The sequence below is a fragment of the Chenopodium album genome, chromosome 12 (assembly GCF_948465745.1).
Source record: "Chenopodium album chromosome 12, dcCheAlbu1.1, whole genome shotgun sequence".
NCBI classification, from domain to species: domain Eukaryota; kingdom Viridiplantae; phylum Streptophyta; class Magnoliopsida; order Caryophyllales; family Amaranthaceae; genus Chenopodium; species Chenopodium album.
This window is the reverse complement of record NC_137845.1, coordinates 46,899,686-47,043,864: the sequence shown is the minus strand read 5'-3', so window position 1 is coordinate 47,043,864 and position 144,179 is coordinate 46,899,686. Positions and strand designations below refer to the sequence as shown.

The following is a 144,179-nucleotide window of genomic DNA, read 5'->3' as shown; positions in this document are numbered from 1 at the left end:
TCTTTGCTGAGCTCCTTCGATGGGTGGTGGGACGTACGAGGTCGGCTCGTCGTCGCAGCAGCTCCTGCAGCCTCAGCCGTTGTCGATGGGTGAGCCTGGGTGGACTAGCCCTAAGCTAAGATTTCCGCCGACTGACGGATCAGGAGATGGCGAGGAGCATACTCCCCGGACTACAACGTTCTTTGATATGATGGGAGTACCTCATCATTTACGGCCTCCGGCGCCATAGTTTGTACCTGTACTTATTTTTGACTTCATAGGACTTTGTCTTTCGTATTATATGACTCATATTGTATATACAAACTTTTTATATTAAGCCTGTTTTATTTTATTTTTCGTTTTATGTGCATGTGAGTGTGAGTGTGTGCATCTGTGACTTAATTTTTGCGCAAAAGTTTCCGTCATTTTTATTATCAATGGAGGGTATCCGACTTTCTCGCCCAAAAGAAAAAATGAAAAATAAAAAGATGTCGACCAAAAATAAGCCGAAGCTCAATTTAATCAAAAAGGAAGAAAGGTAATATGGAATGGATTTGTATGAGGGTATTGAAGAACAGGGTGTAATATGCAAAATCAAAGTCGAATCAAAGTCAGAAAAACGCGGGTTGCATAGCGCGTAATTATCGCTTGCTCAGACGCGTTGTCGCCACGCGTATCCTTTTGTCGCCAGGCGACAAGCTTTGTCACCAAGCGACAGTAGTTGTCGTCAGGCGACAAACTTGTCGTTTGGCGACAGACTTGGTTTTCCAAATCCTTATAGAATTCGAAATTTGCCAAAAAATTGCTTATAAATAGCCCCCAAATCTGTCGATTTTCGTATAATTCGAACAGATTAACTCAAAAATTAATCATGGCTTTAATTAAAAAGAGTTTTTGTGATTTCACTCGTGAGTGGTGTCGTTCTTTAACTGCTAAGGAGAGAAAAGAACTCGACTTTTTTCATATGGGGGGTATTTATGGCATAAAGGGGGTAGATCTTGATATAGACTTCATTTATACCGCCTTAGAATACTGGGATCCTAATACTCATTGTTTTAGATTAGGCTATGATGAAATTTGCCCTTTACCAGAAGAGTTTGGTGCCATTCTAGGATTTCCTCCATTAAATCTTGTGGTAATGCCTTCGGTGAGTGAGTATTATTACAAAGATTATGAGCGTTTCCTTGACCTTAGGGGTAAAGATCTAAAAAACATAGTGCATGGTAATAATGTTGATTTAAAAGAATTTGCACGTTTTTATTTTGATAGACCACGCTCCGAATCTTTTCATGTCTATAGGAGAAGAGCTTTCCTCTTTTTCATGCTTAGCCAATATTTTCTTATTAATGGTAAATATAATGATGGTCAAGAAATTATAATATCTGTGCTAGAACAAATCGAATCTGGGAGAAATCCAATGCCATTAATTGTTGGAGAGACTATGTTTAGTCTTGATGAGTTAAACAAAAATCTAGAAGCACCTCTTCGAGGCTCTCCAATTTTATTACAGATAGAAAAATAATATTCTTAATTACAGAAATTAAAAATATATTTTTATATAGCAATACTGATTATGTGCATTGATTTTTTTACAGATGTGGCTCATGGAGAGACTAGAATTGATTAGTCCTCCTGATAATATTGACAAATATACCCCCAATTGCTTAGTTCGGCGAAAGAAGCGTTTCTCCTTGAAGATGGGTCGCCATGAGTGGGGCAAAGTGTTTGCCTGTTGTGACTTCTCCATTAAATGGGTCATTCCCTGGTGGAAGCTTGAAAAGATGATTGGTTGTAATACCCAACCCTTTTTTCGTCTTCCTAGTTTGTCAAAATTGACCTTTTATTATCCCTGCAGAGTAAAGAGACAATATGGGATTGCCCAAACCATTCCTACGGGAGATCTTCGTCGCCCTTATGAATTCCCGGTTTCACAAGAAGTTGAGCGATTTGACGGGTATTAGTGTGCTAGGCCTTTATGGAAAGTGATTTCCCACAAGACTCCACCTTCTTTGTCCAATGATGTGAAGCAATGGTTGACTAGTAGATCTCAAAAGGACCGAACCAAAATAGAGAAGACCAATGTGAAGACTCGCCTTGGTGACAAGAAAATGCCTGCTAAGGAACGCCTAGGTGAAAGAGTTGAGTTTAAGACTCCTGTGACGCCTAAAAAGAAGAGTGCTAAGAAAGACAAAGGGAAAAGAAAGGTGGACTCTTCAAAAAATAAGGTTTGGGTAGAGAAGAAGCATGGAGTTTTAGCTGTGGGAGAGACTATCCATACTAAAATCGAATGTAGAGCCTCTAATGGATGTCTCTTGGCAAAAGTGATGGATGAAGAAGAAGCCTCTGACAAGAATTGGAAAAGGATGAAGAAGGAAAACAAAGATTAGAGTATTGCTTTTCCTTCGATTTATTAGACATGTTAAGTTAATTTTAATTTTTTAAGCTTTATTTAAATTCCATCAATGATGTAATTCTTTTACTTATTAATGCAATTTCAGCTTTTTAATTAAATTAACTTTACATTTGTTCATATGAAAACAACTTAAAATATTTTTTTCGAAAAATTTCTTCAAGTACGGAAGTCGAAAAATTTTCCAGAATGCACCGAAGTTGTCCAGATATACGCAGAAAATTGGCGTCGCTCATACGATTCTGTCACCAAACTTTTTTACTTGTCGCCTGGCGACACGCTTATCGTCTGGCGACAATTTTTTTTTCTGATGCTGGGACGCGAAATGCTTGATAATTAAAGTGGCCGCACCCTTTAAAGGGTTGCCTACGTATCCTTTCTTAAGGAATCAGGCCAAACGTAGCTCTCTTGAGTGTCCTACTCAAGCAATTATGGGTAGTACTTCTTAAGCTGGTTAAGATTGGTCATGTTTGAGAATTCATTGCCGTCCATATCGTTAACTGAGCTGCTCCTCCTGACAGGATTGTTTTGACAATGTATGGTCTGGACCAATTGGGCCTGAATTTGCCTCTTAGATCCAACATATTCTTCCTTAGTGCTTTTAGTACCAAGTCTCCAACCTTGATGTTTCTTGTCTTGACCTTTTTGTTGAAGTATCTAGCCATACGAGTTTGGTAGCATTGGGTATGATGTAGAGCTTCTAGTCGTTTTTCATCGAGTAGAATTAACTCTTCATACCGTGCTCTAGTCCATTCAACTTCATCGAGTTTACTTTCTAACGCAATGCGTAGAGAAGGTATTTCTAGTTCTACAGGGTGTACAACATCCATTCCATAGAGTAAAGCGAATGGCGTGTTTCCTGTTGACGTTCGAATTGACGTGCGATAGCCCCAAAGTGCAAAACGGAGTTTGTCAGGCCAATCCTTGTATTTTTCTGTCGTTTTCTCGATGATAGTTTTTAAAATTTTGTTAGCTGCTTCAACTGCTCCATTTTCTTGAGGTCTGTAAGGGGAAGAATGGTGATGTTGAATACCATAATTTTGTAATAATTCTTCACATTCGGCTTGAAAGTGAGTTCCATTGTCAGTTATCATCTCATGTAGGACTCCATATCGACAAATTATGTTCCTTTCGATAAAGAGTGCTACATGTTTTGCAGTGAGTTTAGCATATAATTGTGCTTCTACCCACTTTGTGAAGTAATCGATTGCTACCAAGATGTATTCATGACCTCTTGTTCCAAGAGGTGTGATTTTTCCGATTATATCGATTCCCCATGTTGAGAATGGCCATGGTGAGGTGTAAGTATAGAGAAGGGATGGAGGAATATGCTGCAAGTTTGCATAAATTTGGCACTTAGGGCATCTTTTTACATATTGATGACAATCCCTATTCATGGTAGTCCAATAATATCCTTCTCGCATTATCTTTTGGACTAGCATTTTGCCATTAACATGTGTTCCACATACTCCTTCGTGGACTATTCTCATGGTCCTTTGAGCGTCCTTCTTGCCTACACATAACAGGGCTCGACCTTTAGGTACTCTTTTGTGTAGCTCATCATTTATGAGTAAGTATTGGGAAGCCAAAAGTCTCAAAGCTCGTTTTGCTCTTTTGTCAGCATGAGGAGGGTATTCTCCTTTGGTGACATAATTGAGTATGTCGGCATACCATGGTTCCTCTTCTTCTTCTTCTTCTTGGATTGTTTCATCATCCTCTATGGCTTAAATATATGCTGGTTTGTGTCTGTTCTCTATCGTTAGAGGCATTTGCTCAATTTCCTTAGGAATCCTAACCATTAAGGCTAGTCTTGCCAAGGCATCGGCAAATTGGTTTTCTTCTCTAGGTAGATATGTGTATTCCACCTTTTCCAATTGACCGGTGAGAGTTTCCAGATATGTTTGGTAAGGGGCTAAGCTTTCGCTCCTTACTTTCCATCTTTTGGAGATTTGGTTGATGATCAAGGAAGAATCTCCGAATATTCGAAGTTTCCTTACACCCAATGCTAAAGCTGTTTCGAGGCCTACCACGCATGCTTCATACTCTGCAGCGTTGTTGGTAACGTCGAAATCTAACTTTATTGAAATTGGAACATGCTCCTCTTTAGGTGATACTAGTAGGACTCCTACGCCACATCCCTTTTGGTTTGAGGCTCCATCGAAGTATAAAGTCTAAGTATCATCTTCCGTGATCATTAAGTCTTCATCTGGAAATTCATTGTCATGTATTGGTGTCGAATCTTCTATTGGAAAGTCCGCTAAGAAGTCCGAGACTACAGATCCTTTAATAGCCTTTTAAGGCATGAACCTTACATCAAATTGGGCTAGGTTGACTATCCACCTTGAGATGCGTCCGTTAAGCGTGGATTTCTCGAATAAGTACCTGAGAGGATCCATTCGTGACACTACAAAGACTGTGTGAACAAGCATGTAATGTCTTAACTTGATTGTGGCCCACACCAATGCAAGGCACAATTTCTCAAGTGGTGTATAGCGTGCTTCATATTCGAGCATCTTTTTGCTTAGGTAGTAGATGGCGTTTTCTTTTCCTTCTACTTCTTGTGCGAGCATAGCTCCCATTGTTTCTTTGGTGACTGTTAAGTACAGCCTTAGAGGAATTCCTGGGAGCGCTGGGGCTAATACGGGAGGATTGGCGAGATAGGATTTGATCTTCTCAAAGGCTTTTTGACACTCGTCGTCCCATATTACTGGCACATTTTTCTTAAGCTTCTTGAATATTGGTTCACATATTGTTGTTAGCTTAGATATGAACCTACTTATACATTACAACCGGCCAATAAATCCTCGAATTTGCTTCTCGGTTTTGGGCGGTGGCATTGACATGATTGCTTTGATCTTAGTTGGGTCTATCTCTATTCCTCTAGAGCTTATGACGTATCCCAAGAGTTTGCCTGAGGTTACTCCAAAAGTACACTTGGATGGATTCAACCTCATGTTGTATTTTCTTAGCCTCTCGAAGAATTTTCTTAAGGCCTCTTGATGTCCTGGACGATCTCTAGATTTCACAATCATGTCGTCCACGTATACTTCGACTTCTTTGTTCATCATGTCATGGAGTAGGGCAATTGCTACTCGTTGGTAAGTGGCACCCGCGTTTTTCAACTCGAATGACATTACCGTGTAACAGTAAGTACACCAAGGTGTTATAAATGTTGTTTTCTCCATGTCTTCCTCGGCCATGAGGATCTGGTTGTACCCTGAGTATCCATCCATAAATGAGAGAAGTGCGTGATTCGCTGTATTATCTACCAAAATATCGATGTGTGGTAAAGGGAAGTCGTCCTTTGGACTTGCCTTATTTAGATCTCGATAGTCGACACACATTCGAACCCTACCATCCTTTTTTGGAACTGGGACTACATTTGCAACCCATTCAGGGTATTTGGATACCCTGATAAAACCTGCAGTTATTTGCTTTTGTACTTCTTCTTTTATTTTAAGAGCTACGTCGGGTTTCATTCGACGCAACTTTTGTTTAACAGGTTTCATTCCTGGGATTAGTGGTATAGTGTGTTGAGCTATTTCTCTATTAATGCCTGGCATATCTTCATATGACCATGCAAATACATTGATGAATTCTTTAAGTAGATTAATTAAATCGGCTCTTTCATTATTGTTTAACGTGAGTCCGATTTTAACTTCTCTTTTGATGGTTGGATCTTTTGAGATATCAACCGTTTCAGTGTCCTCAATTATTGGTGTTTTATTTTCAAGTGTTTCCATTGCTTTAATGATTTCTTTGTCATTTTCATCGTTAGTTAAGCAATACTCGTCATCTGGAGCTAAAGAGAAACACGAGGAATAAGGGGAAGAAGACATATTATTAAACTCAGAAATCATTACATCGAATAAAGAAATGTCCGTTGGGACTTGATCGCTAACTATCCTAGGAGTAGATTATAAATTAGAGGGAGGTGCTACAACTACAGGCTTAGAGGACTCGATAGGGAAAGACCCAGACTCAGACTCAGACGATTCTTCGAACATTGGCCCTTGTCTTATAGTTATTGAGATCTTTTTTCCGTTTGCAATAGTTACTTTTACCGTCTTGCGCCATCCTCGCACTAAATCCTCTGCGGGAGTGATGAGCTTGGAGGGATCAAAGTTCTCGCTTTGTAGGACTGTTTGAATGAGTAAAGAGTTATCCTCTATGTATCTTGGCTCGTTCTTTTCTTGTCCAAAGAGAAGCCCCATGACATTAAAGTCAAAGCATGGGGGTGCTTTTTCTTTATGTACGGGAGTTGGAATCTCATCTAGAAAGCAACAATCCAGAAATATTTCGAACCCAGGTTGTCTTATGCCGTTTACAACGAAGGGTTCTGGAAATTCGTAACATGGATAATCTTCTCCCTCTCTTATGAATTTTCCATTTAAGGTAAGAGGGTATTGATCTATTGGGATTTCTTTCTTTTGTGCGCGAGCATTTCTACGTGCTTTGGATTTTTCCTGGGCTCGCTTTAGATCTTCGAGAGTCGGTTCGAAATCAAGTTCGAAAGTATCTAATTTAAGGAGGCCAAATAGTCCCATCTGTTTTGCTATCCCTTTCTTCTTTCCTAGGGTCATTCTAGGTAAGTGTCCTTGTTTTCTCAGGATAGCATTGGTTATCATGTTTGAGTGGAGGTCGTAGCGAAGAGGGGCCTTTTAATCTTCCTCGATCAAGGAGACCTCTTCATTAAAGCCCCACAGATCTTCATCATTCTCATCGTGTTCCACATTGATTAGTGGGTTTTCTACAGTTTTGATCCTCATGGGTGAAGCATCGATTGTAATTGGTACCCCTCCAACTATGGCTTTCACTTGTTGGTGAAGAGATGAAGGGATGGCCTTGAGGTCATGAAGCCAAGGGCGTCCCAACAGTAAGTTGAACGAAGCCTTAATATCTACCACTTGGAATGTGGTGGCATGCTCAATTACTCCCGTCGTTATGTTCACGGTAATTGTGCCTAATGCTTGGCGACGTGAGTTATTGTAAGCTCTTATCCCTTGTGTTGACGGAGATAAATCTTCATCCCTTATCCCCAACATCCTTGCGGTCCTAAGTGGGCAAACGTTAATTGCCGATCCATTATCTACAAGAGTCATAGGGACGTTCATTCTCTTGCAAATTACTGTGAGATTGAGAGCTTTGTTGTGTTTGTCACCTTCCGGCGGTAGATCTTTGTCGGAAAAAGTGATCAAATTAGTAGGACTTGGGAGTTCCCTTGTGAGGAAATTAGCCAACCCCTCAGGAGTAGTGTCCGATTCTATCCCTACTTTAGCTAAGGCATCCATGACTGCGGTTCTATATTCTCGGGATCTAGCTAGAAGTTTCCATACGTTCATTTCGACTTTAGTCTTTTTTAATTGTTTGACAACATCGTTGTCTTCTATGATTGGTATGGAAACTTGTTGAGTAGTGGGAATAGGTTGTGTAGTAATGGGAGGTTACATTCTCCCGGATCTTGTGAGGGCATCTATAGGTGAATCCTCTTCATTCCAAATGTGACCTACTGGGTATATTGTCGAGAGTGGAGTTTCTTCGACGTCCTTAAGGTAGACATCCTCATCATCACTATCCCAAACCCCATTAATGGTAGCATCTTGTTCTTGTGGGATTTGAACAAGCTTCTTGTTATCAATCAATCTTTGGACTAAGTCTTTGAACTTAAAACAATTTTCTATAGTATGTCCTCCCGATTGATGATACGGACAGTAGTACCTATCTGTCCTTTTTAGTGATTCAAATGGTCTCGGCTCGAGAGGTTGAATTTTACCATTCTCGGAGAGCATTTTGAACATGTTTGCATAAGAAGTTCCAATTGGAGTGTATGGCCTTTTGCTCCTTTTGGGTGTGTCAATTACTTGGAGGGAGAATGATTTCTTCTCTTTAGGAAGAGGTTTACTTTTGAGTAGCTCGTTTCGTTCCTTTACCACCTCCATGGCCTCGCGTAATAATTCTCTTGCTTCCAACACAACCTGTATAAGGATACATACTTCTTGCTTTGTCGCAGGTTCTTGTCCACAAGGAAAACGATCCTCGGCATCCTCGAAGATTTCCTCCTCTTCTTCAATAGCTTCGACAGGTTTGATGAGGTTTGAGGGGTCAACCTGATTTTCCTCATCGGAAATAGCCAAGGAATCCGACAGTGGTGCGCTATTGATACTTGGCTTCTTGCTTGCAGGGGGTAAGGGAAGTTTGTTGTTATCAATTAAATCTTGGATTGCTTCCTTTAGCTTCCAACAATTTTCTGTGAGATGGCCCCTACCCTGGTGATATTTGCAATGTGCATTGGGGTTCCAGCTAGCCGTTCTCTTCTCGACAGGTGGGTCCCCAAACGGTCCTATGGGAGTTATAAAACCTTTTGCATGTAAGCGATCGAATGCGGTGTCATAACTTATACCAATAGGAGTAAAGTTCCTCCTAAGTGGTTTCTTTTGTCCTTGATTATTCATGGCGAGGACTTCACTCAAATTAAAGGTGCTAACATTATTTGAGTGGGTGGTTTTGGAAGAAGAAGGATTGTCGTTCTTCTTGCCTTTCCAGCCACTACTAGAGGCACTGTTAGCAGCTTTCTGTTTAGCTAGGTCGTCTTCAATATTGATACCAATGTCATAGACGGCCTTAAAGGTCTGCAAGTTATTTTGGTATTTGAGATGCTTGGAATATTTGTCTTGGAGGTTCTTGATAAACATCCTCACAGATTCTTTCTCTCAATTTATTAAAGAAAGAAGTAAAGCCTTCATTCTCTTTCTGCTTAAGTATTTCAAGTTCCCTATGATCAGTTTCAACTTGAATATTGCATTTGTATCTATCAATGAAAGCGTTTACAATTGACTCCCAACTGGAGGTTTTCTCTTTATCGAGAGAGAAATACCATTGTTGACAAACGTTTTCTAAAGATAGAGAAAATACAGAATGAAAAGCTTTTTTTTGTCTATTCCCTTAATATTCATTACAGTTTCAAAAGTTCTTAAATGAAAATAAGGGTTATCCATTGCTTTGAATTTCGGGATGTCGTTGGCATTGAACTTCTGCGGATGAAGATCCTTGTCCACCGAGACCCCTTGTGAGCTTTTGCCTTGAAATCTATAGTAATTAGATAATCTGCTCAAGCTTTCCTGGATGAGCTCCATCTGTTGTTGTCTTGCAGGGTCATTGATTTGAAGAGTCAGACCCTTCAACATTTCAGCCATGTTAGCTACCTGTCCCCTGAGTTCGTTGACTTCTTCCTGACTTGCCATTGTCTTCTTAGCTTTCCTTCTTCGATTGATTAGCTTATCAAAAAGTGAGACTTGAACGAATGTGTTGTCCTTGATTAAACGCCCTTCCTTTCTTAACCAGGCGCTGTGGATTAAACCATATTTGTTTTAATGACTTGACTCAAATTGATTTTGACTTTATGGTTATAAAAAAAATAGGGTGTATATTTTTGGGAATGGGTTCAAACAAGTGGTTTAATTGGAGGATTAATATCCGACTTACCCCCCTAAAAAAAATGACGGAAAACACGCATTCAAGACTCTTTAGACATGATCAAGGTGTGACATACATGTTAAGTGTGTGTTTTATAAGTGAGTGCAAGTGACATGCTTTGACTCTTGTGTATGACAATGGGACTAAGTGCCTAGACTCAATTAAGGACTTAATAAATTGATTAAACTGATTAACAGACTGGTTAATTAGACTCGTCGTGATGACTCGAGTAAAAATCTGGACTGTCGCCGGAACAACAGAAGTGTCGCCACAATTTAAAGCTTGTCGCAAGACGACAAACCTGTCGCTAGGCGACAAGAAGTAAACTGCGGCGCCACAGCCCAAACTCCTGTGCCATTTCTGGAGCATTAATCTAGGACTGTTTCCAGTGATTGTACTCTAAGGGGACATGCCTAAAGTCATACTAAGTCAGATTAATTATTTAATTAGTCAAATTAATTAATTAATTCATTAATTAGAAAAACTCCTTTTTAGTCATTAATTGGTTTATAAGACTTAAACACAAGTCAAACAAACGGTTAGCACATATAAAGTATGCACAAGCAAAGAATGCACAAATAGTCAAGTAGTCACAACATGATGCAATGAGTTTGCAACCTAACCATGGCTCTAGTTCTCTAAAGTTCGGGATATGAGGTAGTCAAAGAGGGTCCATTGTTATAAGTCCGGATGCACCGCGCGGAAGCCTTACCTTTGGAAGGGTTGGCGCGAGTGGATGGGACCCCCAGAGCGTTCGATTGGATAGATGGAGCGTGAACCCCCAGAGGGTTATGTCCATATGTAGAACACATATGGGTTTTAGAAAAGTGAGAAAAACTCAATCAGGAAGTAGAATCGAGCCAACAGTGCTAGAAATGGTCAAAACAAGAAGGCAGAGTTCTGGCTCGGTATTGAAAGAACTTGGCGCCAGACTACAGGAATTGTTTCCGCAAAAGTGCCCCTGTCGCCAGGCGACAGAAGCACATTACAGACGACAATACTGTTTTCTAGGCGCTAGTACCTACATGCCTCAGCAGGTATCTACGTTCTTAGAATTTTCCAGATATCGCAGCGTTATTTCAATTCTAGTTGTGAAAGATATTTCTCAAATTTCCTACGTGTAAAAATCCTATATTTTTGACTCATTTCGGATGGTCTATCCAATGAGGACCTTTTTTATGCAAATGACAATAATGCGAATCAAAATTACGCACATGAAATACTTAGAACTTTTCGAGTCTCATCCACTCATTCTAAATCATTACCGAAATAAATTTCAGGAATTAAAATAGAAATCCTCCCCAGTGGAGTCGCCAAAAACTATAGGGAATATTTCAAGCATGACCCCAAACTTGAACCCCACTGTGATCATACACTTAAGCATGGTGGCGTCCAAAGGGAAGGAAGCTAGAGCAAAAGAGTCGCCAACAAGTTTTAGGAACTTGTAAACCGTTCACAAGGTGAAGATTACACCCCTTAACGATCCATGAGATCGTCAACTCCAAAAGGTCTTGAACCAAATAGGGTTCGGGGATGAAGGTACAAATCCAACCTAAAAGAGATTGAACCTGCCCTAAATAGGCCTCTACTTTATTCTTCTCTTATCCATGTGCGCTTTCTGACTAGCATGCAAACAACATATTAACCCTAAACCTGTTTATCTATGTTGGTTGAGTTATTAATGCACAAGAAAACTATTATTGGTGATCACTTGAATTATAATCAAATTAACCCTAAAAAAGATTATTAATTATCTTATTAAGCGTGATTACAAGTACAAATTCCCTTTAAACCTGCATAAAAGGTGTGATCAAGCAATAACAATAATAATCATCAAGCAACATAATAACAATCATCATAAACATCATCAAAATCATGTTAAAGCTCAATAATAGCAAGATCCTAGGTATGATACTAACAAGATTAATAACAAACCCTAGCATGTCACTAAGCAATAAAGATCAAAGCTTTAAACCTAACATGATACTAGCATGCTATTAGAAAAGAGGAAGCACCCTAAACATGATACTAGAAAGCAATAATAACATCCTAACATGATACTAGGAATTAAACAAATTGAAACATTCTTTCTACAAGAATAGAGCAATAAGATTACATACTTTGATGCCTCGTACCTCTTTCTAATGAAAAAAATACACGCGTTAGTAACTTCAAGGAAAATATAAATCAAAACAACTAAATTAAATAATTGAAATAGAGATTTGGGACCAAACCCTCAGAAATTATAACCTTTCACGTCTAGGGCGAAGGCAACTTCAAACTCGGCTAGGTGTGTCTAAATCTCATGAATGCGGAATTTTGTTAGAGGGAAGGTTTAGAAAATGAATAAAGAGAGAAGAAAAGCTTCTAGCTTTAGAGAGAAAGAGAGAGATGATGATTGTTGTGAATGATGATTTTTAATAAAAATGGAGGTTCAGGACTCTATTTATAAGAAAACAATCCTGAAATAGGTAGAATTTGATAAGGAATAAAACTCCACTTTGTCGCTGCAAAACGACCTTGTCGCCAGGCAACAGGGTCTGTCGTGTGGCGACAGCCTGGATTTCCACGCGCTTTCAACACGGAGTCCACATATGAATCAAAATTGATTTGTAAAGTCCGTACGATAACTGAAATCGTATTTTCGTAAAATAATATTTTATTCTAAATAAAACTTTATCAAAATATAATCATTAATTCTAATTCTATTAGGATTAAAGAGAACCTTCTAAAGAATTCTAGAAGACTATAATCAATTCTAATAACTTTAGGAATAATAATTAACATTGGGCCCTCCCCTAGATCATTGGGCCGCATGTAAAGATCAAACCGGGCCCAGTTTAGTATTTTGGCCATAACTTCCTCATTATTCATCGGAATTGGGCTTATAGTATATCATTGGAAAGCTCTTTGCAAGCCCCATCCAACTACACTATTATTGGACCCTTATCGTGGACCAAACTAAACTGGATTGGCTGTTTTCATAAAATAGAGTTGTTTTTCAAAAACAGAAAGAAAGAATTTGATAAAAACTAACCGCAACATTAGACCTTTCACACTTTCACCTCATTCGATAATGATTCGACGCAAAAGGTATTCATCACTGGGTTTGGTTTTGGGGAGACACATTTGGGTGTCTACAGCCTCGGTCAGTCTTTTGGGAAGTTATGGAAAAACGAAGTATTACTAAAGAAGAGCCCATTGGAGTACTCGACCGAAGCTCTACCTGGATGGGTGGCATCCAGGCATATCTTCAAGACGGCACACTGCCTGATTCACCACAAGAAGCGGCTGTCCTGAAGAAGCGAGCAGCAAACTTCGAGATAAGAAGCGGAGAACTCTTCAAGGTGGGTTTCCTAAAACCTCTGTTGAAGTGTGTTACCCCAGAAAAGGGGAAGGAAGTTCTCAAAGAGCTGCATGCGGGATACTGCACCTTTCACATAGGCGGCAGATCCCTGGCTATCAAGACCAGGAGGCAGGGTTACTTCTGGCCCACTCTTAAGTCAGACGCCATGGAAATGGTAAAAAAATGTGACAAGTGCCAAAGATTTGGCAAGCTCATCCATCAGCCGGCAATTGACCTGACAGCAATCCAAAGCCCACTCCCATTTTCGATATGGAGCATGGACATTTTGGGTCCTTACACGCATGCACCAGGCGGAAAGCATTATATTCTGGTGGCTGTGGATTACTTCACCAAGTTGGTGGAGGAAGAGGCGGTTAAGAGTATCAAGACAAAGGATGTCATCTCTTTCATTTGGAAGAACATCATCACCCGGTTCGGGATACCTATATCAATGGTGTTTGATAATGGCCCTCAGTTTGAAATGCCTCAGCTCAAGACTTGGTTGGGAGATCAAGGGATCTCACATTGTTTTGCATCAGTCGGCCGACCCTAAACAAACGGCCAAGTTGAAGACTTCAACAAAATCATCTCAAACGGCATTAAAAAGAAAATTGAAAGAGCCGGTGGTTTATGGGCTGAAGAATAAATTCATGTCCTATGGGCCATCCGGATAACTGAAAACGGGGGCAACCGGTGAAACCCCATTTCTCATGGTATACGGTGCTGAAGCCGTCTTGTCCATCGAACATTATGAGCCGACTCTACGAGTCATGCTATACGATAAAGAGGCAAATTGGGAGGCCATGCGGCTAGCATTGGACTCGCTCCCGGAACGTAGGGGCAATCCCGCCTTGCATCATGAGATTTACCGTCTGAAAATGACCCGTGCCTACAACAAAAAAAGTACACAAACGACCCTTGAAAGTTGGGGACTTTGTGTTACGGAAAATGGAGGCAACCGGTAGGGCCAATGAGCATGGAAAGCTAACTCCTAATTGGGAAGGCCCCTACCAGATCTATGAAGAAGTAAGGGGCGACACCTACCGCCTGAAAACTCCAGACGGCAGATGACTGCCTAACATTTGGAATGTAGACAACTTGAAAAAGTACTACTTCTGAGACTTGTAAACTTTTGTAAATGAAAAGTCTGTCAATGAAAAAGTTGCTTTTTGTTTTCAATACTGTTATTTAATTTTTTATACATGCGCAATATTTAAAGCATCGCCTGTGCAATGCACAGACGGTAAAACCATCACAATATCATCATTAAACTAAGTTAAACATTTAGTGGCAAAATTAATGTTCAAAAAACATGAGTTCAATGGACGGATGAATTATTTTATAAATTCGTCTGCTCCAACATGAGTATGGCGTCCGGCGACGCCCATCTGGGTGGAATCGTCGAAGAGAGTAACTTCCATCCGGGTGAAAAAGTGCTCTACCAACTCATATAGACGGCAAAGATTGAACGACCTAATTGGTCAACTCATAGCCGTCTGACCAGGATAATCTAAAGAAGTACTAAGTTGACAAAATCGGATATCTCACGATATCAGCCGGAGACTGACTGAAGTTCTAACTTAGGTTATTTTTCGAAATTATGTAGGTCCTTCTGATGGGGCAAAAGGACATTGAGCATAATTGGATTGCAAGTACCCTAGGCAGAATAGAAGAAAGCTTAGTATGACCATTTCACCGCCTGGGCTAAGCGGAGGTTTTCTTGTGTGTTTGGACGACTGTGTACTTGGTTTGGGGCAATCACTACTGTGATTGATTAACTTGAGAACCTCTCATACTCTTTAAAGTATCAAAAGTTCCCAAGCTAATCAATCAGCAAAGTACTGAAACCAACCACACAGCCGCCCAAGGGCAAGTACATCCGGTTTATTATCTACCGCATGCTCTCAAAGATTTAGGCAAAAACTCAAGTATATATATACATGCAAAATTCAAATGCAAACGCAAAAATTGAAGCCAACTTAGTCGGCACTTTCATAAATAAACCCTGGGCAAATTAACCGGGAGGAAATGTTTGCCGGATACCCATATGGTGAAAAAGCAGATAAATTGTTGATTCACTACATTTAAATACTCGGAACGCAGGCCGGAAAAGCAAACGGCTTTAAGCCAAATTAAAGACAGAAAAACTTAATTCTGGGGCGCAGCCAGGACCTCCTCTCTATCTGTTCAGGCGTCGATTGAGTAGAGTTCACTTAAGCATCTTCTTATTTCTATCCTCTTCAACCTCCCGGTTGGCCCAAGCATGGAATGTCCCCAGATCTTGTTTGCCCTCAGCCTTGGCATTAATGACTTCATTAGCATATTGATAAGTCAAGGCCCAGAGACTCGTTCTCTTCAACGATCCGGTCCTGCTCGGCCTCTAGGGTCACCTTGAAGTTCGCTTGAGCTTGGGCCATCTCATTCTTCAGGCGATTGACATCCGCGCGGAGATCTGTGTTCTCCTTGTCAACCGCCTCAAGCGCCTTGACGTCCGACTGAGCATTTTTCAGCGCAGCCTCAAAGTCGGAGGCCTTTTTCTTGGCAGTCTCCAGCTCAGCCGTCAAGCGCCTGATATTATCCGCCTATTTCAGTTCAAATGCTTTAGACTCAAGTACATTTATTGTATTTGAATAGAGAGAACGTCCGCGGAGTCTTGCGCAGCTTTATTGGTTCTTTTCACCTCAGTTTGCTTACGCTGCCATGGTCTCTTCAACCCATCCACCCTCAGCATAGCCTATGGCCACAAGTGGAGTGTTAAGAACTCAAATGAGAAAATACTTGATGAAATTTGATGATGAAATTTGATTTGAAGGATCATACCTCAGACAAGAGAGCCACGATCTAGTCAAGGTTAAACGTCTCAATGCCTGGGATGGCATCCTTCTCCTTCTTGGGGATGGCCCCAAGCATGGACTTGGCGTACTGCAGCACATCCGGCCACCGGGGTTGTAGACACCTAATTGTGTCTCCCCAAAAACCAAACCCAATGATGAGTACCTTTCACGTCACTTGATTATCGAACGAGGTGAAAGAGTGAAAAGTCTTGTGATGCGGTTGTTTTTATTAAAAATAACTCTTCTTTCTGTTTTTTAGAATGAACTTTATTTATGGAAAATATCCATTCCAATTTATTTTGGTTCATGATAAGGATCCATTAATGGTGTAGTTAGGTTAGGCTCAAAAAGAGCTTTCCAACGATATATTATGAGCCCAATTCAGATGAATAATGAGGAAGTTATGGCCAAAATACTAAATTAGGTTTGAAATGGTTTTATAGCCCAATGATCTAGTGGAGGGCCCATTAATTAATATTCCTAAAATTATTAGGATTAATTTTAATCTTCTAGATTAATCTAGAAAGTTATTTTGAGTTCTAATGGGATTAGGAATAACAATTATATCTTTTATGAAAATAAGAATTTTATTTGGATTAAAACAAGTGTTTTTAAAGAGATTAAATCTGATTTTTAAAGATAAGTACGGACGTTGTTAATCGGGTTTAATTAGATTAAGGATTCCGTACAGGTTTTTTAGAAAACGCGTTAATCAGCAAAACAACAAAGTTGGCGCTGAACGACAAGCATGTCGCATCGCGCTGGACTCTGTCGTTCTGCGACAGAGGTAGTTTTACTCCTTATAAGATTCGGTCTTTTTCTGATCGTTTCCAGACTATTTTCTCTCTAAATAAGGTCGTATTTACCCGTTTTTAATCACCAACAATTCATTAACAATCATCATCTAATTCTATTCTTTTCTCTCTCAAACTAGAAGCTTATTCTTTCTCCCTCTTTCTATCCTTCCCTTTTCAAATAAAAATACCGCATTCACGAGTTTTAGACACACCTAGCCAAGCTCGAAGTTGCCTTCGCCCTAGACGTGAAAGGTTGATAACTTCTGAGGGATTAGTCCCAAATCCCTATTTCAATTAGTTAAATTAATTGTTTGATTTAATATTTTCATTGAAGTTACTAACATGTGTATTTTGTTATTAGAAAGAGATAAGAGGCAACAAAGTAAGTAGTTTTATTGCTATATTTTGTTTAAAAAGCATGCTTAGATTATTTAATTCCTAGTATCATGTTCGGATGTTATTTATTGCTTCCTAGTATCATGTTTAGGTTGCTTCCTATTTCTTCTATCATGTTGGTATCATGTTAGGGCTAAAGCTTTGATATTTAATGTTTAGTGACATGCTAAGATTTGTTATTAATCTTGTTAGTATCATGCCTAGGATCTTGCCAATATTATTATGCTTTGATGAGATTGATATTTATTATTATTATGATGATTTGTTGTTATTATGTTGCTTGATATATTATTGTTATTGTTTGATCACGCCCTCTCTTTCAGGTTTAAAGGGAATTTGTACTTATAATCACGCTTAATAAGATAATTAATAATTTTATTTAGGCTAATATGATTATAATTCAAGTGGTCATCAATAATAGATTTTTTTGTGCATTAATATTCAACCAACATAGATTAAATAGGTTTAGGGTTAATATATTGATTGTATGTTAGTCAGAAAGCAGACATGAATATGAGAAGAATAAAGTATAGGCCTATTTTTAAGGCAGGTTCAATCTCTTATAGGTTGGATTTGTACCTTTATCCCCGAATATCCAGTCATGGTTCCAGACCACTATGGAGTTAGCGATCTCATGGATCATGAAGGGGTGTAACCTTCACCTTGTGAATGGTTTACAAGTTCCTAAAACTTGTTGGCGACTATTTTTCTCTAGCTTCCTTCCCTTTGAACGCCACCATTCTTAAGTGTATCATCACAGTGGGGCTCAAGTGTGGGATGCTTGAAATATTCCCTACAGGGGGGAATCTGCATCACAACCAAGATTGGGTGAGTAAGCTGCATATGCGGCACCTATCTGCAAACAGCTCCCTGATGAACCCTCTGAAGTCCGCTGTGAGTGAGACTTCATCCGCATGGGGCAAGGAAGCTCAAACGGTGATCTGAAAGGACTAGCCATATCTTGCTCAATAATCTGCAGGCTGTCATCACCCAAAGCCGCGGCAGAACTGTGAGCCACCTTGGTCTTTTCGTCCCCCTTAGGCACCGCCGCTGCCAAACTTCTTGCCTAGGTCTATCCCTAGGCCGAAGCCTTGCAAGCTGATTCTCTTCCCCTCGATGATGAGATGGGTATTCCCACCCGACAGTTCAGGAGCCGTCTAGGTCGACGACATCTTCCGAGATTTTTGGAGTTGTCGGCCATCTCATTTGCCTTCCGCTTGATGAGCTTTTGGAAGGATCAAGGAACGTCCTGCAAAGCAATGGTACAATGAGTTCACAGCCGGCAATGAACTGCCCCTAGTATGAGATTAAAATGATATTCAGAGTTAACAAGTCAAGCGGTGAATACATGACCCTTGGCGGCTATTTCCGCCCTCTGCTTCTCCGCCTTGTCTTTGCGGATCTATGCGGCCAACCGCCTGGGGGTCTTGTCGTCTGGGAGCATCCTCAAAGCTTCTTCTGCAAAAGACAAACAGACAATTCAATAAAATAACAAGATGGTCAATGAAAAAATAGAAATGGCAAGTCACCGGATGCACAATAGACCTACGCTTTGTAAACATTGTGCTTAGCCCGCAGGCGAACAAAAACGCCTCATCCCTCAACCACTCGTGTTTTGGAATCCAGTTTTTAGGATACTTATTAGTTCCCCGGTTAAGAGGGTGTCTGTTGTGAGCTTAAAGAACCCCGCTTCCATGATTTTTTTCATAGTCCTCATCCGGGATAGCGGGAACTTACATTTTTTACCTAAAAGGTTGGGTTTTTTATTATATCGGCAGAGCTCGTAGTTCTCACGCCGTGTGGGGGGGGGGGCAGAAACCAGATAGAACTGGTGCTTCCAGTTGTCCCACTTAGACGGTTTGTCTAAAGTAACCTGGTACTGGGGGTAGGTGGTCAAAGTATACCACGCCCTCCAGCCGCTTGGATTGCTGCTAAGATAGTGCATGTGAGCAAATTCCTCCCAGCCGGGGTGCAGGCCCTACATCTCACAGGCGGCGACATACCCCAAAATGTTAACCCATGAATTTGGGGACAACTGCTAGACACCCAAGTCATACCCCCGCAAGATGGCCTTCACAATATCACGCAAGGGGAACCGGAGACCGGCCAAAAATGCCTCCTTACAGCAGCCGAAGTAACTGTTGGCATTTTCTTGGTCATCCTTCCAGGCAATGGTGCCCAACTCGGGCGGCACCCGGATTCCATACCCTTCACCAAGGGGTCATTTGAGTGTAAAGTTTTCAAGTTCCTTCTCCATATTCATTCTCTCTTTAGCAGAGACGTGAATTTTGAAGGGATCCGCCTTCTCACTCCAATTCTTTCTCTCCTCCACTTCACTATCCTCAAGCGGGGATAGGGGGGCATCGTTACTATCCTCAAAGCTAGACCCTGAGGCGGTGCTTCCTCCGTCTCTCTCCTGAGAGACTTCTTCACCGTCTGACCCCAAGGTAGACGCGGTTCCCTCCCCGTCTCCATCTTCAGGATCAACTTCTTCAAGTCTAGCATTGGAGACGGCCTCCTCATCGTCTCTACCCTCGGTCTCATACAAAATCCCGTCATTCGGAGTATTCCCCCGATTCAACTTGCATGTCTTCCCCCTCAATCGGGGTCACTTCACCAGGAAACCGACTGACTACTGACCTAGGCTGTGCCGTGTGTGTTGGTGATGAATCCATTTATTGAATGAAAATATACAAACGGAAAAATCAAGAATGAGCTGAAGGGGGTAGAGACGGTACCTTAAAATCTGACTCTGAAAGGGGTCAAGCGTTGACCGGCTGCAGCAAGCGGGTTGAAAGTGATTCTGCTTGTGTATATCACAAGCGGTTGCTAACCGGCTAAGCAGACAGGTGAAAAAGGAGTTGTTTGTGTTTAACACAGACGATGGTCAGCATTTCTCTCTCTAGAACTCTTTGACTTTGTCTCTCTAAAACTTTTTGGAAACTTCCAAAATAAGAGGGGTAAAACTTGTATTTATAGAGGGGTAAATACGATTCCCGTAATTTCCCCAAAATGTGAAAAGTTAAATTTCACAGTTAAAACTCAACGGTGGTAGGGTGACAAGTGTCACAGATGCCACGTGGCGTGTCACGTCACATCTGTGAGGGGAAAATGTTTTGGGTAATTTTTACCCAAGCCACGTGGGCCAACCAGGTGGTGACACGTGTCAGTCCAAGATTGGTCCAAATTGGGCCAATCCCCATCTGACACATGGCGTTCCCAGAATTTGGGGAAAAAGGCGGCCTTCAGGGCCCAAATCTCGAGAAAGTCATCATTCGGCACAGCCCATCAGAATTAGGTCAGGGTGACCTAATTAGGGGCACAATTACCAATGACCCTATAAATAGGGAGATTCCCTCCATTTTGGGGATATCTACAATTCATTTATTACAGCCTACCCTACATTCTCTCACAAAAGAGAAAACACCTGATCTAGGAATCCGAAAATATCTTACTTTTACCTTTCCGCACTTTACTTTCTCCAACGCGCTCTAACTTGATCGTCGGAAGTGGAGCTCCAACCAACCGGAGTCTCCGTGTTTTGCAGTTACAGACCGCGCCGGACCAATCTTGGTGACGTAATTCTCCCGAGGGACAAAAACACCCAAAACATCTCTACTAACCCTACTTTTACTAGTATTTTTCTCTCTTACCAACCCCACTTACACTACTTTAATTTTTTTATACTATTACTATTACTATTACTATTATTATTATTATTATTATTATTATTATTATTATTATTATTCTCTCATATTAACTTTATTATTTTATTAAAGCCTACAAGCCTACCCTATATATTTTTTAAACTATGTGCACTCCCTATTTTTTTTTACAACAAAAAATAGTTGCCCACAACTCGATAAATTTTTGTTACACAAAACAAAGCACTTACGTTATTTTTTGCTAATTCCGAGCTCAATTCGGACCCTTAAGAACTAAAATGACCCCTAAAACCTTAATCGAAGATTTTTCGATATGTAAACCGATGAAAAAGTTAAATCGGGCTGTAATTTATAATTTATACAAACTTTTGGACTAAAATTTGCAAATTTTTTTTTAAATGGCTGTAATTTGCAAAATAGTAACTTTAAATGGTTGTAATTTGCAAATTTTTCCATACAAATTTAATCATTTATTCTAAGCTTGTACCATTGTATCATGTACTTTATGAACAATGATATCAAATCATGACGTACTAGTAACTAGTTTTGGTTTCCCCTACTTAACACTACCACAAATGAACTCATTTTCACATTTTATGTATATTTTTGAAAAGATTTACAGGGTCTATAACTCTTGATGATCATGAACATGCACGTTCAATCTCCGAAGCCAAACCGAATGAAGTATCATATGGAAGAAATCATAGCGCTTAGGAGGAGAATGAACTTCGAAATGCCTCCTTACTTGAAGCACTCTTCGGTACATCTTCAAGTATTTCTTTGTAGAAATGCTTGATAAGATCATCTTCAACTTCGGTATGTCCTTAACCGAGACATCAATTGAGAAGGACTTCCAATTCAACACATCACTGAATGGTGGTACGTAGTGATCCGATATAAGAACAGGCACACACCCCGTGTATATTGCCTCGACGATCCTAGGGCTCGCGACCTCATAACCACTAGGACAAATGCAAAACTTGCTATTTTTTAGCATGTCATAGTAGGAAATTCCTTTTGGGAGGTAGTTGTATATTTTTAAGTCTTCGTCGTTGTTGTTTCCCCAATGCTCTAGGAGGATTGGCCTAATTGGTCCATGAAGTCCACCCGCGAAAAATCCTAAGATGGATCGCCGTGAAGGGGATGGTCCTCCTACGAACCCTTGGATATCCCCTGTTCGAAGGTTGATTTCAGGAAGGGATATATCTTTCCGAGGCTTGAACCCTTCGGAGGTATTAGCGTTGCATAGGACTCGAATTGAGTTCTTGCTTAGGTAAGGAACTGAATGTGATGCTTCTGGCCCCTTCATGAAGAACAAAAAAAAGGCGGCATTTTAAGCTAACTTCATAAAAAAGGCATAAAAAATTGATTAACAATGCTACGTTGTAACATTATATTTGTAAAGATCGAATATTATATAGATCAATCTGATACGTACCCAGTCATGACAAGAGAGCATAAAATGATCAGCTCCAAGGCTACGATTCCAATAAGAATACTTGCTAGAAACGACACTGATATAATCTCGAACGGTGTGTTTAATGGGACCAAAGTCATGAGAGTCCCGTGGATAAACATAATGAACCATCATAGTGACACTAAAGGGAAGGAAGAACACATGAGCCTTATCTTGGTTCTTAGTTCGGAATTGGTTATTGATCTCCATTAGGTGTATGAAGTTCCCTTCGGTTGAGTATATACTTTTACAAGGGCCGTTGTGGAACAATGGGGTTTCACCTTCCTCGTAAACAAAAACTTTGAATCGTTTCTCCATTTCCAAGTAGCTCCTGCAATTATCGATCATATGCAAACACCAAGTTTTAACGCTTTCTATCACAAAACTTTTCACTTACATACTACGTATTATTATTTAATTATTTAATACATCTCTCTTTCTGCTATAAACAAATGATGTTTTCTATGTAAGTGCAATTTGACCATTTCATTATTTGCTTAAAAAAGGAAATAATTGTGAATTAAAATGTTGATCAAAGGAATTATGCAACTTAAAATACAATTAATTCTAAATTTACCAGGCCAAATCATGTAATTAACTCATTTTCTATAAAAAAAAATCACGAATAATCAATGATCGTGCGTGCCAAAAAACTTTGGCACGTAAATAACAAGTTCAATTGTGTTAATTATCAAATAAACTAATCCTTCTCACCCTCTTTTTTCAAGTACTCGAGTTCATCTTAAATAGCATTGCATCTCATATAAGGTAAATGTTAACACACTCATTTAGTGCAAAATATAGAAATCTGATTAAGCAAGAAAAAAGACCTTTGATTTCCATACATGTTAATAAAGTTCAAATCTTGAAAGAATCAGTGACGACTAAAACAAATTAGCCAGGTAAAACAAACATTTAGACTTTCCAAAAGAAGAAACTCACAATAACTTTCTGTCCCTCAATTTCCAAATGTCGTAACTTTGTAAGTAGATGTAGTATATAAATTAAAGTTTGCTTATTATGCATGTACCTTAAATTAACACTAATCATACATATCCTGCCAAATGTATTTAATGAAATATAACCAACAACTCAGCAAGAGTAGCATTTACGTCTCAATCGTCAAGCCAAATTGAACATGCACTAAAATCGGCAATAGTACTAGGACATACATTTTTCTTAAGTATCATTTTCAGAAACTGTAACTCTAAATAATAAATGTGACGCGATTTTATAATTAAAATAATTATATCCAATACGTCTATATAGATAAATTGAGTATAACATAAGTAATAGTCTGGTATTTTAGTTAATCAAGTCAGTGACAACATTTTCCGAATATCTTATAATGCTTCATTTATCTTACATACCTGTGGAAAGCATTGGAGTTCCAATACATTGGACCGACGGGCTTAAAATCGGGGTCATCATACGTACGATTTGTAAACTTAGCTTCCTTGATTCCGGCCCGAGCCTTTTGAAGGCCGATTTCAAGCTTATCCAAATCAGTAACCACCTTCTCTAGTTCGACTTTCCTCATGGGAAGGGTATGTGTTTCATTTAAGGTAGTGACGATGATATCGGTTGAATTTGGAGTCATGTCCTTTAATGTCATCGAACTCCCATTTGTCGCCTGTTGAGCTCAGCTAAATTAGTCTTTTGTGTAACATCACTTAACTTTTTTTTTTGTTTTTTGGTGGAATCACTTAACTTAAATTTAGTAAAGTTATTCCCGTTGTCAAAAAAATAAAAAAAAAAAATTGTAAAAAAACAATCAATTCACACTACTCCACTAAATTTTCTCATTTGAAAAAAAAAATTATCCTCCCAATATTAATACTACCTTCGTTACATATTATTTATAACGATTAGACATTTTTCCTCTCTATTTTATGTCAAATTGTTGCAAATAATATGTAACAGAGGTAGTAATCGCTTTGATTTTGTAAGGTGTACTAATACAGTAGTACTACTTCCGTTCTTTAAAGATGTTTACACTCTATATAATCTTTAAAAAGAACAATGGAGGTACAGTAGTAAATACATTTACATTATACTCCATATTATGGAGTATCTTAAGATATCAATGCTACATTAAATATTGTGGGAAACGATTAATATAATGAGAAGAAATCTCTATTAAAAACAGTAGTTTTAAATATAAGCACTACATTATTTTAAGTTGTTAAAGATATATAGACTCTCAAATTACCATTAGTGATTAACCAAAATTTTGGTCCATCTCACTGTACCTACATAGATAAGGTTTCAAGCTATATATAAGTGATAAGTGCAAAATAATTTTGGTGCATAGACCTAACTACAAAGAAAACATAGTATCAATTGAATAATTCTACGTAAGTACGGAGTATAATTAGATTGAAAGTATAATTATGAAGAACTTGAATATGTGGATTCAAAAAAAAAAAAAAAAAAAAAAAAAAAAAAAAAAAAAACTTAAATATGTGCATTATTCAATTATGCCCTACGAATAAAAAATTTGTTTCAAGTAATCCATTCTCCTATTGTTCTTATTTCACGTATTAATTTCGTTCCAACCCCAAGTAAAATTCATGCATTCGTCAATACTATACTCAACACATTAATTAGTTCCAACCAAATAAAAAAATAAAAAATAAAAAAAAAAACCTACTTTTTTAGAATTTTAGGACAAAAACACGGGAGAGAAATACAAGGGAAAGTAAATGATTTTCTTGTTTTTGTAAATGTCTTCTGGACATTTGGGAAGGATGAAAACTTTCTTTAACACACTTCGTAGTAATCATTGAACAATATAAATGTGTGTGTGACCCGTAATTAAAACAAAACTCTTCCTAAAAAAATTTATTCATGAGATCAAGAAGGAAAAAAAAAAAAATTGAACATTAGGACACCAAAGTGAAATTATGTCAAATCTCCGAGCATCAAAGTGAAAATTTTCGTATAGGACAGCATGTCACTAATGCAAAAACATGTCACGAAAAACGACAGACTAAGAATGAGTACAAAAAATAAACAACGGAAGAAAAGAGAGAAAAAGTGATAAAAAGTTCTCACAAGTGCAAAAACAGATGAGTTATTAGCAGCTTGAATTGTTGCATCATGATCAGAAGGTGTTGATAAAACAGATTCCTCTGTTACAACACTAGCTTTCTCTGCTATTATTCCTTCTTCAATTTTCGACCTCAATTCTTCAGTTGAAACTCGGTGTATCTCCCTTGAATTTACACCTGATGAAGTTTTTGACGGCGAAAACAAAGGGTTTGGATTTAGACCACCATTGAACGAAACAAACCCAAATAACAAAATCAATGGTAAAGTAAAGCAAACTATTACTTTCACTAATGGTGATGATAAAGACAAATACCCCATTTTACTTTTGTTATTTTCTTCTAATCTCTTGTTATTGTTCCAATTTTCAACACTTCAAATTATATCAACCCAAAGTTTTTTTTTTTTTTTTTTTTTGGTACGGTGCAACATGTTTAATTTGTTATTTCTTTACACTGACAAAAGGGGTTATTGTTATTAGAGTACTTGTAAAAAGAAGATCGTTTAGTATTTGGTAGTAGGAAGACAAAAGAAGTGAAAGGTTTAATGGTTTACTAATTAAAAAAAAATGGGTCAGAAATCAAGAGAAAGTGAACATCTGGTGATAAATAGTTGCACCTTCAATTCAACCAGCCAGACGTCTAGTTGAACAGACCTTGTTTTGGAATCAAGTACATGCAATATAAAAGGAGAATGAAACCAAAAACTAGTTTAAAGCCAAATGTAAGGGTGGGGGTCAATGTCAGTGTAAACCTTTTTGAATTGTTTGACTGTTATTCCTTGCTACATGACAAATCAGTTTTTTGGAGTTATTGATAGAGTTCAAATTGATTCGAGCTGAGAATAATAACCTGATCAAATTGGAAGTGATTGAAGAACTCTATGGAGTATTCCCTATGTTTCAAATTAGTTACAACATTTTTTTTTATTAGATTAGATGCGATATATACTTTGTATATGACTTAACTTAAGCTGACTCTCACATTTAATTTGACATCTCTAGTTTTTGGTAGACTTTGTTGTTAGGTACGTGTAGACACCTAATTGTGTCTCCCCAAAACCAAATCCAGTGATGAATACCTTTCACGTCATTAGATTATCGAACGAAGTGAAAATGTGAAAAGTCTTGTGATGCGATTGTTTTAATAAAATATCTCTTCTTTCTGTTTTCAAAAATATACTCTATTTTATTGAAAATGTCCAGTCCAACTTAGTTTGATCCATGATAAGGGTCCAATAATGTTGTAGTTTGATTAAGCTCGAAAAGAGCTTTCCAACATATATTATAAGCCCAATTCCGATGAATAATAAGGAAGTTATGGCCAAAATACTAAATTGGGCCTGAAATGGTTTTATGGCCCAATGATCTAATGGAGGGCCCATTAATTAATATTCCTAAAGTAATTAGGATTGATTTTAATCCTTTAGAATAATCTAGAAGGTTATTTTGGGTTCTAATGAGATTAGGATTAATAATTATATCTTTTATGAAAATAAAGAATTCTATTTGGATTAAAACAAGTGTTTTAAAAGAAATTAAATCTGGTTTTCAAAGATAAGTACGGACGTTATTAAAACGAATTTAGTTAGATTAAGGATTTCGTACGGGTTTTTAAAAAAACGCGTAAACCAGCGCGAAATGACAAAGCTGGCGCGCCACGACAAGTCTGTCGCACAGCGACAGGGTTGTCGCGTCGCGCCAGACCCTGTCGTTCTGCGACAGGGGCAGTTTTATTCCTGATAGGATTCGATCTCTTTTCTATCATTTCCTGACTATTTTCTCTATAAATACAGTCGTATTTCCCCGTTTTTAAAAATCAACAATCATTCACAATCATCAAGAATTTTCTATTCTCTTCTCTCTCAAGCTAATAGCTTATTCTTTCTCCCTCTTTCTAGCCTAAGCTTTTCAAATAAAAATATCGCATTCACAAGTTCTAGACACTTAGCCAAGCTCGAAGTTGTCTTCTCCCTAAACGTGAAAGGTTGATAATTTCTGAGGGTTTGGTCCCAAATTCCTATTTCAATTACTTAAATTAATTGTTTGATTTAATATTTTCCTTGAAGTTACTAACGTGTGTATTGTATTGATAGAAAGAGGTACGAGACAACAAAGTAAGTTGTTTTGTTGCTCACGTTGCACTAATTATTGCTAATTTTTCTTCCTCACATTGCACTAATTACTCTTTGCTCATTTGATAAATGAACAAAGAATTGTTGCTCATTTGATAAATGAGCAAGGGATTGTTTGCTCATTTGATAAATAAGCAATGAATTTTTTGCTCATTTGATAAATGATCAAATAATTTTTTGCTCATTTGATGAATTTTATTTATAGATATAACCTATGTAGGAATTGAACCTACATCCCCTATGCATTTGCATAGTGCTCTACCAATTGAGCTAACGGGTTTATTTTATCATATGTTTTGAAATCATTTTTCTATGTTATAAATTTTTAATCAACTCATTTGATAAATCAATAAAGAACTGTTTGCTCATTTGATAAATCAATAGAGAAATATTTTGCTTGTTTGATAGATTAACAAAGAATTGTTTGCTTGTTTGATAAATTAACAAAGAATTGTTGCTCATTTTGACAAATGAATAAAGAATCGTTGCTCATTAGAATTGTTGCTCATTAGAATTGTTGCTCATTTGATAAATGAACAAAGAATTGTTGCTCATTTGATAAAATGAGGAAAGAATTATTTGCTCATTTGATAAATGAGCAAAGAATTATTTGCTCATTTGATAAATGAGCAAAGAATTGTTTGCTCATTTGATAAATGAGCAAAGAATTGTTTGGCTCATTTGATATATGACCTAGGAATTTTTGCTCTTTTATTTTGCTCATTTTATTTTTGCTATATTGCTTTTTATATTTAGTTTGCTCATTTTAATCATATTTGCTCATTTACATATCTTCTATTGAATTTATCAAATTAATAACATTAAGGTTGAATGATATGACAAAAAAATTACAAATTAAGAACATTCAATAGGAAATTTCACGAAAATTAGCTTTAATTAATGTAAAAGTAACATGCAATAGGAATTGTTTAATGAAAATCCTTAATTGAGAACACTCAACTCAAAAAAATCTAGCAAAAATCATAATTTCAAACTCAAATAACCAAAATAAGAGCATTCAAATTCAAAAATTTTCAGAACACTAAAATTTGATAATTAGAACATCAAATTCGAAAATTTTGATGGAAATACCAAATTGAGATAATTCAATTGGAAAATTATACTGAAAAATTAAAATTAATGGCATGATATTCAAAGATTACTTACCAAAATTATGTATAAGTGAACAAGAGGAGAGAGAAAGTATTGATCCTTAAAGCTTCAAGCCATTGATGTTCACCTTCAACCTAGGAGAGAGAGAGAAAAATAAGCTGGGTAATTTTTCTAGAGAAAGAAAGGTTATGTTTGATGTTGGGTTTGGTTGTGTTTTGTATTCTAATCTCAGCTGTTGAATTTCATATAATCTAATGGTTGGTATTGGTTCTCACATAGATGGTGATTCTCTCATAAAGGGTGGTTCTCACCGGATCCAACAATATAGAAATTGTAAAGAAACATCCAAGACAATTTGTTCTCATAAATATGTTAAGTATTTTTTTAAAAAAATAAATTAAAGGAAAAAAACAGCTGTAGAATCAAAATAATAGAAAACTGTTACAAATAAAACAATTGATTGAATACCAAACTGGGAAAGAGAAAGAAGGCAAGATAAACAGTAATCTAACACATATCCAAAACCCTTTTATTTATTTTTTTTATTTTTTATTTTTTTTTTAAAATATAAGAAATAAGCTACTGTAGCTAGCTACTGTAGCTTATGAACAGTAACGAATTTACTGTTAAAAATGAATAGTGTTCTGACATTTTTTCCCTTGCAACCACTTGCTGCTTTCTTTCTCTCTTCTATTCTCTCTCCATACCACTTTTCCTTTCCTCTCTGTGTCTCTCTTCTCTTCTCAAAAACCTAGAGAGAGAAAATATTTCTTCCTTCAACAACGATGGCGATGAGCTGATATGTCCATTTTATATAGTGTTTTACCCCCATCCCTTGGTCATAATTAGTAGTGTTTTTGGCTCTTTAGAGCCACTTTTATTACTAATTGGTGTTTTCTAGTGTTTTCGTAGGTTTGGTTGACTTTTGCAGGGATTTCCACCTTTGGAGCATTTTCCCGGGATTTTTATGGAACAATTACGAGCGTTGGAGGAGCATGACCATCCTTTATAGCCCAGGGTCGGGTAGAGTCATCGAACCGGTGATTAAGAGCTCATCATTTGAGATTCTGAGGCATTTGGACCAAGTATTCAAGACCCGAAGAGGAAATCCGAATTGGGCCGAAGAATCAGAGTCCAATCGAAGTCCAAGCTTGCCCAAGTGTCCTTGCCCGGCCAAGGAAGCTCCCGCCCGAAGCCGCGCCCGAACCGGCGGGGTTAATAAAGAAAAAGGCCTCGCGCCCGGCCGGGTGCTAGAGACGCTTATGATGGAAGAAAGGCGGGCCCGATCGGGCGCGAGATTTTAAGTGGTTCTGTTCAGCGGAATTTCTTAGTTTTAACTAGGAGTAATTCTTTTGTATAAATACGATTTAATGCTTTTGTTTTGAGACCTCTCTTCTTAGACTTTCTCTCTCTACTTAGTTTTAGATTATTTTCTCTCTCTACAACTTTGTCCTCTACTTTATTCTTAATTCAATTCTTTAATTCCGATTACTTTGGTAACGATTTCTTCTACTTTAATCTCAGTTATTTACTTTATTTCTTTCATCATGTCTTGTTTAATTGCTTTGATTAGTTTAGTTTTAATTATGTTTGAGTAGTTTTCTTTCTAGGGTTTATGGGGATCCATAAATAATATGAAAGGGTAAATTATTGTTGTTGATTGTCAATGCTTGATTAATTTCCTATTGATTGATTTAATGCTCTGCAACTAGATTAGCGCTAGTCTTTTATGTATGAGTTTAGCAATATTAATTCGAGATTCGAGAGATGAGAATTGATATTTAGGCTTAGTTTCAAAAGGCAGGTTAATTTATAAATGGTTAAGTCGAGATTCGAGAGATGAGATTAGATAACGGTAGATTAATTCTGTGATTGTAATACATAGCGAAAACCCTTTATGATCTGATTAATTGATGCATTGATGATAGATTATTATGTTTTACCTTGGAATGTTATTTATTGGTGAACTTATGCCCTAGACCTTTATTTCTTGATTTTCTCTACCCTTAATTATAGTAGTTTAGTTTCCCTTTGATTATATTATTTTGTACTTAATAATCTAGATTATATTAATTAATTAGGAATAGAAAGACTCGTTTCCCTGTGGATTCGATCCTACTTCCCTATCTATTTATTTAGTGGTTTTAGGAATTACTTTTGATTAGGTGATACGACTTTAGCCTGTCAAAATTTGGCGCCGTTGCCGGGGAAACGGTTTTATTTTTATTTCTGATTGTTTTCTGTAGTCTAGGTTATTTCTTCTTGTCTCAGAGAACGTTAGTTCTTTGAGGAAAGTCTCATATTTACATTTTAGTTCTATATGTATGCCAGGTGTTCCAGATCAGGTTATATCCCATTTGATCTTGAGATCGAATGCTCTTTTCATAGACAAAAGAATCTTTACAGGAAAATCCTGGCGGGTTGTGGGGATAACAATAATCGCCGAGACTCTCCAACTGATTCTAGTGATTCAGAAGTACCTTCAGATTCAGAATCAGAGATGACGGCACCTAAGAAGCATAGTGATTATTCGCAACCGATGCTTACATATTTTTCACATCTTACTCCCACTCCGGCTCTTGATGGGGTACAATTCGAGATTAAACCCCAATTTATCACGATGATAGAAAGGAAGCAATTCAGTGGAGCTAAGGGTGAAAACCCAAATCTTCATATTGCAGACTACTGTCAATATTGTAATACTATAAGGCAAGCTGGGTCACACAGGACCAAATCAGGGAGATTCTCTTTCCTTTTTCTTTATGTGGAAAAGCCAAATTATGGTATAATGGATTAAATAGAACTGCACTTGGTATAACTAACTGGGAGACTCTTGTTTTAAATTTCTATAATAAATATTACCCTGTAGAGAGAACAGCTTTGCTAAGAAGTGCAATTCAAAACTTTTCCCAAGAGCCAGATGAAACTTTGTATGAGGCTTGGGAAAGATTTAAAGATCTGTAGAGGGAGTGTCCCTACCATAATTTGGCACAGTGGCAGTTAATCCAAGCCTTTTATAATGGGATTGGAAATTAATCTAGAACAATATTGGATTCTGCAGCTAGTGGGAGGTTTATGAACCTTAATGTTGATGATGCAGGTCAAATTATCGAAGATATGGCAATCCACAATTCCCAATATGGGAATCCTAGAGGCTTTGCTGACAAAGGGAAACATAGTGTCGACTCTGTATCCTTTTTACAAGCTCAATTAACCTCTATTTGTCAAAAATTAGATAATCTTAGTACTGCAAATATAGCTAATGTTTCTGCAATTAATAATAATGTTAATGAGGCTTTCTGTGAAAACTGTGGAATTGTAGGTCATTGGGAGCAAGATTGCAGGAGTTCCGTGGAGCAAGTCAATGCCTTTCAAGCTTATCGGGCATCTTCAACCCAGGATGATTCCAGAACCCAGGATTTTTTTATTTTTGACAAAGCTTATACTAGAGATGATATTCTATTAATGGTAGTTGATTTACCTTGAAAATCTGAAATTAAATCCAATTCTGGAGCATAATAAGTAGTATTAAGTAAAAATTTATTGCTGGGTAATCGAAATTACTCAAAATAGGTATTTAGTCCTTAAATCCTTTACTTGCTGCGTCTCATGTGTACTCTGTGTTAGATAGGATTTTTCTCTAAATATCGATATCCATTAGGTGTGATAAACTGATACTTTTAATTTGTTGTGTTGCTAATGTAGGACAATGGAGGAACGTGAGTAATGCAATTCAAGATTCTAGATACAGATTAAGGTCTCTGAAGCCAAAATCTGTTCAAGATGCCCTGCTATTTCTTAAGTCCCCATGCAGGCTCCTGTTGTCTTCCTATGCCCGTCGTACATTGCCGGTTAATCATGTGAAGGATGCTAAAAAAATTTGATCTTCAGTATGGTATTATGAAGTGTACTATCTTGACATTTGAATATGTTAGGCATTAAAGAATGGACTTCTGAATTTGATGTTACCAAAATGGTTACTGAGATTATAATTAAGTGCTTCGGGTATTTATTTAGCTATAAATTTTGAGGCTTGGAAGGGAAAGAGTGAGTGTTATGATTTATAAATAGTACTCTGTATTATAATTTCCAACTCTAATTCCACTATATTTGACCACATGTTTAATGACGGAAGAGTGTGTGTGTGTGTGTGTGTGTGTGTGTGTGTGTGTGTATGTGTGTGAGTGTGAGTGTGTGAGTGCGTGTGTGTGTGTGTGTGTGTGTGAGAGAGAGAGAGAGAGAGAGAGAGAGAGAGAGAGAGAGACCTATGAGTTATGAAAGCTATTAAAAAGTAAGAAACAAGGAGAAGAGCTGAAGAGGGAGAAAGAGATCAAGACTAAGAAAAAGAAAGAGTATTTAGGAAAATTAAGGAAGGAGGGGGATTCCTTTGCCTATATGCACCTTTTACAAGTACATTTTGAAAAAGGAAGATCGCAAGGCTGTAGTAACATCGACTCTTGATAATTTTTTATAAACACATAAATAATCATTCTCATCTCTTAAGCTCCAATCTATTTAATGTTGTATTCTAAATCAATCTTTTATAACCAACCTCTTTTAGAATAACAATTTCAATTACTTGCTCAAGAAATGCAATATTGTTATTGTATATAGCAATTATGAAAGACAACCGTGATTAAAATTCCTCGAAATTAATTTGGCCAAATTGGGGATGGAGGTGTGGTTGAAGGTGGTGAAAGGTTTCCTGAAAAAGTTAGTTGTTGATAGTGAGAAATTGGCTCAACTTTTTAATAGTGCTGGTATTATTAAGACTACTAAGGTAATTTAAAATTTTAAAAAAAGATCAAGGAAAAGAGACAGAGTTGAAAGAGAGTTTTAGTTTGTGAAATAAAAAGTGGAAAAATGCTTTTTAGAATGTAATTGAGTAAGGATGCGAAAATACTTTTAGAAGCTTTCTAAAGTGTTCAAAATCATAAAAGACAAGTAAAAGAAAAATAAAACTAGGGGAAGGAAATAAGCAAGAAGGGGATTTCGACAATTAGTTTAGACAAGCTTACTTTAATAATCAATAAATGTTATTAATTAACCAACGTGGTTATGTGACAATTATGAGAAAGTCAACTGATGAGTAATACCTTTGGAATAAATAGAATCATGTTAAATTCATGAGAAAACATTTTTTTTAATGTTTGTAAAATTGTAGTAATATAAACTTTTGAGATAGAGAGAGGCAAAGGAAAGAGAGGGAAGTAGAAGGAGTAGGAAAGAGCAAGAGAGGGGGAAAGAAGAGAGAAAGAGAAAAGGAGGAAGATAGAGCAAAGAGGGAAAAAGAAAGATAGATAGAGAAAGAAAGAAGATGGGATAGAAAGAGGGGCCAGGGGAAAGAGATAGAGAGGAAATCAGGAAAGAAAATGGCCAGAAGAAAAAGAAAGAGGAGCCGTGAAAAATAAAGACGGCAGGCCGAAAAAGAAAGAGGGCATGCTAGGAAACAAAATGGGTTGGAAGAGAGAGGGGGAAAAAAGAGAGATAGTGTGAGAGAGGACTATGAAGGAGCTAAGAGAATAAAGAGAGAGGGGGAGATAAAGTGATAGAAAAAGAAGGGATCGGAATAAGATAGGAAAAGAGAGATTGATGGGGGAGAGCAAGTGAGAGTAAAAGAAGGGCTAAGAAGGAGCTAAGAGACAGGATAGATAGATAGATAGATAGATAGATAGATAGATAGATAGATAGATAGAGAGAGAGAGAGAGAGAGAGGGGTAAGATAGAAAGAGAAATTGGGCCAAGAGAAAGAGAAGGGGGTCGAAAAAGAACAAGATAGAGCTATAAAAAGAGAAAGGGGCCGAGAGAGAGAGAGAGAGATAGTGTGATAAAGAGGGAAAGACAAAGGCCGGTAGAGAAGGAAAAGAGAAAGGGAGTTGGAAAGAAATATGGAGATGGAGAAATGTCGGGTGAGATAGAAAGACTGGAGGAGAGGGAGAAGGGCCAGAGGAAAAAGGACCAAGTACAACCTATTATTTTCAAAGCTTTTAGAGGATGAAACAGGCTAGGGACAATAAGGAATATGCCGGTAAAGAAAGGGAGAGAAAGAGTTTGGGCTAATAAAGAAATGATTAAGTGAGAGGGGAGCAAGTGCGACCAAGTTGTTAAAGAGGAATCCTTGAAATATATAAAATTCCAATATATTATACTATTTCCAATATATAAAATTCTACAACAATAAACCACAACTGGAATATACTTAAATTTGATTAAACTGCGATTAAATCAATATACTATCGAAATTCAAATTCATAATAACTATTTAAATTCGATTTAACACAGTTACATAGTTCTTAAATTCAAATTAATAATAACTATTTTTTTGCACCAAAACGTTTAACAACCCATTAAATTTCGAATCAACAATTTAATAATGACTTCTATCGCTTTTGAAATCATGAGTAATTTGTTGAAATTATTTTACTAATTAACACACACATATTAAATTAATACATTAGCAAAACAATCTATTTTACCAATAAAACATTAGAAATAATCTACACATATAACAACGACTAATTACACATTAATCACCAAGCATAGATCACCAAATTGGGGGACTGCGCGGGCCAACAACTAGTTTTATAAAATATGAGAAATAAGCTATTGTAGCTTATGAACAGTAACGAATTTACTGTTAAAAATGAATAGTGTTCTGACATTTTTTCCCTTGCAACCACTTGCTGCTTTCTTTCTCTCTTCTATTCTCTCTCCATACCACTTTTCCTTTCCTCTTTGTGTCTCTCTTCTCATCTCAGAAACCTAGAGAGAGAAAATATTTCTTCCTTCAACAACGATGGCGATGAGCTTAAAAGCACCGATCATCCCTTCGACGATGGCTATGTGGCTTCGATTCTTCTTAGTGTTTCGATTTCTCCGATTTTGGCGACGAGCTAGGTTGCTAAGGTACCTTTCTCTTTCTTGTTCTAATTGGTTTGATGTTCATCTCACCTTTTATATGAAGTTTCGCTTTTTTTTTTGTTCATTTCTAGGCTTTCTTGCAATTTTCGATTAAATTTGATTTCAAATGGCTCTTACTTAGCAACTTGCTACTAAGATATTTCTTCATTCCCATGCTTTCCTTTATGCAATTCGTCTTTAATTTGGGAATTTTTCAATTCACTTTGATGAAAAATTCGGGGGTTTCCATTTTAGTTATGTTCGTTTAAAATTTAGGGTTTCCTCGATTGAATTCTGTTCATTTTAAAATTAAAGGTTTTCCGAATCAATTTAATTAGTTTAAATTTTTGGGGGTGGTTTCGGTTCAATCTGGTTAAAAATTATTTCTATGCATTATAAAGTCAGGGCTTTATTTATTTGTTCGTTTTTTGATTTTGAATGTTCGATCTTTTTTTTTTAAAAAAAATTCTGGAAAATTTTTATGTGTTATTTCTTATGTTAGGATATCTGTAATGATTTTCTGATCTGTGTTGTGATTTTTGTGTTGTTGTTGATGTTTGTTTGTGTTTTGTGGAATCGATGGAATTTTAATTTGATTGATTGAGTGATGAGAGGTGGGTTGAGGATCAGTTTGAAATTAGCGTTCTGGATCTTTTTTTTTAAAAAAAATATTGCTTCTGAGTTTAATTCAGCTTTACTAGGTGTTTTTGTGTTTGAAGCTTGATGTTAATGTCATTGGAGGAACTTAGGTATAGAAAGGCATGCCTTTTTATTGGCAGAAGTGAATAAGTTAGTTTTCTGTAATTAGTTTGATAGAAGTAGAGTATCATATTGCTAAAACTTTTCTATTTGATTTGCTATAGGATCTTCACTAATTAATAGGAGATTATGCCAGTTTTCGAGTCATTGTGATCTTCATTGATTAAAATTGACAAACCAATGACATTCAACATCCTATATTTTGTCACACAATTAACATGGTTTGCTGACTTGGGAGGTTTGAAATTATCTCTAATTAATGGATTCTTTTTGGTATCTGCCTGAGATTGATGTGCTATCATTATTATATGTTAATGAATAATGATTTCTAGGTGGAATGGTGGATAGTGGAAGATGATGGGTAAAGTACGAGTATCACATTTTATTGGTTGCCAATTACTCAGGTTATCGTAGGATGATATGATAGTCATCACAGATGGTAGCCGAATTCTTGATTTGGGATATCTTGGAGTTTAGGGAATTAGCATACCTATTAAGAAAACTGATGTTTATGTTGTTGCTGCAGAAATGAACTCACAAAGGGTATGACTCTGAATTTTTCTCTAGATTTGCAAAGGTGAGAAATCTGATTGTGTGATGTGTTTTTATCGTGGTAATCTCATGAGATTCTTTCTGGAAATTTTAAAAGATATTTTCCTAACCATTATCACATTAATTTATGTGTTTAATTGATGATTGGTAGGCTCGAGATGTACGGCTCATCATGGATCGCAATTCTAGATAAATATGGGTAATAAGCTATATAAATATGTACCTGAAAAATAACGTGAAAATTATGGACCTTTATAGAACATTCATTAGTATTCTCTTGTTGGATGTTTCACTACTTGAATTTTTGGATATTTTAGAATCATATTCTTTAATCAAGTTATCAATTAGTTGTCAAAACTTGGTTTTTTCTGGGACTAAGGTTAGTCTGAGTTACTGGAGAACACATATGTGTGTATGCTCTTTAAAATAAGGAGGGTGATATATTTTTGAAGAGGAAGGTAGAAATTGGACATGAGAGACTCCTGGTTTGTGATATTTTTAAAGGGGAAAAGGTAGAAATTGGACATGAGAGGCTCTTGCTTAAATAAATTGTCGTTCATTCTTCATCATAGTATACAGAATGTTAATTTGGCTTTCCTTTGCTATGTTAACAGACACACTTGTTGTTAAGGCTCTCATATTTTATTGCCTTTTTTTACATCTTTGGGTAGAAGGAATACTTATTGGCTTGAAGAGGTAGGTGTCTTTTTTCCCTAAGATAAGTTTAGATTTTCTTATAAAAGATTTTACTTTTGTTCATTGCATTACACTGTTTATGTCTAACTATTATATTATATATGTTTGCTTGTTTAACATTCAATCTATATAAGCAAAAGGCTATGTCTTTTGCAACCCTCTTATATCATGTGGTTGGTTACTAGCTTAGATTGAATTTGTAAGAAGCCTTCCATATCTTGTTGTCCAGTAGCATATTGAAGTATTATTCTACAGTTCTGTTGAGCCTACACCCAATTAAGTTGAAACTCTCAAAACACATGCCCAAGGTGTGTAATTTAAAATCAACTAATAATGGAATACTACTATATTGACTAATGGAATACATTGGCAAATTAACAATCCAATAATTCTCTAAATTATTATAAGAATCATATGCAGAGACCATGAGTAAAGGCCATTGCATATTATGTGATTATTTCTTGTCATCTTGTACAATTGCAATATTAACTGTTGAATAAAAGGACCACTTGTCTGCCTTTATTTTGGATGTGTGATAAAGTTCGGCTTCCGTAAGTTCTATTTGTGGTGTTTTATAATTATGGGGTTTCTGTCCTTTTTGCAAGTGATTGTTTCTAAGTGGCTGTAGTAGCCTATATTATTCTAAGTAGGTTTTTTCGTGTAGTATCATGAACAATAACTAAGCTGATTTGGGTGGCCTATTCTAGCCTGTTCTATTCTCATGTTAATTGGACTTGAGCTTTTCTTCCGTATCAGCTACTTGGTGTTCTCCTAAGACTACTTGAGGTATAAATCTCGCGTTTTTTCTGATCTGTTGCTTTATTAGAAGAATGTTAGTTGGTTAGTTTTCTTTGTGCTCAGTAGTAGGGCATAAGGCTTTCTGTAGAGTTTACTTTGTTTATGTTAGGTGTCTTTAGCTTACTAGATTCTTAAAAAGTAGTCACTGTGTTGCTCAGCTTATCTCATTCAAATTGCGATGTTGCTGTTTTGCTTAGCCAGATCTACGATGTTAGCTTTAAAGATCATAGACAAACAGAATGTTAGAAAGCACAACCATGGATTATGAAACCCCTATGAAGAACCGCCACCAAAGAAACTTTCATGACTTCAGAAGAAGGGAGAGAATGAAGTGGGTTGGTAATAAATGGAAGCTTAGAAGTTGCTTTTTATATTATTCATTAAGAATTATCTTAGGTAGAATGATAAGGGTGAAAGATTTTGTACATATTTTTGAATATTTTGCAACTCAGATTTGGGAAAAAGAATCAAAAGGAGTTGCATGGTGTCATAAAATTTTAAAGCATTTTTTAGGCTTTGTTAAAGAAAAATGATGACATCACTAATAAATGATTACTATTCCAATGTTTTGATTAAAGCCTAACTTGAAGTTTTCATAATCGTGTGTCTGTAGCCTGTAGGCTAGCAGCCTAGCACCATGACATTTAGAATGGGTTGGTAATGATGGAAATCATTTATATTTTGATATTTTGAGTAAGGATGATTCTAGGTACAATAATAAGGATGTAAGATTTTGTTATTGTTCTTGAATATTTTGCAATTCAAATTTAGGAAAAATAATACCAAAAGGAGTTATATCCATAGGGCTGGGTCTGCAGCTTTGGATGCACCATAAGCGGTTACCTCCTTTTCCTCTATTGGAGGGATGATGTGGTGATGCAAATCATGAACCCTAATAAGAACCTTGAATAGGGCCGCCCAAGAGTAATACATACCATTCTCCGCATCCAATGTTATAGGGATTAGGGACTTGACATTGGTTATGGTAAGGGCAGGATGAAACTTTGTTTGGTCAGCCATTGAAGAGTGCATCGGAAAAAGATGAAGTAGAAAGAAAAAGAGAGGTGTTTGTTAGGGAAATTTGGATCGAAAATAGGCTGATACCATAAAAGTACAAAATATCTTTATATGACCTTTGTTTAAAAATGTGGAAATTTGAGTCTTCCTTTCAAGTTACTGATACAACCTTTAATAACACTACATTATTCCAAATAAAACAACCACAAATGATAACAGATTTGATCCAAGTCCATAACTGACTCCATTTTTTGATACATGCTTGCTCTCCTATATAACCTTATTCAAGATCATAAAGGTTCTCACAAGTAGGCTTATCCTCACTATCTATAACTCTACATTCGACCTTGATCTCCCTTTCGCTATTTCATATTTATGATTAGTCTGCGAGAAACCTCTTGTCTATTTGATATTAAAAATAATTCAAAGCATTTTTGTGGTCTTTGTTTTATAAAATGATAAAAGATCATAGTATCCTTCAAGCCTTCAAAGCTCGAATTACGCTTCAATGGAGGAAAATGAGGAGAAAGCTCAAAATCTGGAGGTAGTAGTGAGAAATTCGTGGGTGTGGAATCTATTTTAGGAATTAAGGTTTGAATTGATGTTGATTGAAGAAGGGAAAATTGGAGAAAATGCTTGGGTGGGAGGCCGGCGGTGGCAGCCAATTTAAACTTCAAACGGTATATCTTTAATTGTTTTGGTCGATCTTATGGAGTAATTTTCTCAAATTCGATTACTGAGGTAATTTCAAATTCTTTTTGGGTTTTAAGTTCTGGTTATTTTGATGGGATATATTCATAATCAGGGATTGTGATGGATTTTGTTGATAAAATTGTGATTTTTCGTGAATTTTTTTGCGGTCTAAATTTTGTTACTATAGTAATTTTCAATTTTTTCAGAAAGTTTGGTGGTAAAATCGTGAGTTTTAGGGTCTTTGATTTAGAAAATGGGTTGCATTTCTCCTCCTAAGGGTCTTAAATCATCAATATTCTTAGTTTTGGGGGAAGTAGGTCTAATTTGGGAGGTGGGTATAATTATAAGGATAATAGGACTTACTCTTATCAGGGAAAATCGGAGCCATATGGTGCTCGAATGACGGGGTCGAAATCATCTGATTGGTATGGGCTGCACTCATTTTTCTGAATTGATTTTGACCTGAAAGATTTAATTCGATTTGTATTTGTTATTTTGAATTTTATCTCTGATTTTGCTGCTCTATATAATGAGATATGGAAGAATAACTGAGATCTGCTAAATGAGTGCTTAATATTGTTTGTTTAGTTACTGAACATAGTTTATTGGTGGAATGACTGAGATTTGATACTTGAATATGCATATATTGGATGTATTTTGAATGATTAAGAAAATACCTGCAGTTTTATAGGAGTATTTGGATGTATACTAAAATTCTTGCAGTTTCATAGGAGTTAATTGGACTTATTTTGGATATTTGAGTATATTTTTGCAGATTTAAAAAGGATCTTTGATTTTATTTTGGATATTTGAGAACATTCTTGCAGTTTAATAGGAATATTGAGGTGTTGTGGATACGATATGTGTCGGCAGAATATTGTAGTTGAAATGAATAAGGATGAGAATGTTTGTGAGAAGAATATTTTGATTTATTGGTTTTGAATGCTAGAATATTTTGATTGAGGTATTATTTGAACTGGGGTATTATTTGAACTGGATTGTCGATTCTCTGGAATTGGATGACTTGTTTCAGTACTAATTACCAACATACTTGTAGTATACTAGCTCACACTTGTTTCATCTTGGAAGTGGAGTGCATGGATAGAGTGAGGCGGTATTAAGTAATGGATTTGATTATTGCTTTTCAGGAATTGTTAGCTTAACTTGATTAGAGTCTATCTTGAAGGCTTCTTTCGGTACCATATTTCTGCAAGTTTAGCTGAATTGGCGTCTTAGGAATGTTATGATCAGTTGAAAGCAGTTTTATTCACCTACTTTTGTTCATGTTGTTTCTGTTAAATTAGATGTAGATGTACTTTATTTCATGACTGTTTACTTAAATTTGTTGTGTTTAAGTTGGATTTGATGTGAACGTAAGTGTTTGAAGCAAGTGTAGTATTGTCACGATCTCGATTGTGTGTATATATTAGATTGATTTGCTGAGGTATTTTTTTAATTATTTATTTTACTGGGATTGACTTATGTTTGACTTATTAGCGATTAATTAATGAGGTGCACTCAGGCAATCAGCGTGATTGACAAAAATTCGTCAATCAGTAGCTGATGTGGCCCATATGTTGTCCTTTTAACTATTATTTTATTGAATTGTACGTATTTCACTAACAGCAGAGAAGTTGCCGTTAGTAACGAAAAATTAACGGGGTTACATGATACTTTAACGGCTAAATTACAAACTTTCTCCTGGATTAGTATGCGGTCTCTAATTTTGACTCAGAGCTCAATTTCATATGACTTAGCCATCTTCACGACAATCACCCAGCTGGTCCCGGAGGTGTGGAAGATGAGTAAGAAGAAAGTTGTTCTCCTAACAAAAGTTCAATTCAGAAGTCGTAATCCCAGGTAATTTAATTGTGTTAATTGTAGTTAAATTTGTGTAATTTTTGGAGTAGATCTGTTCGTGAAATCGTGTTGAGTGGATAGGATGACTTTTCCTCAAATTCGTCTGTATAGGAGGTTATTAATGCAATCCTATGATGTCTTATATTGTAATGAAAATGCTTTGTGTACAATATTTTGACTCAATTTCCTTAAAATCGAAAATGTAGTGGGTTTGGTAGAAGATTGTATATTATGGATTTGCTTAAATTGCTTACCTAATTGTTATAAGAAGTCAGATGTACCTGTTATGTTGATAGTTTAAGTTCAAAGCTGTGATTTGCGTAACAATTTTGTTGATTAACAATAGTGCTTATGAATATCGTTGATTATGTTAGTTACCATGAAATTTAGATATATATGGCAAGGCAGGAAAAAATGTAGTTAATTATCCCAAAATTATAGGGTATTCATATTTGAAAAGGCAAAATAGTATGGTGATGTAATGATAGGATTGGTAATCATAATAAATCGTAGTTTATTGTCTATTAAACTATCTTTGGTACCCCATTTTGATTCCAGTTTGTCCAATTTAAAAAAAATTAGAAGATGTGATTACATAGATTTTCTTATATATTTGAATAAAATTACTTAACTAGACACTTAATTGAGATAGTATTGGGTTGGTTGTTCTGATATGCTTAAATGTGTGATTAAATTGGTTGATGTAGTTTGTTAATTAGAATTTATTTCCCTCTTCCTAGGTTTAGATCAAAAAATTAAGTAAGTAATGGAAGAGAACACCTATAGATCGAGTGAGATTGCGGAGGCAGGTCATCGAAGCATGAGTAATCCCTTGTCAGACAGTGTTGTTCCCCTTTCAGACAGTATTTTCCCTGAATCATTTGTTCCTGAATCTGTGATGGATGGTGAGGTAGGGGCATCCGTAGATGTTGTCCCTAATTCTTTGATGACTCCAATGAAGACCGTAGAGACTGTGGAAACAATTGTGTCTACAAACAAGGTTTCTGTGTACACGACCGTAGAAAGTCCTAAAGTTGGTATGGTGTTATCATGGCAAGAGGTTGAGTCTTATTATAAACAATATGCCGAGCAAACAGGATTTGGTGTTACTAGGGCTCAAGGAAACACGTCGAAGAAGAATAAGGAGAGGCGGGGAATAACCTGGAGGTGTGAATGTTGGGGTTATCCTGATACTAGGGCTAGAAGGGAAGCGAACAAGAGGGTAAAGTGTATGGATGTTAGTGGGTCAGGTGGCAAAGTTGATGGAGTCATTGGGGAGGATGAACTTGCTCGCTGTAAAAGGACATCAAAGAAATGTTTATGCGATGCCAAGGTATATGCTAGTGTGAATGTAGAGGGACTATGGGTGTTGAGAAAGGTTGTATTGGACCATGTCCACCAAGTTTCCCCTACTAAGTCTAAGTTAGTGAAGGAATATCGCATGAATAAATTGACAACCAATGTCAGGAAGAAGTTGATAAACTACTATGATGAAGGTGTTCTAGTTACTCAAGCTTTTAGTTGCTTGGGACTGGATAGAAGTCAGGAGATCGGGCCTTCGGTTAAGGATTTACAACAAGAGGTCTACAAAGAGAGGAGGGCTAGGTTGAATTTGGCAGGTGGGGATTGTGCTGCTATGATGGAGTATTTTGAAAAGATGCAAGGTGATAATTCTAATTTCTATCACACACACCGTCGTGATGATGATGGTCGTATGAAAGATGTCATGTGGGTGGATGCAAGAAGTAGGGCGGCTTACGAGTACTTTGGAGATGTGGTGTGCATGGATGCCACTTATCTCACCAACGAGTATGAGCTTCCCTTTGTGAATATTGTGGGTGTGAATCACCACGGCCAATCTATTTTGTTAGGGTGTGCTCTAGTGTCACATGAAGATACCGAAACCTACTCTTGGTTCATTCGTCAGTGGGTGGCTTGCATGAGTAACAACCCACCTAATGCAATTTTAACAGATCAAGCGGCTGCTATTCGCAAGGCACTATCCCTAGAGATGCCTACTGCTCGTCACAGGTGGTGCATTTGGCATATAATGTGTAAAATTCCTGAGATTCTCGGGAAGTGTGATGGGTAAGTGATGATGTGGTTTTCTATTCAACCGTCTATATAGCCTCTTTCACCATGTACAAGTATAATGCTTTCTGTCATTGCATTTCGGGGAATTTTTCTTATGTTTGTGTTTCCTCTTTTTGTCCTGGTACTCAGATATATGTCAGAATAACATGTCATTGTATGTGCTTTTGCACTTGCAAGTCTACATGCATTATTTTACTATGGTTTGGTGGACTAGTACGTAATACTTCATATCATTTGCATCTATTGCACTTGCAAGTGTACATGCATCATTCTACATATCATTAAGCCTGTGGAAAATAGACAGGAAGATTGTAGGAAACTATAATTTTATGGTGAAATGTCTGCTGTGAATCTGAACTGGCACCTAATACTTCATAGCATAATTCCATTCATAAGATCTAGCTTCAATGTGTAACACTCCTAGAGAAAATTATTTTAACAGACCTCCTTTTTTTTAAACAAACATATGGACACTTCTTTGTTCTTAACACATGCAAATTAGTTTATTAAGTTAATAAAGTTAACTCTAATCAGACCACATAAAAAACATAGCAGTTGCCATAATACTTGGATAATTCACTGAATAGATCATTAGAACAGACAAAGACTACCAACCTACTCACAATGTTCTGGCAAACACAGACCCAATTATCCATCCATATTTCATTGAATAGATCCTTAGAACGGACAAATGCCAAAGTGATGGGTTCTACACTATATGTTTAGATTGGATTCCAGACTTAATCAGGCATGCACAAGTACTCCCTTGGCTTTTTACCTCTAGTGTGAAGCTCAAACCTCTACACACACGGTCTATACTACAAGCATCCCTTATTTGTTTACCAGATAACACCTAAATCTAACCAATCTGTGAATAATAATTTTCTAACAATAAATAACATCATGCTTAGATATGTTAATATAATGTGATTCCATTAATTTAGTTAATCAACTTTTTCATATAAAACTATAGGTTCATGCTAGTATGTATTCAGTGTATTTATTTAGCAATGTGTTGATCATCTTTGAAGGACTTTTCATACACTATATTCTAGTCCAATACTTATGTTGTATGCTCAACTGGTGTTGGTTTTTGTAATCCGAATTTCTGGTGTAATACTAATGTTTTTTCCTTTTTTGGTTTGCCAACCTCGCCAACATTCTCTGCCATTTGGTATTGGTTTGTTAATAATGTGTTCCTCACCAATACACATAATGCTTATTATTTGTTGATCAAAATGGATCAGCTAAAACGACTTTAAAAGCCCCTTGAAGACTCTAATATATGAGAGTTTTACAACGGAAGAATTTGAGAGCCGATGGAACTCCCTCATTAATGAGCATAAGTTGTCGGACAATGATTGGTTGTGTGAACTTTACAATGAGAGGCATATGTGGGTTCCTGCCTTCATGAAAGAGAATTTCTGGGCAGGAATGAAAAGGACTCAACGTGTTGAAAGTATTAACAGCTTCTTTGATGGTTTCGTCAATAGGAAAACAATGCTACATGAGTTCCCTATGAAGTATAACAGGGCCATGACCAAGCGTGTGAAGGATGAAACTGATGCGGATGCAAGGTGTTCGAAGTATGTACGACGTCTTGTAAGTGGGTTTAAGTTGGAGAAGCTGTTTCAGAAAATTTATACCGACACAAAATTCCAAGAAATTCAAACGGAGTGTGCACGTTTGATGTATGTTTACCCCAGGGATGAGCGACATGTAGGAAACAATGTGATCCAGTATTTGTTGGAGGACAGGGTTTGGATTATTCCTGAAGGATTGAAGCAGGAAAAAATTACTGACCGCCGTAGGTTGTACACTGTAACATACAATGCGGAAACGAAGGAAGTAGCTTGTGATTATAGGAAGTTTGAAACTTTCGGAATTCTGTGCAAGCACTGCATACGTGTTTTAGACCAAAATCATGTATTTGAGATTCCCCAAAAATACATTCTAGACAGGTGGAGAAAGGATGTTGTCAGAAGGCACACCAGAGTTAAGGTGTCGTACTATGACCCTACTGAGACAGTGGAATGTAGAAGGTTTAATCGAATGATGACCAAGTTTGAGTGTGTTTGTGATGAGGCTTCTACAATTGATGATGCCACGTGTGATATGGTGTTAGATAGGCTTAATCAGCTGTCCAATGATGTCCGAAAGGCTAGGATTGCCTTCCAAGCAAAGTAGGATCCACCAGCTATGCCTAACCGCAACATCCCTATATCTGTGATCGGGTCTAACACTGCTGTAGCTAATGTAACCCCTCCTTCACTCAAAAAATCTATTGCAAACGACAAGGATGTACCTATTAAAGATCCCAAGACTAGGAAAAAACCTCGGGGTCGTCCTAAGGGATCTAGGTACAAGTCGTTAGCTGAGACAGGGTACAAAAAACAACCGCAGGGAAAGCAGGATCCACCAACTTGGCCGGACACCGACATCCAAATAGATGACATCTGGTTTGAGCCTGATGCTGTAGATTTTACTCCTCTTGTCACGGCACCTAATGCAAATGTCAACAATGACAACACTGAGCTCCTTCCGAGTCCTAAGATAATTATATATCCTCGTACTCTTCCTAAGGGGTGTAATTACAAGTCATTAGAGACTGTATATAAAAGCCAACCTCAGAATCAGATTTATAGAAAAAAAAACAGGTCATTCCAAATCATATATGTATGCCATACTCTTAACCTATCCTTGTATCTATTGCCTGATGTTTTCTGCTGTTGTGATTGCCCCAGGTTAAGCGAAGGATCAGTGTTTCTAAGGAAAGTCCACAAGCACAAACCCCAATGATGGTGATCAAGCGATCACGGAACCAAAAAGATGGAAAATATGCTATTGGTGAGGCCGCTAGTCCGGGCGATGATGAGTTGCTAAGGGATTTCGTGTGCTGCTCTTCCCCCATTGATATGTTCTGATACATAGCTTGTGGAATCACTATGTTAAAATATCATATTATTGCTATATGGTATGAACTAGGGTACCAGACTATATTATAAATTATGTCTTGATGAATATTTAATTGACAATCTTAATTTATGATGTATGTGAAATATGCAGCTGTGGTGTGAATGGATCATTGTTAATAACATTCTGCAGTTCCAAAAACAAATCGTGTATCGGGTGATTGCAGGTTTCCATCATGTTCGCCGAATCTTAATGAATTGTCAAATTTAACTAAATATAAAATTGGCATCTTTGTTCGAAATTGTGTTCAAAAATGGAATTTAACTTCTTAGTTACTGAGTCGTATTGGAACTCTTAGAAAATGTGTCCTCATATAATATCAAACTTTGACTGCGAATCCTTGCAATATAAACCTTTAGATTTCATTCCAGTTGGGTTAAAATTTGGGTCATCTAATGTATTAAATAGGTAGTACAAAATCCCCAGACTAAGTAATTTATTTTAATTCTTGTGGGGTCAATTCGGGCCAATCACATTGGGTTACTATTATGTTCATCACTCTCTCTTGGGGTCGGGTCGGGTTAGTTACGGTGTTTGGGTAAATTCCGGTCATTGTTTTCTGTTCAAAAGTTGAGTTCCCAGTCGAGTCCCTCGGGTCGTGTCATTCAGGTTCGGGTCACAATTAGGGGATTTTACAAAAACCCCGGATTTGTGTAGCACAATAATACTATAAAGTTTTATTGTCTTTGTTTCAAAACTCAATCAAAAAGATTATATATCAAATCTTTTTCTTAGTTTACAAATTAAATACGTTTTGAAATAATGGGAATTATCTCAATTACTACAACTACAACTATAAAATTTGTAAGTGGATGGAATAGATTACGAATTCACCAAGTTGACAAATAAAAGGCTACATGTGGCTAGCCCAACATGTACTTCATTGTACTTTCAATCCATTAAGCCCAAAATTGTTGTGAAAGATAATATTATAAAACAATCACTATGGGATTCGAACACCGGATCTCTAAAAACAATATAAGGCATTGTCTCTTTAGTTTTTCCCACCCTTTGTTATTTAGGGCTTGTTTGGCATCATTTTTTGTTTTGAGTTTTCTGTTTTTTTGAAAACTAAAAACCAAAAACAGGAAACAAGAAAAAGGTGTTTCCACTTTTCTGTTGTCAGTTTTCAAAATTATTATGAGTTTAATAAGCTTAAATAATTTTTGATTCATTATGGGACATATATAATATACTTTTAAAAAACAAAAAACCAAAAAACAGAAAATCACAGTGATGCCAAACGAACCCTTAATTAATGAATTCTTTTATTTGTTAATATGTAAGCATTACCGTGTTTTACAGGTTCCGGACAATATATGTGTTCCTTGTCTAAGTTGTAATGAACCATGACTGTCTGTTGTAAGATATTCCAATGTATTGTTTTCTCATTCCATTTACCAAAAAATATAAATACCAATAAACTAAAACCACAAATCAAAGGAAAATAGTAATACAAACATTTGGGATAATAAGCACTAATACATATCTTTAATATAGCGGCTCAAATGGGTTCTCACAAACCTTGAGTACATGACTTACAATTTGGGCCGGCCCAAAATACATACAAATATAGGTGGATTACCAGCCTACCCATCTAAACACATACAGTAGATCTGAACATTATCATATGCTTACTCCTTCCTTAACAACAAAGACATTGATTATTTAACCACTACATTCTTTAATACAACAAAAGGTAGTGGTTAATACGAGCTACCTGGGGGGAGAGGGTTTAGCTACACATCCTATTTTCCAAAATACTGCTACCACGCCCTTCTTCAGTACTCTTTACTCAATTTTCCTAAGTTGCCCAAGCGACTATTTCGTCTCCATTTTCTATCTTTGCCGCTCCGATGGTTTCAATAGTTGCCAAAGACCTCCCTTCATGGATGAAAATCACCTTACTAGGATCCACTTTAGCAGCCTCAGCCCATTTGTGTAACATACTCACCAAACGCTGATCCAATGTCCCTGACACCTTCACCTTGATTGGATCCCTAGAAACTTCGGTGATGTAAAACACTTTGACCCTTGTCACAAGGTTCAGCACACTTGGCTACACATACAGTTGCAAGATATTAACATGACATTATTTAACAGCAGGCATTTTCTAGTAAACCCTTAAAAAACTAAGGAATTACTAACATGATATAAAGTACAACATACATGAAATACAATAATCCACACGTAAATATAATCCATTTTACCTTGCCAATGACGTACAGAACATCACCAGTTTTGAGCTGTACATCCTGCGGCTTGTGCCAACGAAGAACGGTACGGTCATTAGACCACATCAGCAACCTAATGTCCCTAGGGGAGACATCGACCTTCTTTGCATAGTCACAGTAGATGTTATCAAAGGGCTGGTTGCTGTGGATGTTGTACATCACACCCACATCCCCCGGACGGAGACTTCTAACAACAACAGAGAAATTCTCGTGACCATCCTCCGTAATTGGAGGGTCAGCGACATCAAGGTCGATGTCAACAGGCACGTTCATTATATCTGCTTCCACAACCAGGCAACTTCATTGAAATCAAATGAATCTGGCGTCAAAGATGGCGCTGCAAAGGGTCCAAAGGTCGGCATCACAGAGGGCTCCTTTGGATGTTCCGCTACAATCTTACCAGATGGTGCACAAAAAGGCTCCATTTTGACCTTTATATTTGGAACATCTTTTGAGTCGACAGCACTCTTGTTCGAGGGCTCACCAAATTTTCCCACTTCCACCTTCACACTAGGGACCTCATTCCTATGATCAGGAAATTTTAAGAACTCATCCGCATTCTTCAGAACGGTTTTAATCAACATTGATCTAGTTCTTTGGTATTTTTTAACAATTTTCTTCGCCTTCTCATCGGCCAGGGAACAGGGAGAACGGGGGGGGGGGGGGGGGGGGCTTGTTTGGTGAAGACATTTTTTGTTTTAAACACCCTTTTTATTTTTATTTTTTTGGGAGAATTTTTTTTTTTTAAATCAAGGTTTTGTAATATTTATGGGATAGGTTGTGGTTACTTGGTTTGGGTTGAAATGTGGATGGAACTCTCCGTATGAGATCTTCCTTTTATAGGCGCCCAACACACAACATTCCCATATTTTTTTCTAATTTTGGCGCCAAGATCATAGGGTTTATCTGTATAGCTTTTTTATTAGTTAATTGTAATTCTTAAAAACAATCATACTTATTTTCACCAATTACCCCATTTTTAAGAACAATTGGAAATTAACAAATTAACTATCAGATTCATTTTAACAAAGTACTCCCATTACTTGGATGTAGATAGTTTTCCAAATAGCGACAATAACACTGTGGTTATGCTAACTGATATAATCTCAAGCCTCCTACAAATAATCATATATATCTATGCAGTGTAACGTAAACTAAATTAAGCCTTACTACATCAATGTCACCATGTTTATGAGATAAACTTAATTTTGAAGCATAAAAAATGGACCCGATTTATTTTGTTACAGTTTTGGAATTATGTTATCGTAAAATTTGAGCTGTTAGATGTCGTGAAGAGTGAAATTTAAAGCAACTGATTTTTTCAATACACACTTCTGGAAACAAAGATCAAGTTTAAAGTCGGTACACACAACTGTTAATCTTGAGGATATGTTACCAAAACGGCTTTGTTGACAGAAGCACTTGGGAAAATGGCTAAATAGAAATCTTAATTCCCAAGTGCTAGCTATTTTAATTACTTCGATTGACTTTGTCTGCTTTCTATTTCCATTGTAATGGTTTGGGTGTAGCATCCTGATAACCAATAAATATAAATTCGCACTACTGAAAATTAATGTATCAATAAATATAAATTCACACCACTGAAAATTAATATTCTATTCACTGAAACGATTTCAACTAGTATCCACAAGACTATATTTTACGAAACTGTTTATCTTTTTCATATCAATAACTTTTATACTCCTTGTTTGGATCGGTTAATATGAATAATTATTTTGTTTGAAATGGGTGATAAATCAAACTCACAAGTATTTGCTTCTTAATTTATGTGTTATTATAAAAGGCAATACCCAATTTCCACCAAGATCACTTCGCGTATTAAAAAAAACACTGGTCAGGGCAGTATTAGGGTTTATCAAAACACCCTAAAAAACTGGTTCAACCAATGGATATAATTGGACTCCCCACAATTCCTTTTCAGTTTACCTTTTGTCTGCGCATGGCTTTTACATTACAACCATCCTTTCGCCGTAAACCTAACATCATAACAATATAGGGTACTGCAACTCTATATTTATTGTGATAAATATTTTTTTATTTATAAGCCTTTCAACATTTACCCGACGAAGGGTTAGATTTATGGGATTACATTTGTTAGGATAACAACTTAATTATTAATCATTTTTATAAGAAGAAACGCTGATTGTTACAAGTTGTTGTTGTTGCAAAAAAAATTAGGCATGCAGATCAATGTGAGGCGTATATTTGATTGTTGTTAAGTGTTTGAGTAGGGTTAGATGACCTCGGGTCTAGACATAAGGATACGCCAGAGTCCTCACCTCTTAACATACTTTACTCATGAGTGTCCAAAACTAAACTAAGGGCCTGTTCTTAGCACTGTTAAAACGGTTTGACAGTTCGGTTTCGGTTCGGTTTGAAATCGGTTCGGTATTTAATCGGGTCGGTTTGGAATCGGTTTAATTGTCTCACGGGTCGGTTTTGGTTCGGTTTAAATTGTTATCGGTTCGATTCGGTTTCGGTTTATTCTTAAGCGGTTTTAATTCGGTTCGAGTTGTAAACAGTCCGGGTAGTAAACGGTTCGGTGTAGACGGGTTGCGGTTTGTTAACGGTGCGGTGTAAACGGTTTTTATCCCGGTTCAAACAGTTTCAGGTTGGAAACGGTTTCGGGTTAGAAACAATTCGGTTCTTTTTTGGTTCAGTTTATAACTGGTTCGGTTCTTTTTCGGTTCAGCTTTTAACTGGTTCGGTTATTTTTCGGTTCAGTTTATAACTGGTTCGGTTCTTCGATGGTTTAACCACTTTGACGTTATTCATATCGGTTCCATTTCAAGTTTACTAAATTACGGTTCGGGTCGGTTTTCGGTTTCAAAAAATTAATTGTTTATCGAGTTGTTTGGATTCGGGCAGTTAAATGGTTTTGGTTTGAAATTTGATAGTACTTGCTAACCTTTTGCGTTCACAAGTTTTATATAAAGTCGCGAATCATTTCATATTTAGGCATCATATTATAAACAAATTCTCATTGATTTTATAAATACATATTATGTTCTGTTTCAAGTTTAGTCATACTGATCTTACTAGTTATATTCCCGTCAAAAAAAAAAGTTTGTAAACGGTTCGATTTAATTATATTCCCGTCAAAAAAAAATCCATTTAATTATATAAAAAAGTTTGTAAACGGTTCGATTTAGAAGCGGTTTGGTTCATAAACGGTTTGGTTTATAACCAGTTCGGTTTACAATCAGTTCGGTTTTTAAATGGTTCGGTGCAAACGGGTAGCCGTTTGCTAACAGTTCGGTGTAAGCGGTTTTTTTGCCAGTTTAAATGGTTTCGGGTTGGAACCGGTTTCGGGTTGGATACGGTTCGGTTCTTTTTCGGTTCGGTTTACTTTCAGTTCGGTTTATATTTGGTTCGGTTTGTTAACGGGTTCGGTTCTTATACGGTTTAACATTATTCGGGTCGATTCGGTTTCGGGTTTACTAAAATACGGTTTGGGTCGGTTTTCGGTTTCAAAAAAATCGATTTTTAATCGGTTCGGTTATCATTTGGGTCGGTCGGTTTCGGGTAGTTAAACGGTTTCGGTTTGAAATTTGACAGCACTACCTGTTCTCATTGACTGAACTCAGCTGAACTGAACTGAACTGAACTCAGCTCAGTTCAGTTCAGCTCAGTTCAGTTCAGTTCAGTTCAGTTCAGTTCAGCTCTTAATTTATGTCTAATGATATTGGTAATGATTTAAAGCCAAATTTCATTCTTTTAAGCTCTTATTACAACAACAACAACAACAACAACAACAACAACAACAACAACAACAACAACAATAATAATAATCATCAATAAGTAATAAATAATAATAATAATAATCATCAATAAATAATAATAATAATAATAATCATCAATAAGTAATAAATAATAATAATAATGATCATCAATAAATATAATAATAATAATAATCAATAAATAATAATAATAATCATCAATAATTAATTATATTAATAATAATAATAAATAATCAATAAATAATCAAAGATCACTAATCCGTAGTTAAAAATCACTAATTAATAAGTTTAGTTCAGTTCAGCTCAGTTCATCTCAGTTCAGTTCAGTTCAGTTCAGCTCAGTTCAGTTCAGTTCAGTTCAGCTCAGTTCAGTTCAGTTCAATTCAGTTCAGTTCAATTCAGTTCAGTTCGGTTCAGCTGAGTTCAGTCAATCAGAACAGGCCCTAAATATTTTTTTCATCCTTTTTTTCTTGTAATGTAATACGTACATTTTCTATTAATTAAAATACATAATATTTTGGGTGAATAACATACTATTAAATACAAAAAATTTGTAGTTTCTAATAAAATTTAATTTATTGATTTCAATTCAATTAAATTATACAGTTTGGTAAATTGAATGTTATTACTTGAATTAATTTGTAAATAGGAATTTTCAAAATTAAGTTGTTGGTACTGGTACAGAACTTTAATATTTCTGTTGGTAGTGTGACTATTTCCGTAATTACAAAAATTTATTTTTATCTTGATCTTTGACTAATTCAAACCAAATATGCCGAACCAAAATACGACCAATTTGTAGATGCCTTTCTACCCTGGCAAGTGTAATTAATAAATTAGATTAAAGTCAGCATATTTTTCTCCAATTATACCCAACCATTGGTTTATCCCTAAGGTAATCGCAATTACAGTGCAACTAAAATTCACTACAAATTATCCAACTTACTAACGTGTTGCCTGTCCGTACTAAATTGTCTACAAAATTTAACTTTTTTACACCCAAATCCTAAACACTATTCCCATATATCCAAGCATGTACCACCTATATTATCATAGTAGAAAATATTTACCAGCTGACATTAAGATAATCCTGTCCACTTGACAATACATCCCATAAGTCTAGGTAAATGTACCTATATCAATTTTCATAGTTGTAGAAATGACTATACGATACATTAGACTTCGAATGTCTTTGATTGCCTATATCCAAATCTTTCCCATCCTTCATACTGCTTGTAGCCTGTAGAATACTTGAGTGCTCAATGTAATTATCTTTATATTTTTTAAAGATTTGACCAAAACGCTAGTTTGACAAAAGTATTTACCAAAACGGCGAATTATAAAATTTAATTCCCGAACTAGGTAATTTATTAACTGGGAAGGAATCTATATATTTCTTATTTCCTTTGAACCGATTTGGTTCTTTTTTTTAAAAAAAAAAATTGTGTTATTTTAATTTACTTAAAGAATTTTTTAAGTTGGTGAAATTTAAACAATATACAAAACTACAAACATCGTAAACAGTCGCATACTCGCAGAACCCTAATTGTATACTCTTTGTTAATGTCGGCTAGTATGAATATTTTTTTTTTTTTTTTGTTTTATGTGTAAGATAAATCAAACTTACATATAGTTATTTCCATCTTTAGTATTTAAAAAAAATAGTTGTGTAACTTTTGTAAAAATTGAGAATTGCTGCATATATATTATGTTGATTGTTATTGTTCAAAGTAATGGGATATTTTAAATTTTAGTATTAAAATAAAACCAAAGTTAAAAAAAAATTAAAAACAAAATATAAAAAAGAAACCAATTGTGCTAATTATTTTTAAATAAAATAAAATTAAAAATTAATAAAGTGAACTGAACGGGTTCAAAGGAATATAAAATTAAATAATATCCTTTCAAATCAATAAATTTAGCTAGTTTGGGAATTAAATTTTATAATAAGCTGTTTTGATAAATACTTTTGTCAAAAAAGTCGTTTTGGTATAAGATCCAATTTGCCATTGGTACACACGTGGTATTTATGTGATAGTCGGAAAATGTTCGTTTAAGGCTTTTGAGTATTGGTACTCCAAAAGGTTGCAAATAAAACTCTATTTAGCAAAATAAAATATAGCAATTTAGGTTTACTCGGTATTTTACTTATTTGTCCAATTCACTTTTCGTTTTAGGTATTGATACTTTATGGATGTACATCGAACTTTAAATTGTACATAAATTTAGCAAAATGGCTCCTACTACCTCATTATGCACGAAATATCTCCTTATGTACCATGAAGCCCAAAACTTGGTAGCCGACTAACATTACAAATGCAATACTAAATAACTCTATGATGTATTAGAGTTATTTAGGTATTTTTCATAAATTTTTTCACCTCCATAAATGTACGAATGTGTCAATAATTAATTTCAAAATATTACGGGTAATTAGAGTAACTCTAATCGAGTAAGTACATGATTAAATTGATTTACTCTCTTTTCAAATTATGTATAGAACGGACAGTAATGTATATAATCGACCTATTTACTAATATGGGAATGAACTCAGTTTAAGGATTCATTACTGCATCCATAAAAAATGAATAACCCGGGCATTTGGATGATACTTAGTATGAATTATTGCATTGAATGTGGAAAACGACCTGTTCTCATACGTTGAAATTAAGTTATGTTCAGTTCAGTTCATTTCAATTCAGCTGCTAATTTACTTCTCTTATAAAATATTCATTTCATTTCAGTTGAACTTAATTCAGTTCAGTTCAATTGAGTTCTGTAAATGAGAACAGACCCTAATCTTATACGGAGAAGCCGTTTCCAGCCTCATATCGTAAAAACGATCAGTCACACTACAATTTTTCAAAAAAGTAATAGGTAATTGCATATAGATATAGGGTAAAATAACTCAAACACATTACTAAATATTAATAAAAAGAAGGGGAAATAGTACATGGAAATTGTTTCAGGTGCGTCTCTCGAGGACACATATAACATAAAAACAAATATTACACACATAGTCAAACACTACATCGTAGGCATCATGGTCCTAATGGCTACATCTGTCACGGTAGTCGTTAGCCACGTCGAGCTCGTCCACACCGCCCCTCAGGAACACCCTAAGTAAAATACACATGATACAAGTTAGATTAAAAAATATTTCTTTTGACCATACACCACCACGTATAAGACATTATATACATAAGATGAAATATAACAGGGGTATATTTATACATAAATAAATGTCTTATATGATGTAGATTATGAAAAATTCTTATGTCCCATTAATAAGCACACAAGAAGTCATAGTACACTATTTTAACGTACTTAAACATTAAAAGCATAAGATAAAAACAAAACATTAAAAAAATGTAACACAAAAAATAATTTATTAAAACCCGTATGAACCTACATTACCTGCACCATTACGTCCATAACTTTCTCCTGGCCTGGACCAACGAAACGATTGCAACAGTACACCTTTTGACTCCTCCAAAGCAACGCTGCCCCACCGGAGTCGCAGTCGAACGCTGAATGAGCGAAAGAGAACTTCCCAGGAAGTTTATTAACTATCTCGCAGAGATTTGGCACCGTGTTTCTTGTCTCAAGGAGGATAACAATGCATGGCCTATGGAGTTCATAGACGGCTTTAAATAGTCTGGGAAATGAGGGTCTAGCAACGTTACGGACATTCCAACAGACCAGTTGAGTGCCAGATGGTACTGGGGATATGTGGGCTACTTGCGGAATATAGTTTTTACTTTAAGGGTCAATGACAATGGTGTGGTGGTCTGGACTGACGCCAGCAAGCTGCCTAAATATTTGGACATGAAGGACAATAGGAAACCTTGGTAGCCTAACAACCTGAAAACCATCAGAATAAGAAGCCATTGTTACTTTGAGGGTTTCAGTTTCGGACATGATGTCATAGGGGAGCTGGTCAAGTTCTATGTTGGGATCTGGATCTAGGAATTGCATGAGGTATGGGGGAACAAGAATGTGCTCAGTCAAGGCAAGGTCATTTGAGATATGCCATTTGAATACCTCATGCAATTTTGGATGGGCAATGATGCAGTCGGATATGCTTGGGATATGAGCAGGCACCATTCCACCAACACCATTGATCGGCTTCATTTTCAAGTTGACACCCGTTTCCAATACAGTTGTGGGATGAAGGATTAGGTTCCAAAACTCTTCCCTAGTTAGCCTTTCTGTCCTACGATTACTTTGTTTATAATAATGATATGAATTAAAGTCCATTTCTGGAGGAGCTTGAATATTTTGTGGAGCTTTGTAGAAGGAAATAGTTGGGTTCCAATTAAATCTCTTTCTAAGGACCCCATTGTTCAAGAAGAGAATGACAAAGGATTTGCTGTGGGGGAAGATGATGAGGTAATCTCTTATAAAAATATAATAAGGGATGAGTACATTTTCTTTTTAATGAAATGGTTGTCCTTCATGCCCTTACCCCCCACCCACCCAATACTGGGATGACATGTCATAAGAATTGATTAGTGTTATTGATGAATAAAGTAGTATTAGGGTTGGCAATACTAGACCCGACCCGGTAACCCGAAAGAGCCCGGCCCGAATGTAATCATAGATTCCTGACCCCGACCTGATGCGATCCCGGATAACCTGAAATTGACCCGATCTGACAAAAATTTCATAATTCATAATAATATTTAGTTATACGCTTTTTGAATTGTTTCTAAGCATAACCCGAAATATGACTGTAACCCGACCCACTTACCCGAATTGCCACCCCTAATTAGTATTATTTCATTGATTGTTTAATTGTTATATTTAGACCGGCACATAATTTTAGGGAATTTTTACCAAAATGCCTAATTTGACAAAAGTATTTACTAAAATGACTAATTCTAAAATTTAATTCCCAAACTTGCTAATTTATTAATGTTAAAGGAAATAATATCTGTATATTTATAATTGTTCTTTGAACCGGTTAGGAAATAATATCTGTATATTTATTAATGTGAATAATACTTTCTCTTATGAATGCTGATAAGTGTTATAACGTGTAGGAGTTTATAGGTACAAATGCGGCAAACATGGATACACGTAATGAATAAGAATTAAAACCTTTTGAAGCGTGATTTCACTTAACGATCGAACAATAACAAGGGAGATATAGAACCTCAAGCGTGATTCCTCTACTTAGCTTGGTCCACGAACCATTCAATTGACCTTAATACATCACGAACCACCTCGAACTACCACATGCTCTGGCCGGATATTAGTCAGAGAGAGTGTGTGTGAGGGTTTCGGGAATACTGGTTGCTTGATGAACAATTAATTGGTAACTGTGTTGTGTCATACAACCCTGGGCATGTACTTTATTTCTAGATGTCATATCTAAATACAAGTCCATGACAAAGCCCAAATCCTATCTCTAAGCTAACTATGAGTCGCCCATTCCAATTCTCGTGGGAATTGGACTACTTGAGAAGCCGAAATATCAGTAATCATAGTGTAGCAACAAATATTGACGACCAATAAGAACGAATTTATTACATCTATAATATTGTTCCTTGATATATCTAGTAATTGTACTTAACGAAGACATAACTCATTCCAAAAGGACCTAATAACCAAACGAAATGTGTAGGAGCTTAAAAAATTATAAATTTCCTAATATAATGCTCCAAATCATCTGCACATATTTGTACAAAGGTTGACTTATATATTATTGGGTATGAGTGATCGTAGATAACATTTACCGTAATTAATATATATTTTACACGCAACACAAATTAATTACATGGTAGAACCTTAACTTTTTTAAAAAAGGCCAAGTGAAGGGGGTTTATTAATTGAGGGTAAAGTGAAATTTTAATTAAAGGGGATTTTTGAATTGAGGGTAAAAGGTTTGGTAATTCACCCGAAGCTAGGGTTATTAAAATGAGGGTAAAAGGTTTGGTCAGTAACCCGAAGCTAGGGTTAGCAGGTCTGGCCCTCATAATGCTAGATTTAGGGTTTGTCTTTTGTTCGGAGCGCTACAAACCGTCAGGTGTGGTGTAATAAATTTACTATTTTTAGCAATTCCACCACATGTAATATAATACACGTGATATTCCTACGTACTCCTTACAGCTTGCTCAAACCTATCTGTACCTAGTTTAGTACCCCTCAAACACAATCTTCATAATTTATCTTCCTTTTTGTGTGTAAAGTTAACTAATGACAAAAACATTAGGTTTAGTATCTTCAAACTCGGTAATAATTACTTTCATGATGAACTAAGGATGGTTTTTATATATCAAAGAATGGATTACTAATGATTAATTACAAGGTTGGCTTATTTGTTCATTTGTTGGACACTCTATATTATTAAATATAACACTTATTTAGTACTCTTCTTTTAATTATAAATAGATCAACAACTTTTTATTAAATATGGGTCCCACTATTGTTGGTATATTTACGAAAATGCCATGATGACAAGGTTGTTATGTTGTTTTATTTACCATTTTGCCATTGGATAAACAAATTTTGTTTATCAAATTGATTAACTGGGGCTTCCTCCACAACTAATTAAATATATTATGATCAAAGATTAGTATATCTAGGACCGGCAGAAGTTACTTAAACTAAGGAACTTAGGGACTGTTCTCATTGACTGAACTCAGCTGAACTGAACTGAACTGAACTAAACTGAACTGAACTGAGCTGAACTGAACTGAACTGAACTGAACTGAGCTGAACTGAACTGAAATGAATATTTTATAAGAGAAGGAAATTAGGAGCTGATCTGAACTAAACTGAACTGAGCTGAACTGAACTGAACTGAACTGAACTCAATGTACTTTCTTAAATGAGCTGAACTGAACTGAACTGAACTGAACCGAACCGAACTGAATTTCAACGTAAGAGAACAGGCCCTTATACAGTTTAAAGACAATAACATTTATGTTTTTGGATCATAGTAAATTATTTTAAAATTATTTATTCATCAAAAAGTTAGGGAAAACAAGTATAAGTAAACATTCACCAAAATATAATAATTAAACACTATAATTTAACAAATAAGAATCCATAAGCAATAATTCAGTAACAAACACTTCTAATCGGTCATACCCTTTACTGTACAAAAGGAATTTTACGGTTTTGATTTTAAATTATAAAAGGATTAGGATAATAGTAAATACTAACACATATAATTTGGTTTTTTGACAATAGGAACAACAATTTCAAATCAACATTTTCCCACTACTTTACAATATTGTCTGTTGGCTTCTATCGGAAGATACATAGCTGTACAAACTCTTATTTTAGTCCTAAATCCTTGTACTATTTTTCCTACCATTTGTTCCCATCACTCATTCAAACAGCTACTCAGAACCCTCAACCAAGTTTACCAGAATTACATTTTTACAATATGAGTAACAACGATTCTCCACTAATGTATTGGCAACCACCACGTGAAAGGAAGAGTGACACTAACCCTTTACCAGGTGTGCAAATGCACCCCAATCAGTCACTTTTTTACTTCTCCCCGTTCATTCCATATCTCAGCCTGAAGTTTGATTTTAATAGGGTTCGCTATTTCAAACACGAACTCGAAGCAACTGCAGCCAATGGACTTCCAATCGAAGATGAAAAAATTCGTGAAAAAGTCATAGCTGATGTAGATGAAAGGAAAACTTGTCCTAGCCTTGTTAGGGTTATGAAGCTACCATCTGGGATATGTCGCCCAGCATATGTGCCTCTGTTAAGTGACCTAAATGGATACTTGCACAGAGGTGTAAGTACTTTTGCCAAATGGTTGTTTAAGAATCATGAATTTGAACAGGGGGAGCTTATTCCGAAACCTCTTGTTCCTGTCTTCGACCTGAGGGCTTCTTTTGAAACGGAAAGAATCCCGATATATACTCTGCCTACAAATGACAGGCATATTTTTTTTGGAGCTGAAACAAATTCGCTTCATGTGATGAAGGTCCTCCCCAAGGTGAACGCAATTCAGGTTAATGTATACTCATGTGTTACGGAAAAGAGTGGAATTAGGTATTATCGTCTGTCCGTTAGTAGTGATTACTCCATACAAGACCCAAGTCGTGGTCTCTTCCCTGAGGGGGCTGTCGTTGTTTTTTGGAACGGAAGGGACATCCATAGAGAGTCATTCAAGGACAACTTCAAAGAGATCTATGATAGATACAATCCAATCATTGTTATAATTACGGAGGCGAGGCCACGATTTTTTCAAGGCTATGATGTGACGAGGAATATTTGCGGTAAGTACCAATTGGATCTAAGTGGTAATTGTGGAGTTGGAGGAGTCGCTATTGTGTGGAACAAGGTTGCTGAACCCTTGATAGAGACTCGATCGGCTGCAATGAACTCCCTTAATCTTGGGGTTGAGTTTCGGGTAATTTCTATTTAATTCAAGCCGAGTAGTCGTTCATTTAATGAAATTAAACAAATATACTCCATAACACCATGGTAATTATGTAATTTCTGCCATAGTTCTTTATTACTGACAAGTAATTAATTTATTTGAATTCGCAGCCTGGACCGGAAATCAAACCGCCAACACCACCGTCGGACCATTTCTCCGAATCAAGCAATGATGGTTACGACTACATTGGGAATTGGTTAATTAATTCAGGGCTCGATGATGACCCCTCAATCCATGACGAAGGGTGGTGTTAAGTTGCCCTGTAGACGCATTCCGAACGGTGGCTCCTCTCGACCGGTTTAATTTACAATTGCCCTACGGTTTATGGTGCTTCACAACGTAAAACATGTGCTTTTGATAAAATTACTCTTTGCATTACGGGGTGTTATATTGTGGTTATGTTATTGTAGGGAATATTTCAAGCATTACCCCAAACTTGAACTCCACTGTGATCATACACTTAAGCATGGTGGCGTCCAAAGGGAAGGAAGCTAGAGCAAAAGAGTCGCCAACAAGTTTTAGGAACTTGTAAACCGTTCACAAGGTGAAGATTACACCCCTTAACGATCCATGAGATCGTCAACTCCAAAAGGTCTGGAACCATGATTAGTGTTCGGGAATGAAGGTACAAATCCAACCTAAAAGAGATTGAACCTGCCCTAATAATAGGCCTCTACTTTATTCTACTCATATTCATGTGCGCTTTCTGACTAACATGCAATCAATAGGTTAACCCTAAACCTGTTTATCTATGTTGGTTGAATTTAACGCACAGACAAAACTATTATTGGCGATCACTTGAATTATAACCATATTAGCCTAAACAAGATTATTAATTATCTTATTAAGCGTGATTACAAGTACAAATTCCCTTTAAACATGCATAAAAGGCGTGATCAAGCAATAACAGTAAATAATCAATATCAAGCAACATAATAATAATCATCATAATTAAAATAATCATATTAAAAATAAAGCATAATAATAGCAAGATCCTAGGCATGATACTAACAAGATTAACAACAAACCCTAGCATGTCACTAAGCAATAAAAATCAAAGCTTTAGCCCTAACATGATACTAACATGATATTGATATGATATTAGAAAGGATAGGAAGCACCCTAAACATGATACTAGAAAGCAACAGAAACATCCTAACATGATACTAGGAATTAAACAAATTTAAACATGCTTTCCACAGGAATAGAGCAATAAGATTACATATTTTGATGCCTCGTGCCTCTTTCTAATAACAAAATACACACGTTAGTAACTTCAAGGAAAAGTATAAAATAAAAAAAAATTAAATTAAATAATTGAAATAGAGATTTGGGACCAAACCCTCAGAAATTATAACCTTTCACGTCTAGGGCAAAGGCAACTTCGAACTTGGCTAGGTGTTTCTAGATCTCGTGAATGCGGAATTTTGTTTATGAAAAACTAGAGAGATGAGAGCATAGAGAGAATAGGTGATTGTTGATTGTTTGAATGGTGATTGTTGTGAATAATAATTAATTGATTGCTGATGATTAAAAACGGAGGTTCAGGACCCTATTTATAAGAAAACAGTCCGGAAATAGGTAGAATTTGATAAGGAATAAAACTACACGCTGTCGCTGCAAAACCGACCTTGTCGCCTGGCGACAGGGTCTGTCGCGTGGCAACAAGGCTTGTCGCATGGCGACAGGCCTGTCGTTTGGCGACAAACTGGATTCCTACGCTCTTTCAAACACAGAGTCCACTTATCAATCAAAATTGATTCGTAAAGTCCGTATGGAAACTGAAATCGTACTTTTCAAATATTTTATTCAAAGTAAAACTTATCAAAATATAATTATTAATTCTAATTCTATTGGAATTAAAGAGAACCTTCTAAAGAATTCTAGAAGACTATAATTAATTCTAATAACTTTAGGAATAATAATTAACATTGGGCCCTCCCCTAGATCATTGGGCCGCATGTAAAGATCAAACCGGGCCCAGTTTAGTATTTTGGCCATAACTTCCTCATTATTCATCGGAATTGGGCTTATAATATTTCGTTGGAAAGCTCTTTGCAAGCCCCATCCAACTACACTATTATTGGACCCTTGTCGTGGACCAAACTAAACTAGATTGGCTATTTTCATAAAATAGAGTTTTTTTTCGAAAACAGAAAGAAAGAATTCTTAATAAAACCAACCGCAACACTTGACCTTTCACACTTTCACCTCGTTCGATTATCATTCGATGCAAAAGGTATTCATCACTGGGTTTGGTTTTGGGGAGACACATTTGGGTGTCTACAGAAGCCCCCACTTTGACTGAGTTTGGAGAAACGCAAGTTTCGAAAACGAAAGACAAAGTAGCGATAGGGACGGAGAATGATTCAAAACGTTCTGCGATCCTAAATCATTCTTGTAACGCCGATACCTGCAAACTAGCGTTAGTTCAACGGATAAAAGGGTTAAGAAACGCGTATCTTGCACCGTCGAGCACACGTCTCTGAAGGTAACCGATTTGTTGCATTTGTTGAAGACCACTCTGCTTGTAGTTGCCTCCTATTTCATCGAAGATGAATCTACTTGTAGTCATTCTCCGCCGCTTGTGACCATCTTCCACATCCTAGGGAACACGATCGAAGATAACTCTGCTTGTAGCCATCTCCAGTTGTTTGTGACCATCTTCCACATCCTAGGGAACACGATCGAAGATAACTCTGCTTATAGCCATCTTCAGTTGTTTGTGACAACCCTCCACAAGCTAGGGAACGCTGCCGAAGATATCTTCGCCTGAAGTCATCCTCATTTGTTGCGACAATACTCCGAAGAATATCACCGAAGACCAATGCCTGTTGATCCTTTAAAGTTCGCTTGAACTTTGCTTCCGCTAATCCAGTACGTCGGCGCTTTTGCTGCTTGATGCCTTGGGGGTGATGACAATCCTCTCTTCTTTAGGAATAGTTGCCAACACAACTCTTAAATGAGGTACGACAATCCGATTTAGGGAACTTTGTCAATGCCTTGTAACAATCCATCCTAGGAAATGTTGCCACGATGAAGGGACAATCCATATCTCAGAAATTTTGCCAAAATCCAATTTTGGGAAAAGTTGCCAATGCTTCGTAACAATCTGTCATAAGAACTTTGCTACAATCGACAATCCACATCTTGGAATATAACTCTTGAAAGAAATCTACCTTGGAAATTTGCCAATATTATGCGACAATCCTTTTGGGATAATATTGCCACAATTTACAATCCGCGTCTTGGAACATTTGCGAAAAAGAGTCGACCGACAATCCACTTCGGGAAAATTTTCCACTTACTGAAATGAATGACAATCCACGTTGAGAAACCTTTGCCGAAATTTATGATGAGTAGAGACCTACGACAATCCTTTGGGAAATTTTTCCATAGGGAACTATGTGTATGACAATCCAATCTTGAAAAGCTTGCCAGAGATGACAATCCGAACTTAGAAAAAATTGCCAAACAGAGAAGGAGCACGAAAATCCACACTTGGGAACTTTGCCAGAGATGACAATCCAATCTTGGAAAAAATTGTCGAAGATTTTATGAATGTATGACAATCCGAACTTGGAAAAACTTGCCAAATAGAGAAGGAGTACGACAATCCATGCTTGGAAACATTGCCGAAGGGATGACAATCCAATCTTGGAAAAATTGTCGTATAAGAAGATACGCGATAATCCATATTTGGAAATATTATCAGTTGGGGATGACAATCCAATCTTGGAAAAATTATCGTATAAGTGCTTGTTTTTGAACCGATGCCTTGGTGCTTGTAATGAGCCAATGCTTAGGAGCTTAAGCTAAGTGAGACGATCGTCGTCAGGTCAATCACTTACTGCGATTGTAATCGAGCCGACTACTAATCATGTCAATTTGCTTATAGGGGTTAACTGGCGTACCAAGGAACCCGAAATTGCTCTATGAGGTCTGCATAATCCAATTGGGGCCATGTATCTCATTGCTGCTCCGGCGCACGCTGGAAACCGATGTCGCCGCGTCCTCGCTCTGTCGTCAGGCGACAGATTTTGTCGCCATGCGACAACCTTGTCGTCTGACGCTGGAGTCAGGTTTTCATTCGCAGTTTTTTGAAAAAATCCGAGAATGTTCTTGCTCACTGAAATGTACCTGCATTTATGTTTTTTACTATAGGACTTTGCTTATCTTTCTTTAGGGTTGACCTAAGACTTAGTGTTGCTTGACTGGACGTGTAACTTGATGTACTCAAATTGATTCATGTGCGTAGACTTAACTCGATGTGATAACACGACATGACTCAATGTGTACATGACTCGTGTGTGCATTGTAATGTGATCGTGCGACTCGAAAATGCAAAAAAAAAAAAAATTTCCGTCATTTTTGTGGAGGGTACCGACTTTCTCCCGAAAAAGAAAGACGCGAAAAAAGAAAGAAGCGAAGTTTTTGATGGTGCATGTTGAATGAGCTTATTCCGTTAACGTTGTCTCTCACAGTACAAGGATTGTAACATCTTAGACTATCTTGGTTGACTCGATAATGAAAGTATTTAGGTACTTAGGCGCGGAGGCTAAATACTTCATACTTTGTGATGCAATGATGAGTGATGAGTGATTTTGTTATGACAAAGTATGCTCCAACGTTGTGTTAAGAGTTCATGGCAAATGGTTCCTAAGGGAAAGACTATTTAGTCATATATCTGTGTAGTGTGTGAAAGTGACACTAAAGTTAGGCCGCAAGGGCTAAGTGTGTGGAAAAATATATTGAAAAGAGTCAAATGGTGGTGACTCTTAGGCTGGGTAGGCTAATAATTTAGGGATCAAGCCCCCAAGTCTAGCTCTAAATGGAAAAGGATGAGCATTGGAGATCCTTAGATATGATCAATTATGAACGTAAATGTGAGTGCATTTTTATTACAGCTGCACCCCAATGTGAGGTTGCCTATGTATCCGTTAGGAATCAGGCCAAACGTAGCTCTAGCCGAACCTCGCACAAGTGTGTATACCTCAAAAAGGTCTTTTGAAGGGTTGTAACGTGGTTAGGCTAAAGGTTTGAAGAAGAAAGGGATAAAGGGTCAATACCCTAGGTAAGCCCCCAAGGTGTGCAACCTTGCTTTTGAATCTTTGTATTTTTATGCTTGAGTGTTTTAACTCTTTATATTTTACTCTCTCTTTTTGCTTTATCATTTTTTCAAATTCAAATCTCTTTTTTATAAGCGTGGGCAATCCCGATCATGCGGTCTATCACTCACTTGGCATTCATGTTTCTCAGGCACGGTACCGAGCACTCAATAAGAGACGCAATCTGAGACGTGTTCATATCAAAGACATGTTCATGTCAATGACATTGGAACACTTGCCCTTTTGTACACTTTTATCATTTTTGCTTTTTGAATTTTTGAGTTTTATTTAAAATCACTCAAGCTTTCGTTCTTTGAAAATTGCATAACTTGCACACCATCCCATCCCAAAGTTGGGTAGATATGGGTTGAAAAATGAAAGGTCTATCGTTAGACGAGGCTCAAAGTGGTTTATCAAAAAAGGATTGCATATTTAAAGGGTGAAAGGTGATATGATGTGGCTATAAGAGGTGCCTCAAATCATTGGTATATCTTGTTCTTAGTTTGACATGGATTTTTTTTTTTTAATGCGATGTAATGAAATGATCATATGCAAGAAAATAAATGCTCACCTTATTAAAAGGGAAGAAATAATGATCCTACAAAATAAATCTAAGGAGAATAAAACGGTGCCTATGCTAGACTTATTGGGGAAAGCAATAAAAAAGAAATAGAAAAAGAGGTCACGAAATCTTGTCGTTGAAGCTCGCCTCTTATCTTGTGCCTTATCATCACTCGGTCTTCTTGCCGACTGGAGGTATAGGAAGCTTGTTATTGTCGATCAAACATTGGATTGCTTCCTTTAGCTTCCAACAGCTCTCGGTAGTATGACCCCTACCTTGATGGTACTTGCAGCGTACGTTTGGGTTCCAACTAAGAAATCTCTTCTCAAATGGGGGATCTTGAATGGGCCTAATAGGAGTAATGAGTTTCTTTGCATGGATTCGATCGAAAGCATCATCGTAGCTAATTCCAATAGGGGTGAAATCCTTTTTTAGTTGCTTTCTAAATCCTCGATTATCCATGGCTAAGATTTCATTAAGGTCCAAAGTACCAACACTGTTGCTAGAGTAGGTGTTTTCGGAAGAAGAAGGATAATCGTTCTTCTTTCCTATACAACCACTGTTGTTATCGTTACTAATCCGGGCCTTCTTGTCGCGCGGAGGAACATGAAGGAAACTTGAATCAGTGAGGTCTTGAACACGATCTTTGAGAGCGAGACATACTTCGGTGGTGTGATCATGGCCTCTATGGTGTTGATAATGAGAACGCTGTTCAATAACCATTATCCAATCTCTTAGTCCTTCTATTGCACCCATAAGCGTGACAATGGTATTTCGTAATTCCTGAACATCCTCTTCCAGGCTTGACGAGCTTTCACTAATATTACTTAAGAAAATTTCTTTTTCGCCGGCCATTACTACAACCCTTTTGTTTTATAAAAAAGTGATGCTTTATCAAAAGTGTTGTCTTGGTTAAGTGCTCCTTTCTCTTTGACCAAGTAATGTGGAAAGGGAAATTAAGGGATATTCGTTGTTAATTATTTGACTCAACTCTATTCAACATGCAATAGATGGAAGAAGGTAGGAAGAATGAATATTGTGACATGGGGAAAGCATGTAGAGAATGGAAAGATGATGTAGATGGAGAAAAAATTAGGAATAGAATGTACCCCCAATTCAAATGACGGAAAAAACCGACTCATGTATGAACCTAAGACATGGTCATGGTGACTATATAAAGTGTGTGTTAACACTAGTGAGTGTATGTGACATGTTAAGGTTCTTGTGTAAGACCATGCGGCCAGACTATGTGACTAAACTGAATTAAGGACTTAACAAAGGTACTATTTATTAATCAAATAATCGAACTGATTAGCAAACTGTTTAATTAGACTCGTCGTGATGACTAGAGTAAGAATCTGGACTATCGCCAGAACAACAGAACTGTCGCCAGAGTTTGAAGCTTGTCGCCAGGTGACAAGCAGTAAACTGCGGCGCCACAGCCCAGACTCCTGCGCCATTGCTGGCACATTAATCTGGGACTGTTTCCAGTAAGATTACTTTAAGGGGACATGCCTACAGTCGTACTAAGTCAGATTAATTATTTTATTAGTCTTTAATTAGTCAAATTAATTAATTAATTAGTTAGACAAAGTCCTTTTTAGTCATTAATTAATTTATTTAGACTTAAACACAAGTCAAACAAACGGTTAGCACATATAGGGTATGCACAAGCAAAGAATGCACAAATAGTTCAAATAGTCACAATATGATGCAATGAGTTTGCAACCTAACCATGGCTCTAGTTCTCTAAAGTTTAGGATATGGGTTAGTCAAAGAGGGTCCATGGTTATGAGTCCGGATGCACCGCGCGGAAGCTTTACCTTTGGAAGGGTTGGCGCGAGTGGATGGGACCCCGCAAGTTAAAAACTTGCTTCCACGGTTTGGTGGATTCACAAACTCGGATGTACCCGTCGTTGCCAGGAGCGTTCGATTGGGTAGATGGAGCGTGAACCCCCAGAGGGTTATGTCCATATGTAGAACACATATGGGTTTCAGAAAAGAGAGAAAAACTCAATCAGGAAGTAGAATCAAGCCAACAATGCTAGAAATGGTCAAAACACGAAGGCAGAGTTCTGGCTCGGTATTGGAAGAACTTGGTGCCAGACTACAGGTACTGTCGCCGCAAAAGTACCCCTGTCGCCAACCGACAGAACTGTCGCTAGGCGATAGAAGCACTTTACAGGCGACAAGCCCTGTTTTCTAGACGCTAGTTCCTACATGCCTCGGCAGGTATCTACGTTCTTAGAGTTTTCCAGATTTCGCAGTATTATTTCAATTCTAGTTGTGAAAGATATTTCTCAAGTTTCCTATGTGTAAAAATCCTATGTTTTTTACTCATTTCGGATGGTCTATCCAATGAGTACCTTTTTTATGCATATGACAATAATGCTAATAAAAATTACGCACATGAAATACTTAGAACTTTTCGAGTCTCATCCACTCATTCTAAATCATTGCCGAAATAAATTTCAAGAATTAAAATAGAAATCCTCCCCAGTGGAGTCGCCAAAAACTGTAGGGAATATTTCAAGAATTGCCCCAAACTTGAACCCCACTGTGATCATACACTTAAGCATGGTGGCGTCCAAAGGGAAGGAAGCTAGAGCAAAAGAGTTGCAAACAATTTTTAGGAACTTGTAAACCGTTCACAAGGTGAAGATTACACCCCTTAACGATCCATGAGATCGTCAACTCCAAAAGGTCTGGAACCATGACTGGTGTTCGGGAATGAAGGTACAAATCCAACCTAAAAGAGATTGAACCTGCCCTAATAATAGGCCTCTACTTTATTCTACTCGTATTCATGTGCGCTTTCTGACTAACATGCAATCAATAGGTTAACCCTAAACCTGTTTATCTATGTTGGTTGAATTTAATGCACAGACAAAACTATTATTGGCGATCACTTGAATTATAACCATATTAGCCTAAACAATATTATTAATTATCTTATTAAGCGTGATTACAAGTACAAATTCCCTTTAAACATGCATAAAAGGCGTGATCAAGCAATAACAGTAAATAATCAATATCAAGCAACATAATAATAATCATCATAATTAAAATAATCGTATTAAAAATAAAGCATAATAATAGCAAGATCCTAGGCATGATACTAACAAGATTAATAACAAACCCTAGCATGTCACTAAGCAATAAAAATCAAAGCTTTAGCCCTAACATGATACTAACATGATATTGATATGATATTAGAAAGCATAGGAAGCACCCTAAACATGATACTAGAAAGGAACAGAAACATCCTAACATGATACTAGGAATTAAACAAATTTAAACATGCTTTCCACAAGAATAGAGCAATAAGATTACATACTTTGATGCCTCGTGCCTCTTTCTAATAACAAAATACACGCGTTAGTAACTTCAAGGAAAAGTATAAAATCAAAAAAATTAAATTAAATAATTGAAATAGAGATTTGGGACCAAACCCTCATAAATTATAACCTTTCACGTCTAGGGCGAAGGCAACTTCGAACTTGGCTAGGTGTTTCTAGATCTCGTGAATGCGGAATTTTGTTTATGAAAAACTAGAGAGATAAGAGCATAGAGAGAATAGGTGATTGTTGATTGTTTGATGGTGATTGTTGTGAATAATAATTAATTGATTGTTGATGATTAAAAACGGAGGTTTAGGACCCTATTTATAAGAAAACAATCGGAAATAGGTAGAATTTGATAAGGAATAAAACTCCACGATGTCGCTACAAAACCGACCTTGTCGCCTGGCGACAGGGTCTGTCGCGTGGCAACAAGGCTTGTCGCGTGGCGACAGGCTTGTCGTTTGGCAACAGCCTGGATTCCTACGCGCTTTCAAACACGGAGTCCACTTATCAATCAAATTTGATTCGTAAAGTCCGTATGGAAACTGAAATCGTACTTTTCAAATATTTTATTCCAAGTAAAACTTATCAAAATATAATTATTAATTCTAATTCTATTGGAATTAAAGAGAACCTTCTAAAGAATTCTAGAAGACTATAATTAATTCTAATAATTTTAGGAATAATAATTAACATTGGGCCCTCCCCTAGATCATTGGGCCGCATGTAAAGATCAAACAGGGCCCAATTTAGTATTTTGGCCATAACTTCCTCATTATTCATCGGAATTGGGCTTATAATATATCGTTGGAAAGCTCTTTGCAAGCCCCATCCAACTACACTATTATTGGACCCTTGTCGTGGACCAAAATAAACTGGATTGGCTGTTTTCATAAAATAGAGTTGTTTTTCGAAAACAGAAAGAAAGAATTCTTAATAAAAACCAACCGCAACACTTGACCTTTCACGCTTTCACCTCGTTCGATTATCATTCGACGCAAAAGGTATTCATCACTGGGTTTGGTTTTGGGGAGACACATTTGGGTGTCTACAATTATGTGTAACACTATGGAATTTATGTTGTTATGTGTGCTTAATTTTGGATCTTAATGTTTGTTATTTGTATAATTATGTTTTTAAATTGAAATGCTTTTATTAAAAGTAGAAGTTAATCTCTATTAAGACTATTAATAGTATTGAGTTGTGCTTTGGATTATAAAACCCAACTTCAGACTTTACAAATGGAGAAAAATAATTATGTTGGGCAATAGTCTTTTGCCAACTCACCAAATTAACATTATTAATAAATATTTAAATAAATTAATGTGATAAATTTTAATTGGATGAGTACTTTTGGAGTGGGTTTTCGAACAATGTGTTAAATTGGAGAAAGTCTTGTATGAGTTTGAGTAATAAAAAAGTAATTATAAGTAAGTGGGAAACTGATGTATAAGTCTTAGTCTTGGAATAAACATACACTAAACAATAACTATGGGATTTGGGAAAGAAAAATGTCACTATTACGCTTTTGGTTAATTGATGTTCACCGTATAATTATCTATAGTAATATATAAAGAGATAGTGCTGTTTGGGTGATTAATTTCACTATCCCCAAATTGTCATTCTCATTTTCAATATGACCTCTTTTATTCACAATTAAAATAAAAAATTAAAAAAATAAAATTATTTTTTTTATAAAAAAACTAAAAATAACAGCAATTTCTCTTACAATAAATGAAAAAATTAATAATGATTAAACGTAAACATCATTACATGAATTGTTAACAAATTGACCTGAAAAATGTACCCAAACTCAATATGACATTGTGGAAAACATTATTCAAAGGGTTCACCTTATACAATGAAAACTAACGTGTGCGATTAATATTTAAAACCTTGGGTGTGTGTATGGATTCTACACATATTAATCATGACTCATGACAAAGAAGCAACTAAATAAGAATTTGAATTCTTCTGTTTTATGTTACACCCCTGTTTTGGGATTAAACAAAAAATAGTCAGCTATTAACAATACATATCGACCGGATAAAATTTGATAAGAATTGGACGTGATTGAAACAAAGCATCAGTATAATAGGGGAGCTGGTACAAGCACGGATAGATGCAGGGTATGGTCCTCCACCCAAGTGTGTGATAAGGTAGACCAAATCCTACAGAATATCCTAATTCATACAAATCAAATCCAATTTGTTCTCCATACCATCCAGTATATTGAGAGTAATCATACCCTAATGTTACTGCATTGAAAATCACAACTTGTAGGTAATAGGTCATTATGTTCATGGGTAGTCGTGAAGCCAAAAAAAATGTTGATTTAAAAATCCAAATTTGAACTTAGTTGTGCATACAAAGTACTCCATCCGTTTATAAAAACTTAATATATTTTCTTTATAATTCCATAACCAACCCCACTATTTCATATTTTGTTACTTTTTCCAATTTCTCATAAAAATCCGCGAATGGAAAAATAGAGCAAGTAATTAAAAACGGAGGGAGTAAAACTTTACGATATTGATTAATTGTCTCCGAAATCAGAATATTTCCGATCCTTTTCTCTTAATTTAGGTTGAAATTTACTTTTTTCGATTCATTTAATCTAACACAATAAGTGTTGATATATGTCCATCTCCATTTGGTGCAGTGTGTATATAAAAAGTAGTCGTTTGTTGTTTTATTTTACACTCCCTTCGTTCCCTTATTTTTTGTTACGTTTGACATTTTGTGCGGTTATTAACAAAATGTATAAAGTTGAGGTATGTTGAAATATTTCCAATGATTGAAAGGACAATAATATTGAAAAATACAGTATTGTGCATGTGGGGGGAAGAAATTCGAGGAGAGAGGAGAGAGAAAATAATAATGTGTTTTGAAAAACTATTAAAATTTTACAAAAGGTATAATAGCACATGGATAAGTAAGAACGGCTGTGTATAAAAATTGTAAAACAATGGTAATTTAGACCAAAATATATTACCCAAAAAACAAATATAGTAAATTTAAATAATAAAAAGGAATACCCTAAGAGCGTTCATACGAATCAGATGGGAATCACCCTTACATCTTTATCAATTCAACTCCTCCAAGGTTGAATTTTTATATCAATGTGTGCGAGATATGTACCATGTTACAAGTTCTTTTCCACGATCGTAGCTTTTATAAAGGAATCATTAATTTAATTCAATTTTTTGTATATGTTAATTCTATTGAGGGGTTTGGATGGTGAGATAATTGCTCGTGAGGGGTTTTAATTGTGAAGTACCTTGCTACTTAGGGGTTTGGATTTAGTTTTGTTTGGGTATTGAGGGACTAACGAAAGTTATAACTTTAAAATTCCGCAGTTAGAAAAAGCTAAGTCACTTGTTAAACTTTATAATGGTCGTATAACAGACAATTTAACTAAGTAACTACTAGATTAATGTTATAAGTGGTATTATGTTTAAAAGATATTATAAATTTAAATAATGAACATAAAATAAAGTGAGAGTTATTGGTAAAGATAGTCAGTAACGTGATTATGATCTGAACAATGTTAGGTGTACCACTTCGCTTGTCCTAAATGTAGGGCGGTTCTTAAACGTTTAATTTACGTTCAATTTAGCTCATTAAAGTTCTGTTGAATTCAGTTGTGTTCCGTTAACCTCCGTTACTTCAGTTTGTTTGAGCTCAACTCAGTTCACCTCAGTTCAATTTAGTTCAGTCCATTTCAGTTCAGTCGATGACTGCATTCAGCCTCAAACTACATGTCGGTCATACTGTGACTGTTAAAATAACACGGAGGCAATACCAAATTGAGTGCATTATTTTTTTAAGGTTTGTTGAATTTAACATTTCCATAGAATCATTCTATAAATTTCATTACGAGAAAGTTTACCATTAATTAAATGTGTCATTAATTTCAGTGGAGTGAGCAATTATATTCTATACGTAATTAATAAATTGGAGCAACAAATTACCCAAGGAAGTTGGAATTAGGGCTTTGTCATTACATATGTACATGGAATGTGTATTTAATGTTGTAGGAATTAAACATACACCACATCATCATTCCTCTCTTTTTACCAAAAACAGCACTACTCCCTTCTGTAATCATGTCGTGGCCTAGAATAGCGTATACCAAAACCATGAACCGTTCTCTACTTTACTTCCACCCTCCACAAGGCTAAGAATCCGAAAAGGACATGAATTCAATGTACTTTCTTTGCCGCGACTCTTCTAACTCACCGGCATATGTTTCTCGAAAGACCATTGCTGCTATGATCCTCAACCCTAAAACACACCCCAGAAATATCCACTTTAAAAATGAGACCTAAAGACTTGTCCGAACAAACAAAACCTGCTCACATTCCAAGCGTTGAGGACTTGTACCCGGTCTCTATTCAGGGTAAGTCCTTGGTGAAGTGGTGTTTGGAATACCTACATACCATCCCCCGCAACTTGCAACACTTGATCAACCCGAAGCCGGTGCTCGATTTAATTGTACCTCCGGTAAGATTGTGCTTGAATACTATGTATTTGTGCATAGGAACTTTTACGGACGCAATACAAGTGCTGAATGTTCCCTTATTTGAGTGTGTTGTTATAATTCAAATATACAAAGCCAAGGAATCGAAAAAGAGGGGACCTTTCAACATCGTAGCTTTTGATCCAGTGAGTTGCCCTAGCTGGATTCCTTATATTCACAACGTTCCTTCAAACACTCGGATTGTTTGTTGGAATGTTCGTGGAATAGCTAGGGGGTCTTTCCTTGAGAATTTCGGTCGAATGTATGCTGCTTTCCAGCCCACCGTTGTAGTTCTTTTAGAAACAAGGCATTTGGATGAAAACGTGAATGCAGTGGTAAGCCAATTGTCGTGGAGGTTCCGAGTGAGAACCTCATTAATTAACTCTTGCTGGGGTGGTACGGCTATACTGTACGTGGAAGAATTTATCAAATTGGTAGGAAATCCAATTATGTCGACATGTGCGGTGACAGATGTAGTCATTCAGGTAAAATATGTTTAACTTTAACGTTCTAAATTAGGGTTGACCATTTCGACACATATTGAATGATATTAATCTGTTTTATTTTATTTCCGATTAGGGGAGGAAAGCCAGTCCAATGAGTCCAATTTCATTTGCTTGCAAAATATTTAAGGGCGAGTCGTCGAAGTAAAGCCTCAAACGCGTATGGGTGTTGTTGGATTTTAGCCTAATTTTTCCAACATCAAGTATCAAAGTATTTGGCGTCTTAGGGTATCGGCTATGAGCAGTATTGGGTTGGTTCTATTTTGATGTACCTCGAGTTTGGCGTTCTCTATGTATCGTTTTATGATGTTTATTGTGTTCTTATATTAATCGTGTTAAATATTTTGGATGGTTTTATTATTAAGTGAAAGTTGTATTAACATTAGATGTGTAAACGTTTCTGAACATTATGAAGTCGGATTGATATTATGGCTAATGGTTTGTCAAAAATTTAATTTCTGTTTAAATTTATATAATGAACAATAGTAAAAGAAATATAGACACCACATAATGTTATATATAAATTTTAACGTTATAATTAGAATATTATTAATTAAATAGATAAGTAGAAAGACGGCGTTTAACTTTTGTAAGTATCGTGATAGATTAATACTTATTCGATGATAATTTTTTTTTGAAAACCTTTGCGATGATAATTATATTTAAGGCGATATGTTATTTATATTATGAGAATAATTTAATTAAAAAATCATGCATCAACATAAGTAAGTTTTAAATCGCCATGTTTATATTATTTACAATTCGCTTCATAATGATGATTCTATGAATAAACCTACGAATTACAGACAAGTTTACGAATCTCTAAAATATATTAATAGGTGGGTTATACTATGATAATAAATTTTATATAAATATTAATTTGGCAGGAAGAATTTTTGTACTATGATAATTAAATTTCATTTAAAACACCTTTTAACTTGATTTTAATATTCTCTTTATAAGTGGTCCGGTTCATAAACGATTCGGTGTGCAAGCCGCTCGGTTTATAAACGGTTCGATTTATATGAAGTTTGGTGCAAACGGGTCTCGGGTTGTTAACGGTTTGGTGTAAACGGTTTTTATCCCGATTCTAACGGTTTCGGGTTTAAAGCGGTTTCGGGTTAGAAACAGTTTAGTTCTTTTTTGGTTCGGTTTGATTTTAGTTCGGTTTAGAACTGGTTCGGTTCATTTACGGCTTCTTATACGGTTTGGTTTCAGTTCAATTTAGTACTGGTTCGGTTCTTATACGGTGTAACATTATACGGATCGGTTCGCTATCGGGTTTATTCACATATGGTTGGGGTCGGTTTTAGGTTTCAAAAAAACAGTTTTTAATCGGTTTGCTTCTCATTTGGGTCAATTGGTTTCGGGCAGTTAAACGATTTTGATTTGAAATTTGACAGCACTAAGTAAATAACATAAAAAACTTTGAGTACAAATTTAAAAGCATTTCATGTACATATCTTCACTTGTGTAAACATGTTAACACTCTGGCCAAAAAATATTATATATAACTAAAAAAACCATTTCTCAAACCCTAACCCTAGCCCTATTATCCAGTGGTCCGAAGGAGGAAAATAATACTTGCCTAAATGTGTAGTGTGTGGGACATTTTTTTCATTATTATTATTTGGATCAAGGGCGGCAAAAATTTTCTCCTCGCGCCCTTTTTTGGGGGATAATGTTAAAGCGTGAAGAATTTTGGTTATTAATATTATTAAATTTATATTTGTTTTTATTTAAAATAATATTTTTCCCACTGACATTTTAGTGCATGTATAAATACGTATGGAGTTGAGTTTTTAATATACATAAAACAATTTCGTGTAATCTTTACCTTCTCTGCATATACAAATGAGTCCTACAAAAATTATTTGTCCCACTAATAGGGAAAAAAAAAAGAATGAGGTCTGTAAAACAATGTGGGAAGCTTTTCATACCTGCCACCATGATAAAACCTCATCTTCCAAAAAAAATTGAAAACACACCAGAAAACCTATTGTCAAAAGGAATTATAGCATATGTAAAGACGTGTGTTCTTAATGGTAAAGGTGAAGTGCCCATCAAAATTGTGGATGCTAAGTCAATTGCGAAAGGGACGAAAATGGGGGGAGATGTAATTATTATTCATAAGAGTAATAAGGTCAAACCGGGTTATTTGCCTGATCTATCTGATCTTGCACTATGGCCAAAACCGTTGAAGGTTGCGGTACAATGGATTCTGAACAACAAAGGAGGTGCTGGTGGTTTCGGTAGTGAAAGCATAATCCCAAAAGCGCTCTCATCTTTATTTGGTGGGTCAGTCTGTCCAACTCTTCTTTCGACTATTATTAGTAGTGAAGAGCATAAAATATCCATGAATAGTTTTAATGATTACCTTCACCTTTTTGTAACAACGAGGCCTTTGGCCATACATCAAATCACAGTGAAGTCAAAATTACACACAAGCAACTTGCTAGATGGAAGATCAATTGAGTTAGGCTTCAAAATGCGAGCGGTTGTCGGATTAGATTCTAAAGTAAAATACATGGTGTGGAACTGTAAAAGCATGGCCAGGAACACGTTCTGCCTAGAATTACGTTAATTTATGAATTAAATATGCCGGATGTGATCATCTTAACTGAAACTAGGGTGTCCATACACATGGCCCGTATAATTAGTAACTGTATTTACCCGTATGCAATTTACGGTTCTTCCACCACGAATGTTGATGGGGGCAGCGCAATCTTAGTGTTCAACAAAAACAACAGTTATAGGTTACTCGAAAGTATTAGCAATTCAAAGAAGTGGGTACTCGGCACCTGCTGTCTGTAATGTGTTGAGCCGTATAATTATCGGATTATGCACGATTAGTTAAATGACATCAAAATGTGAATGTAATCTGTCGTGTGTGAGCAATATTAATGTTTGGGCAAATTTTATGTAATGTTAGTTGCATGAAAGTATGAATAATGAATATGTCTTTTACGTTTAACCATTTTTATTTTTTAACTTAATACATTCAACGTAAAGAAGTATTATCGAATTTTGGGCATTTGATGACTAATGAATATGCCTGTGTGGCCCATTTGGGTGTAGTTTTATATTCATATAAAATTATGGTCTACACTCTAAAGTCCTAAACTGCAATTGAACTTACAGCTTGTACTGAATTAAAACCAGTATGTGTATCTAAACTTGGGCTGTGTTTAGTTCTATGAAAGAATACAACAAGTTTATACAGGACCCAACTATCATAAATAAAACAGTGACATATGATTTGTGGGCTATGGCCAAGACTTATTGAATAGACCGGGGCCCAATAACATCGACATACTGGTGATTAAAATACCTCATGGACGACTGGTATCCAGCAACACAAGGTTCCTTGATAACTTGCATTCGGCCAGACCCTTCAGGCAGTATTGGAAAATGTTGTCATGTACTTGATCCGAATTCATTATCTGCACGTGAAAAGAAACGTGTTCTAGTGTTAGGTTTACATATGAGTTATAAGGTGATCATCTTTAAGAAATCACTCACCGATCTTTTATCAACATTTATGGTTGGGGCTACAGAATCAGCATGTATTAGTAACATTTCCGACGATGGAGACGTAGCTTTCAAAGCAACGCATATGTGGAAGAACACTGGAGTACCTGTGACAAACGTAGGAGTACCAGGAACGTAAACCTGAAAAGAAAATATCCATTAGTGAGTAAGACATTACATAGTTATCGTTATAGTGTATTATGCACCAAGCCAGCAAGACTCACCTCCGATACAACCACTAAAAAACGGGAGCCAGGATTAGTAACAAAACTGAACAACGATGGCGTCACCAACTTCTGCAATTGGGAACATCCACCACCAAACGACACAACCTCACACTACAAAGGCAATGTTGTTAGCGGCTCTATAACAACAAAACAATTATATCAAACCCAAACTAGAGTCAACAAGCCACATTATACCCGTAATGGAAATACGGCCGACGAAGTACAATTACTCATTACAAATGAAGTAATACGTCTAAACAGAAACATGGCTTCTTTAGAAATTCCCCTGTGATATTAAACAACAAGGTAAGTACTACATATTCCAATGCAAAGTCAACAAATATTATTGAAACATAGTCTGGTATATGTACCTGTTCAAAGCCTCTAAGAAACTATGACCATATGGAGCATCATAACCATATGCAGCTGTTTTTGTTCTGGTAAGTGTTGTGTGAAACTCATCAATGACAGCATTTCCAGCCACAGATGTGTTGTCAACTCTTTGATGAGGGTACTTTGATCTGGACGCGCCACGCCTTGCTCTTGTTGGCAAAGTATCCATGTTCTCATCAGGCTCAACCTCCAAATTTATACAATTTAACAAATTTAAAGACATTTCACACAAAATATTTAATGGCAAAACACCCAAACATTATTCAAGGTGGATTACCTTTACCGGTCCATCAGTATCTCTTGCCTGCCTTAGGTGTATCTCCCCATAAGCAACGTCCAGAGTCTACAATACAAACATAACAGCTTGCTGAATAAACAAAGTATTTCCCACAATTATAATTTTAAAAAAAATATTTAATGGCAAAATTGCTTTTACCCCTATTTTCCCATAATCACCTCCTGTGATTGACCTGTCTTCCTTACTTGCAAGTATAATTTGTTTGAAATTCCAAACCTTCAACCTAGGGAACACACCCCAATCTACGGCCTCCCGATCAAGTCGGTCTAAATAGAAAATCTGTTTTCAACCAAAATAGAAATTATTTGCCCTCGGTTGGAGGTAATAGAATGAATATAATACTGAAATAGATTATTATATACCAACGCAAACAACGTGCAGCCTCCACATCCACCAGCATGACCTTGTGAGTAAAACCTACGACCAAATGAACGGACACTTTGAAGAAGATTTGTGAGGACCAACGTGCACCAATCGTAATCCAAGGCGTCCATAGCACATGAAAAGGCAGGACAAGAGCAGACGACAGCCTAGGGGACAACGTTGGACACAAGACCATATCCAGTGCAAGCAATAGGAAAAGTGTCTTAAATTCTTCCTCCTCATGATCTTCCCAATGGCACTCTAACCTATCCATTAACCGAGGATACACAGGAATTCCAATAGATGAATACATCCCTGAGTCTACAGTGCTAGAAATGCTGTTGCGGCTTTGACCATACTTAGAAACAATGTGTTTAGTCTTTTCCCGCTGCACCTTATTTATTGTTTTATAAGTTGGAACAGCCTTTCGACCATTCGGAATCCCAAGAACCCAATGCACTTGATTTCTAGATAGCCTTAAATAACTTCCATCTGGCGTAATTAGCATCTTGTTAAACGGATCAATTCGGGTCATTAACCAGTAACACAGCTGCCTAGGGAGGTGCAGATCACCAGTCAAATATAGCAACCCACCGAATCCCATTTCATATACCCAGCGTCTGCGACGAGAGTCAAAAGTTTGACATATTCTACTAAAGCTCTTAACCCGACAATTTAGATTCGGAGGCTGAAACATCGGACAACAACAACCAACCACATAAGAACATAACACCAGATTCGCATGTAAAAATAAGTATTAATTATGATACCTTAAACCTAGTCTTAAAATACTCCTTTAGCACTTCCCCTTTGGATTTGACGTGACCGCCTACAGTTAAGTTGTCATCCTACAAAATCATGTTAAATAAACATAATCAACATTCTGGCTAAAAATAGAACCGAATCCATATATTCAACTTTTCAATTCAACTCAAGTTTTACCTTGAACACTGCTGGGAAACATTTGAGTTGTTCCATCCTAAAGGCACCAAGTACTCCCCAAACTCTACACAAACCAAGCCATATATTTCAGTTATCGAGAATTATAACCACATTCTACAATTCACTATACTCAGGCGACTTTCCTTGTTCAACGTGATTTGCCACTGAACTAAATGTACTTCTTGTGCCAATTGATTATTCGATCAACAAAATGAAGTTCTGGGCTCATCCTAAGGCCAAAAACTACAAACTCTACACAAAGCAATCCATATATTTCAAATATCAAGAATTATAACCGCAATCTACATTACACTATACTCAAGCGATTCTGCTTGTTCAACTTGATTATTCAAATAACAAAATGTACTTGTGCCTATTGATTATGACAGTACACTTTACACAATCAATTGAATTAGTTACTGATATGAGAAACAATTCTCAACATTATCATTTCTAACCACAATGAATATTATAATACACTATACTGAACCAATTGAACTTAAATCATATGCTAGAAAGCAATTATTATTTCACCATTATATCCAAAAAACCCCTAAACACAAACCTGTACCAAGAAACTAATTAAAATATGAGGGAATTGAACTTACAAGGATTCGCCTCCTCTGGAAAATAGATGAACAGGAACTGATATTCAGTTCAAAATTAGGAACAGGACCTGTCACCTGATGTTCTTCGTAATTGGTTTACGGATTACAAATTGGAGCGCAAAATACACTTGATAATTACAAATTGGAGCGCAAAATACACTTGATAATTATTATTTCTGAATCACATTCATCGATAACAAAAGCAATTTGCCCTCACCTGGTCGGAAAAAATGTTAGGGTTATTGTGTTTGGTAAAGTGAAACAAACCAATTTTTGAAAGTGAAGACAACTAACGAGTTGTTAATTCTTTGACCAATGAAACCGTTAGTCAACAAATACCCAACCAAGTTATCGTTTACACAACATCACCGTACTTTTACCTTTATACCCATTCCATAATCGTTGAAAGGACGGAAATACCCCCTGATTTACAATCCTTGTGAATCAGGCTTATTAACTTAGATTTCCCGATTAATTAATAGCTTTTGATGATGGAGTACATTAATTAAGATTATTGTGAATTTATTTATTGATATGGTCACTTCGCTTTTCACTTGATGAAATTGAATTTATGACATAGGACAGTAGAGAAGATCGGAGGGAGGGAAGAAGATATTTGAACGATGGGAGAAGGCAGTCGTGGTAGCGGTTGATCAAAGATTTGGATGAAGACGAGAATATCGACGACCACTCAAACGCCGTAAAACCAAGCAAAATCAATCTTAAACAGACCTGAATCAAGGTAAACTTTCTTTATTTTCAAATTTTCTGGTTTACGGGATTCTTATTGGGGGTTTGAGGTTTGATTTGGGGAATTCTGGTAACAATCATCTGAGGCAATGCAGATTTTCTGCGTTTGAATATGATTTTATGTGGAAGTTTTGGGTTTTCTTTGAAAGTTGTGATCTCTATTATTCAACGAGGATTTTATACAACTCAATATAATTTTTACTTTCTTTTTTTTCCAAGTTTGATTTTCATTGATTTGAAAAATCGTCTTCACCCAATTTACCCTTAGTAGGCAGGGGATGTCAGGAAAAGAAAATAACATTAATAAACAAGGCCAAATTAATTGTAAATTTAAAGCAATGATCATTTGTATAAACTAATACAAATTTTAAATGACTTTGGTAAGAGAGGGAGAGAAATCTTGAAGCTACCAAGAGGCTCCCATGGCCAATGCATAAGAAAACCTGGGGTATACACCACAATTCTCTCTTTTTCTCTCTAAACTATATATTATATCACTAATAAGCTATAAGACTTGAGACATACAATAAAATTTGCTAAAGCAAGACCACACTATATATAAGCCATGGATTTGCCTAAACTAACTTAATGCTCCGTACCAATGCTTCTACAAAATCATCACAATTCAAGAAAATCAGATTTATCATATGTTTATACATTATCCAATCAAGTTTACGCATTCAAGTTGAGTTTTTTTGCCTACACTAACAGCTTTGCTATCATAATATTTGCTGATGATATAGGCAAGAAGGCTACACGTTTATTCAAGCATATTTGACGGTGTAAATTGGAGACTGAAGTTCTTATCTTGCCGGTTCAAGGTACAAATATTCTCCTATATATCTTGTTTTGAGGCTGGAAATTAATTCATGTGAATTCAATCAGAAGTTTTAGCAATGAATATTTTTTTGATCATACCCTAGGCTCGGCCTTTTCTTCCTCGAATTCTGCATGTTTTGGGGGTACCTCGTACCTATGACTTAAACCCTCATAAAAATGTGCATGATAGAGCATTTTATAAATGGTCAATATAATACAAAGCATCATGTCTTTTAGAATACAACACAAGTTTCGTTTTCTTAAGAAATACAACACAATTGCAAGTTAAAGAGTTCCGTCTTCCATTCTTCCTCTTTACCTTGAAGATTAGAGCTTTCTCATGCAGGTTCCCATCATGCATGAGTGATGCTTGATGCCTTTGTATTTTGATTGGTTGTGGTCATTATTATATTTTATTTATGTTATCGATGTTGGCTCTGAAGGTTAGTAGTTATGCTGCTGAACCTATGCTTCATTCTTGTGGAATCACAATCAGTAGTGCGCTTACTCAAATCAACGGCCTTGTCCTTCCCGCTCCTAAGTTGACTTCTAATTGCATATTTCACCATTTATGTTCTTTGAATTTTGAAGTAACAACTGACCAGAGATGGATTCCTCACACATTTTTTTTCTGGTTTGATTTCAGCTTAAATGTATAATAGGGCAAGATTTTTTCCACCATAATGGGCGCTGGAATTTCAACAAGGTGTGATTTGTTCATTTGATAACTTAAGTTTGTCTGCAATTTCCTCAAATTTCATGCCAAAATTCATGAGTTAAGACTTCTAGAAGGGACTAAACTTTGAAGAAATGTAAAAGTAAGGGACTGCAGTTCCAAAACTCAAAAGGAAGGGACTAGGCCTATTTTTCCAGTCAAGGTTACCTCCAGCAACCAGTTACCGAAATGAATTTTAACTTTTTTTTTTCTCTGAATGACTGAAAAGAATTGATTTGCTTACAACCACCAAGAGCAATTACCCATACCACCCTACACCCATCAAAAACTGTCAACACCACACACCACCACCACCCCGAACGACGCACAAATTTAAAACCCCAAACTTCATTTATGGTTTTCTTTGATTTTCTCTGAAAATGCAATAGTGGGAATCAAAAAGGGGATATAATTTGGATTTGAATCCCATAACGGCTGAGCAATTACCGCCGTCGCCACAACCATCGCAGCCCCATCTGAAGTCAAACCACCAAATAATGGGTCCGCATTACGAGTTCAAGTTCTTTCTTATCAAAGATGTATTTGGTTAAATTTAACCATGAAAATTCTAGAGTTTTTAAGGTTAAATTTAACCATCAAAACCTCGAAAATTTGAGCTTTAATGTTGGTAATGAATTGAAACAAAAAAAAAGGAAGATAGAGAAAGTGAAGATAATGACAAAGGCGGTAAGGGTGAGGCCGAGCAAGGCAGGGGCGGTGGTGGTGGTGGCACGAGGTAAGAGGCGGGGTGGGATTGAGACGAAGGTTGTAATCTGGAATGATTTTTTTTTTTTAATTGAAAATTTGGGTAATTGGTAATTGAAGGTAAAGCAAACTGGAGTTCACTTACACAACCGGTTTGAGTCCCCTACTTTTACATTTCGCAGTCCCCTACTTTTACATTTTCATGAAAGTTTAGTCCCCTCTCATATTCTTAACTCCAAAATTCATTGTAACTAGGGGTGAAAGTGAAGCGGTGTAAAACCGAACCGAACCGAATAAGGAATGTGGTTCGGTTTTTTGGGAGGGTGGTTCGGTTTCGGTGTCAAAAAATAAAAAAATTCGGTTTTCGGTTCGGTTTCGGTTCGAAAAATTGAAAAACCGAACAAAACCGAACCAAACCGAATTATCAGCCCAACATACAAAACCCCTGGCCCAAAAGTAATTACCCTAGGTATATAAAGAAAAATATGAAAACCCTAATTCCTCTCAGCCTTTCTCTCAGTCTCTTTCTCCACTCTTTCGTCCCCTCCTATCTCCACATTCACTTTCACCCCTATCTCCGACCACCGTTGACCACCAGGCGACCACCGACCACGGTCCACCTGCTTCTCTCTCTCCACATTAAGGTATGCTCTGCTACTTGCGATTTTAATTTGCTGATTTACTCTGCTATTTGCTAATTGCTAATCGTTGGATTTGTTGCTAGTTTGCTACTGCATGTTTGCGATTTGTTCTGCTGATTTGCGACTTTAATTTGCTGCGATTTTACTTGCTACTGCGATTTGCGATTTTATTTGCGATTGTATTTGCGATTTTATTTGCGATTGTTATTTGCTACTGCTTTAATTTGTGAATTGCGAATTTGTGGGAATTTTAGTTTGTGCTAATTTGTGGGAATTAATTTGTGGGAATTTTAGTTTGCTTACTTTCCCTGCTACTGCATGTTCAATTGCTCTGCTACTGCTTTGCTATTGCTCTGCTAGTCTTCTTATGCTGCTGTTTTTTATGTCCTAGGGCAATGGCAACCAATGTGGGTGTCAATGACCAGCCTGAACTCGAACATGAGACTGACCAATCTGACTGTAACAAAAAAGAAGAAGGTGTAAAAAGGAAGAGGATGAAAGAGAGGTCTGAAGTTTGGGAGCATTTTGTGAAAGAAGACTTACCTTCTGGAAGGCAGGCAACTTGCAAGTACTGTGGGATGAGCTACAAGTGCGGGGCAAAGAAAAACGGCACTAGTGTGTTATGGGCTCATATTAACCGTTGTCGTATGTATCCCTATAACACCCCTAAAGATTCAAAACAAAGTTTGCTTTCATTCAAAAGTGCTAAAGTAACAAGTGTTGTTGGTGGTACTAGTGGGTTGACATACCATAAATTTGATGCTGGTAGTATTAGAAAAGCTTTGTCGTATATGGTAATTGTTGATGAACTTCCATTTAAGTTTGTTGAAGGTGTAGGTTTTAGACACTTTTGTGGTGTAATGGAACCTAGATTTAATGTTCCTTCTCGAATTACAGTAGCAAAAGATTGTTTTGAAACTTATTTAACTGAAAAAAGAAAGCTGAAAAATCAATTAAAGAAATGTAATTCAAGAGTTTCTTTGACCACTGATACTTGGACCTCTATACAACAAATCAATTACATGTGCTTGACTGTCCACTTCATTGATAATGACTGGAAATTACACAAAAGAATTCTAAATTTTTGTCCTATTTCTAGTCATAAGGGTGATGATATTGGCAAAGAAATTGAAAAATGTTTGCTTGATTGGGGGCTTGAAAAAGTCATGTGTATAACTGTTGATAATGCTAGCTCAAATGATACTGCAATTGGTTATTTGAGAAGGAAAATGAATGGATGGAAAACTGGGGTTCTTAAGGGTCGTTTCATTCACATGCGTTGTGTTGCACACATTGTCAACTTGGTTGTTTCTGATGAGTTGAAAACTGTTAATGAGTCTGTTCAACGTGTAAGGCAAGCTGTTAGGTTTATAAAACAATCTCCTGCTAGGTTGCAAAGGTTTAAAAAATGTGTTGTAGATGAAAAAATCAACACAAAAAGGGATTGTGCCTTGATGTGCCCACTAGGTGGAACTCCACCTATTTGATGTTATCTGCTGCTATTGAACTTGAGGATGCTTTTGAGAAGTATTCTGAGGAAGACCCTCACTATGTACTTGATTTGAGTGAGAGGGATGGTAAGGGCAGCCCTGATGCTGATGACTGGAACAATGTGAGAAGATTTTCTGAATTTCTGCAAGCTTTTTATGATTTGACCATGCATGTCTCTGACTCTTTATATGTCACTTCGAATCTGTTTTTTCATGAATTGGTGAGTGTTTGTATACTTTTGAAAGATTTGGTGTCAAGTGATGATCCGGATATGTGTCTTATGGCTTGTAGAATGAAAGATAAATATGAAAAGTATTGGGGTGATCCAGAAAAAATAAACCTCTTGATTTTTATTGCCGTTGTCCTTGATCCTCGTTATAAACTTGATTATGTTGAGTGGATGATAATTGAAATCTATGATTCTATTGTTGTATCAAAGTTGGTTAAAAATGTGAAAGAAGCTTTGAATGCTTTATATGAGGATTATCGTGTTTCTTCATATGGTGATGGGAATAAGATGGAAGCGGCTTCAAGTAGTGATGATAAAATTCCAATGTCTCCCAAACATAAGAAGATAGAGGTCTTGAAGAATAAGTATAAGAAACACAAATGTGAGAAAGATGGAGATGCAAAAATAGAATTAGACAAATATTTGGAGGAGGATACGGCCGAAGATGTTGCTGATTTTGACATTTTGAGCTGGTGGAAGTTCAATTATTCAAGGTTTCCTACTGTTGCTAAAATTGCACGAGATGTTCTTGCTGTCCCTGTGTCGACAGTAGCTTCCGAGAGTGCTTTCAGCACCGGAGGCAGAGTTCTAGATCAGTTTAGGAGTTCATTAACTCCTCGAGTTGTGGAAGGTTTGGTATGTGCTCAAAATTGGTTACGTGCTGCACCAATCCCAAGTATTGAAGAGTGTTTAGAGGAACTTGAGCATCTTGAAGAAGGTAAAATATAAGAACATTTAATCAAAGTTAATTATTTTTCATTATGTATATATATTTATTTTTGTTTCTTATCTTGTGAATTTTATTGAATTATGATAGAAATGAAGAATATGGCAATTGGTGATGCTAAAATTGATGAAGTGGTCGAAATACCCGAGTGATTGCTCTGTGCTGCTACTGCTTTGTTGATCTGCTGCTCATGTTGCTGTTCTGCTGCTACTGCTCTGCTGTTCTGCTGTACTACTCTGCTGTACTGCTGTTCTGCTGTCTGCTGTTCTGCTGTCTGCTATTCTGCTGCTACTGATCATGTTATGTTTAAGTAGTTATGTTAAAACTTGTTTAATTTAAGTTTGTATGGATTGATTGGTTTGATTTGATACTTTGTTAGTTTGTTGTTTAAACTGAAAACTTAAGTTTGTATGATTTGGATTGGTTTGTACTTTGTATGAATTGGACTAAATTTGTTTACTGTTATTTTGTTAATTTGCACTTGCTGTGTTAGTGACTTAGTGTGTTGATTAACGAGGCCCAATTTGCAGATTATTGGCCCAAATAAAAGAGGCCCAAAAAATTCGGTTTGGTTCGGTTTTTTATTGTGAAACCGAAATAAATATGGTTTGGTTTGGTTCGGTTTCTAAAATAAAGTGGTGCGGTGTGGTTTCTAAAATCAAGAAACCGAATTAAGGTGGTTCGGTTTCGGTTTGGGCCAAAAACCAAACCGAACACCGAACTTTCACCCCTAATTGTAACAGTGGGAATATGCTAATAGGATGGCCCGTATTCAGAAAATCTGTGTGTTTTATCTGTTTACCATTACATTATGTCCTTTGTTGAATTCTAATTCGAGTCGAGGCATACGGGTAATAAAAGTGGGCTGTAAATCTCCATCAGAAATTTATGTTTTTGTATGTTGACGGTGGTTTACCTTTTTACCCTTAAGATTCAATGATTGCCACGTCATTTAGCTTTTCCGCATTTGCCTCCATACCGTTCCTTTTACCTCGCTTTTACTGATTTCATCTCTTCTCCATTTTCACTCTCCCATGGCTATCATCTAATTCTCTCTTCTCAATTTTCACTCTCTGGCTATCATCTTCTTTCATTTTGTCGTCATCTAATTGTCTCATTAAAGCAGCTTGTGAGCCTTCTCTATTTCATTGAAGTGTACTCCAAGCTTTCCATTGAATAGGCTTACGAGCTTTCACTCCTCCATCGAAGCACTTATGAGGTAAGATGTTTTTTTCCCCATTTTAATAATCGAATATCAATTTCACAAATTCATATTCTTATTTTAGCTAAAATTAATAATCAGCCTATGAAATTCGTATTTGTTTACCCTCTGGTGGTTAGACAACTCATTTTTGCAAATTTGGTTTCCTTCATCGTTGCTTTAATTGTCAGTTTAGTTAAATTAGGGTTCTTCTTAGGTTGATTATTGAACTTATTGGTTATAATTGCTGAAATTATGAAAGATTGTAGTGAGCAATTTTGTTGCTAGGATTTAACATGGTGCAATTTACGTTGATGATCATAAGAGAGTAGATTTATGTGAATTTTCGAGCCTCATTTGATCATTGAGTCCAATTTGGTTGCTAATATGTTAGCAATTTGCAAACCTAATTGAGTCACTGAGCAAAGCCTTTTTTAGATTGTAGGAGCCCGAGCTAAGCATGGGTTTTGAGGCTCATCGAGCTTCGAGCTTAAGCCTGGGATGAACATGAGAATTGATCAACAAATCCCCATGCTTTTGGTTGAAAGACAAGCCCTAAATGAAGCTATTGTAGGGGAGAAAAATTGTAAAATTAGCAGTTTGTCTATTTTTTTAATATTTTTTTGTGAACAATCTCTAAACTCCGTGAATGATTGTATTCAAGGGATTTCATCACATGCCAGAGACCAGAGGTTTATGTCTTTTTGAAGAGTAGATTGTGACCAATGTATGTCATTATGATCCTCATTCCCCTTTTATATATAAATATATTATCTATCTATGTCAACCATTTACCGTTTGCCAAATCAACCAGATACTTAGAAGGCCAAAAATTGGAGGACATAGACGGGTTAGGAATGAGAACACAACCCCATAACCCGAAAATGTGAAGTTACAGCAATTCTTGATCTCTATGGTTTGCCTAGGTAAGCTTCACTACTGATGATTGTTACAATGCTCACAGTGGAGGCTGCTGGCTACAATTCATTATAAGAATTTCAATTAGTTCTATTAGTTTTCTTCAATATGCTAATCGGTGATTATTTTTGCTTTGTTAACATACAGGTTGTTGACGGGTGCTATACTTGCTCATTAGTTGATGCATGGATGGTTACGTCTTAAAGGTATTGTTTATATTATAGAACTTCACTAACTATATCCTCACAGTTGGTAATGCTTTCGAAATGAGAAACATATTCGGGTATTTACTTTGTAATAAATTTTCTCATTTAGCAAGAATATTAATCATTCACTTACACCTGAAACTGGTTTATAAATTGTGCAGGCTACCGTGATCTTAGTCATGAGGTTGAGGAGGGTATTTGTCAAGTGTTTTCGTATATGTGGCTTGAGTCGGAGGTGATGCCAGGTTTTCGAAACATGCCATCCACATCTACAGCTTCTACCATACAACTACATCTTCATATTCATCTTCGAAAAAAGGCAGGACTCCTGAGGTTGAGAAGAAGTTGAGTGAGTTTTTCCTGCATCAGATCGCCCATGATGCTTCTCCAGCTTACGGTGGAGGATTTAGAGCAGCCAATGCAGCTGTCTATACCTATGGTTTACGTTGTACCTTAAATCATATATATCTCACTGGAAGTTTTCCAATATAAAGAATCAAGCTCCCTCCTTTCACTCCTTTCTCTTCCTATTACATTAACTCTGACAGATACAGCATACTTGATAGTTCCTCTGTTCTTCGGTCTCAACTCTCGAGTATTCAACATCAACTAACCATGGAAATCTTATATTGAGTTTCCACCCTTGGTTTTTCTGGGGTCATTTGTACGTCACATTATTAGATCCTACACGATTACATAATAACTTGTTCAAGTACTGACCGTATATTTGTTGAGAAAAATCACCTGTATTTTATTTACTGTTATTGTTATCAATTGAATTACCATGATTGATACGATTAAGGAATCTGAACTTGAATGATTTTTAAAAAGGAAGTTCTCCCAGTATTTCATGCTTGCTTAATTTCTTGTTTTTCAAATACAAAATCAAAGTCACTACTTTTTGCACAATGCATTACTCAAACCATCCAACGACATACCTGTAAGAATAAATATCTTTGAAAACTTATAAAAAGTTAGCGATTGACAAAAATAAAATAAAACTCCAAATTGATTCTATTATATCTAGGGTTAAACAGAAATTCCAGAATATGAAAATATGGAATGTGCTGCATTCACATCAACTTTGATGTGTATATCCTTGAAACATATCAATTAAAATCAATTTGAGTTAAGCATACATTAAAGACCTGAAATTTTGAGTTTTTCACCCTTAAGGACCTTATATTTTTGTTTTCACTTTTAAGGACCTAAGGTTAGCATTTCGGGCTTTTAACTCACCATTAACCAAAGGTTGACTGTCAACCATAAGTTATTATTTTTTTTTTTTCCAAAGAACCATATGTTACTTACGTTCACTAAATTATCAGAATTTAAACTACACTAACAAAAACCATATTCAGTGTATAAATACTCCGTAATTGTTAACAAAATTACATAATTGTTTTCACTTTTTATTTCCCAAAAAATTCTTACCCTGCTTCTGCAAAGAATCATCAACAAAATTAGCCAAAATTATAATCATCTTCTTCGACCTTCCTAACTATGCACCCCTGATTTCCTAAAGGGGGAAAAAAAAAAGGAAGATCGATGAAATGTGAATAAGAAGAAGTTGCTATGAGAAGATTAAGTTGCTTAAGATTGATCAACCACATCAATTAATTTAAGTTTTATGTCAAAATATAAAAAAATAAAAAAAAAAAGTTAAGGAATTTGATATGTACCTAACTTATGTTAATTGAAGATTAAGCCAGTCTTGCAGTTGTTCTCAATACCAATATGATTAAATTTTGGAGGAAGATAAGTTTCGTCAGTCTTGCATTTTGGGGGTAAGTATAATTAAAATTTGTTTTCTCCAAAAAAAAAAAAAATTAAGTCAATTTTCATTTATATAAATTTTATAATAATAAAGTATTAAAGTTTAACTAAAAGGGACCCAATAATTTAACTAGTATGGTTAAGTTTCACCGGTAAAGTGTCAATAGGTCCTTAACGATGAAAATAAAAATAAGAGGTCCTTAACGGTGAAAAAAAAGTAATAGTTAAGGTCATTTGTAAATGCTTAACTGAATTAAAATTTAACTAAATACATATGGTTAAAAAAAAATAAAAAATAAATAAATAAATAAATAAAGATAAATTAGATACAAATTCCAAACTACTATAATAAACGTATCAGTAAATTTATATTTACAAGAGACCTTTTCCTTTATATAAAAAAAAGAAAGCAATACAACTAAAATTAGCAATATCATGAGCTTATTGTAACCCCTCTAATCCTTTGTGTTCTTTTTATGTGAAGTTTTTTTTACTGAAATAAGGCCCTGTTCACTTTACCTTATTTTTGCTGAACTGAAATTATATTTGCTGAACTTAAATTATTTATACTGAACTTAAATTAATTTTACTAAAGTGAAATTATTTTTACTGATTTTCTATTATAATTCTTCTTTAAGATAACTGAATTTTACTGATCTGAACTTATTTTTACTAAACTGTAATTATTTTTACTGAAGTGAAAGTAATTTTACTGAATTGAACTTATTTTTACTGAATAGAAATTAATTTTACTTAATATTAATTATTTTAAGGTGAAGTGAACAAGGTCTAAATAGAAGAAGAGCAAAAGAATTGGAATATAATACTATTATCCTAGAAATAGGCTTGTGCTTGAAATGTTGTTCCCCAAAAAGCTAAAGACTAAGGGCATGTTCACTTTAGCTTAATTTCAATTCAGTTCAATTCAGTTCATTTTAGTCCAACTTCAATTCAGTTCCTAATTTCTTTCTCTCATAAAATATTTATTTCATCTCTATTCAGTTCATTTAATTTAGCTCCAATCAGTTTAGTTCAGTTCAACTCAGCTCCAATCAGTTTAGTTAAGCTCAATTCAGTAAATGTGAACAGGCCCTAAAGGTACTCTTGCTTTTTAGGGGAAAGTTAACTTACATTGGTTAATGTACATGATCATAATTTTTGTCTACATGGCGAGTTGGTGAGCCCCAAGTGATCTAAACCCAAATCTCCATGGATGGTAAATATGAAAAAAAATAACTCAAGAAACAACACCGATAATAAAATCATTTGGAAAAAAAAATACATTGATAACTTGGAGAACCGCGCGCATCGCGCGTGGGTCTACAACTAGTTTAATTAAGGGTAGTAAGCAAAGAATAAAGATTTGAAAAAAAAAAAAAAAGAAAACGTAAAATTGAATTGGAGAAGAAAAATAAATTTATTAACAATGAATGAAAGTATAAACTTTGCCGGGCAAAATCCATGTATCATAGCCCTGCACCCAAAAACATCATTTTAAGAATTGTCATCAACACCATCAACACTCTAAACCATTATCAGAAAAGGAATTGAAATGTTCGAACAAAATTTAAACACAAATTTTGAGGAATTAAGGGGGGAAAAACAGAGAATGAAAGTGAAACGTTGTGTGGAATTTTTTTGGATAAATCAAGAAAAAAAAAGAAAAAAAAAATCAGGAAAACAGAAAGTTGGAAAACTTAGGATAAATCACGAGGAAAAAAAAAAAAAAAAAAAAAAACCAGGTTGTGGACAAGTGTCCTTCCAACTTCTTGTTTTAAAATATTAGTATTGATATATATTATTACTAAATTTATGTTGATGAAGTCATGGAGGCCAAATAATAGAATATGACTTCTTTTCAAAAATAAAAAAGGATGGTAATTTTTTTTTTTTTTTTAACGTAATAATAAAATTTCTTTAAAAGGATGGTAGTTACTTTTTAATTAAAAAAAAAAAAGAGAGAGAGAGAAATGAGGGGGGTAATTTGGGGATAATGAAATTTATTATCCAAAAAGCCCTTACTTTATATATAGGATAGGATATCTTTACCCACTAACGGTCCCCATTCTCTCTTATTTTGTCATTTCTCACTCCTCTATTGGTCCGCACTCCCTCTCATACCACTTTATGCTTCAATAAAATAATAACCACCATTTTATTCTTATGGTTTTTTTAATTACCTTATCAACCTCACCTACATCTTTTTGTTGAACATCCTAAAACTCCGTGTTCTCAACTCTGGCTTTTAAAAAAAATGGAGGGGTACTTATTATGCCAGTTTTTGTGTAGTTAATTGTATATGGTTGTAAACAAGGGATCCTAAATTTATCACTAGGGCTGAGAAAAACTATCTGAATATCTGATTTGCATCCGATTCGGTAATTTAGGATATCCGATCCAAAAATTTCAAATATCGAATGCCTATTCGGATATTAATTTTTGAATTTTCGGATATCTGATATTCAAAATATATCCGAACTTAGTCGAATTTTGGATATCAGATAACAAATATCTGATCCAAACATTCAAAAATGTGGGTGATAGTTATATTTTAAAAAAATATATATATATAAAAAAAATTCATATTAAAAATAATTATATAATATTTCGAATAGGCAAAACCAGCGGTTTCAAGTAGTAAGTGGCTTTAATAGTGAAGAATTGTAACATTAGTTATTTACAACTTTGTCATTTGATAAACAAGTAATGTTTATTTAGTGTATAAACTTGAAAAAAAAATTTAAAAAAAAAAAAAAAAAAAATCCTAAAATTCTCTCTGTTCTCTCTTTTTAAACCTAGCCACCATATTAAAATTTAGAGGCTTTTATCAATTTTTATTGATAGTAAGCCCCAGATTCTTCTTTATTTTAATGTTTTTAGTCAATAAAGATCACTATCAGTATGGTGATTATAGTCAGTCCCTCCATGTAGGGTTTAGTATCGTTTGTTTGTTTGTTTTTAGTGTGTGAAGGGATACAAATTTGGAAGATTTGTCTTGCAAATTTATGGAATTGCGGGTCTGTTAGTATAAGGGTCAAGAACGATGCTAAGACATCTAAAATTATCCAGGAGCAGTTCAGAAGCGATGTCATTAGTTTAGGAGTGTTTAAATTCTTGTATTGAGAATTTAGATCTTTTAAGGGGTGATTGTAAGTGCTGAATAACTATTGTTATTTAATGAAATCACCCCTCTCTATTCCATTCAAAAAAAAAAAAAAAAAAATCAATAAACTTGTATTTTCTAGATGTAAACTTGTAATGCGTCATGATTTTTTCACATTAAATAATTAGTATTAATCAATAATAATTAACATTCATCAATAATAATACTAACAAATAGTGCAACTATTGCTACCGAAAGAGATTAATAAAAAGATGTAAGGGATTCAACCAAATCAAATAAGATACGAAGTGTATCTTAATAATTAATTAGAAAACAAATTTTAAAGTGTACATAGGTGATAGGTGCATCCTGGTGTATATAGTAACTAGGTTAGTCTCGTGCGATGCACGATTTAATATTTGTTTTGCTTATTTATTTGTATGTAATACATATTTAAGAAAAACACTAATGAATCGTGTGCCTTCTTATTAGATAAAATTGAGCTATAACGAAAGATATGATGTTAAATATAGAGTATTATAATCACATATTATACTATATGCTTCGTAATTTTAATAAAATTTAAAACTTATTTATAAGATGTTAGCATTAATTCATTGGTTTATCTTTCATTAATTTTTTTTTAAAAGAACTAATAAGGAATGGAAACACCAAAAACAACACTATAAATGTATAAAGTAGGAGGAGATAAAATGTTTCTAGAAAAATGAAATATTCCAGCCACTGACTTTTAATTTTAATCCTTGGAAATATTGTGTAGTTAGTCAATTTTAGCATAAAATGTTTTAGGAAATGTGCAATTAATTTACTAATTCTAAACATTTTTTTTATCTTGAAAAAAAAAAGATAATGTTACCAAAATTTTGGAGGGAAAATTTTGTATGAGAAGTTGACACTTGTAAATAATGATGTCAGCGGTTATTTCTTTAGTTATATTTATAGATTGTTATTACAGATATCTGGCCTATAAAAAATATCTAAAATACGTGGTATTCGTTTTGTTGAGTGTTACTCAATTACTAATTGGAAAAATTGCCCTCATTAATCCAAACTTTGTCTCGTCCGCCAATAATAATCCATACTTTCGATTATTCACCATCACTCCCAACTTTGCCCCCCATTAATTTCTATTGCACCCAACTTACCTGCAACCGGTTAATCCAGTCAACATTTGTGTGTTAGATTTTTTTTGCACACGTGTCACTACGTGAATGGTCAAATAAAAAAACAAAATTAAAAAAAAAAAAACCCCATGGCCAGCCAACCCCTTAACGGCAACCACCCCCACCAACGCACTCCCCACCAAAATTGGCCACCACAAAAGCAACCCCCCAACCCAAAATCAACCACGAAAATCTGCCACAAATGGACGAAATTGGCTGATGTTGAGGCTGAATACCCTAAATCGGCCGATTTCGGCCGTTTGTGGCCGATTTCGTGGCTGCTGGGGAGGGGTTTCGAGGGTGGGGGGTTTTGGGGGTGAGGGAAGGGGAAAGGGGTGGGGGAAGGGAAGGGGGTGGCTGGGCGGCGGTTTCCGACAACGGGGGAGGGGTTTTCGGGGGTGGGGGAAAGGAAGGGGGTGGCTGGGCGGCGGTTTCCGGCAATGGGGAGTGGTTTTCGGGGGGTGGGGGAAGGGTTTTCGAGGGTGGGGGAAGGGAAGGGGGTGGTTGGGCGGCAGTTTCCGGCAATGGGGAAGGGTTTTCGGGGATGAGGCCAATTTTCCGGCCGGGTGGGGGTGGGGATGTGGTGTTTTCCGGGCTGGGCATGGGTGGTTTGTGGTTTTTTTTTGTTTTTTTTAAGCCAATTATAGGCTGACACGTGTCTTTTAGCCTGTAATATTAGGTTAGATGACCGGTTGGGTACAATAAAAATTAATACCCCCTAAAGTTGGGAGTGATGGTAAATAATCCAAAGTAGGGATTATTATTGACGGACGAGACAAAGTTGGGATTAATGGGGGCAATTTTTCCTTACTAATTTCACAAAATAAGGAGGATAAGTGAAAATGGGGACTATACATCAATGTGAATACTTTTGTATTAAAGATGAGAGAGAGAAAGTTGAGATTTATTAAATAAAAATGGTAAAAATGAAAAGGGAGTAGAATTTGGAAAAAGCGTGTGAGTATATTTTTGTCTTTTTTCCTATTGGAAGAACTCTCTATCTAACATCCACTAGATTACAAGTCCACAAAATCTAGCTTAGCCTAATATATTGCTGCAAATATCATGAACATGATATTTAAATTTTTTAAAAAATACGGACTATAAGGCTTGCTTTACAACTCTTGATGATCATGAACTTGCACATTTAATCTCCGAAGCCAAACTGAATGTAATATCATATGGAAAAAATCATAACGTTGAGGAGGTGAATGAACTTCAAAATGCTTCCTTACTTGAAGCACTCTTCTATACATCTTCATATGTCGCACCCTAGAAATGCTCAATAAAATCGTTTTCAAGTTCGGTATGTCCTTGACCGCGACCTCAACCGAGAAGGCCTTCCAATTCAACACATCACTAAATGGTGGTACGTAGTGGTCGGATATAAGAACCGGCACACACCCGGTGTAGATCGCTTCGACTATCCTAGGGCTCGCCACCTCGTAACCACTAGGGCAAAGGCAATATTTACTATTTTTAAGCAAATCATAATAGGAGACATTTTGTGGGAGGTATGTGTGGATTCTCATATCTTCATCACTTTTGTTCCCCCAATGCTCTAGGAGGGAGGGCCTAATAGGCCCGTGATTCCCACCCGCGAAGAAGGCCAAGATGGACCGATTCGAAGGGGACGGGCCGCCAATGAACGTGCTCGTTGGCCCCGGTTGGAGGTTGATCTCGGGTAGTGAAACATCTTTCCGAGGCTGAAACTCTTCGGAGGTATTAGCATTGCATAGGACCCTAATTGAGTTCTACTTTAGGTAAGGGACCGAAAATGATGCTATTGGACCCTACAAGAACAAATTAAAGTGACAATTTAGCTAACTTCACCAAAAAATGATAATAATAATAACAATACACTAAGCCTTAAACGAAAAGTTAATATGTACACGTGTATAGAACGGAATTAAACAGATTGAGATCAAATAGTACATATTTGTCAGAAATCAATTTTATACGTACCCAATCATGACAAGAAAGCATAAAGTGATCAGCTGCAAGGCTTCGATTCCACATAGGATATTTGCTAGAAATAACGTCAATATAGTCTATAACAGTATGTTTTATGAAATCAACTTTGAAACTCCGGTTGATAAAGATAGTGAACCATCATAGTGACACTAAAAGGGAGAAAGAAAACATGAGCCTTGTTAGGGTTCTTGGTTCGAAATTGATCATTGACTTCCATTTGATGTATGAAGTTCCCTTCGGTTGAATATATACTTTTACAAGGACCATTGTGGAACAATGGGGATTCCCCTTCCTCATAAACAAACACCTTAAACTGTTTCTCCATTTCTATGTAGCTCCTGTGCAATGAAATGCAATGCATCAAATTAAACATACTCAGTACAAAATATATGATATTGTGACATCATTACTGCTTAAATTAAAAAAACCTCAGGTTTTTAATAGTACACCATTTTAATTTAACATGGTTTTTTTTTCCATTCATTATGTTATTTTTTTATATAAGATCATTTAAACTTTTTATAAATCTTCACTGGAATAACGTTGAAAGAGAGTCTAGCTACATGATCTAGCAAGGTTCCATATACTTTGAAATCAATTGGTAATTGAAAGAATAACCCACTAATTTATGTCACTCATCCTTCCTCTTACTCAATAATGTGAAAATAGTCGTCGCAGTTCACGTACGGATTATTTTTCATCATCCTTTTAACTTTCTTAGCTTTCTTTTACTCCGTAACAAACAAGGGCACAAGTATATTGTTGTGACTTGCTATTACTCATTAGCAAAAATCTGATAATTCAGCCTAATTAAACTTGGAGCCTCAACTTCAAGCGGGTCCGAATTCTTTATCCCACTATTTTATCGCATTTCATGTACTATTTTATTTCGTTGGTCAACATAATTGTAACTATCCACTTTTTTTAATTTAATTTTTAATAGCAAATTAAATTAAATAGAATTTACATAGTTTATATTCTAGTTTTTTTTTTTTTTTTTTTTTTTTTTTTTTTTTTTTTTTTTTTTTTTTGTATACAATTGTATTTGATTCAACTCAATTATTAATTTTTTTCTTTTATACTACCTCCATTACTCCATAACTCTACTTTAAGCATACATGTACTAAATTAACCAAACAATCGAAATTCACAGTTACCTAGTTAATTTTTTTTTTTTCGATCTTGCAGCATAATAATAACGGAATACTTGGAACTTTTTAATTTGTTTTCTTAAGGATTTCTTATTTTATTTGAAAGTGTAGATCTTGCTACTTGACCATTGAAATTAGATTTTGAATGAATCATTTCACATCATCCAATACACATGCATGTATGAGTAAATGAACGAACTTTCGACGTGCATTTTACACTACTTTTTGCATGATTTGTTTAGGTCAAGTCGTACTATTTGATTACATTTACATTAAAATATGTTATTTTGGGCTTTTCATTAGACAAAAATAAGTAAATAAAGGAAATTCCAAATGTTATTTCACTATAAGTCTATAATACAGTAAAATAGTGTACATTATAACATGTGTATCCATGCATTACATCTCAATTTACAAAGAAAAATTATCCTTGATTAATTGACGGTATTTTAATTTAATGTTACATGGAGTAATTTGTTTTAGGAGAAATAATTAACAAGCTTCTTACAAAAATTAATAAAATAAAAAAACGTTCCAGTTTGAAGTGATATGATTATAATAAATTAAACGGAAATTTCATGAAATGCCCCTGAGTAATTTTTTTATTCACCAAATACCCATCAAAACTTTCAAAGTCACCAAATACACTTGAGTTTAAGAAAAATGTCACCAAATGCCCTTAATGACTAACGGCGGTTAACACCGTTAGTCATTAATGACTAATATGCCACGTGGCAGCCTCTAATTGGTTGTTGTAATATTAGTTAATTATTTATTAAAAAAAAACTTTAAAAATAAAAAAAAAATTAAAATTTTTTTTTTTAAAAAAACCCCAACCACCCAAGACCCACCCACCCCCAACGACCAACCACCTGCCACCGCCAGCGCCGCCAGATCCCACCCCTCCCCCTGCACCGGTGGTCCCTTTTCGCCGGTGAGGGCAGTCTCCCCACCCTCCGACACCCCCTCCCCTACCCCAGCCCCTTCTCCCGACGTTTCCCGCCCCCTTAAACCCTTGCCCAACCTCGAAAAACACCCCCCTTCCTTCGCGGCCGGCGCCCAAACCTCCTCCCCGGCGTCGGCGAACCACTTTCGCCCCACCCCCGCCATCCCCACCCCCTTTCCCCCCTAAACCACCACCCTAAAAACCGAAAAAACCCCAAATCGAAAATCTAGGGTTTCGATTTGGGGGTTTTTCGATTAAAGGGTTTTTTGGGTGGTGGTTTAGGGGGGAAAGGGGGTTGGGATGGCGGGGGGTGGGGCGAAAGTGGTTCTCTGGCGCCGAGGAGGAGGTTTGGGCGCCGGCCGCGAAGGAAGGGGGGTGTTTTTCGAGGTTGGGCAAGGGTTTAAGGGCATGGGAAACGTCGGGAGAGGGGGCTGGGGGTAGGGGAGGGGGTGTCGGAGGGTGGGGGGGCTGCCCTCGCCGGCGAAAAGTGACCACCGGTTCCGGCTAAGGGTAGAAGGACCACCGGCGCCGGCGGCCGCTGGCAGGAGGGGGTTGGTAGGGGAGGGGGGTGGCTGGGGGTGGGGGTTGGTTTAATTTTTTTTTATATTAATTAAGTAATTAATTAAATTAATTGATTAATTAATTAAAAGAGAACCAATTGCAGCATGCCACGTTGCCTAATTAACCTTAATGACTAACGGAATTAACCGCCGTTAGTCATTAAGGGCATTTGGTGAAATTTTTTTAAACTCATGAGTATTTGGTAAATTTAAAAGTTTTGATGGGTATTTGGTGAATAAAAAAATTACTCAGGGGCATTTCATGAAATTTCCGTAAATTAAACCACCAACATAAATGTTTTCTTATTTAGGTGTCTCAAAATATGTTCCGATTTAAAATCTTTTCTTTTTAAGCGTGAGTTTTTATCCCAAAATATCCTTATGACACTACTTTAATTCCAGAATTGGAGAGCAAAACAACACCAAAATAGTCAAGAGTTAAGCATTAATGACGGCTTATCAGTTATATGTATGTATATTAACATAAAATTACACAAATCTTGACAAAAAATTGATAATGTGTAGCAACTAGCCATCTAGAGCAGTTCATTTCTCTTGTCAACAAGCCAATTATGAACATGCACCATTTAGTGATTGACTAGGATAATTTAGGAATACATTTATCTAAAATAATGTATACGGAGTAACCATCTGACACTACTTCTATTAATTCATAAATATTGCACTATATTATTCATTTAAGAATATATTTTATCTTGTCAAAAAATAAATAAATAAATAAAAATTCACATTGTATGTGAATATCTAATCTACCGTTATTAACATTTTGTGACTTCATTCTTTACTCACTTTAGTCTTGAGGTTTGTGGACAGATTATACTTCATAAGGTAAGTCTTGTATGTGGCATTATGGGCTTATGGCTAACCACACGGTGTGGCCACATTAAATTATAAGAGTAATATTCATTTATATGTATGAGTAACCTCAATTTTTCATAAAAGGAACCCCATATTGTCCATAAAAGTAACATAAATTCATTATACGAGTAAAATCAAGTAATTTAGAAATAAGTAATCTTATTTGTTCATTCAAGTAACCCTTATTCTTTTGTTTTAAAAAATAAAAGAATAATTCCACTTATTTAAGAAAATAACCCCTTTTTCTCGTTTAATTAACTTACATACTTCCTCCGGTTTTTAATAGTTGCAACACACACTTTTTCATGGTATTTAAGAAATGCGGAGTTCACGTGATATAATACACTTTAAAATGAGGTGAGTGGTTGTTAAGAGTGTAATTTAGTGGGGCATGTGTTTTAAATAAGGAAAATAGTACATCTTTTCCTAATATGACTTTCCATTTATAGTGTGTTGCAAGTATTGTGACATTTTCATTTTAGGAAAGTGTTGCAAGTATTAAAAAATGGAGGAAATATATGTTAAGGTAATCTCATTTGCTCATCATCCTGACCCATATTACTTAATTAATTGTCTTATATGTGATTATGTGAAGTGGCCACATCATGTGGCTAGTCACATATAATCATATGGAGTATCTCTTAACTTTTTTCCATATCCTTAATTCTTGTGCCTCCCTAGCTAGTCTCTAGATTCTCTACTATATATGCTACAATATACTTCATATAACATTAACACAATAGTGGAAATAAATAAAATATAAATTATACTACATATTTATGTTAATTATTTCACGAATTAAAATTTTTCCTCAATTTTAAGAGGAGTACAATACAGGGAAATGAGAAATCGAGTGAGAAAGAAAGGAGGGAGGGAAAAAGGGTGAGAAGGTAGTTAGTGGACCTCACAAGACGTCACGTTTAAGTAGAGAGCTATGTAGGTGGAAAGTTTTTATGTTTAAAAAAAATAATAGTTGGTAAAATTCAAAAAAAAAAAAAAAAAAAAAAAACTGTAGACGGTAGAATAAAATTTAAAAAATTTAGTGGAGTATACCATAACATTACGTATAGCATAAAGTACCTGTGAAAAGCATTGGCATTCCAATAAATCGGACCGACGGGCTGAAAGTCGGGATCTTGATACGTACGATTTGTTGTATACTTAGCTTCCTTGATTGCTGCTCGAACCTTTTGTAGTCCTATTTCAAGCTTATCTATATCACTAGCAAACTTCTCTTCTATCATTGTGGGAGAAGCTAAAGGAGAAGCATTTGCACGTGTTTCATCAAAAATATCATTGGAATTTGGACTCATCTCCTCCTTCACTATTACTGAAGTCTCGTTTCCATCCTGTTCACGAAACCTACTTAGTCTTTATGCGTAAAAGCACGGAAAATTTCACGTCACTAAATTTTTAATCTTATACGTTTATACATAGTGTAATTTGAACTATCTATTAATTATAGGCCTATTCAATTCAGCTTAATTTCAGTTTAGTTCACTTCAGCTCCAATCATTTCAATTCAGTTCGGCTCCAATCACTTCAGTTCAGCTCCTAATTTCATTCTCTTATAAAATATTCAATTCAGTTCAGTTCAGCTCCGCTCCGCTCCGATCAGTTCAGTTCAGTTCAACTCCAATAAGTTCAGTTCAGTTTAGCTCAATTCAGTAAATGTGAACATGCCCTATAAATATTTAATCTCTGAAGTAAGAATTATGACGCATGTTGTCATATTGATGTATGGTACTAAAAATGGAAAATTGGACATGGGCTGAATCGGCACACAAACTGGTTAGGCACGACACGAAATTAGTTTGACAAGAGCCTGTCACAAGTCCAAAATGACAATTTTTCATGGACCCGTTAGACGTATCTTGCTTGATGAGCATGAGGCATGCTGACAATATGGCACGGGCATACAACCGCCTTGCCCACCTTTATATGAGAAATTGTTATATAATCCCGGGTGCACCAAAGAATATTTGTTTGCTCATTTTTATGATTATTGCTTAGATGTACTGTACATCCGGATATATATAAGAATTTCTACCTTTATATGGTACAATTTGTAACAAGTCTAATTTTAAGTATGTTATGTAAGTGAATAATCAATTCTATAAGTGGATTAGTGGAAAACAATTTTTGGCCTACATTCTACTACGGAGTACAAATCTACAAAGTCAAGTCATTCATTCTATAATTTGAGTGATGATATTTTTTTTTTAAATGAATTAATAAATATGGAAAAATGTGCATTTTTGTACTTTACATTTGTTTTCTTTTTTGAGGGAATTGTGTACCCATGCAATTTTCTTTTCTTACAAGTTACAACTTTGGGATCCATGCTATTGCTCACACACCCTCAATAACAGTTTTCCTTTTTATTGGAAAACGGTGATTACCTAATTAATTCATTAATTAGGCACCTTGCTCCCCAGTGCCGTTTTATTACTTGTACCTTATTTAATAGTTATGCGTTTACTTACCAACACTATTTGCAAAATTAAGGCATTTAATTTATTATTTACTACTGCAATTTGTTACTCTACTCAATTTTTATATGCTCTTTCCTTTTTGTTGAATAAAATTCTTTTGAAAGTTCATTTCTTCAATGCCATTTAATTACTTGAATTGCATCATACTCCGTATTTAATTGTTAAGCGTTTACTAATTCACTTATTGGCACTATTATTAAATTAAGGCATTTACTACTGCAATTTTGCTGAATTTTTATATGTACTTTTATTAAAAACAATACTCCGTAACTTATTTTATGTTTAAAAGTTTTTTTTTTAATTAAATGTTACGGAATAAAAGTTTTCTAATATAGATACTCCATAAAAACAATACTACTGTAACAACCAATCAATAACCACGACTACACGTTTCGTCACCAACTCACCAACATATAAAATTTTGTGAAATTAAATTATAAATAAAAATTTTATTATTATTTAACTTTAATAATACTGGAGTAAGTTATAGTAGAATAATTATAATTTTCTGATTAATAAAAAAAAAAAAATGGTTCGCTAGTGCTACATTAGTGTGCTACCAACAGTTCCAAACTCTCTACAGAAGGTAAGAATATTAACAACAACCCAGCACATCACAACCTCATACTTACCATTTTTGAACATGTAATTATCAATAAACGTTATGAATAAAACTCCAAAAGAATTAATCAGCATGTAATTTAATGCGCAACGTAACAACCTTGAAAGAATAATAATTAAGAAAGAGTGAAAAATAATAATCTTACTGGTGCAAAAACAGGAGAATTAGCAGCAGCTTGAACTACAAGATTATGAGGTGTTGATAGAATATAGTCCTCTGCTACAACATTAGCTTCCTTTGTTATTCTTCCTATTTCGCCATCGATCCTTAACCTCAAATGTTTGGTAGAAACTCTAAGTGATGAAGTTTTTGACGACAACAACGAAAGTGAAAGATTGGGAGTTATTCCTTTGTTGAATGAAATAAAAACAGTAAGCAAAATCAATGGAATAGTGAAACAAAGTACTAGTTTCACTAATTGTGAAAAATACAAATAACCCATTTTTGTATTTTTATTTTGCTTTTGGAATGGTTAGTTTTCTTGAGGAAAAGAGTGGATTTTACATGATTAGTACGTGAAGGTTAGCTTAGTGATTGGTTGAAGGAGAATTGGATGGAAGAAATAGTTTTGAGGGTACGTTTTTTATTGGATTATTACAAGTCTTATTAACATAGCCGCTATATAAAGAGCTTAATAAGTAAAGTGGGTCCAAAAATAGAGAGAAAATAAACTAATTAGAGAATTGATAGCATTACGTATTTGATACAAGATACTCAAAGTACTCCGTAGTCCGTACACCACTATGCCATGAACAAGCAACCAACAAGAGTTGACTCAAGTGGTAAGCAACTTGATGTCGCTTAAGGTACGTCTCGGCTTCGAGCCTCACCGTATGCAGAAACTCTTGTTAGAAGACTCACCCACCATAAGCCGGGTTTGCTACCCGAGTTGGATTCGGATGTAGTCAAAGCTAAGCTCCGGTGAACCGGGTGGGCAACCATAAAAAAAAAAAAATAGTTAACAAGTAAAGCACGCCTCCGTGCAAAAAAAAAAAAAAAAAAAAAAAAAAAAATTAGAATGAATAGAATACAACACAAATTTTCATATGTAGCTGGAGTTAATTATTCAAAGGTTACTTATTTTGAATCACTTATTTAGCGGATACTCAGTCAGGGGTTATCGATTAGGGGTTACTCGGTTAATCAAGGGATACTCGATTAGTTAGGGGTTATTGGTTATCGGTTACTGAGTCAATCAGGGGTTACTCTGATCACATAAAAAACCCGCTAATCAATTGATTTGAGTAACTCCAAAATAAGTAACTCTTGACCGACTGAGTAACCCTTAAATTAGTAACTCAAGCCCCAAAGTGTGGCCATCGACTGAGTAATCTCAGAATAAGTAACCCTTAACCGACTGAGTAACCCTTAAATTAGTAACTCGGGCCACACAGTGTGGCCAGCCACACAGAAAAAGCTCCATTAAGCAAAGTAGTTTCTTCACTAGCCTAGTGCGTAACCTGAATGATGTTCTGATGTGGTTGTTTCTTTTTTTTTTTTTTTTTTAGTATGTGTCTAGTAAAGAAAAATTGATTTCATAACTTGATGAGTTATTGGAGGATTTTCTTTTTTAAAAAAGACTTAGAGTTGGAGAATGAAAATACAGCTTAAAATAATATATAATATAATCTCTACAAGTAATTGAAACTTTTTTGAGTCAATTAGTTTTTCTAATGTTTTTAGGGCCTGTAATTCCGTGGCTCATCTAGTGGTTAGATGGGACACCGGTGAGAATTTGGAGTATGTTTGTACTAGTTCTTTCCCCCAAAACTTAATCTCTTCGGCGGAAATTGATTTACTATAATAAACTGGCCCATACTTCATTCCTTGCTTTCTCTACAAGTAATTGTGTAAGATGATACTTATCTGAAGCAATATATTATTGGTCATTTCACAAATACATGTTGAAGATCGTGTAAAGGTAAAACAAGAACATCATTTTGTGATGAGAGAGTAGTAGCATTTAGATAGGGGTGTTTGGCAATTGGCTTTTTGCGTAATTTTTGGCTTTTTAATTTGGTTCGATCAACAGCTAAAAAATATGTTTGATAGTTGAATTTTTTTATTGGCTTTTAAACTGACTTTTCCGCCAAAAGCTAATAGGAGTAGCTTTTCTTATTGGCTTTTGGCTTGTTGGCCCACTTTATCACTAATAAACAGCTAACAACCATAAATAATTGGAAAATTGATAAAAATAATCCCAACTTTAATCCATTCGCTTTTAATAATCCCAACTTTAGATTATTATTGAATAATCCCAACTTTAGAGGGTATTTGCTTTTATTGATCCTAATTGGTCACATGACCTATTATAATAAGTTGTTGGACACGTGTCATTACCTAAGTGGTCCAAAAAAATCAAATAAATAATAAAAAGAAATTAAAACAAAAAAAAACCAATCCCAACACCCAGCCCTGCCACTACCAGCAACAAGCAACCCCTTTTCCCCAGTCCCTACCTTTTCCGGCACCCTTAACCCCCAACCCTACTGTCGGCAGCCCACTTTCCCAGCCCCACCCTCTCCAACACCCCCTAACCCCCTCGAAACCACTACTCTACTCATCCAACTACCCCAAAATCACCCTTACCCACCACCGCAAATCCAACCATCTCCCCTTCCCTATCCCCGAAACATCATCCCATCCCCTTCCCTAGCCCATAAACCCCATCTCATCCCCTTCCCTAGCTCCGAAACCCTCGTAAAGAGGAGTTTTGGGGCCTAAATGGGGACAATGGTGGTTTTTGTGGTGGGGGAAAATAGAGGAGGGGTGATTTTTAGTGGCTGGGGGTGGGAATTGGTTGATACGTGGTGGGTTGGGGAGGAGGGGCGATTTCCGGGCAATTTCGGGTCGGGTCGAGGTAGGGGAAGGGGTGGGGAAGGTAGAGCTGCCGTAGGTGGGGAGGAGAGGTGGTGATGCCTTTTTTTATTATTATTTTTCTTTCTTTTAAAATTTTAATTTTTTAAATTTTATTTTTGGACCATTTAGGTGCTTCCATGTGTCAATTGAAGTTAAAAAAAAAAAAAACCCTATTTAACCGGTTACCGGTCACTCGGGACCAATAAAAGCAAATACCCCCTAAAGTTGGGATTATTCAATAATAATCCAAAGTTGGGATTATTAAAATTGAATGAGTTAAAGTTGGGATTATTTTTACCAATTTTTCCTAAATAATTTTACCAAACACTTTTGTTAACAGCTGGCTAAAATAATTAACTTAAAAAGCTATCCATACAGTTGTAGACACCTAATTGTGTCTCCCCAAAAAACCAAACCAGTAACGAGTACCTTTCGCATCATTGATATCGAACAAGGTGAAATTTTGAAAAGTCTCGTGAATTTTTCTATTTTCTAAAACGTTTTAATAAAAATAGTTCATTTATGTTTACGAAAATCTTTCTTTTCGTATCCTATTTATGAAAAACATCCAATCTAATTTAGTATAGTCCATAATCAGGGTCCAATAATTGTGTTTTTGTATGGGGATTGAAAAGAAATTTTCAACGATATATTATAAGTCCAATTCCGAGTTATAACGAGGAAGTTATGGCCAAAATACTAAACTGAGCCCAAACCGGATTTTACCTACGACCCAATGATCATGTGGAGGGTCCAAAGGATTTAATCCCATTCCTAAACTAATTAGGATTAATTAGAAGCTTCTATTAGTCTCTAAAAGATCTTAATTATCCTTTTTGAAAAGATAAGATCAAAGAGTTTGAAATTGAATAAAACTTTCCTTTTTTAAGTCCTAATTCTATTCGAAATGAAAGACGTTCAAAGATGATCAGATATTATTTTAGTGCCTCATAATTTTTAACCAAATTTTATATGGTTGTATAGATATTGAAATTATCTTTCCAATGATATATTATAATATTAATTCCGAGCTATAACGAAAAAGATATGAAAGAAATACGAAACTCTATCCAAAACTGACACCCTTCCACTATTTCGGCCATATCTTTTATTATATAAAATATTTAATTTGATTCTAATTGGTTTGGAAAGTAGACTTCAATATCTTTCCAACGACATATTATATGACTTATTTTGGCTTCTAGATCAAAAGATATGATAAAAACAAAATCCGTAAAAGACTGTTCCATCGCGAAACGATGGCCCCATCGCGTCGCGATGAACCCTATCGCGCTGCAATGGCTCTGCGACAGAACCAATTTTATTCCGATTCGAATTCTAACTCTTTTCTAATCGTTTTCGGATGTTTTTCTCTATAAATAGGGTCGATATTCCCCATTTTCAAATCATCAACAATCATCATCTCTTCTCTCTCTAAAAGCTAAAGCTTATTTTTTTCCTTCTCTATCTTGATTTCTAAGCCTAGCCTTTTCAAAATACAATATTCCTCATTCACGAGACTTAGACAAACCAAGCCAAGCTTGAAGTTGCCTTCGCCCTAGACGTGAAAGGTTGATAATTTCTGAGGGTTTGGTCCCAAATCCCTATTTCAATTATTTAAATTAATTGTTTGATTTAATATTTTCATTGAAGTTACTAACGTGTGTATTGTTAATAGAAAGAGATACAAGGAAACAAAGTAAGTAGTTTTGCTATATCTTTAGAAAGCATGCTTAAATTATATTAATTCCTAGTATTATGTTAGGATGTTATTTGTTGCTTTCTAGTATTATGTTTATGTTGCTTCCTATTTTCTTCTATCATGTTAGTATCATGTTAGGGTTAAAGATTTGATTTTTTATTGTTTAGTGACATGCTAGGATTTGTTATTAATCTTGTTAGTATCATGCCTAGGATCTTGCTAATATTATTATGCTTTGTTGAGATTGAGATTATGATGATGATGATTTGTTGTATTAATTATTATTATGTTGCTTGATATATTATTGTTATTACTTGATCACGCTCTCTCTTGCAGGTTTAAAGGGAATTTGTACTTGAAATCACGCTTAATAAGATAATTAATAATTTTGTTTTGGCTAATGTGATTTTAATTCAAGTGATCGCCAATAATAGATTTGTTTGTGCATTAATATTCAACCAACATAGATTAAACAGGTTTAGGATTAATATATTGATTGTATGTTAGTCAGAAAGCGCACATGAATATGAGAAGAATAAAGTAGAAGCCTATTTTTAGGGCAAGTTCAATCTCTTTTAGGTTGGATTTGTACCTTCATCCCCGAATATTCAGTCATGGTTCAGGACCACTATGGAGTTAGCGATATCATGGATCGTAAAGGGGTGTAACCTTCACCCTGTGAACGGTTTACAAGTTCCTAAAACTTGTTGGCGACTCTTTTGCTCTAGCTTCCTTTCCTTTGGACGTCACCATACTTAAGGTTATGATCACAGTGGGGCTCAAGTGTGGGATGCTTGAAATATTCCCCACAACAGCTAATACTTCCAGCTAGTTAAACAAACCAAGCAAACAAGCCAACAACCAATATACAACCGTCGATTGCCAAACAACCCCGGGCGCATATACGAAGTCATTGAAATCAAATCCAAACCAAATTCTTAATTGTTATTGAGCTCTACTGCCGCTGTTAAGAACTTTCAAAACGGACTAAGGCCATGTTTGACAAATAGCTTTTAGCTATTTTGGTCAGCTGTTAGCCATTAGCTATTTACATTAACTGTTTTGACTAATTGATTGTAATCAACTATTTGTGTGAAAGTATCTGATAAATAATGTTAAATATTACTTGTTCTAATATATTTCATGTCTCAAAACAATTGACACAATCAAATTTGGCGCACATGTCGAATTGCCGATACACTAGTTTGACCCTATTTATATAATTAAATATTGACGAAATTTATAAAAAAAAATTATATAATAGAACTTTATATTAATACTTATCTAATAACATATTATATGATATAAAAATGTTTTATTATTATGTTAGTAAAAAACTATTGTCAAAGTTAATATATGAACAGTGAATAAAAAAAATTCAATGTGTCAATTGTTCTGAGATGGAATGAGTATATAATATGGTCAAGCAACTCTTTTTTGCTCAATGTTTATAACCAAACACCCCTTAAATATTATTTTTCTTCCAAAATCTACTGCCTTCGTCCTTTATTTTTTGTCCCATTGTGAATATATAGGTCAAATTTATAAAACTTTGACCATGATTTCTCATTAATCTATAAACGATAATGTATACATGTGAGAATTAATTAAAATTATTTTATTGTATATTTTATTAATATCAAAATTTTAAAATAGTTGGGTGGCTAACGCGCACGGTGCACGCACATAGCTAGTCATGTCCGGGAATTTATTTTAGTTTGGTTTTATGTCATAACGTAGTAGTTGGTAACAATAACGAGGGAAGAAATATATGTAAGCAAAAATTGTTAAGGGTATAAATGTCTGCGCACTATTTTTAAGAGTTCAATAATAGAGACAACTAACATTAATGAGGCAAAAAGCAAATTAAAAATTTTAAAGGGTATAATTATCCAAACACTATTTATAAGATACACATGTAGTAAAAAAAAGAAAAAAAAAACCACATGTGATTTTCATGTATAAATGGGGTGTATATATAAATATACATTTTTAGATATAAAGTTGGGCCCTGTTCTTTTAAGTTTCTGGGCAAAGTAGAGCAGAACAGATTTTAGTAGAGCAGTGTAGTGTAAAACAGATTTCAACAGGAGCTAGACCTGGCAAATGGGTCGTTCGGGTCGGGTATGGGTCGGATCAGCACTACTAGAAACAGCCAAATTACGACGGAAATAATCCGTCTGAAACACCCTACTTTCCGTCGGTTCGACGGAATTGGTTGTCGAAAAACGTTTTGTAAGAAAAATGACCTTTTTTGACGAAAATTCCGTCGGAATCACTTTTATGACGAAATTTTCGGTGGAAATTAGTCCATCGAAAGTGATTTTTCGGCTCGGAAAAATCCGTTGGAAATTTATGACGGACTGTATTCCGACAGGAATTCCATTGGAAAATCTAAGGAAGAAAATAAAAAAAAACCCCTCACCACCGCTTCTAGCCCCCACCGCCACTACGCTTAACCAATTCACTCGCCTTAACCTACCAATCGCACCACCTTAATCCACCGACCAGACCGACCTAACCCTTACTCACCACCTTAACCCACCTTACCCGAACCCACCCACCACCTTTACCCACCTAACCCTAACCCACCACCTTAACTCACCCACCAAACCCACCAGACCCTTACTCACCACTTTAACCTAATCCGAACCCACCTACCAGACCCACCACCTTAACCAACCTAACCCTAACCCACCCAACTAACCCAGATCTATCATCTAAACCCACCTAATCCGAGCCCACATAACTAACCCAGATCTATCACCTAAACCCACCCAAACAAAACCCAGAACCAACACCCTAACCTTACCTATTCTGACCAACTACCCACCAAACCACCCACCACAACTGCCCAAAACCACAACCACAACCCAAAACTTAACGAGACAATTTAAAAAATAATTAAAACAAGAAAACATATCTTTAAAATCAAATTTTGCTTTGAATGTCACCTCGAATTTGTTTTAATATGGCCAAATTCGACCATGAATACTCTAGAGTTTTCATGGTCGAATTTGACCTGAATTACCATTAATTTTTGGAGAACACTGCACCTCCACACGACGCCGTCGAGAAAGAAGACCAAATTGGCGTTGTGACCCAACCCCTCGTCGGCGAAAAAGAAAAGAGAACAAAGAAAGGGAAGAAGAAGAGGAAAGAGAGGAGAAGAGAGAAAGAAGAAGGAGAAGAGGAGCAAATAAAGAAGGAGAAGAGGAAAGAGAAGGAGAAGAGAAAAGGAGAAAGCAATAGATAAAGAAGGAGAAGAGGAGAGAGAAAGAGAAGGAGAAGAGGAGAGAAGAAAGAGAGGCCGAAATAATAGAAGAGGCGTATGTTGTTGTTGTTATATTGTTAGGGTTTGATAAAGGGTTTTACTTTTTTTTTCAATATATTCCGACGGAAAAATTCGTCGGAAATCACATATATTCAGACGGAATTTATTTCCGATGGATTTTTTAAATTCGTCGGAAATATCCGACGGAACATAAATCCGTCGGAAATTTTGCCTTTTTCGACGGAATTTCGTGTCCGTCGGAATTTGCCTATTTTCTAGTAGTGCAATTCAGGTCGGGTTAATCAATATTCGGGTCGGATCAATTCGAGTTTCGGGTCAGTTTCAGGTCAATGGTAATTCAGGTCGGGTCGGGTATTGGGTCAACACTTCGGGTTGGGTCATTCTTTGGGTCCAATTATCGGGTTAAGTTCGGGTCGCGTCCAATTCGGGTTGTGTTGAGTTCGGGTTGGATCTATTCAGGTCAGGTCAATTTTCGTCTATGTCGATGTAGAAATTTGACCAATATATAATACTCCGTATATTATAATTATCAATAAGTATAAAGTATAACAATTGAATATTAATAATATATTCATTAGACAATTCCAACAGTAATACATACACAAGACTCTATTGTTTCATATGTATGATCACTATCATTAATTAATTGGTCAAAAATTCAAATTAGATAAAGTGAATAGTGGGAAAAAAATTCAATATAATGTAACACTTAAAAGAAGAAGCTAAGAGTAATAGTAATAATAACAATAACAAAAACTAGTGTTCCTAATCAAATGGAACTCTTTATGAATTACGAGTAATAAATTACACGCACATTTCAATAGTATTATACACACAATAATATACTGTTTAATTTAAGTTATTTTCGATAAGTGTTTATTCGGGTAAAGTAATTAAACCCTAAATCAGTTAGGTCATTTTGAGTATTTGTTAATTTTGGGTCAGGTCATTTCGGATATAGTTTGGGTCGCTTCCGGTTTCGGGTTCGTTCGGGTCAAAATCGGGTCGAGCCACTTTGGATCAGGTCGCTTTGGGTATCGGGTCAATTTCAGGTCGGGTTAATTTTGGATCGGGTTAATTCGGTTCAGGTAAATTCGGGTATCAGGTCAACTCCACTTCGGGTCGGGTATAGGTCGGATCAGGTCAGCTTTGTGTTCGGGTCAATTTCGGGTCCTGGGTCGGGTCATTCGGGTTGGGTCAGGATTGCCAGCTCTAGCAGGAGCAGCCGAGCAGAGGAGATCTTCTAATACATTGCAAAGTAGAGCAGATTTCAGCAGAGCAGGGCAGGGCAGAGCAGAACAACTCAAAATAATAGGGCCTTGATATAACACTATTCATAAGCATTTGGTTAAACTTTTAAAAAGATAGGGATATTTATAGAAATCTATAACTATACTAAAACAGAGGGTGCTCGAAACAATAGCTACACGTGTCATCATGTCATTAAAAATTTTCCCACCCTTTTCCACTTCCTAAATAAAGCAATTAGTTCACTCAATAATTTTTAATACCTTTTATTTTATAAATATTACGCATATATAATAAAAATATTACAGTTCGTATATCCTAGAATATTATTAATTGATATTATATAATATTTTTTTTCCTTAAAGAAGTAAATCTTTCCTATATATATATATATATATATATATATATATATATATATATATATGTCAAATGTATTGATTAAATGAAATATTTTTGTAATCTTTTAATAATTTTTTTTTGCCAATAATACCATAAGCTAAATACTGCAACTTTGCTTGAACATTATGTTTAGCAATAATCTGCCAAAAAATTATAAATAATATAGATGACTAAAAACCATTGTCTACTAAAAAAATATTATGAAAGTATGAAACCAATCTTTAAGAATGTCCAATATTAGATACTAAGAGTAGTTATAAAATTAAAATATACATGAATAATACTAGACTTTTTGGGGAAAAATATTATTGGTGTTAGTCCGATTTTTTACATCAAAAATTCATAATGTCGGATTTTGACGAGAAAAATCAGTTGGTGGAGGTAGAATTGATTGGAATATTTAGCTACTAAAATTATAGTTAATAAAATATTACAAAAAATTATTGGCAACAAAAGATTATCAAAAGATTGTAGAATATTTCATTGAATATTTAATAAGTTTGATATAGGTAGATTCTCAAGAATATTGGATAGCGGGTAGATATTTTTTTATTTTATTTTTTTTTGACGGGAGATAGCCGCAATTTCTATTAAAATCCCGGAGTACCGTTAGCATAGTACTCCGGCGTCAAAATGACGACGTTTCTAGCTGAGACAATAGGTCGTCAGTTTCTTCTTCTATTATCTCCTCTTCCTCCCTGATTTTCTCCCTTTTCTTCCTGATATACTTTGCTTCCCTCTATGTTCTTTCAATTTCTATGAATTTAATCCTCTTTATTCCAATTACAAATTTTTCATTCTAATTTTTCTTTCAATTCAATCAATCACTCTTTTTCTCATCTCTTTTTGTCAATTACTTTACTAAATTGAAGATAATTTTGCGCAATTTGCTGGGTATCGAGGTCGATGATGTTCGATTTGTATCGGCTTGGCTTTGTCCCGAACCAAGGCAAGTAGTACGGTCCTTGTTGACTAAGGCTTCGGCAAGCAGAACTCTCGCCAAGAGCTCCCGATGATGACAGAGGAACCACCCAGCCTGCTGGGACGGGGCGGCTCAATTTTACACAATTGCAAATTTGATGGTTCTTTTTGAAAAGTAACATATAGTTTAATCTAAAATAATCTAACGTCAATTAAAAATAACATGTGTTTTAATAGTTAAATTATAAATAGCATGAGTTGAGGTTGAAGTAGATAAGTAAATAACATATGTTGTAACAAAATAACACAACATTTAAGCAAAATATCATAAAGTGTACGCAAAATAACTCTAACATATTGTGTAAGGGGTACCATGATCCATAGTACTCCAGGAGTATATAATACTAATTGGGAGATAGTAGGTAGACAAATTGACCTTAGATGTGGAGTTTTTGCCTTGACATTATCAGCGCCCTTAATCAATTTGATTCGTCTAATATTAAACTTAAAGTAAGTTAATAGATCTATGTAGTAAATTTTAGTAACATCTTGATATTCCACTAATAAAATTTACTGTCAAAATAACAAAGTAGGAATTTTGGACATAAGTTAGCTACCCATGTGATATATAATCATCCTTGATATGCACTAAAATTCAGTTTCAAAAAAATAACAAAGTAAGAATTTTTTTAGTAACATCTTGATATGCCACAAAGTGATATATACTAAAATAATTTTGATATATTATCAATATAAAAACCAAAAGTTCATATTTTATACTATTAAATTCTAAATGGCATATACACCATGATTACCAATATCACTCCTGTTAAAAATATATTTGGAATATCAAAGTTAGGATTGTGAGACTTTAGTACGTTCTAAACTACAATAAACCTAATATTACCAGTTTAATTGAGTTGGTTTTGGTTGATGAAGAGGTGTAAATTTATTTTTCTTGCTACGTACTTTATTCAAACTAGTAATGCGTTCTTTTTATTTATGCATATTTACTTAATACAATTTTAACTATAGGATCAAATATGCAACCCAGTATAAAACAATACTTATTTAGCTATTTAAAAAACTTGTGAATGAAGGCTCAACTTGTATCATTTCTAACTTTGGAAAAAATTTTGGACAATATAGATCAACTGTTCATACTTACAATTTTTTTTTTTTTTTTTTTTATAAGACTTTGATTAATGATTGCAAAGAATCTGGACTCTTCCTACTCAGATTGAATTCATTTTCTTTTTACAAAATACTAGAAAAGTAGTTAAACGAAAATTTAATTAATCGGTAAAATTTCATAGTTACAACTAAATGACACGTATTTTGTCCCTTTTAATTACCGTTTGGTTAAAAATTTAATTTATTAAAATTAGTATATTTTTTGGATGTCTTATATATAGATGTAATCAGATTGATTACGGGAATAGGTGAGATGACAAATGAGTCGAAATGTTCTACATCAAAATACAAGTTGCCACTTGAGATAGATTGTATATAATTTATTTTTACAATAAATTAAATTATTCTTAAATTTATTGCTTTCTTTAATATTATTGATAAGAAGAACAAATCGAAAAATATACTTTATGGGACAAGTATGCTGAATAAGTGTCAAATTTTGTGAATGAAGACATAGAGCTGTCAAAAACTAACCCAACCCGAGAATCCAACCTGAACCGGCAATGATCTGAATCTGATTTGTACCCGAACAACGGGATGAAACTAGTAACCAGTAACCCGACCTGATGTTAACCGACAACCGATTTGATCCAATATTTTATGACCTAAACTCGAACCTGCACCTGATCTGATAGTAACCGTCAACCGATTTAATCCGACCCGACAACAATCCGAACCCAAATTAGTACCCGACTCGATTAGAACCTGAAAACGATTTTAACCTAACACAACTTGTTATTGACCCGAGTCATGAAAGGTTTAATAAAATTTTACACACCTTTCGTTCAGGTGGTACAGTTCTGTAAACCGTTAATCCTTAACAAAATGTTGATACAATTTGTTCAGCTTATATACCTTTTGTTCTCTATTACTTCGCATATAGGCTTAATAAAATCTTGATAATATTTGATCAAATTGTAAAAGGCGTAATTATATAGGTTCAGCTTCACCACATCAATATTTATTCGAATTGAACTTGAACCAAAACCAAGAATGATCTAACTTTAAGATTATCCGACCAAATAATTATCTAACCCAACCCTAACCTAAACCCGAATTTACCATATATTAACCCGCCCAAACCTGACTCAAACAACCTGAACCTGAAATTGAACTCGATCTGAATTTGACTCGAATCGAACCTGACCTATACCCGAAAAGGTAAACGACCCGGAATAATCTAAACCGAAATTGACCTGACTTGAACTTGAACCTGATCTGAATCTAGATTGACCCGATATAACCTGATCCTAATTCAACCCGAAACCTGATTTGACCAACCCGAACTCGACTTGAATACCCAAATTGACAGCTCTATAAAAACATTCAAGGATTCATTATTATAATACAATTTGTTATGATTAAGATCTTTAGAGGTAATTTATTTTCTTGTAAATTACGTGTAATTTTATTAAGGAAAATTTGATTCTAATAATCCAACCTTTTAGCGGTGTTAGTCTATTAATCCCACCTTTGGATTATAGCTGATTAATCCCAATTTTAGGGGGCATCTTATTCTATTAGGCCAACCTGAATGGTCACCTATTGTTCAGGTAATATTTTTTAACAAAACACAAAGGATTTAAAATAACAAACTAAAAAAAAAAAAAAAAAAAAAAACTCAGCAAACCACCCATGACCCACCTTCCCCTAAGCCACACCCAAATTTCCCATGGATTCCGGCAGCCTCAATTGTCCGACAAGGCGACAACCTCATCCATTTTTGGCCAGTCCTTCCCCCTCCCTCTTACCTCCCTTTCCTGGCTCCCCTTTCCTCTCTCTGTCCGCTGTTCCAACCAACCCTCCCGTGGGAAACCCTAGACAACCTTCCGTCCACTCTTTCCCCTCCCCCTAACCGCCCATTTCCGGTAACTTGTACCCCTTCCCCTCTCTTTCCGGCCAATACTAAAAAATCCCAATAAATCCTCAAAAAAACCCTCGAAATAAAATGTCAAAAACCCTCATTGAAACCCTTCAAGTCCGAAATCCCAACCATCGAAACCCTTGAAACCCGAAACCCCACACATCGAAACCCTTGACACCCGAAACCCCACCCATCGAAACTGAAAAAGGGAAACTAGGTGGGGGTTTTAGGTTTCCGCCGGAATATAAAGAAGAGCAGCACTAACGGATTTTGGTCGTGGTTGATGATTGGGGTGGCTAGGGAAGTAGGGATGGGCGACAAGGTGGTTGGGGAAGGGCGGTAAAGGTGGCTTGGGGCCTGGGAGTGTATCGGTTTCATGGAGGTGAGGGGTAGGAAAGAGGGTAAGGGTAGGGGGAAAGAAAAGAGGAAAAAAGTGATAATTTTTTTTTAGAAAAAAATTACTTTTTGACCAATCATAGTGCAACACGTGGATAGATAACCTGCTGTAGAAGGTGGGATGACTTGCTGGGTCGGATAAAATAGAAAGGGGTGTAAAGGTGAGATTAATCAGCTACAATCGAATGGCAGGATTAATAAACTAAACTTGGCGAAAGGTTGGGTCATTAGAATCAAATTTTTCTTTTATTAATGTAAAGTATACGGTCTCCATTGGATACAAAGTATAAGGTTTTCATTAAATGGATAACTTTTATATATCGAGGGGGGGGGGGGGTAAATTTAAGTACCTGATTTTAAATTTTATGACCACATTAATCAACGGATAAAGTATTTTATTATGCTGATTAAACACCAAAAGTATACATTAGGCAATATATATGAGATTATATATGAATGGACAAGAGTAATTATAATCTAAAAGGTAAAATGCATAAAGGCCATATTGATATCTCTAAAACTTTTTTTTTTTTATTCAACATTGAATTAAAATTAAGATATGTAGCACCATGATAAGATGGGGTACTTAATATTGTGAATGAATAATCAAATAATGTAAAAAATATCACTATTATGCATAGTGTTAAAGTTTCGATTTTATGAGATTTAATATTTGAACTCTTAAAACCGTGTAATTGCACGGGTACTATACTAGTGGAGATACATACATTTGAACACGCATCTTGAAACCATGAAAAGTCAAAAAAGGTAAAAAATAAGGATGAATGAAGAATAATTTTAAAACCTTAACCGTACCAAACCCGTTGCCAGACCCGGCCCATTGCCCGCATCCACGAAAACACCTCTCTTCCTGACATTCAAACAAACTCTGGATAACACAAAAAAAAACCATTACAGAAAACAGAGCAACCAACATAACATACCCCTTCAATTTACCAAGAGGATATGGTTCGCGCCATTAATGGCCTCAACCTCTTCTCCTCCTCAGCTCTTTCTCTCTCCTCTTTTTCACCCTCCTCCTCTTCAATTCCCTCCAAAACTCATTCACTCTTCTTCAATTTCTCTCTCCAAATCCAACACTTTTGCAACTTCTGCTGCTCAATTCCTCACTAATTCTCAAATTTCACCTGTTTTCCCGCAATCCCATCTCCCATTTTCTTCACAAAACACTGAAAACGAACCTTTTTCATTGGAAGACGCACAAATCCTCTACCATAAGTGCCTCGAGTTGCTTAAATTGTCTGCACGTTACGCCGATGCCGAGCTCGTAATAGCTGTTCATTCATTGATTGTGAAGTTGGGAGAGGATAATTACTTGCTTAATTCGTTAATTACTGCTTATCTTAAACTGGGTTTGCTTGATGATGCTTTTGCTGTGTTTAAAGGGATGTCGAATCCTGATGTTGTTTCTTATACTGCGATGATTTCTGGGTTTGCAAAATCTGGGTATGAATTTGACGCAATTGGGTTGTTTATGAAGATGCGAAAGAGAGGTATTGAGCCTAATGAGTTTACTTTTGTTGCATTTTTAACTGCTTGTTCTAGAATTTCTGGGTTGCAATTGGGGTTTCAGATTCATTCATTGGTGGTTAAATTAGGGTATTTGTTTTCTGTTTATGTTGCAAATTCTTTGATGGGGTTGTATAGTAGATGTGGTTTTTTGGATTATGCACTTCAGGTGTTTGATGAAATACCTCAACGAGATGTTGCGTCGTGGAATACTGTTATATCTAGTGTTGTGGATGAGCTGATGTATGATAGGGCTTTTGAATTGTTTCATGAAATGGTGAGAGTAGATAGGTTTAGGGCTAACCATATCACACTTTCGAGCCTTATAAGTGCTTGTGCTGGGAGTTGTGCTCGAGTCACGGGGCGAGAAATCCATGGTCATGCGCTTAAGGTGGGGTTTGATAATAATTTGAGTGTTAGTAATTCGCTTATTGGGTTCTACACGAAATGTGGCACTGCTAAACATGTTCAGGCTTTGTTCGAGAGAATGCCTATCAAGGATGTCATTTCTTGGACAGCTATGATTACCGCTTATATGGAGTTTGGAATGATTGAATTAGCTTTGGATATTTTTATGAAGATGCCAGAGAGAAATTCTGTCACTTTCAATGCCGTTTTAGCAGGGCTTTGTTCAAATTCAGAGGGTTTAGGAGCCTTATCTCTGTTTTGTGAAATGGTTAACCGTCGTGTTGAATTAACAGAAAACACACTAACAAGTGTTATTAGCGCGTGTAGTTTACTTGGAGAAAAGAAAATTAGTGAACAGATACATGGCTTTGTGATTAAGTTCGGCTGTAAATCAAATGCTTGTATCGAAGCTGCTCTAGTAGATATGTGTACAAGGTGTGGGAGGATGACAAATGCTCAAAAGATGTTTCAGCAGAGCCAATATGATCAAAATCTTTCAATCAAATGGACATCCTTAATTTCTGGATATGCTCGAGATGCACTGCCGGAAGAAGCAATGACTTTGTTCAAGTGGGGCCAATCTGAACAAACCCTGACAGTTGATGAGGTTGTAGCAACTGCAGTACTTGGTATCTGTGGAACTCTAGGATTTAATGAGATGGGAGAGCAAATGCATTGCCATGCGCTAAAATCAGGACATCTGTATGATGTAAGGCTAGGTAATGCTGTCATCAGCATGTACTCGAAGTGTGGCTACATGGAAGATGCTTGGAGGGTTTTCAATCTTTTGCCCATGCATGATGTAGTGTCATGGAATTGTTTGATTGCTGGCCACCTTCTTCTAAGAGAGGGTGATAAAGTATTGGCTGTTTGGTCGAGGATGAAGAGGGAACACATAAGACCTGACTCTGTTACACTTAATCTAGTAATTTCTTCTTACAGGCATACCAAGTTGAATATGCTAGATGATTGCCGGATATTGTTTTTCTCATTGACTAGGGAGTATGATGTTGAACTCACTTCAGATCATTATGCCTCCTTTGTTAGCGTTTTAGGCGAATGGGGTTTCCTTGAGGAGGCTGAGGATATAATATCTAAGATGCCTTTTGAGCCAAAAAGCTCAGTTTGGAGAGCATTACTTCATAGTTGTAATCTTCATTTAGACTCGACTGCTGGAAAGAGAATAGCAAAACATATTCTAGATATGCAGCCCGAGGATCCTTCTACATATATACTCATATCAAATTTGCTCTCTGCATCTGGTAGATGGCATTGCTCTGAATTGGTTAGGGATGAAATGAGGAGGAAAGGGATCAGGAAACACCCAGCACGTAGTTGGATTGCTCATAACAACAAGGTGCATGCATTTTTTACCAGAGATAAGACTCATCCTCAATCAAAAGACATCTATAGTGGATTGGAGATCCTGATCTTGGAGTGCTTAAAGTCTGGATATGTGCCTGATACAAGCTTTGTTCTTCATGAAGTGGAGGAGCACCAGAAAAAGGAATTCTTGTTCTATCATAGCGCAAAACTAGCAGTGACATATGGCCTTTTGATGACCACGCCAGGAAGACCTATTAGAGTTACAAAGAATGTTCTTTTATGTGGCGATTGCCATAACTTTTTAAAGTATGTATCAAGAGTCACTAGAAGAGAGATATGTGTTAGAGACACCTCAGGCTTTCACTGTTTTTCTAATGGCAAGTGCTCATGTAAAGATCACTGGTAACATGGACCTGCACTGATTGAATATGGTCTTGCTTATCAAACCATTGGAGGATCAAAAGTCCAAAGCTCTTGTATGTGATATATTCAAAAGCTGAGGTGGCTGAATGTATATACATGTTGAAGGAGAAACTAAAGTATAGTAGGAGGATGAAATTTTGAGGTATATAATACAAATTTACACAGTACTGCAAAAAATTATTGCCCTACATTATTTTCCAGCTGTACACATTCTTTTTGCATTATTTACTCGGAAGAATTCTCTCTGCATATGTGACTAGTTCAGTAGTCTTGCCACCCTCTCCCTGTATGTGTCTCCTGACTTTCATATTGTTGTCACCTCCATTCAATATCTTCACACTTGCTTAAAGAATTAGCCTTTCAATATTTCTTGCTTTAGTGGTGCTTACTTCTTGGTGACTGGTAATGCAATGCTGCTAATCAAAACACAGGCATCATATTGGATTCCATGTTTAGATTCTAATTTGGAACTTCCTTTTTCTTCTCTCTCCTATTGAATTTTCTAATTTAAGTGTTTCTGCTGCTGAATTTAGGTTATGCTTGATTAGCTTCTAAAAATCTGCTGTTAGTTTCTTTTCTGCTCCTTGCCTGATCATACTGATTGTGCCTCATACCCCTCTACACATCAAGTTTTCACTGGAAGTCTGGAAGTGTAAAACTAAGCAAACGTATTGCTATATGGGTTAAAAAGCAGGTGCTCATTGCTCCTAAATTGAAGCTGCAACCTACTGCTGAATTCTAGGCTGTTGCTGGCTTACCATCACATACTCTTGATCTTACCTCTTAACGTTGTAAACTGACCTGTCACAGGATACGGCATCAAAATACTGTTAAGACTTGCATCACGAATATCTTGAGTTTGTCATGGCTTTTTTTAAGATGAAATTTTGTTTTGTTTACTTTTACATACTCTGTGACAGCTGTGGATAATGAGTAACACTAAGTAAGGAGCTCCAGCTCAACCCCTTCCCAAGAAGATATTTAATGCCAATAGCGGGAATTTTGCTGCAGCTTCATTGTTTCTTCAATCTAAGAATCTCTCTTGTTCTTGTTTAATTAGTTGGTACAGCTAACATGGTCATGCACACTGTCATACACACACTAGTCCTGGTGTATAATGCTAAATGTTGTGTGCTGTGCTCTAAACTCTTGTAGGTAAGGATTATACTGCTTACATGTAAATATAGAGCTACTGCCCTAAACCACCCCCACCCCCCCCCCCCCCACCCCTCACCCCCCCCCCCCCCCCTCTCTCTCTCTCTCTCTCTCTCTCTCTCTCTCTCTCTCTCTAGCAATTAGTTATGGGCTGCTATTTCGCAGGATATTTTTCTTATGCAACTGATTACTTAATGATGATTATTAGAACCCGCAAGATGCTCAGCAAATGTTGTAGACTCTGAAGTTTCTAGAAATAGTCAACCAGTGCTAGCTCTAATTGTTTCCTTTGATTTTGAGATAGCTCAATACCTTTTTTTTTTTTTTTTTTTTTCTTCCAATTATGTATCTTATCTTTGAATTACTTCTTTGTCCCGTTTTCTTCTTGAATTAAGAAATGGGCCTCTTTAATCCTGTTTAACAATCTGATGCTATTTATTCATCGTCATAATACCAATAATTGAGCTGTTTATAATGTATATGATCACATTGCTGTTGTCTGCAACCAGCTATTATTTAATTTTTTTTGAACCTTATTCTTATTATTATTATTATTTTTTTTTTCCTTCTAGTTTTGATGTCCTCCTTTTCTGTGTATTTTAAAATCTATATATTGTTTAAAGCGAAGGAAATTACGCTGCATGTCATCATTACCTTTACCAACTTCCAGTTCAATTGTATTTCGTCCAGATATCTTCGTTGCCGAGGAAAGCTTTTGCAGATTAGGAGCTGTGTACTAAGTGGTATAGGATTTCGTCTTCTTGTTTGCTTGTTGTATCCAAGCCATTATGTAGATGGGGAGAGATGGTTTTCCTTCCTCATCTCCCCACTCTTCATTTACATCAGCTTAGCTCAAGTTTTATCTTTGTTAATATACAACATATAGCATAATATCTTGGTCTCATGAACTGATTTCTTCAGGCTTCAAAGATTCTCCATTATCTAGCAGAGACAACATCAGCACAAGAAGCATCTTTTTTAGCCAGAGAGACATGATCTCTGCTTGAAGCACCAGGGTCAAAATCTACATCGTGGTGCTTTTATCAGATTATTCAGAGTTGTTTGGACTTTGGAGACCAATTTCTCATTCAAGTTGTTGACTGGAATCCTAGCTATAGAGGAGGGAATTTTTCATGTTCTGTATGCTTGTGCCTTGCAGTTGAGTTGGCATCAGAAGTACAAGTGTACTTCAGCTCATTTATTTTATTTCTGTAATATCTTAACCGAGTACATCAACAGCTGTTGCTTTGTAGCAAGCGGGCAGGCAGTGCTACTAACTTTTGGTTGACATTTTTTTTTTTTTTTTTTTTTTTTGACAAACGACATTATCTCTTATACACGCATTGTTGCAAGGTTAGTTATCTTGTAACTTAAAGTCCATTTAACTCTACAATTTTGAAACTTTCATGGTTGAGGATATTATTCAAAAGGCTTTTTATTTTATTTTATTTGCTGAAAAGAATTCTCTTTAAACACATTGTTTCTTAGTAGTGAAACTTCCTATCTTGTCCTTTATACGCCTTTATCTTAGATGCCTCTTTCTCTTTCTCTTTCTGTGGGTTGGAGGGATGGGAAGAGCGGACTAATTATTAATGCTATGCTCCTTTGTATTGGTTCACATCTTTATTACATTTTTCTTCGAAATATATCCAACCAAACTAAATATTAGATCAGGTCACAGTAGACATAAAAAATTACTTGATGGACTGGAGTCACCGGACTAGAGTAGATCTGTTTTTTTTTTTTTTTTTTTTTTTTTTTAAATATAAAAAAAAATATACTTCGTATATTATTGTTGTTGTTGACTTTGGAGAACTTATAGTTAGACCAGTTTACCAGACTACCGTCTCAGTAAGAAAGAATAAAGCATTTTAGGACTGACTAGATCAGGCAAAGCTCAGACAAGATCATTTTATCTCAACCTTCAGGTGAAAGGAGTAGTATAGTACTCCGTACTTGTTATATTAAGAATTTTTGAGATAAGAATTTTAGAACTTATTTATCTATTATAATTATTATGGTGAAAAGATACCCTTAAAATGTGATAAAAGTTGCACTAAGATTGAAGAATGATTGGGTATTATTAGGTCCACATCAGGCGCTTAGGCCTCGACAGCCCTAGGATACACAGTGATCTTGTAGATGCACCAGTTGCGATTAATATGATGAACTAATGAAATCGAAATCTACTTGGAATGTTTTCAGAACCTTTTCTTAGGATTAACAAAACATGAAAGCAATGATTCAGAGGACCCTTTAATTTTAATAGTCTGAACAACCAGACATACCCTGTTTTCCAATTTTGTTCTGTCTCATCTTAATTCTCAAAGAAAGCCATGCACTACATGGAATGTTATTAAAGTGGAGATTACGTTGCTGCTATCAGATCTGATGTATAGATTATAGAGATTCTGTTTATAATAAAACTATCATTGGTAATCTTTCACGGCTTTAGTTAATATTTGGCCCATTTCTCATGCTTTCGTAACATTAGATGTCCAAATCCATGCATAGCTATCAATCTTTTTGAGTTTCTTGATTGAATGTTGTTTTTCTTAAATTTTTTATCATGTTTCTCATGGAAATATGGAAGTGAATAAAACTATTTCCTTCTCATAATTAAACTCTTGGAATCTTGTAGATCTTCGTTTAGCCTGTTATAGTCATTGATGATACTCTCTAGCAGTGGATGCAGCCTTATGTACAACAAGCCTTATTGAAGGTTACGTATTGTTGTTGTAGCTGTAAACTTGCATTTTATGGTCCTTTTTTCTTGAATTTTTCTACTTTTTATGCTGGGTTGGGGGGTTCCAGTTTTCTTTCCTCATATATCAGCTGTTGTTTCACAGATTATATCAACATTGTCATCACCAGCTTATCATCCACTTCTCCATGGTTGTGCTGGCTATTTATCTTTATTTCCACCATCTCATGTGCGTATTTTCTGCTCTCTGCTTCACACTGTATGAGTATATGTCTTAGTGACAAACAGAGTAACAGACAGTTGCTCATTGAGCAGCTAAGCTGTAAAGCCTTTTGTATAATTACTTGCATTAACTATGGTGTGTTATTCTTTAGGTATTAAGATTGTTCAAGTTTGTTTGTATCGGCTTCAGCAGCCTAATGTGCATATAATCTTGTTTTGCTACTAGACTGATCTTTACTTTTTTTGGGGCTGTTTTTACTTGAATAGGGTCTTTTTTGAAGAGGGGGAGGGGGCTGCAAAGAAATGTTATCTTTTAGCTGGATATTTGAAGAAGACTATGGCAGGGATTGTTGGAGACTAAAACTTTTCTAAAAAATGTCTTGGATTTGAAGGGTTTTGAATTTAGGTGAAGTCATGGAAGGGATGGATTTAAGGGTTACTAAGTTGATCATGTTTTTAAAGGTTAATGAATATCCTAATTGGTCATAGAGTTGCAAGGGATGAGGGTTTTGTCTCTTAATTCATCATATATATATTTTTAAAAAATATATAATTGTTGGTTGATCTTGAGAATATAAGACTAAAAACTAAATGCAGCATTGGAATAAAATTAGGCTGGTTCAATTCATTGATTATAAACCTATATAAACAGCCGTTTCTGGGATTAGATGCTAAGTTATAATGCGCTATGTGTTTAGTAGGCTCTTTTTTATGTTATTATTAATTATATATTAAAATGAAACGTGTTTAAATGGCTTTACATACAGAAAAACTCCTATTTTTGAAAGGCTTGACAGATTTTGGGCCACCCCGTCGTGGATCCAAGTTTTCCAAGAAGCGGTGGCCCGTAATCTGCCAAGGATGTCGTCCGATCACAACCCATTGATTTTATGTCTTGATAATAAGGTCCAGATGCCGGGCCGAAAGCCATTTAGATTTGAACCTTTGTGGCTGTTGGACCCGGATTTTGAACCCCTCATAAAATTTCAATGGGCGGCGATCCCTTCTTTCCTCCCATTTAAACTCAATGATCTTGCTGGGTCCATTACCAATTGGGCCTCTTCAACCTACGCCTCTCTCCCGAAGCAAATCAAAAAGCTAAGGGCTAGGATTGAGGGAGCCCAATTGGCTTTCCAAAACAACCCTCTAAATTCTTTCCTTTTTGACTTGGAAAGATCATTGACAGAGGATCTTAATAGACTTCTTGACCAAGAAGAAGTTTATTGGGCGACTAGAGCAAGAACGGATTGGCTCATTGACGGGGATAAAAATACTAAATTTTTTCATCTCACCTCGACAATCCGTAAAAAAAGGAGCAAAATTTCTGCTCTAAAAAACGAGGTTGGGGATTGGCTCACCGATCCTAACCAAATTCATGACCACATCACCAATCATTTCTCCAATCTCTTCACCACTGAAAACTTCACCCTTCCTACTCCCTCCATCTCCTCTGGAGCAATTAATTGCTCTCTTCCACCCACCCTGGCTGAGTTAAAAGAGGCCGTCTTCTCTATTGGGCCCTTAAAGGCCCCGGGGGAAGATGGGTTCCATGCTATCTTCTTCCACAAATTTTGGGACATTGTACATATTGATTGTTTTCACCTAATCTCTTCCTTCTTCCAAAATAAGTGTGTCCCCCAGTCAATTAATAAAACGGTAATTTGTCTCATCCCAAAAATTCAAAACCCGACCCAAATCACAAGTTTTAGACCCATAAGCCTTGTCAATTGTTGCTACAAATTTGTGGCAAAAATCTTGGTAAACAGAATAAGGCCCACTCTTCAATCTATAATCTCTCCAAATCAAAATAGCTTTCTTCCGGGCCGTGGCACGGAGATTAACTATATCATTGCTACGGAGATTGTTCATGCAATGGGGAAAAAAAAAGGGGGGTAGAAAAGGTGTTTTTGCTCTCAAGATTGACCTTGAAAAGGCCTATGATAGGCTAGAATGGCCCTTCATCAAGCATTGCCTCCATTTTTTCAACTTCTCTCTTGATTCAATCGATCTCATCATGAGTTGTGTCTCTTTGGTCTCATCCTCTATATTAATTAATGGTAATCTATCTAGATACTTTTCCCCTTCTAGAGGATTGCGCCAAGGGGACCCTCTCTCCCCTTATCTCTTCATTATTTGTATGGAGTACCTTTCGAGGTTAATCCATAATGAGTGTGATAAGAAAAATTGGAGCCCCTTCCAATTTAGAGGAGGTAAAACTCAAATTTCCCACTTACTTTTTGCGGATGATGTCCTTCTTTTTGGCCAAACTGATAAAAATACCCTTCACTCTTTGTCTACCACCCTAAACTCCTTCTTTAATCTTTCCGGCCAAAAGATGAACGACCAAAAAAGTTCGATTTTGTTTTCTCCAAACACCCCCCAATCAATGATTGATGAGTTTGAGCAAGAATTAAATGTCACCGCAACTTCGGATCTTGGCAAGTACTTGGGCTTCCCTTTATCCCAAAAAAAACCAAGTAAAAGGAACCTTCAATCCATTGTGGACAAGATAGGGTCTAAACTTGCTTCTTGGAAGAGTAGAACTCTAACTAAAGCAGGGAGACAAATCCTAATTCAATCCACTCTCCAAGCAATCCCAAGGTATTTCATGCAATCCATGTGGATCCCCCAATATTTGAGGAAAAAGTTAGACTCCATATGTTCCAATTTTCTTTGGGGTAATTCTGACAGTAGAAAAAACCTTACTTGGGTTTCTTGGGACAAGGTGTGTAGGCCGAAAGAAATGGGTGGGCTGGGCTTCCTTAATCATGAAAATATCAACACCATTTCTCTTGCAAAACTTTGTTGGCATCTTTATAATAAAAAAGGATGGGCTGCTGAAATTTTGAGAGAAGTTTACATTGAGAATAAGACCAACCCAACTTCTTTCACCAAGGGATCGTTCATCTGGAAGGGCATTGGGAAGGTCTGGAATTTTTTCCAAAGCAGTATTGTTTGGGATGTAGGTGATGGGGGTGCCATAAGTCTATGAGAAGATAGGTGGTTGTTAAGAACGACCCTTAGAGAGTATTTCATTGGGCCGCTCAACTCCAACGCTTCCTCCCTCACTTTGTCCACCTTAAACAATTGTTCCAAACCTCATATGGAGACAGTAATCTCCTTTCCCATTTCTGATGATACCTTCTCTCTAATTCAATCAACCTTCAATGTCTCCCACACTGACTCTCACTTCTCTTCTTGGTCCTACAAAGGTAAATTCGACTCTCACAAAGCAAAGCTAGCAATCATAGAGTCAATCCCGAACCTTGCCCCTAATATGCATTGGTTCCTGATTTGGCACTCAATCACCCTCCCAAAAATAAAGTCGTTTTTGTGGCTCTTAGCTTGGGAGCGTATCCCTCACAGAAAAAACCTCCACCAAAAAATCCATTCTATCCCCCCAAATTGCCTCTTCTGCCCATCCCAGGAAGAATCTTGTGCCCATATCTTTTTTCACTGTGTTCGAGCAAAAGAGTTTTGGACTCATTTGCCCTGCCAGATTGTGACCCCCCTCAATGGTTGGATTGACTGGCTATCAGCTAACCTTAAGTCTAACAGCATGACCACTTGGTCTATACCTTGGAATGTTGTATTCACCTTTGCTATTTGGCACATTTGGTTAAGGCGAAATGCTTGGTACTTCTCAAATTCTTGCCCTCCAATTTCTTCAGCAATCTCTCAGTGTAAATGGGCTGCTTCAGAGTACTTCTTTTCCACAAAGTGTAGCTCTGAAAGTCCAAAGCCCTCTCCTTTACACTGGCTTCCCCCTCCTTCAAGTTCCATCAAAGTTAACTGTGATGCATCCTTCTTGATCTCCTCAAGAGAAGCTGGATGCGCTGTTGTGTGCAGAAATACGTCTGGCGACTGGATTGTCGGCCTAAGCTGGAGAGGCTTTTTAGCCTCGCCTTATGATGCCGAACTGAAAGCTATTTATCTGGGATTGAATCTGATTAAGCAAAGAAACTGGACAAATACAATCCTCTGCTCAGATGCTAAACGTGCAATTGATGATATTTTGTCCATTGACTGTACCTCTAATGCACCATCAATGTTACTAAAATGCAGGGACCTAAGGATGGACCTCCATGTGGATATGCACTTTGAGAAGCGAGAGGGTAATGCAGTAGCTGACGTACTTGCAAAGGATGCTCGAACCAATCTGGATCGCTTGAACGAATGTTGTATTTTGTATGCTCCACCAGAATCTTGTATTGTTGCTTTTGAGAGAGACTTGAACTCATGTTCTGCAAACTCTAATACTTATTTGACTGGTGATGTCCCAGTGATCATGGATTGTAACCAACATTTAACTTAATTAATGCATCCTTTTGTTCGAAAAAAAAACATACAGAAAATTATATAATTTGATGCCCGGTGCAAGCAAAAGCTGCTTTTGTCCTGATTGACTTGTGCAGCAGTTCACTTGAATCTTGGATGCCTCGAATCTTTGCCAAGATTAAAAGTAAGCAAATATATTGCTATATGGATTTAAAAGGACGCTCATTCCTCTTAATTTGAAGCTGCAATTTACTGTTGAATTTTAGGTTTTAGAAGCTTTTCAAAGGGGTTTAAATAATTGCTGCAATTCTACTTAATCTTTCTGCTTAGTTACATAACTTTTCACTGTGATTGTCCATCTTTATAGGCTTTTACACCATTATCATATTGAATGTGTTCTCTTAGAAAATTGCTTTGTCATATTTCCGGAAAATTCAAGTTAATCAAATTGATTTACAAAAAAAGGAAATCAAAGGGGTATAGTTGGTACTTCAAACGTTATGACGTGTATATTTAGTCCATCAAGCAAAATGAGCTGGATTCCTACTTGCTAAATGGATAGACGGTGTTACTAAGGCTGCCGTTACATATGGGACTCAGGGTTTATTTTGTCAATTCATACTTACAGATCGAATACTAAAATTCGTCTTATCTTGAAATCGAAATCACGAATTACAATAGTCTTCCACCAGTTTTTTGTGAATTGTATACACAGAGGAACTATTTACTGACAAAATTGCACTTCGGAATACCACAAAATTGGAAATCATGACAGTGATATCGATGTCGACATCAGTTGGTAAGAGAAAGAGATCGTCAATCGTTGGAGGAGCTGAATCTGAAGAACAACCTGTAAAGATTGAGACAGTGAGTAATTGCGTATAAATTTGTTAAATTTTGTCAATCCGATAGTCAATTATCTAATATGAAATGCGTCAAATACAATTAATTAATGATATAAGTTATTGGGAAAATTTATTCTTTGTTTGATGCAAGTCGGTAATTGTAGTATATCATATCTCATCATTTAGTATATGAATTGGATGAATGTAGATTGGAGATGAACAAGGAGCTATGGTAAAAAACTCGCAGGTAATGTATTGTGAGGGCTAATTTCTCTTATTGCGTAAAAACAAATGGGATGGCCAATTAACAACAAGTGGTTGGTGTTTTTGTGCAGGCATTGTGCGTGGAAAATGGTCAGAAGGTAATTCAATTACATGCGGGATTATTTAAGGTATATCTGAACTTCGTGATAGGAATTGGAATTGATTAAAATCAAACCCAGAATTGTGATAGTGATAAAATGGTATTGAATTGTAGGAAAATTCTTTAAGCGATGGTGGACTTGTGAAAGTAGAAGTGAAATTCTGAGGGAACACTCGGCCAGTAGCCGAAGGGTGAGTGTGTTATGGCCTTATTTTATACACTGGTTGTGCATGGAATTCACAAATCTTGTTGTGTTCATGACTACATGATGTGTTCTTGAATGGTATTTTCTATTAATTTATTTTCCGTATAGCAGTAGAAGCGACGTTATGTTTAATGCTTATTGTAACTTCATGAGGTCAATCCGGATTGGGTAATGACAATCCTAAATAATTTCATTTGTGCAGCCTCCTAATATGAACTGTCGTATAGAGTCCTTTGGGAGAATATGTCAAAAATTTGATGACAGGAGGAGAAGGTGGGTGTATGAGATGGGTTTTGGAGGTTTGCTCCACTTTGCCTGTGATATGCATTTGCCAAGGCAGCTAGCCTATTGGTTAATGACTAGGGTTGACCCTATAAACAAAGTATTTATTGCTCTAGGTGGTGGAGAGTACCGATTATCAAAGAATCAGGTTAGACGGGTTTTAGGTATCCTAAATGGTGCAAAGGAAGTGCCTAATATGAATTCGATGACTGATGAAATTCGTGAGAAGGTCCAGAACGTATTCTTGAAATATGGTAAATCATGGGAGACAAAATCAAAGAACGAGTGTGCAAATGTTTACACATCCATAGGAATTCCTGGCACGACTGAGATGAAAGACAGGATTGAAGGGTATTTTGAGGTAAATCAGGAGGAAGAAATTCAAAACTCTATTCTTGATTGTCGCATTGCAAATGGTCTTGTGCCCCACCCAGTCACCAAGATTAGAGCCTGACTTAATGCCTGCACTTGGGTGTGTAATGGAAACTTGTGAGTATGATTGGTGTGAGTTGGTGTTGTGTAAGTTAATGGACAGTGTTTGTAGCTTTGCGCGTCGATTTTATGCGAATGGATATGCCGGAGGTTGCGGAGGGTGTGCAATGTTTGTAGTGGTAAGTGTACAAGTAAGCATACTAAATCATAAATTGTGATATCCATAAGTAAGCTTCATTCCTAGAATTTATAATTTTTGCAGATATATTACTTGGACCGGTTGGACAGGGATCCTATTCAATGGGGTGTATATCCTTGAATTAAAGTATGGAATATGAAGCAAATTCGGAAGGCCAGGAAGTGTGATAGGCTAAGAACGGGGGACTACGGTCGCTTAGGGGTAAGTAACTAGTGACCTATTATTTGTTTGTTTGAGTACATTCACATACATATTGTAATATGACATTAAGAAGTGTTATAGTTGTTAGATGTTGCATACGGTGAATCTCATCCTAGGGAGGCCAGGGACACGGAAGGCCCTATTACCATGATAGAATACCCTGTGAGTTCTCTTGAATTCGTAGCTTGGTTATTAATGAAATGATAACTGAACATGACGTAATGTGCTAATATGTACAGGATTTGTCCAAGATGGTGGGGTGTAAGGAAAGGCGAAGGCGGGCTCCGGTACGTAGCCATATGGGAAAAGGCAACCCCATGTAACATTGCATGGGAAAAATGAGGGAAGATGAGTTGAGTGTGAAGGCTGATACATAGTGAAATGAAAAAGTTGTAATGGAAATGCAATTCAAATAGGATAATTTTCATAGAAACACCTTGTCTTTTGCTGTGTTCGTTAATGCTTTATTGGTCATTAGTTGTTCAACTGGATTAGTGCATGTAGCCCAATCGATTTTGGGTTGTGTATAGTAATGTTTACTCACATATGGGTGTAGTAAAACACTGAGTCAACAGGAATATTAACACTTGCATGTTGGGGGTGATTGGTTTAACTATGTAGTTGAACCAGCTACTCTAACTTGTTTCTTTTAACATTACCAAATTAGTCCCAATTTAATGGGTTAAGTGTTAGGCACCAATTACATAAATGGGCCTGTTTGTACACGTCCAATAGCGCATTGATGCCCAAATAAGGGATATATTCATGAGTATTCAACACGAGTTAGGGTATGACATGTACAATGATCAAACTTATGAATTTGATTTTCATACTAGGGGTGTCCATAATTCGGATAAAAATCGAAATCCAATCCAATCTAAATCGAATTATCAATTCGGATCGATTTCGAACTTTAAATTGGATCGGATCGAATTGAGATTTTTTTAAAATTCGGATTTTCGGGTCGAATCGGATTGACCCTACTTGGATCCAAATTAAACTGAAAACCGAATTATAAAATTAAGCATGGATGAATATGACTCAAATATGGACTGCTTGCTGTCTTAAGTTGCTGCTGCTAGCTACCTACTGTTGAAAATTAGTGGCTCTAACATGGTGAAAGTTTTTACTTACCGGTGATATTTTCCTATTTGGTTCTTGATGTTATTGTTGTAATGGTGTTTCCTTAAAGGTAATATGATGTACTAGTATTAGTTATTATTGAACAATTTATTTTATATAATCATGTCTTTTTTTAAGATTTGTATTAATATTAAGGCTTGGACAAATGTGATTTTTATAATTGCATTTGTATTTATATTCATTATTGTATGAGTCTATTAGATGTTAAAAATAAAAGTGTTAATTCGGATTTTCAGGTCGGATCCAAATAACCGAATTTTAATTCGGATTGGATTAGGAGAGTAATTCGGATCGGATCGGATTGAAAATTTGAAAACCGAACTATATTTCGGATCGGATTGGATTTTGGCTAAATCCAAACCGAAAACCGAAAACCGAACTGACACCCCTATTTCATACCATGCGAGTACCATGTATCAAAGTGTGGAATAGCATTGTATTACCATGTTAATACCAAATTCATGCATAAAGCTATCATAGTCAATATGGTGAACAAACATATAGTGTGCTTGTAAAGTACAACAATAATGTTACAAAAATAGCCAGTAGTATGGGGCAGTTGGAATTCAGGGCTATAAATAAACAAATGACATAAAATGAAGGCCCATTACCAATGTATTAATAACAAAATAAAGGGTTACATTGGATAAGTAAGGTCCAGCAAATACGGGCCGAACTATGTTTATGGGCCAGTACAAAAAAATTAGATTTAAACTTTAAACCTTCAACCTGTTGACAACAGTTCATCTACCACATATATTTTTGATTTTCACTGCCAAGTTCAATTCTAGAAAACTAATCACAGACACAGACAAACCAAAATCTACATGTAGGGACTTTTACCACCGTTTCAATTTCAACGCTGTTACCATCAGAGTCTACTCCTTCAGTATAAGCCTGATTATCATACATTTTTGGGTAAAATAAATCTTCATACTCAACATCCTCAGAAATGGATTGTAACATCTGGAAAACATGTTTCCTATTTTTCCCATTCCGTCCACCAGCATTTGGTGTGGACACCCCAGCAGGAGCAACATTAGAATGCAATTGAGTATGACCATTACCCTTCGCATTTGGCTCAATGTCATTAGCCTTTGCCTTCCCCTTATCCCTTTTTAGAGAGGCTCCAGACTCCATAGAACAGCAGTGTAGACACCTGATTGTGTCTTCCAAAAACCAAACCCAGTGATGAATATCTTTCACGTCATGAATATCGAACAAAGCAAAATGTGACAGAGTCTCTTGAATTCCTTAGTTTTTAATAAAAATTACTTCTTTCTGTTTTCAAAATCTTTTTTTTTCGTACCCTGTTTATGAAAAACGTCCGGTCCAGTTTAGTTTGGTCCATGATATGGGTCCAATAATTGCATAGTTGGATGGGGTTGAAAAGAGATTTCCAACGATATATTATAAGCCCAATTCTGATGAATAATGAGGAAGTTATGGCCAAAAAACTAAACTAGGCCCAAACCGGATTTTACCTACGGCCCAATGATCACGTGGAGGGTATAAAGGTTTAATCCCAATTCTAAACTAATTAGGATTTATTAGAAGCTTCTATAAGTTTCTAAAAGATCTTAATTATCCTTTTTGAAAAGATAAGATCAAAAAGTTTGAAATTGAATAAAACTCCTCTTTTTAAGAGACCTTGTTCTGTGCGAAATGAAATATGTTCAGATATTATTTTCGTGCCTCATAATTTTTATCCAAATCTTATATGGTTGGATAGCTCTTGAAATTATCTTTCCAATGATATATTGTAATATTAATTCCGAGCTATAACGAAAAAAATATGAAAGAGATACGAAACTTTATCCAAAACTGACACCCTTCCACTATTTCGACCATATATTTTAATCTACAAAATTTAATCTTATTCTTATTGGGTTGGAAAGTAGACTTCAAGAGCTTTTCAACGACATATTATTTATCTTATTCTGACTTCTGGATCAAAAGATATGATAAAAACAAAATCCGCAAAAACTGCTGTCCATTGAGTTTTATTCCGATTCGAATTCGGATTCTTTTCTTAATCCTTCGACCCTCTTTTTCCCTTATAAATAGAGGTCATATCGCCCCTTTTTCAATCATCAACAAGTTTGATCACCAACAATCATCAACAATCATCTTTCTGTTCTATTCTCTCTCAAAGCTATTCTTTCCCCCTCTTTCTAAGCTTTCCCTTTTCAAAGCAACATTCGTCCATCACGAGACTTAGACACACATAGCCAAGCTCGAAGTTTCCTTCGCCCTAGATGTGAAAGGTCGATAATTTCTGAGGGTTTGGTCCTAAATCTTATATCAATTCTTTGATTAGATTTACTATTTAATATTTTCATTAAAGTTACTAACGTGTGTATTGTTTTGATAGAAAGAGATACGAGGCAACAAAGTAAGTTATTTTATTGCTCTTTATCTTTAGGAATCATGTTTAAATTATTTTAATTCCTAGTATCATGTTAGGATGTTATTTATTTCTTTCTGATAACATGTTTAGGTTATTTCCTATTTCTTCTATCATGTTAGTATCATGTTAGGGTTAAAGATTTGATTTTTAATGCTTAGTGACATGCTAGGGTTTGTTATTAATCATGTTAGTATCATGCCTAGGATCTTGCTAATATTAGTTATATTATGCTTTGATGAGATTATTATTATGATGATGATTTGTTGTGTTAATATCAATATGTTGCTTGATATTATTGTTATTGCTTGATCACACCCTCTTTTACAGGATTAAAGGGAATTTGTACTTGAATCACGCTTAATAAGATAATTAATAATTTTATTTAGGTTAATGTGATTTTAATTCAAGTGATCACCAATAATAGGTTTGTTTGTGCATTAATATTCAACCAACATAGATTAAACAGGTTTAGGATTAATATATTGATTGTATGTTAGTCAGAAAGCGCACATGAATATGAGAAGAATAAAGAAGAGGCCTATTTTAAAGGTAGGTTCAATCTATTTTAGGTTGGATTTGTACCTTTATCCCCGAATATCCAGCCATGGTTCCAGACCACTATGGAGTTAGCGATCTCATGGATCGTGAAGGGGTGTAACCTTCACCCTGTGAACGGTTTACAAGTTCCTAAAACTTGTTGGCAACTCTTTTTTGGTCTAGCTTCCTTCCCTTTGGATGCCACCATGCTTAAGTGCATGATCACAGTGGGGTTCATGTTTGGGATGCTTGAAATATTCCTTACAAGCAGCTATGCCCTACCTCTTCAACAGGCGCCTTCCCCTTATTGTTTTCCCTTGGAAGAAGAACCCTCAAATGTGGTCTGATGAATCTTTTCGTCTGACACAATCTGCAATGGTATAAAGTACGACGTTGAAGCAACATTAATGATGGTAGGAGGTGAAGGAGTTATGTCTTCGATAAGTGCAATTACTAGATATATCAAGGATCACTATTATGGAGATAATAAGTTCGTTCTTTTGGGTCGTCATTGTCTATTGCTAGATTATGATAAATGATCTTTGGCCTAGTCAAATAGTCCAAAGCCCTTTAGAATGGATCCTATGAGGTCACACAGCAAGAGTATTGGGTTAAACAAGTTAGAGGCCCATTAATGGGCCTCATGAGATTATGACAAACCATATAGAGTGTTGGGCTAGAGTAGGTTGATTAGGAATATGTGTTTGGGCTTGACATGGACTCTTATTTAGAGATGTGATCTATAAATAAGATCCATGACTTAGATTGACAGTCAGTTAATTGTAATTCAAGCAACCAAGTCCCAAAAACCCTAATCCTCTCCCTCTCACTCACGACCCTCTCTCTCTCCTCCCCTTGTCCGTACGGCCACCCCCTTGTGACGGTTCGTGTGGTGTCTCGTGGTGGTTCGTGGTTGGTTTGTTGCTCTCTCTTCTCCGTAGAAGGTCAATTGAAGGGTTCAACTGCAACTAACTAGCATTAGTGGAGGTTTAATCCGTGCTTGTGGACCAAGTAAAGGAATCACACTTGAGGTTCTTTGTCTCCCTTGTTCTTGCTCGATCATACGTGGAATCACACTTTAAAGGTATAATTACTTATTCTTTACGTGTTATACATTGATCTTGGTTATTAGATGCTTATGAATATGATTCATGAAATTCCGCTTAGAGTATCTAAATCCCTACAATGGTATCCATTAGCCTATGCATGTACATATATTGAATATTAATTCTTTGATTGTCCACAATTTTAATTCAATTAGGAGGGAGAATAATTTTATTATGGGTTAATTATTATTTTAAATGTGATTTAACATATGGAATTATTAAAAGTTGTTTAATTTGCTTAAAATTAGCCATCAAAAGATCCGAATTTTTTCCCTACAAACTCGAAAAATTCGAACCCCTATACCCTAATTTTCGAAAATTTCGAAACCCTAAACCCAAAATTGTGATTTTTGTGTTTTGGTTTTGATTTAATTCGATTGCTATGTGATTTATGATTTTAATATATTTGATTTCATGTTAAATTTTGAATTTTTCATGATCAAATTATTTAATTTAAGAGTTAAATTGAATTGGGATTAATTTCATGAAGAACCCTAATTTCAAGATTGAATATGATTTAATTTTGAAATTAATTGGACCACATTAAAATTAATTTAATTTTAACAAAAGATTTGTTTTATTTAAAAAAAAGGGGTTTTGTGTGCAGAAGCCGCAGCTAGGTGGCGCAGCCACGGCGGCTGCCGCTGTAGGTGGTCCGGAGGGAGGGATGAGGCGGGGCTGCAGGTCGGAGAGCAGGGGCAGCAACATCAGCACCGTGCAACAGTTGCATGGCACTACTGCTGTTGCTGTGCAGCGTACACCAGTTGGTGTACGACCACCGTGGCTGGCTTCGGCTGGCCACACCACGGTGGCTGGCGCACTATTTTAAAAAAAAATAATTTATTTTATTTTTGATAAAATCAAATTTCAAAATTAAAATTAGAAAGGATAAGTTTTGATTTTGAAAAGATAATTATCAAAATTAAAGTTGTTAAGTTTGGATAATTATTGAGCAAAAGATTCTATATGGATAATAATTGATTAAATAATGAGATTATCCCATAATTATTTTTGGATAATAATTGATTTAAAATTTTGTGATTGGCTAGACAATTCGGATAGAATCTCCTAAATTAGTTAGGATAATCATGAAAAATAAATGTGATTTATCTTCCATAATTAAAATAAGATTTGATTCTATCTCATACTTAAGATAGAATATATGATATTTCATGATTGGTAATGAATAATATATGATATTATCTAATTACAGTAATTTAATTAAAATATGAGATATTTAGGAGCCATGTTTCCTTAATTGTAAGCATTTGATGTTGTAGTTTAGGAAAGCATGATGAGTGATTTATTATATGGCACTTTATAAATATATGATATTATTTATTGCTATATATAGACTAGTATGGCTCATAGATTCTAAATACGATCTGCGCATCGTTTCGTATTTTTGTAATCTAAATACGGTCTGCGTACCGTTAAGTATTTTTGTAATTTATTTTATTTTATTTAAGTAGTAGATAAAATAAAATAGTATTACAGGTTGCAGTTGATCCAAGAAGTTAATGGAGTGAAGGCCCAAAGGAGCTAGATGGATGAGATCCATGAAGGTTCAAGTGAGAGTTTTACTTTATTATTTTTTAGGATTAAGGGGCCATACTATGTCATGTTTTATTTATGCATTAGTAGATTATACATGTTAGATATTATTGATGTTTGTGATGATGCACTAGAGTTCCCTAAATAATCACAACATAATAAATCTAGGTCCCGGTAATATTGAGGTTGCTTTTCCAATTAAAAACCCAATAAACCTTTGATATTTATGATAGGTCATCCCAAAGCTGGGTGTCATTTTATATCTTGGGAGAGTTGGGGTAAATCAAGTTTTACAATTTTAATTGGTTATACTCAATAAGGTTACCTAAAGAGTTTAGAACCTTGAAGCAAAGGGTAATAATTAAACATGTGATGATTAATTATTCAACCAAGAGTTACAAGAATTGTAATCAGTAAAGAGTTTATTCACCTTGAAAATGTAATGGTTGATGGTAGGGCCAAAGTGCGGTCAATTATTGCACAAATAAAGGGTCTTGGAATCATTTAATTCAATTGGGATCAATTAATATTGAATAAAATGTTTTAAAGTTTCCTATAATAATACGCTAAAGGTGCTTTAAATTTTATTAAACATAATTATTGAAATTTGCCTCGTTTTGATTTTGTAGATGAATAGCTTTAACGACAACACTAATTTGCCAACCAAACTGAAAACAAAGCTTAATCTCAGAAACTTCAGGGATTGGGAAGAAGAGCTAAGAAATGTTCTTAGGAGCCACAGGCTTGAGGCTCGACTCTATATTCCCATTGAGAGCAGATACACAGTTGGTTTCACTCCTGATAGGCATTCGAAAGATGTTTCGGATGCAGAGAAAATCAAGGAACTCATATTGGCATCTATTCCAACTTGTTGGAAAAGAAGGTTCAAGGACTATGAGTTGACCAATCTGCACAATTGTCTTCGTGCCATCTATCGAGGTGGCATTGGGGCATTAGGAAGTGGAGGCATCAACGATGAGAATGTTAAAGAGATTGTTAACTCGATCCCTCCAATGTACTAATCCTGGACTTACAGTGTTAGGTATGAGACTTACAATATTCATTGTAAGATAATGGCTAAGAAACTCATTCCTGGTCAGTCAGTTAGAGACCATGTAAGGAACTGATTGATTCATTCAATCGGATGGATATCTTAGGGAGACCATTGGATGATGACTTTGCTTATGACATTATTCTGTTCTCACTCCATGATGGATTTAATCTCGTCAAGCTTATTCATGATGATGAAGGCTCGACAGTGACTCTAGTCAACCTTTTGATCAACCACACAGAGGAGTACTTGAAGAAGGAGGGAAGCCAATGCTTTTATTGCGGTAGGTGGTCTTGCCACACACTAGGGTGTCCCCATTACACACCAGTGAAAACGGAAGGTAAGGAGTTACCTAATGTTTTTGTTGTTGAAATCAATCTTACCTCTTTTAGCAATTGGGTATTCGATACCGGTTGTGGTGCTCACATTGTTAATAACATGCAGGGCTTAAGAGAGAGTAGGAAGTTAGCTAAAGGGGAAGTCACACTTTGAGTAGGAAATGGAGCAAAAGTTGCTGCACTTGCTATTGGAAACTATCATTTAAGACTTTCGTCTGGTCTTATTTTGGTGCTTAATAACTGTTATTATGTCCCTACTATTACCACGAACATTATTTCAGTTCATGTTTTAGATACTGAAGGTTTTTCTTTTGAAAAAATAGACAAGAGTTGTTTTATTTCCAAAGAAAATATGTTATATGCTAACGCAAAATTGATTAATGGTTTGTATGTCTTAGATTATACTACTCATGTTTACAACATTGATCAGAAAAAGCGCAAAGCAGATGAATCAAACCAACCTATTTATGGCATTGTAGGTTAGGTCATATAAACCAATCCCGCATCCAGAAATTACAAAAGGATGGACTCCTGAATTCATTTGATTATGAATCATTTGAGAACTGTGAGTCATGCTGGTCAGGTAAAATACCAGGTCACCTTTTACTGGAAAGGGTGAAAGAGCTAGTGACCTTTTGGGCCTCATACATACGGATGTATGTGGACCAATGAGTTCAAAAGCTATAGGTGGTTTTAACTGCTTCATTACTTTTACTGATGATTTAAGTAAGTATGGATATATATATTTAATGAAGCATAAATCGGAATCCTTTGAAAAGTTCAAGGAATTCCAGAATGAGGTACAAAACCAACTTGGGAAGATAATTAAAGCATTGCGATCCGATCGTGGTGGTGAATATTTGACCCAAGAATTTGATGAACATCTAATTAATTGTGGAATAATTTCACAATTAACTCCTCCAGGAACGCCACAGTTGAATGGTGTTTCAGAAAGAAGGAATCGAACTTTACTTGATATGTTTTGATCCATGATGAGCTTTACTGATTTACACATATCGTTCTGGGGATATGCATTAGAAACAGCTGCAAACATACTGAACAGAAGCCCGTCCAAAGCAGTTGAGAAGACTCTATATGAGTTATGGACTGGAAAAGTTCTAAAGTTGTCTTACCTCAAGATTTGGGGATGTGAAGCCTATGTAAAATGTTTACAAGGCGATAAACTAGGCCCTAAATCAGACAAATGTTTCTTTGTGGGTTATCCCAAAGAGACAAAAGGGTATTACTTCTACAATTGCGAAGATAACAAATTGTTTGTTGCTCGCAATGGTGTCTTTCTAGAAAGAGAATTTCTTTCTACAAAGTCAAGTGGGAGTAAAGTGGTTCTCGAAGAAATTCGAGACGAGCAACAAATGGATGTGGATAACACCACATCAGAGGCGAGGGCGTATGAGTCGAATAATACGACAAATCATGTGTCGGAGCAAGCTAATTCAACTAGCGAGACTCCTATCGTCCCACTTGAATCTAATTCTTGAATCTTTAAAGAGTTGAAGAGAATAATTCTATTGTTGCTCCTACCCCACGTAGGTCTATCAGAATCAGAAAAAACAGTTTGGTGAGGTTCTGTTAACTGAGGATTCTGAAATCTTCTTATTGGAGAATGAAGAGCCTACAACCTACAAGCAAGCTTTGGTGAGCCCTGACTCAGATAAATGGCTTGAGGCCATGAAGTCCGAAATGGAATCAATGTCTAAAAATGCTGTGTGGACCCTTGTAGACTTGCCTGATGGGGTAAAACCATTGGATGCAAGTGGGTCTACAAGATTAAAATAGACAAGGGTGGAAATGCCTACATCCACAAAGCAAGATTGGTTGCAAAAGGATACAGACAGATTCACGGTATTGACTATGATGAAACCTTTTCCCCAGTAGCTATGCTTAAGTCCATTCGGATTCTTCTAGATTGCTGCATTTTTCAACTATGAAATCTGGCAGATGGATGTCAAAACCGCCTTCTTGAATGGGTACTTGATGGAAGAAGTGTATATGATACAACCTGAGCGTTTTGAAGATCCAAAAGATCCTGGAAAGGTATGCAAACTTCAAAAATCCATTTATGGATTGAAGCAAGCATCAAGGAGTTGGAATCTTCATTTTGATGAGGCGATAAAACAGTTTGGTTTTCTCATAAGCGAAGAGGAACCTTGTGTATACAAGAATTCCAGTGGGAGCAGCGTGGTTTTCTTAGTTTTGTATGTAGATGACATACTACTCATGGGGAATGACATACCAATGCTTGAGTCAATCAAGGAATGGTTGAAAAGTTGTTTCTCTATGAAGGACTTGGGTGATGCCGAGTACGTTTTGGGAATCAAAATCCATCGAGACAGGTGTCGAAGGATGATTGGACTGAGTCAAGAGACTTATATTGATAAGGTTCTTGACAGGTTTGAGATGACAAACTCCAAGAGAGGATTTCTTCCCATGTCCCATGGCATTGCGCTCAGTAAATCTCAGTGTCCATTATGCCAGACGAGATGAGACGTATGTCTATCGTACCTTATGCTTTGGCAGTAGGGTCGATAATGTATGCCATGATTTGTACAAGGCCGGATGTTGCATATGCTTTAAGCATGTGTAGCAGATTTCAGGAAAATCCAGGTGAAGCACTAGACAGCTGCCAAGAACATTCTTAAGTACTTGAGAAGGACTAAAGGAATGTTTC

At 35.9% G+C, this 144,179-nt stretch overlaps 6 protein-coding genes, 2 long non-coding RNA genes and 1 pseudogene across 10 annotated transcripts; 6 read left to right on the top strand and 3 right to left on the bottom strand.

Annotated features, from left to right (window-relative positions):
- Positions 1 to 21,525: 21,525 nt before the first annotated feature.
- On the bottom strand, positions 21,526 to 39,378 carry LOC145571234 (putative glycosyltransferase At5g03795). Its single transcript, XM_081630301.1, has 5 exons — positions 39,202 to 39,378; positions 25,420 to 25,755; positions 23,727 to 23,989; positions 22,339 to 22,687; positions 21,526 to 22,203 (listed from the first exon to the last, which is right to left on the bottom strand). The coding sequence occupies exons 1-5, from the start codon at positions 39,376 to 39,378 to the stop codon at positions 21,526 to 21,528; spliced, it is 1,803 nt and encodes a 600-aa protein (XP_081486427.1).
- On the top strand, positions 35,366 to 47,119 carry LOC145570558 (protein FAR1-RELATED SEQUENCE 8-like). Of its 2 annotated transcripts, none has more exons than XM_081629683.1 (4): positions 35,366 to 35,559; positions 41,826 to 41,928; positions 42,669 to 44,016; positions 46,767 to 47,119. In XM_081629683.1, the coding sequence occupies exons 3-4, from the start codon at positions 42,695 to 42,697 to the stop codon at positions 46,819 to 46,821; spliced, it is 1,377 nt and encodes a 458-aa protein (XP_081485809.1). In that variant the 5' UTR covers positions 35,366 to 35,559; positions 41,826 to 41,928; positions 42,669 to 42,694; the 3' UTR covers positions 46,822 to 47,119. The 2 variants fall into 2 exon arrangements, 1 of the variants encoding a protein (XP_081485809.1); XR_014096494.1 differs by lacking the exon at positions 35,366 to 35,559 and adding an exon at positions 45,270 to 46,679 and having other exon boundaries at positions 39,858 to 41,928.
- Positions 47,120 to 78,497: 31,378 nt separating this feature from the next.
- LOC145572471 (uncharacterized) lies at positions 78,498 to 81,939 on the bottom strand. 2 transcript variants are annotated; one of them, XM_081631443.1, is made up of 11 exons: positions 81,808 to 81,939; positions 81,200 to 81,263; positions 81,028 to 81,105; positions 80,257 to 80,945; positions 80,033 to 80,173; positions 79,874 to 79,939; positions 79,575 to 79,783; positions 79,399 to 79,489; positions 79,201 to 79,314; positions 78,968 to 79,117; positions 78,498 to 78,888 (listed from the first exon to the last, which is right to left on the bottom strand). In XM_081631443.1, the coding sequence occupies exons 4-11, from the start codon at positions 80,386 to 80,388 to the stop codon at positions 78,778 to 78,780; spliced, it is 1,014 nt and encodes a 337-aa protein (XP_081487569.1). In that variant the 5' UTR covers positions 80,389 to 80,945; positions 81,028 to 81,105; positions 81,200 to 81,263; positions 81,808 to 81,939; the 3' UTR covers positions 78,498 to 78,777. The 2 variants fall into 2 exon arrangements, with proteins under 2 accessions (XP_081487569.1, XP_081487570.1); XM_081631444.1 differs by lacking the exons at positions 81,028 to 81,105; positions 81,200 to 81,263; positions 81,808 to 81,939 and having other exon boundaries at positions 80,257 to 81,017.
- A 3,341-nt stretch (positions 81,940 to 85,280) lies between these two features.
- Positions 85,281 to 88,137, top strand: LOC145572470 (zinc finger BED domain-containing protein RICESLEEPER 2-like). The gene is made up of 3 exons (XM_081631442.1): positions 85,281 to 85,440; positions 85,829 to 87,875; positions 87,975 to 88,137. The coding sequence occupies exons 2-3, from the start codon at positions 86,924 to 86,926 to the stop codon at positions 88,034 to 88,036; spliced, it is 1,014 nt and encodes a 337-aa protein (XP_081487568.1). The 5' UTR covers positions 85,281 to 85,440; positions 85,829 to 86,923; the 3' UTR covers positions 88,037 to 88,137.
- LOC145571233 (zinc finger BED domain-containing protein RICESLEEPER 3-like) lies at positions 85,833 to 86,924 on the top strand. Its single transcript, XM_081630300.1, has one exon. It carries the CDS (start codon positions 85,833 to 85,835, stop codon positions 86,922 to 86,924), a length of 1,092 nt encoding a protein of 363 aa, XP_081486426.1.
- Positions 88,138 to 89,901: 1,764 nt separating the features above from the next.
- LOC145572469 (uncharacterized) lies at positions 89,902 to 91,044 on the top strand. Its single transcript, XR_014096865.1, has 3 exons — positions 89,902 to 90,011; positions 90,151 to 90,209; positions 90,371 to 91,044. It is a non-coding gene; the product is annotated as an uncharacterized LOC145572469 (long non-coding RNA).
- Positions 91,045 to 97,387: 6,343 nt separating this feature from the next.
- On the bottom strand, positions 97,388 to 105,341 carry LOC145571232 (putative glycosyltransferase At5g03795; annotated as a pseudogene).
- A 14,344-nt stretch (positions 105,342 to 119,685) lies between these two features.
- LOC145572468 (pentatricopeptide repeat-containing protein At5g03800-like) lies at positions 119,686 to 122,749 on the top strand. Its single transcript, XM_081631441.1, has one exon. The coding sequence runs from the start codon at positions 119,760 to 119,762 to the stop codon at positions 122,445 to 122,447; it is 2,688 nt and encodes an 895-aa protein (XP_081487567.1). The 5' UTR covers positions 119,686 to 119,759; the 3' UTR covers positions 122,448 to 122,749.
- Positions 122,750 to 131,466: 8,717 nt separating this feature from the next.
- Positions 131,467 to 134,014, top strand: LOC145572467 (uncharacterized). The gene is made up of 8 exons (XR_014096864.1): positions 131,467 to 131,690; positions 131,877 to 131,915; positions 132,004 to 132,060; positions 132,147 to 132,223; positions 132,440 to 133,130; positions 133,214 to 133,351; positions 133,433 to 133,513; positions 133,591 to 134,014. It is a non-coding gene; the product is annotated as an uncharacterized LOC145572467 (long non-coding RNA).
- Positions 134,015 to 144,179: the final 10,165 nt, after the last annotated feature.

Excerpts from the sequence above, each read along its gene's own strand:
- LOC145571234 (XM_081630301.1), bottom strand. The coding sequence starts at position 39,378 with ATGGCTGACCAAACAAAGTTTCATCCTGCCCTTACCATAACCAATGTC. Across the intron at positions 23,990-25,419 it reads CTAATAACTCATCTGTTTTT|GCGACAAATGGGAGTTCGAT; the intron begins GCACTTGTGAGA and ends TGAGCTCAACAG. Across the intron at positions 22,688-23,726 it reads AACTCCAATGCTTTCCACAG|GAGCTACTTGGAAATGGAGA; the intron begins GTATGTAAGATA and ends CGATAATTGCAG.
- LOC145570558 (XM_081629683.1), top strand. The coding sequence starts at position 42,695 with ATGGAAGAGAACACCTATAGATCGAGTGAGATTGCGGAGGCAGGTCAT. Across the intron at positions 44,017-46,766 it reads ATTCTCGGGAAGTGTGATGG|GTTAAGCGAAGGATCAGTGT; the intron begins GTAAGTGATGAT and ends TGATTGCCCCAG.
- LOC145572471 (XM_081631443.1), bottom strand. The coding sequence starts at position 80,388 with ATGGACGCCTTGGATTACGATTGGTGCACGTTGGTCCTCACAAATCTT. Across the intron at positions 79,940-80,032 it reads GTGATTATGGGAAAATAGGG|ACTCTGGACGTTGCTTATGG; the intron begins GTAAAAGCAATT and ends TTTGTATTGTAG. Across the intron at positions 79,490-79,574 it reads TTCTTAGAGGCTTTGAACAG|GGGAATTTCTAAAGAAGCCA; the intron begins GTACATATACCA and ends TTAATATCACAG.
- LOC145571233 (XM_081630300.1), top strand. The coding sequence starts at position 85,833 with ATGGCAACCAATGTGGGTGTCAATGACCAGCCTGAACTCGAACATGAG.
- LOC145572470 (XM_081631442.1), top strand. The coding sequence starts at position 86,924 with ATGTTATCTGCTGCTATTGAACTTGAGGATGCTTTTGAGAAGTATTCT. Across the intron at positions 87,876-87,974 it reads ACTTGAGCATCTTGAAGAAG|AAATGAAGAATATGGCAATT; the intron begins GTAAAATATAAG and ends GAATTATGATAG.
- LOC145572468 (XM_081631441.1), top strand. The coding sequence starts at position 119,760 with ATGGCCTCAACCTCTTCTCCTCCTCAGCTCTTTCTCTCTCCTCTTTTT.